Genomic DNA, 138,268 nt, shown 5'->3' with positions numbered 1-138,268 from the left:
TGTGGGAATCAGAAGAAAAGGGTGCTCCAGGTTTCTATGGGGATGAGGACTTGGAATATAGTGGCTGCTTTGTTCATTTGGACATGGGACTTAAATGCCACTGAGCCCTCGTTGTTTCTTGAAAGATGGGCAAGACTCGCTTTCTTAGAAAGAACAAGGGGTGTAAGAAGCAGAAGTTTAGGAAATGAAATCTGGCTGGAGACAGGATAGTTTTGTTTTGTCTCATTTCCTTCAGTCTTCCTATGTGTAATTCTCTTTTTAAAAACATGACTGTACTTTGGCTGGTGGCGGGGCCGGGGGGGGGGGGGTGGTGTGGAGGTGGGGGTTCCCCCTTAATATCTGGAAAAGTTTCAAAAATGTCCGTTCATTTCAGCTGTGCCAAGTGCAACCAGAAAAGGGCTTGGGGGTGCTCCACCCCAAAGGGGCAGGAAGTTTTCATAGGTAGAGAACCTTGACTTGGGAGAGGAAGAGGGAGAGGAGGAAGAAGAGGACAACTAGGCACCTCTGGAAGATCGAGAGTAAGGACCTACGCAGGCACCTGGGTGGCTCAGTGGTTGAGCGTCCGACTTCGGCTCAGGTGATGATCTCACGGTTCGTGAGTTTGAACCCTGCAACGGACTCTGTGCTGAGGATCAGAGCCCAGAGCCTGCTTCGGATTCTGTGTCTCCCTCTGTCTCTGCCCCTCCCCGGCTCACACTCTGTCTCTCTCTGTCTCTCAAAAATAAATAAATGTTAATAAAAAAATTTAGAAAAAAAAGGAAGAAGGACCTACCACCTAATGGTTTATGGTAGGAATTCAGTAATGTTTCCAAAAGGAAGAAATCCGAGGGGTTGAAACCCTGGAGCAAGAAAGCTGGGCAACCTGTTAAATTACTCCTGCCTCACCTGGAGAGTCTCTTATTTGTCATAACCTAGTTAGGATTTCTTTTATATTAAAATAGAAACCATTTAGGTAAGCCATTCCTTTTTTGTTGTTAGTACAGCATTGGCAATTTATACAGCATTTGCATCAACAGTTATCCCATTTTATCTTTACATCTGATCCTGAGATTAAAAAACACAACACACACACACACACACACACACACACTCACAGTTAGGGTTTCATCACATAGGAATTAACGACCCAGACTAGAATTTAACAAAACTTCTGGTTTGTTAATATCATCATTTTTATTTAACTTAAATATGTGAATGAATTAAGTAAGATAATTCACTCAAATCAATTATTTAAATCGACTCATCTTTTTTTTTATTTAAACTTTTTTTAAACTTTATTTATTTATTATTGAGAGACAGAGAGAGAGAGCACAAGCTGGGAAGAGGCAGAGAAAGAGGGAGACACAGAATCCGAAGCAGGCCCCAGGCTCCGAGCTGTCAGCATAGAGCCTGACATGGGGCTCAAATCCATAGACCGTGAGATCATGACCTGAGCTGAAGTTAGACACTTAACTGACTGAGCCATCCAGACACCCAAAACTCATCTTTTTTAACTTAAGCATTTATTTTAAACGTTCACATCACTTGATGTGCTATGGTTCTTCTAAAGTGTAAAATGCTTTTACATGCCTAATAAATCATTTTTTAAAAGTGCGTGACCCACCTAGAAATATTTTTCTTTTAAATTTTTTTTTTCAACGTTTATTTATTTTTGGGACAGAGAGAGACAGAGCATGAACGGGGGAGGGGCAGAGAGAGAGGGAGACACAGAATCGGAAACAGGCTCCAGGCTCTGAGCCATCAGCCCAGAGCCCGACGCGGGGCTCGAACTCACGGACCGCGAGATCATGACCTGGCTGAAGTCGGACGCTTAACCGACTGCGCCACCCAGGCGCCCCCCACCTAGAAATATTTTTAAAAACTTTATTGATGTATAATCACATACTACAGAATTCACCTCTTTAGAAATTAGTGATTTTTAGTAATTTAAAATTTTTATTTTAAGATTTTATTTCTAAGTAATCTTTACACCCAATGTGGGGCTCAAACCCACAGCCCTGAGATCAAGAGTCACATGCTGTACTGACTGAGCCAGCTAAGCACCCCTTTAGTAACTTTACCAAGTTGTGCATACATCCCTACGATCCGGTTTTAGCACATTCCCATCATCCAAATAAAAGCACTCATGACCATGTACAGTTAATGCAAATTCCACTTCCAGCCCCTGGAATCACTAATCTACTCTCTGTCTTATAGATTTGCCTTTTCTGGACTTTGCATGTCAATGGAATCATATAATATGTTGTCTGGCTTCTTTTACTTGGCATAATGTTGTAGAGGTTCATTGAATTTATCTTGTGACCTCACTTTTGGAAACATTGATATTTAAGTGTCTGTTATGGTGACATTAGAGAAAATAACATTTTCCTAATGTAAGCAAGGCTTGAAAAATATTCACTTGGAAATTAAATGACATATTCTGCTGGACTAGGAAGAACAGAGGATTCAGTGAAATATATGACCAGACCTGACTTGGACTCTTAGAAATGGGATGAAGCCTCATGCGCCTGATAACTAATGTGATATTATTACTTCCAGAAATGTGCGGGGTTTTTTTAATTGTTCAACATTTTTATCATGTATGAAGACATTCAAACACACTAAAAATTAGAGCATAATATAATGAATCCTCAGGTGTCTCTCTTCTTGATTAAACGAGTATAAAGATTTTGCTGCATTTGTTTCATGTATCTGTTTCTTCCTTTCTGTCTCCCCTTTTGCTAAAGCATTTTAGGAACAAATCCCACATATCACCTTGACTCACACATATTTTAGCGTACGTGTCTTAAAAATAGCACTATAATACTTATATATTACCAATGATATCCTTACACACGAAGTTTTCAGTTGGTGATTGTCCTGGGCCTGCTTTGTGGTGGTTTGATTTCACCAGGCAGAAAAGTAAAACCCTGCTGAAGGTGGCAGGGAGCCAGAGAGGGAAAAGGAGGGCCCCACATGGGAAGTGCCAGAACTAAGGTCCTTATGCATCAGGCCATCTGTCAGGTGCCTCACATTCGTTAGGTTATCTAATTCTGGGTTGTCATATCAGGCAAGATGTTATTCTCCTTCTAAAGGCTTAGAGAGGTTGAGTGGGTAAAGTGCCCAGGGTCACACAAGAAGTTAGTGGTGGAGGTAGAATTCAAACCAGGAAAACCTGACTCTAAAATTTGTCCCCTTCTATGCATGTCCACTATGTAACTGATACTGCAGGACTATATTTTGGGGCCCAAATTACTGTCCCCTGGGAAATACAGATGCTATTTGTAGAAGCATTCACTATCCTTTTGATTTTTTTTTAAGTTTATTTATTTTGCGAGACAGAGAGCAAGCACATGCTCCAGTTGGGGAGGGGCAGAGAGGGAGAGAGAATCCTGAGCAGGCTCCGTACTATTAGCACTGAGCCCAATGCGGGGCTCAAACACTGCAGACCGAACCGTGAGATCATGACCTGAGCTAAAACCAAGAGTCGGTTGCTCAACCAACTGAGCCACCCAGTCATCCCTATCCTTCTGATTCTTTAGTAAAGACATAACATTTTTCTTTAAATTCAGGTAGAAGTAGTAATAAAAATTAATAATCATGATATTAATGATAGTCACATACAGGAGCACCTGGGTAGCTCAGTCTAATGAGCGTCTGACTCTTGATTTCAGTTCAGGTCTCACAGTTTGTGGGATGGAGCCCCGTGTCAGGCTCCGTGCTGATAGCATGGAGGCTGCTTGGGATTCTCTCTCCCTCTCTCTCTTTCTCTCTCAAAAATAAATAAATAAACATTAAAAAAAAAATAAAGTTAAGGGTGCCTGAGTGGCTCAGCTGATTGAGCGTCCGACTTTGGCTCAGGTCATGATCTCACAGTTTGTGAATTCGAGCCCCATGTCAGACTCTATGCTGACAGCTCAGAGCCTAGAGCCTGTTTCAGATTCTGTCTCCCTCTCTCTCTGCCCCTCCTCCACTCATGCTCTGTCTCTCTCTTTCTCTCAAAAAAAGAATAAACATTTAAAAAAATGTATTAAAAAGGATAAAGGTAGGGGAGCCTGGGTGGCTCAGTCGGTTAAGCCTCTGACTTCAGCTCAGGTCATATCGCAGTTCATGAGTTCCAGCCCCGCATCAAGCTCTGTGCTGACAGCTGGGAACCTGGAGCCTGCTTCGAATTCTACGTCTCCCTCCCTCTCCCTGCCCCTTCCCTGCTCATGCTCTTTCTGTCTCTCAAAAATGAATAAACGTTAAAAAAAATTTCTTTTGAAAAAAAATAAAGGTAGAACCAAGGCTTACTTGGTTTATTATTTAAAAAAAGTAACCTACACTCACAGAGTGCTTATTATGTGCCAGGTACTATTTTAAGGATTTGTGTATATTAATTCACCTAATCTTTCCAACAAAGCTATAAGTTGGATACTGTTCCTGTCCCCATTTTATAGATAGGGAAATTTGAGGCACAGGATGGTTAAGAATGGCCTGAAAACACAAGGCTAGTAAATGGCAGAGCTGGGATTGGAACCCTGGCAATTTGCATCAGAGTCCACACAGTATGCCTCCTAATAGAAACCCAATGTACAGAAATTCAATTTACAGACTTGGAGATCAGGGAATAGATTCAACAAACAGTGTACCTGCAGCAACCGTGTGGGCTTGATTGTATGGGGCAGCTGTGCTCTAAAATATTCTGATCAGCTGTCTGCATAAGATTACTTGTGTTTGTCAGACCATGTGCTGCCTGCACTGAAATGTGCCTGGCTCATGTCCCATTGCTAAATGTACTTGTGTACGTGATCCTGAATTTAACTTTTCCATTTGTTTGTTGATTTATGTGACATCTTTTAGGCCCCAGTATTGGCAGCTTGTCCTCCATTTGAGAATAAATCTCGCTTTTCACTGAGAAAAGCCAGCAGCTACTCCACATGCTAGGAAGTAGAATTTAGGCTTAAAACATTAATAATCTGTAAGCGGATGATATTAACTGTCAGTTATCTCCTTACACAATCAGGAACAAAGATTGTTAGAAATTAGTTCACTTTTTAATTCAATATTCAGTGGGTACTTTTCTCTTAAACTTCTAAAATACTCTGATAAAAGGAAAACAAAACAAATTAACTCTGAAAGGTTCAATTAGGGGTGCCTGGGTGGCTCAGTCGGTTGAGCATCCAACTTCAGCTCAGGTCATGATCTCACGGTCTGTGAATTCAAGCCCCGTGTCGGGCTCTGTGCTGACAGCTCGGAGACCAGAGCCTGCTTCTGATTCTGTCTCCCTTTCTCTCTGCCCCTCCCCTGCTCATGCTCTGTCTCTCTCTCTCTGTCAAAAATAAACATTTAAAAAAATAAAAAGCTCGATTAATAGCTTGTCAATATTAAAATTAATATTTTTCCAAAAAGATATAATTTGGCATTAAGTATGTGACAGCAAAAGTTATGCTGCACTGTTTAGTGCTGTTTTATTCTGTCTTAAAACTAATATTTTTCCCAAAATACCAACTTCCTCATTTTCTAATAAAAAATATGAGGACATTAAACGATCTACATGATTATAATTTCCTAAAAATGTTTTTAAGCATATTTATTTTAGTGTACATAAGATTTACCTTTAGGGACACCTGGATGGCTCAGTTGGTTAAGCATCTGACTTTGGCTCAAGTCATGATCCCATGGTTCATGAGTTCAAGCCCCACAAACAGGCTCTGTGCTGACAGCTCAGAGCCTGGAACCTGCCTCAGATTCTGTGTCTCCCTCTCTCTGCCCCTCCTCCACTCGTGCTCTGTCTCTCTCTCTCTCTTAAAAATAAATAAACGTTAAAAAAAATTTTTTTTAGATCATTTAGCTTTAAAATTCTGTTAATGGTTTTCAAGTGACTTGATGAACTATTGGGGGAAAATGAGAATGTGGACATGTTCATATTCATGTGACCTGTTACTTGACACTTTCTTAAAGACTAAGTTTTTTTTTTTTTAATTTTTTTTTTATGTTTATTTCTGAGAGAGAGACAGAATGCAAGCGGGTTAGGGGCAGAGAGAGGGAGGCACAGAATCCAAAGCAGGCTCCAGGCTCCGAGCTGTCAGCACAGAGCCTGATGCGGGGCTTGAACTTACAAGCTGTGAGATCATGACCTAAGCCGAAGTTGGATGTTCAACAGACTGAGCCACCCAGGCGCCCCAGGACTAAGTTTTAATATTAGATATTGTTTCCATGAAAATCATGTGCTAAAAACCTTACTGTATAAAATAAGTACCTATTTCCAAATAATCTCATATGATTTGAATATTAAATGAAAACTCTGAAAGTGTTAATTATAAAGGATGACCATGTAATGAGAATATAAAATTGCCTCTTTCATTACTAGCATGTGTTGCTCACTAGTATAAATCAATACAACCTTTTAGAAAGCAATTTGGCAATACTCCAAGAATATTAAAACCTCTTGTGCCAGCAATCCCTCTTCTGAGAACCAAAGTAAGGAAATAATCTAAAATATGGGATACTATGTTTGTAAAGATGTCCATCGCAGCATTATTTATAATAATATAACACTGGAAGCAAGATAAATGCTAAAAATAGGAAAATTGGAGCTTTGGTAATAATGCTCTAAAACAGGAAGCAACCTCTGCCTTTGAAATAGGGGAATGATGTACAGAAGGTCCTTAAGTCTTAGTGCAATGTAAGTGGTAAAACCAATGCATGTACCAGGGATCTGTTCTTTTTTTTTTTTTTTAATTTTTTTTGAATGTTTGTTTATTTTTAAGAGAGAGAGAGAGTCAGAGCATGAGTGGGGGAGGGGCAGAGAGAGAGGGAGACACAGAATCCGAAGCAGGCTCCAGGCTCTGACCTGTCAGCACGGAGCCTGACGCGGGGCTCGAACTCACGAACCGTGAGATCATGACCTGAGCCGAAGTTGGACGCTCAGCCGACTGAGCCACCCAGGCGCCCCAACCAGGGATCTGTTCTAAGCAATGCTTTACCACAGCTGATTCTGCTATTTCAGGTGCTTGAAAGGAAATTGCAGGGAGCTCACTGAGGGCTGAAGCATAATTTTCCTTGGACCTTTGTGACTAATCCTTTGCACACAGAAGACACCCAATAAATGTTGGTTTGTATGGGTTGTTGGTTGAATAAAAGAAATAATATATTTAAAATATCATTATTCTGACTGTTCTTCACAATAATTAGACCAAATTAGTGAGGCTCACCAAAAGAGCTTTCTAAATTATAGCTTTCCCTTTTTCTGCATCCTTCATGCTTTCTCTCTTCTACAAAATTGTCCATTATACCTGTTCACTCTTGCTATTTTCTGACCTTTCCTACCTAGTATTCTTACTCTTTCACATTAATGAGATGAACGGACCCTGCCCCACACTTGTGAAGTAAGGCATTTGCCACACACTGTTCTACCACTGATCTTAGTCAAAATGGGTAGTCTGCTCACGGACTCATGTTCTGACATCAAGAGTCTCTGCTCTCATTACTGGTATTACTATTATCTGAGTATTAGCAGTGCACCGACTGCTAAACCAAGTCATGTAATGAGTGTGACAGTAAGATAAGTAATTCTCAAATAGAGCTTAATAGAGCTGGTATTCGGTACACCATCACTTATATAGAATACTTCTACTGCAAGTGGATTTTTTCAAGTTAAAGAAAAACCAAAGTAAATTTGGATGCAGCTTTTTAATTAAAACGACAAAGCCCTAATTGGTTAGCCATCTTCCACTGTTCTAACGACCTTATTCTATGGCTTTTGCATCAAGATGCATTATAAAACCTGCCATCACAAACCCGTGCCACTTTTTGCATTCCTCTATTCTGACCACTCAGGCTAACTTTGTAGCCTCTCATCAAATGCTCCTTTCTAGCAGGTCTGTGGATTATCATCTTTACCCTTTCGGTTAAGTTACACTCTTGCTGTAGTCTTCCATTATTGTTTATTTTGCAAATGAGGTATTGGTTATACCTCTCTGCTTTCTTTTCTGTTATGTATGAAAGCTAGTGTTTAAAAAAAAAAAGATTCCTCAGAAACCCAAGGTCATTAGTTTGATTTTACAATAGAAATCCTGAGGGGCGCCTGGGTGGCTCAGTCGGTTGGGCGGCCGACTTCGGCTCAGGTCATGATCTCGCGGTCCGTGGGTTCGGGCCCGTGTCGGGCTCTGTGCTGACCCGCTCAGAGCCTGGAGCCTGTTTCGGATTCTGTGTCTCCCTCTCTCTCTGACCCTTCCCCGTTCATGCTCTGTCTCTCTCTGTCTCAAAAATAAATAAACGTTAAAAAAAAAAAAAAGAAAGAAATCCTGAGAATTTCCCACCAAACTAAATGGTCACAAATCTCTACATATAAAATAACTAGATTTGTTTGATTCTTTCAGATTCTCATAAAATTGTTCCAGAGTAACATATTAGCTACACTTTAATGAGAATTAAAGTTAAGTTAGTAAGAATTTAGTTATGGCTTGCCTTCAAACTACTAAACTACACTATGATGGCTCATACCTTCAAGGACTTTTATTTGGAACTCAAAAGTATTTGGATCTATTAATGGAAATTTACTTTTCCACACAATTGTAAATGCTGATGGTGAGATTAAAAAAAGAAAGATTACGTGACTTCTTAAAATCAGTTGTCAGCACTGCAGACAGCTACTCCCATTTCCTGAATAAAAGTCTCTGCCTGAAAACAGCACCAGGGGGCGCCATACCACACTGACGGTCGTTCAGTCCTTCCGACCGCCCAAACTCCCTCCTGCCTTAGCACTTTGGCCAAAAGATGACAATGTTTACAGCTCAGGTGACACTACTATGTTGCAACTGTGTAAGCACTGGGCCTGCCAGGTTTGAAATCATGTAATATTTTAAATGCATTTCTAATTTGGGAAGTTAAAATTATTTAAAATTCTGAGCACAAGAAAAACTGTTAAAAATTTTATATGTTCCAATATCTAATTTGCACAATTCAAACTCATGCAAATGAACCCATACTGTACCCTGGCACATTAATTCATTGATGTACTTTTGTTTTATTTGCACAAACATAATATTCACTAGTCTATTCATTTTTTTTTCAAGTAACAGAAATGAACTTCATTTTTTGACTATATACATAATTTATTTAACTACACCATCAGTAATGGAGGAATTGGTTATTTCCAGTTTTTTGGTATTATAAACAATGCTGTCATGAACACTCTTGTTCATATGTATAGACAAATGTTTACATGTTAAAAGAGCATAGATACCAGGGCACCTGGATCGCTCAGTGGGTTAAGCATCTGACTTCAGCTCAGGTCATGATCTCCCGGTTCATGGGTTTGAGCCCCACGCTGAGCTTTGTGCTGACAGCTCAGAGCCTGGAGCCTGCTTCGGATTCTGTCTCCCTCTCTCTCTGTCCCTCCCTGGCTCACACTCTGTCTCTCTCAAAAAATAAATATTAAAAAAATTTTTTTTAAAAGAACATAAATACCTAGCGATAGAATCAGGGCATCCAGAGTCATGCTCAAAACATTTTGATAGATATTGTGAAATTGCCTTCCAGAAATGTTGCACTGGTTTAAGTGCTTATTCCCCCATGTTTGGAGAGCAGGGGCTGAGATATCCTTTCAATATGATTTTAGAAAAGCAGAGCCTGATTAGAAATACTTATTGCCAGGCAAAAGGGAGATGGATGTAATTTTAAGCTTTTATGTATGCATTTGTGCATGTGTGTGCGTTTGCATGGTATATATGCACTACTGGCTTAAAAATGCTTGCAGACCACTAATTGAATCTAATTATCTTGGAGCTAGGAGCCAAGCACAACTTTGAGTCCTGTATCTTGGGATTGGGCTTCCAGAGACCAGACAGAATCCCATTAGTGATTAGCTGGATCCCTCAGCACAGATGACTCAGGAGTCAGGAAGAAGACTCTGAGACATGTTAATCATATCAGCAGTTTTAGGAACAATCTTTGGCACTTCAAAAATCATTCATAAGAGAAGAACAAGGGCTAAAGAGAGAGCCAGTGGTTAAAGACAAAACAACAACAAAGAACCAATGTTGTTCTGAGTGCCAAATTCCATCTGCAGAAATTCAAATTTTTGTTGAGTGCCTACAACATGCCAGACTCTGCTTTAGGTGCTGGAGATACAGCAGTGAACAAACCTTAAAATCCCTGGTCTCATGGAATAGGTATTAGGAGAGGACATGGATGGTAAATTAAATAAGAGAGACATATTGTAAGTTCCATGGTGCTAAGTGCCAAGGAGAAAAATAAGTCAGGAAAAGGGGATGGAGGGAGGCAGGGTTTACAATTTTGAAGGTGGGTCAGATAAATTCCCCTGAAGTGACATTTAAATAAAGATCTGAGGTAGCCAGGTGGACACTGGGGGTAAGTATTCCAGGAAGAGGGAAACTCAGGTGCAAAGGACCTGATCTGGGGGCACCTGGCTGGCCCAGAGCATGCGACTCTTGATCTCAAGATTATGAGTTCGAGCCCATCTTGGGTGGAGAGATTACTTAAATGCCAAATTAAAAAAAAAAAAAAAGATCTAATCTGGAGCCACACCTGTGATCAGGGATTCTCAAGGAGTGCCTCGAGGGAAGGGGAGAGTTGTAGGAGATGAGATTACAGAAGAGCAGGATCAGGTCATGCAGGAGCTGGAAGGTCAGAATAATGATTTTGGTTTTTACTCTGAGGTGAGATGAAATGGCCTTGAGGGGTTTGCACCAGAGAAATTTCATGAGCTGACTTTCTTTTAAAATGGTCTGCTACTTCCTGGGCACCTGGGTGGCTCAGTCAGTTAAACATCTGACTCTCGATTTTGGCTCAGGTCATGATCTCACTGTTCGTGGGTTTGAGCCCCGCGTCGGGCTTGGCTCTGACTGCATGGAGCCTGCTTGGGATTTTCTCTCTTGCTCTCTCTCTGTCTCTCTCAAAATAAATAAACAAAATTAAAAAATTAAAAAAATTTTAAATGGTTACTTCCCAGGCTAGGGTCTTACCAGGAGAAGGGCATTCCAGAGAGAAGACATTTTAGAAAACTGGTGAACTATTTTCATGAGTTTTGTACTTTCATGCATGTATTGGCCAGCAGGATGCTTCAAGAATAATTACAAAAGTGATGTCATAATAAGTCACCTCAGAAATTTACACAGTTGTAGAATAATGGAGTTGTGTTAGAAGATACAGTTGTAAGGTTTCAGCTAAAACAGGATGTTTATACTTTTAAAGGCTAACTAATGAGAGGGATAAAAGAGTTTGTGAAAATAATGCTTCAGACAGGGCAACCACACTCAGTGACAAAAGGACAAAATTATTATTCATCTTTTTTAACCATGAGATTTTGCTACAAATGAAAAGTTTTACATATTGTAAGAAAAAAATGCTGTACCTAAATGTAAAAGAAAGTAGCAGCTGTGTAATATGATGAAGTTAATATTGATTAGGAAATCCAATTATTTCTAGAATTTATTCTGCTATATCCCAAGATAGCTGTTTGTCAGCAGGTGAACTTCCTATTTAATTGGCATGATTGAGTAATTAGATGTATTCTCAGAGCAGCAATAAAATGAAATTCTCATGGCTCAAGAACATGGTTGAGGTTTTTGTTTTGTTTTGTTTCACCCGTGGGTTTATCCAACTGAGACTGAGGAGACTCCTTGCTTTATTTGGGAATAATTTTTGGTTTAAATATTTGGTAATTATGTAGTTGTATAATTGTTTTCATCATAAGAATGAGGGGAAAAATTCACAAATTTGACAAAGATTTGTGATTATTTGCCTTTCTCTCATACTTAATCCTTCAGGCCTTCATCATCTTTTCCTGCAGGAGCAGGAGCCTTCTGATCACATAGAACTTCACTCTCATGCCAGTTGCTGCATGAATGCAATATGGCGGTGTTGCCTCCAGACCTTACTTCTACATTCAAGGCAGGAAGAAGGTGGAAGGGTGAAGAGCACAGAAAAGACAAAAAGTCTAAGGATGACTTTGCCTTTATCTTTTTCCACAAAGGGAAGCTCTTCTCAGGTAGTTTTGATTAGTTGTAAGAGAAGCTGAGAAATGGGAAATTTTGGCTTTTTAGCCTCTATATAGAAGTGGTCAAAGGATAAGAATATAATTGGCTTTTGGTTAGCCAAATCATAGTTTTCCATATTCCCTCCCTCTCTTCCATAAAAATCTGCTGAAATTCGTCATTGTTCACTGTGCAAAGTCCACATCTCTTACTATCATATGGTATGATATCACCGAATGACATCTCACCTAACTTTGGGAATTCATAGACAACTTTTCTTATTTTTGCTAATCCACCTGGGTTAGTCAGAATTCTCCAGAGAAACAGAACCAACCGACATGTGTATATACACAGAGATTTATTATTATTTTTTAATTGGCACACATGATTATGGATGCTGGCAAATCCAAAATCTGCAGGGTGGGTCTGCAGGCTGGAGACCCACACAGACGATGTTGCAGTTCAGGTCTGAAGTCTGTCTGCTGGCAGAATTCCCTCTTGCTCAGGGGAGGTCAGTCTTTTGTTCTCAGGCCTACAACTGATTGGATGAAGCCCACCCATATCATGGAGGGCAATTTGCTTTACTCAAGGTCCACTGATTTAAATGTTAATCTCATCTAAAACCACCCTTATAGAAACATCCAGAATAATGTTTGATCACCTATCTGGGTGGCCCAGCCAAGTTGGCACATAAAATTAAGCAATTATACCACCTAAATTAAGCATGAACATCAGGAAATGACATATGCTTAAAAAACTCATTAAAAAAAAAAAAAAACCACCTCTCATGATCAGAGAGAAAAAAAAAACTCATTTAGAAATCAAAATGAGGGGCACCTGGGTGGCTCAGTTGATTGAACATCTGACTCTTGATTTCAGCTCAGGTCATGATCCCTGGACCATGGGATCAAGCCCTGCTTCAGGCTCTGCACTGAGTCTGGAGCCTGCTTAAGTTTCTCCCTCTCCCCCTCTGCCCCTGTCCCCCACTCACTGGCTCTCTAAGGTAAAAGACGCAGAAGCAGAAGCAGCAGCAGAAGCAGCAGCAGGATGAGGAGGTGGAGAAGGAGGAGAAGGAGAAGAAAAAGGAGAAGGAAGACATGGAGAAGGATAAGGAGAAAAGAGAAGGAGAAATTGAAAAGAGTTTAGCATTACCAGACCTGTGAGTTGGAAAAAATGACCAGGAAAAATGAGGCTAGGGAGGTGAGAGAGACCATATCATGCAGGGTATTGCAGGGTCCTGATGAGGACAGTAGCCCTTATGTTAAGAGTGATGAAGGGTGGGGGCACCTGGGTGGCTCATTCGGTTAAGTGTCCGACTTTAGCTCATGTCATGATCTCGTGGTCTGTGAGTTTGAGCCCTGCATCAGGCTCTGTGCTGACAGCTCAGAGCCTGGAGCCTGCTTCAGATTCTGTGTCTCCCTCTCCCTCTCTTTCTCTCTTTCAAAAAATAAACATTTAAAAATTTTTTTAAAAAGTGAAGAGTGATTAAAGAGTTCTTAGTCACTTAAGATGGTTGCTCATTCATTTCCCCTCTTCTTCATTCTGTCCCTTGTGTCAACCAATGTAGTTTGTGTTGAATTGACCTTGGATTGGCCTGAGTATTTAGGACGTCCAATCCTCTTGGCATAGCATGTAGCTCAGGGGTGGACAAATATGACACAGTATGACCAATGCTGGAATTTCAGAGAAAGTACCCCCCCCCCTTTTTTTTTTTGCTGGATTGGCTAGTGTGACCATATGATACTTAGAAACTGCTACAGCCAACTTGCTATCACAGGTAGCAAGGATAGCAACCTGAATATAAAGCTGACTCAGAGAGGACAGAATTGCAAGATAGAGCTTGGTAACAGATTATAATCTGTGTCCTGGATCAAGCTGTAACTGAAACTAGACTACTCCTAAGATGTTCAGCTAAGACAGAAAATTCCTTTTTATTTAAACCCATACGGGCTAGAATTTCTGTAACTTGTAACATGAATATGCTTACCTAATATATGTGACATGATCACATTTGCATTTTAGAGAGCTCATTTGGTCTACAAGGATAATGGATTGCCAAGGGCAAGTCAGGGAGAACTGTTAGGAAATTGGTAATCTACTTGAGATAACATTGGCCTGTACTAGAGGGGTGGCAGTTGGGGGCAGAGGGGTGATGGATTTAAGAGATATTTAGGATAATACATAGAGGAGTGGGATGTGAAGAGAAAAGTTAAGAATGATTTCTAGGTTCGCTGACTTGAGCAACTGGATTGGTGAGGAGACCAGACTGGGTATAGGGTTTGCCTGTGAAAAATCCATACAAGATGACAAATGGGGTGTTGGGTATATGGGTCTGAAATTCAACAGAAAGGACTAGGTTGGAGATACCAATTTGGGCATCACCAGCACATAAAGAGTAAATGAAGTTAGTGAGAAAGTCAAATATCAATATTTAAGGAACAGGTAAAGAAGACTGAGAAGGAGCAGCTAGGGAGGTGGGAGGCTATTCATGGATGTGCAATGTTGCAGGAGCAAGAAAGGATAGGAGTTAAGAAGGCCAGAGTGGTCTGCAGTGGTAAATACTAAGAGCTAAAGCCAGGTGGGACTAAGATGTTTCCTTCAAATCTAGAACATGAATGGAGATCTTTAGAGAACTCACCAGAGTATTGGGTATGGAATCCAGACTGCAGAGGGCTGAAGGTAGGTGGTGTGGGTGTGTCACAGTGGAGTCATCAAATGAAAAAACTTTCAGAAGTTACTCCACTTTGCAGTAAAATTTTGTAAAACTCGTGAGCTAAGTTATCGGTCTTCTTCTTGTTGCTAATACTGACATACTTGGTGCTCCTCTCCACTCTCAAGTCTAAATGCATCAATATGCGACAGCCTCTCAGATGTGGGTTATGTCCAGCCTCTTCCCTAAACTCCAAGCAGACTCTCCAGCTGCTTACCCAACATCTCCATCTGAAAGTGGAATAAGCATCTCAAAGTCAATGTGTTCGCAACTGACCTCCTGACCTTCCCCCAAATCTGTTCCTCCGGAACCTTCTTGACCTCAATCCTTCCAGTTGCTCAGGGAAGAAAGAGGACTTTTTTTTTTTTTTAACATTCCAAGTAAATATGTAAGCAATTCTTACTTAGAAGTTAAACATATAGGAGTTACTTCCCAAAAATCACAGCTGGATTGAAAGAGTATGTGGAAAATGTGGCCATGTCTTTTTATAGAAGTCTACCACATTATAAGTCTACTGGAAATCCAAAGGGATCTGCCTTTGTGGAATTTGAAACAAAAGAACAAGCAGCAAAATACTGAGGTAGATCCAGAACTTATAAAGAAAAGCAAGGAAAATTTGAAGTGTTTTATATAGTAACCAACTTTCTTTTTTTTTTTTTTTTTTTTACTGATTTTCAGTTTCTGAACAACCTACCAGAGGAAGCACCAAGAAAACCTGGTTTATTTCCTGAGACTATAAAAAAATAAGCTCATTCGTGCCCTTATAGTGGTTGGCACATTATTTAACATTAAAATGCACGTAGATGTCGTTGAAGTGAAATAAAAACTAATCATAGCATTGTTACAGAAGAACAGAAAAAGAAGTTACAGAAAAAAGAAAAAGCAGAAAGGCAGAATGAAGAAGGAAGACAATATCCAGATCAAAAAGAGCCAATGGGCACAAGCAAGGGGAACATCTGTAAAATGAGAAGATCCAGGACATCTGAGGGCTCTGAAGTACAGATTATTAAACCCTAAAAGCCACTCTCAAAGGAAAAGAAAAAAAAAATGGGAAAAAGCTGAAATATCCAGTTTACCTTCAGTCAGAAAAGGGAAGAGGAAGGGAAGTAGCTCTGAAGACGCAGAACACCTAAATCCCAGATGGAAAGTAAAGTAAAAGTGGCTCAGAAAGACAACATTGAAAAAGATGCTTCAGAAGTTTCCAAAGAAAACATAGGTATTTACATAGGTTAGGATTAGACAAATAAGGTTTTCTAATTTCACTTATGTCTCACAGTGCTGCAGTACACATTATTTTATCATGTTAAAAATTAAGTATATATAGAACCCTGATTCTCTGGATTAAACCATTATCCTTACACTATGTTACTTCTCTGACCTCACACTTGCTACTTTGTCCCTTGCGTATTACATCCAGCCATACCAGACTCTTGGTACTCATCAAACATGCTGAGTACACCTTCCCATCAAAGTGCCTTTGTACTGGCTATTCCTTCTGGCTAGAGTATTCTTTCCCAAGATCTCCACAAGGTTCCCTCCCTCCCCTCCTCTAAGTCTGTCTCCATGTCCCCTCCATGAGACCTACCTGGCTAAGTGTTTAACACCTCAATTTGCTTCATAACACTCTCATTCTCCTCTATCTTGCTCTGCTTCTCTTTTGTTCAAACAATTTCCATGTATAAGTTTAACATTCGGTAAGATCGCAGGATACAAAATCAATGTACAGAAATCCACTGCATTTCTATACTAATAATAAAACAACAGAAAGAGAAATTAAGAAAGCAACCTCATTTGCAATTGCACCAAAAAGGATAAAAAAATCTAGCAATAAACTTAAACAAGGAGGAAAAAGACCTCTACTCTGAAAACTATAAAACACTGATGAAAAAAACTGAAGATGACACAAACAAACGGAAAGGTATACCATGCTCATGGATTGGAAGAACAAATATCATTAAAATGTCCATACTACCTAAGGCAATCTACAGATTTAATGCAATCCCTATCAAAATACCAACAGCATTTTTCACAGTACTGGAACAAATAATCCTAAAATTTGTATGGAACCACAAGAGACCCCCAAAAGCCAAAACAACCTTGAAATAGGAAAACAAAGCTGGAGGTATTGCAATTTCAGATTTCAAGTCATACTACAGAACTATAGTAATCAAAACAGTATGGTACTGGCACAAAAACAGACACACGCATCAATGGAACAGGATAGAAAGCCAAGAAACAAACCTATGATTATATGGCCAATTAATCTTCAACAAAAAAGGCAAGAGTATGCCATGGGAAAAAGGCAGTTTCTTCAACAAATGGTGCTGGGAAAACTGGACAGCTATATGCAAAAGAATGAAACTGGACCACTTTCTTATACCATACACAAAAATAAACTCACGATGGATTAAATAACCTAAATGTGAGACTTGAAAGCATAAAAAATCCTAGAAGAGAGCACAGAGAGTAATTTCGCTGACAGCGACCATAGCAACATTTTTCTAGATAGGTCTCCTGAGACAAGGGAGATAAAAGCAAAAATAAACTACTGAGATTACATCAAAATAGGTTCTGCACAGCAAAGGAAACGATCAACCAAACTAAAAGAACCTCCTGAATGGGAGATGTTTGCAAATGACATATCTAGTAAGAGTTAGAATCTAAAATATATCAAGAATTTATAAAACTGAACACCCAGGGGTGCCTGGGTCACTCGGTTGGTTGAGCATCCAACTCTTGGTTTCGGCTCAGGTCATGATCACAGGGTTGTGTGATCAAGCCCGGCATTGGGCTCCACGCTGTGTGTGGAGCCTGCGTAAGATTCTCTCTCTCTTCCTCTGCCTCTGCCCTTCCCCCGCTCATGCACTCTGTCTAAAATAAAACTCAATATCCAAAAATCAGATAATCCAGTTAAAAAATGGGCAGAAAACATAAAGCCATTTTTCTAAAGAAGACATACAGATAGCCAACAGACATGAAAAGATGCTCAACATCACTCATTATCAGAGAAATGCAAATCAAAACCACATTTGAGATATCACCTCACATCTGTTAGAATGGCTAAAGTAAAACACAAGAAACAAGTGTTGGTGAGGATGTGGAACAAAAGGAAACTTTGTGCATTGTTGGTGGGAATGCAAACTGGTGCAGCCACTGTGGAAAACAGTATGGAGATTCCTCAAAAAAATTAAAAACAGAACTACCCCACAATCCAGAAATCACACTACTGGGTGTTTACCCAAAGAATACAAAAACACTAAATCAAACAGATATATAATTATTGCAGCATTATTTACAATAGCCAAATTTTGAAAGCAGCCCAAGTATCCATCAATTGATGAGTGGATAAAGATGTGGTATATACATACAATGGAATGTTATTCAGCCATAAAAAAGAATGAAATCTTGCCATTTGCAACATGGATGGAGCTAGAGAATATAATGCTAGGCGAAATAAGTCAAAAACAAATACCATATGATTTCATCATATATGAAATTTAAGAAACAGAACAAATGAACAAATGGAAAGAAAAAGGGAGACAAACCAATTAAGAGACTCTTAACTATAGAGAACAAACTGATGGTTACCAGAGGGGAGGTCAGTGGGGGGATGGGTGAAATAGGGATTAAAGAGTACACTTATCATCATGAGCACTGAGTAATGTATAAAATTGTTGAATCACTATTTTGTACACCTGTAACTAATATAGTTTGTATGTTAACTATACTGAAATTAAAACAAAAAACTTAATAACATAAAAAAGTTTAACATTCAATATGTTTCATTATGTTTATGAATTATTCTCACACCCCTGGCCAGAAGGAAAGCCCTGGAAGGCAGGGATTTTTGTTTATGTGTTCAGTGTAAGTGCCTATAATAGTGTCTAGTACATAGCATGAGTTCAATGAACTCCTATATTTAATCTGGTGGGTTTTTTTCAATGAGTATTTGTTAAAGGAACAAAAAAGGAAGGAAGGGAAGAGGGAGGAAGGAAAGATGGAAGGAAGAAATTTTGCCCTGAAGAGGAAGAGGTAATAGGGTAGTAGATAGCATCAGGGAGTTTTCTTTTTTTAAAAAAAATTTTTTTTAATGTTTGTTTATTTTTGAGACAGAGACAGAGCATGAACGGGGGAGGAGCAGAGAGAGAGGGAGACACAGAATCTGAAGCAGGCTCCAGGTTCTGAGCTGTCAGCACAGAGCCTGATGCGGGGCTCGAACCCAAACACCGTGATTTCATGACCTGAGCCAAAGTCGATGCCCAACTGACTGAACCACCCAGGCGCCCCAAGGAGTTTTCTAATAGGAGAGAAATTTGGACATGTCTCACTGCTGAGGAAGGGAGCCAATAGAGGCTGAATATACAAGAGAATGGACAGAACCAAGTGAGAATGTGAGAAGAAATGGGATGCAGAGCACAGATGGTAGGATCAGCACTGGACAAGCCCAGGTCTGCAAAGAGCAGATTTAAACCCTGGTGAAACTGTATCAAGCCTACAAGAATGGACAGGCTAAAAATTACACATGGGATTCATATTGCTATGCAGTAGTTGGCTCCTGAGGCCCTGGGTTTCCTTCTGCATGACTGGACCTGGTTTTGCCTTCCTACCAACCCTCCCCAATCTGCCTCACCTCTCCTGGATGAAATGAATTGAGGATGAATGCTGATGCAGATAGGTCATGGACCTTTTGGTAGGATCCCAGTTAGGAGTGCTCGTCTGTTAGTTTCTGCTTTTACATGTTCGTTTGTTTTGTTTTTCACAGAAGTGGGAGATGAGATTAGCTGTGATTTCAGTGTGCTGGTAGTGTTCAGCTTTGAGGTGTGAAGAGAAAGGAGGTTGGATATTTTTATTGTGGAGAATGGGAGAGTATTAGGAATTGCTACTGTGGTAAAAGGTGGAAAAAGCTCATTAAGGTATCATGGAAGGATAAAATCTAGTTAAGGTCAATGATGTGCATTCATGGTTGTTGGTGTGTGCATAATTGTTCATTTTACTACAGCAGTGCTCAGCAACCCAGGTGTAAGCATGGAACTTCAATCCCAAAGTGGAGTTTTAGGGTGGTTTTGTTTTTGTTTTTTGGCTGGATAGGTGAGATAGAACAATGGGCAAGTTATTTAAGGCAGCAAGGGTATCTTGGCTGAAGTGACAGATGATGAAATCTAAGCTGGGTGAGGAAGATATAAGGGGACCAACCAATAGGAATTAAAGGCTCCGTGAACTACAGCAATGATTATCAAAATCCAGTGGGTATAAAAATCAGCTTGGAAAGGCCAGATCCTGAAATTATTTTCAGCAAGTCTAGAGTAAAGATCAGAAATCTATTCTCATAGATTGATTGCGATTCTGCTATAAGAGTGCCATAAACCCTTTTTTTCTTTTTGAGAAATAGTGGATTTAAAATTATAGTGAGTTTTAAAAAGTGGTATTTTAAGAGCAGATGAGACACGCAGAGAGAATACTATTAGGATAGGTGGTTACAGTGTGAGATGACTAACTTATTATCTCAAAGGTGGCGCAGCTTTAAATGATGAAAGGTTCAGGGTGTGCCCAAGAGGGTAAGTGGCTGGAGTGTGGAGTGAAGGTGAACATCACTAAAGGTGAGTAGGTCAAAGTGCTGAAGGCCTAGGCAATCCCTGTGAACCTTGAAGCCACTCCAGATGATGGCAGTATTTGTGACAGAGAAGCAAAATTGTGAGCAAAGTTCAAAGCCACTGGTAAATGAAAGGGAGAGAACTACGTGTGGGTAGATAAAGCAAGGACATGGAGTTGAGGGGGTATAACTGGCTAAGAGTTTTTATACAAGGTGGAGTCATGAAACCGGCTAACATTAGTTGAGTGTTTATTGAGGCTTTACATATATCAATCTATTTTATCCTCACAAACTTCATCTAAAATAAGTGCTGTTGTTTTGGGGTTTTTTTGGCACAGGCTCCATGCCCAACGTGGGGCTCAAACTCATGACCCCAAGATCAAGAGTCACATGCTCTACCAACCGAGCCAGCCAGGCATCCTAAAGTAGGTGCTATATTTTATTCCCCTTTTATGATGAGGAAACTGAAGCAATGAGAGGTTAAACACCAACCAGCTTCTCACAATTCTTAAGCCAAATGCTATACTCCTTCTCATAAAATGGTTATGGAAGGTGTTTTCATACATTTCAACTGAAAAACAAAACAAACAAAACAACCCAGTAGGGTTAACATTTGGAAAATTTTCTTCAAATTTCATTTGTACTGAAATATTTGTTTTTCAATATCCAGCAGATGGCAGCACTAAATAATAATTCCATATTCGGTCATCTAGTAGAAACAGTCTGCATGTATCAAGACTTCTGTCTATTCCATCCCTTAATGATTTCTTCAGCAGCATCCAGTGTACTGTCTTTCTGTAAATTAATGAAATAATCATCATTACATATCAAATAAATTCAAGATGAATTAAATATTTAAATATAAAAAATATGCCAAAGTTAATGGATCAGAAGAGTCATGTAGTGATTTGGAAACCAAGTGCTCCTCAATCCCGGACAACTTGAGCCAGGCCTAGTTGGGCTCCAGGCTGTCCTTGGCCTCTGCGGCGCGCCAAACCCCAGAGCATTCATTCAGGGATCGTGTCTTCCCAGGAGATGAGTCATTGGAAGCCTTGCCTGTAGTAAGCCTTAACTCTGGGAGGAGCACAGACAGAAACTGGGAAATGGCATTTGTAGCATCTTCCCTTGCTTGACTGTGTGGTACACAGATTCCAAGTTCTTTAAACAGCCCACCAGCAAATCAAACAAGCCAATTATTTATAATGTTATATCCCATTACTGCCTGGCTGGAAAAGTGTATGAACCTCCTAAGAATTCAATATTAGAGGAGCTGGAGAAGTGTGACACCAGTCACTACATCATACTGCTTTGTGATAGTGGCTGCCAGTTCATTACTACTATCCTGACACTGAAAAATGTACAGAATTAACTGCCATGGGGCCAAAAAGCATCACCAAACTGTATAAATGCAAATCAGATTGAAAACAGTTTAACCTGATCCCAGCCAAAACCATGTCTACTACCAGTGTGGACCCTCTCACGATTTATAACCATTTTGGCAGCACAAGCAACTGGCAGTGCCAAAGACCCAGACTCATAAATGACATTGACGCCAGCAGCAAGACTCAAGGATGTGCTGATGGGATTGATATTTATTATTTTTGCTTCCTTGCTTCTCACCTCACGCCCTTCTGAACATGACATGACACCCCTCACGATGTCCATTTATAAGCATGGGAGATTATAGGACTGATAGTCAATCTCCAGTTGAGGCATTGGAATGTCTTTAGGAAAGGAATTCATATGGGAGAAATCCTTTTCATTTGAGAAATCCGTGTATTTATTGATATCTATTTATCCAACACTAAGATTCCCGAAAACAATTATTTTTCCTTGCTGCTCAGAAAAGTTTACTGAAAAGACTAGTTAACTAAAAGCACTAAAATTTGCAAAGTCTGTCTTCTGCTATAATGACATTTACAAACATGAAGATGTTTCTTTCTGACACACGGCAAATGGTACTACTACTAGCTGGCATTTGCCGAATTGAAAATAGGCCAGTTAAGCAAATTACAGCCACCATTCATTAAGGTTTGGATAGTACTCTAATGATTTGTTCACTTTAAGATAAAGACAGATTTGATAAAGTAGAAAAAGTATGAAACATCATAGCACTAAATGAAGATTTAAGTGAATATCTGATCTAAGTGAAGAGAATTTTTCAAACTAAAAATGCAAAGGCAGACCTACAAAAGGAAAGCAATCAAATTAATATATAGTTGTAGAAACAAATCAGAGAGTACAGAAGAGCTTCCACAGAGTAAGACTCATCTGCTCCTCCTCTCCCTACTCCTTCCTACTATACCTACCATCTTCCAAGACAACCTTTTATGGCAATTTCTCATTTTAGTTCTAGCGGTTACCTCCAAGATCTAAATTATGCATTTGGTTCTATTTCCTTATTTATCAACTTCAGGCAAAATTCATCATTCTCTGCTCTGGGGAAAAATTCATTCATCCACACTACTCTGCCCACTCCCATCAATGTTTCATAGTTATAATTACTAATAAAATTCATTTGCCTTTTGAATAGGTAATACCAGAATTTGGTATAAAATTAAATTGATAAATAGTGAAAATCAAGTCTCCTGTTTTTCTCTTCTGCTTTCACTACTTCTTTTATTTCTTCTTCCCTCTCTACAGAATGATTTAGTGCAAAAGCCATTAGGTGGGGCTGAGTGAAGCAGGTGTTCATATATGGAGGCGGCCTCGTGCAGGATGTTGCAGCCAGAGTGGAGTGAGGAGGATTTCCAATGTGGGCGGCATGAGGTGGTGATGATGGCAGCAGCAGTGTTGACTGGAACAGGGTGTCAGAGTCCAAGCGGGGTAAACCAGCATCTGTATCACAGGGTGGCTCTGTGCAGGGTGCTGGAACCTGGACAGGATGAGGCAGGCATCTGCCAAGGTAGATGGGCATGGGGTGTCAGAGCCCATGAGGGGTGAAGGAGACCCTGCAGTAGGTGACAGTGGCAGCCTGGTACAAAGCCTCAGGTCAAAGCCTGAGTAGGGTAAAGGGTGCTTGTCAGCAGTGGTGGCTGGAAAGGCAGATGGCTCATACAGAGAGACTGAGTAAAGAAGTGATTATGTGATGAGAGCCAAGTTTTTTTCAAAGAAGGGAGTTACAAATATGGAAAATCCTCAAGCACAAGTCATTCAAAATGTGCAGGTAAATCCACAGGAAAAAAAAAATCCTAGAAGTAGAATTTCTGGGTTAAGAAGTATGTGCATTTACATTTGGATGGAAATATTCAAACTGACTGTTAAGAGATTTTACAAATTATACCCCCACTCTCAATCTATACAATTGTCTCATGGAACTTTTTAGTTGTTTGCTTGTTTCCAATCTAATAAATAAAGTAAAATTTTGTCAAAGTTTTAATTTTCATTTCTTGTAATATGAGTAAAGTGGGACATCCCTTCATATATTTGATAGCTGCTGAGAATTTTACCCATAACCATTGGGAAGTGCTGCTTTTCGGCTTATTTTGCCTTAAATTTAACCTGCTTTCTTTCAATTTCCATTTTCTTGGCATGTTTTGCCATCCTTTTATTTTTAGCCTTTCCAAGAGGTTGGGTTAGTTACATTAACTTTCCCTAGAGACTTCTTGGTGGTGCTCCCCTCTCTTCCAATATTGAGTGTTGATGTAAAGGAGGTGTGTCCACACTGATCCTCTTACCTTCCCCCAAGAAGGCGTGGGTCTTTTTGTTTAGATGCCAAAGGATTGTTTCTTTATCTTTTAAGTCCAATGTATCTCAGTGTTAATTGTTCTGGGACAATTTTGCCTGAGACAAGGCATTCCCTTTCAAGTATTAGATTTGTCTGTTTTGTTTTGTTTTGTTTTTAAATAGAAAGCATTCTCGAAATAAAGCCATAAAATGCTTTTCAGGTTTCATTTGTTTCCACCTCCATGGGATTCAACACATTTCACTTGTCTTCCACATCCATAATTTTTCCAATATTTTAAAAATCTTTGATCCTTTCCACTCTTCCTTGTTCACTTTCCCCAATCCTTAATAATCTTACAGAAGTATTGAGTGTTCTCTGTGCTGTTTCCTATGTCACTACAATTACCTTTTCTCCTTCAATTTTGTACCTGAGCTCTGACAAACTGCCATTTCCTCTTCTTATATTATCTATTTAAAGGTTTTGGATTTGAGCTACTGATTTTTATTTGCTCTACAGCAACATTCTTCTGGTTGAATATTCTCTTTCCGATGCTTGTTTTTCCTTGTACCTTTCCCCTTTTTTCCTTATAGTATCTTCTTATAGATTCATAGTGGATTCCTTTTCATTACTCATTTTTGATTGAATTACCTTTGTGAGCTCCCACTGCTAGCACACCTACGGTTCCTATTGTTCTGGGTAATGAATATGCTACCTACTGACTCTGTGATATGAAGATGTATCTGCAGCTCAGTGTCAGCGAGGAGCCAGAGCCACACTAGAAGACAGGAGAAATTCTCCCTGGCTCACAGTGAAGTTTAATATGACTGATGCAGACTTCAGTGGAGAGGGAGGAGGATACTTTTTTTTCCTCCCAGCTAATTTAAGTCGCTACCTGGAATTTAATATATCTTCCTCTACATTTCCCCAATAAGGCTTTTAGCAAAAATGACAGCAGTGAATGAGAAAATCTATAACCCAACTAGAATCTCCTTTCCGCCCTGCCCCACATAGGTTCTAGATGATACAGCTGTATGTTTCTGTCCTGCCTTTCATGAGTCTGGAGAAGCTCCCTCTGCCAGTGCACTTATTGTCCTATTCTTCTGATGAGTAGGTTGCTTGCTGGCTGTCTATAATTTGAAGATGTAGACACAAGGGACTTTCTAGGTGTCTTCCCTCTACCAAATCACTGGATTTGGCAACTCTTCTTCACTTACTGGGGAATTTGTGAATCTGTTTTCCATTTTCCTAGTTGTTTTGAATAACTTCCAAGCAGAGAATGGGGAAGGGCTGTGTTTATGATTTTAAAACAGGAAGTCTTCTGTTACTTTTTTCTTTTATTAGTTCTATTTATAAATTCAAATAATATGCCTCTATTTCTAGATCCACTGTAAGATGAGAATATTAATGGCCTTACCCTTCTTCTACATTTCAGTCAATTAAATGTTGACATTAGGTTGTTAACATTTTTATTCTCTTCTGAGTAAGTCTTCCATAGTTTGTCTAGAGATTGTCTCTAAAATTGAAAACAATGATTACATCATTCTGACTAGATTTATAGATGAATGTGTTTGTAAAAAGAGTTTCTTGAATGTATTAAGCCTGTCTTCAGTGGCAATAACACCTTAAAAATAGCAATAATACATATATTCAGGTATTTTTTTAGTACAGGTCTGATGGTAAGGAATTCAATCGGCTTTTATTGGTTAGGAATGTACACTTCATTTTTAGTTTTAAAGGCTATTTTCCTGGATAAAAGAGTTCTGGGCTAATACATTTTTTATTTCAGCAGTTTCAGGATTTCATTTCATTGTATTCTGGTCTCCATTGTTTCTGACGAGAAGTTGCTAAATTCATATGCATGTGAGGTATAGTTTTTCTTTGGCTTTTTTCAAGATCTTACCTTACCCTTGGTTTTTAGCAGTTTAAGTATCTAGGTGTGGTTTTCTTTATATCCTCCTTGTGATTCACTGAGCTTTTAGATCTCTAAGTTGCTTTTCACCAAATACAAGGAAATTACTTCTAAAAATATTCTTTCTGCCACATTCTTTTTGGTACTCCAATTACATGTATATTATCACTTGATACTGTCTCATAGACCTAAGGCTCCACTGATTTCTCAAAAATAATTGCTCCTTCTGTTTTTCAGATTGGATGGTTTCTGTGAATCTGTAATTCAAGTGTGTTATTTTTTCCTGACATCCTCAATCCTCTCTGTGTTAACCCCATATATTTTTCATATCAGAAATTACAATTTAAAGTTGTTAAATTTCCACTTGATTTTTTATAGTCTTAATTTGTTCATTCATTATGACCATATTTCCTTTATTTTTAATTATTAATTAGCTAACTAATTAATTATTTTTGAGAGAGAGCACATGCATTCACAGGGGAGGAGATCATGACCTGAGCTGAAATCAAGAGTCAGATACTTAACCGACTGACACCCAGGTGCCCTCTTTTAATTTCTTGGGCATACTTATAATATCTGCTTTAAAATCCTTGTCTGCTAATTCCTATATCTGGGTCACCTTGCAATCTGTTTCTACTGACTGCTTTTTTTTTTTTTAATTTTTTTATTAAGAGTCACATTTCCTTATGGCTTCACATGTCTAGTAATTTTTTATTGCATGAGAGACATTGCACTGTCACACAGTAAGGAGTCTGATCATGTAAGACAGTAAACTCAATGCTCAAGTGTTGAGTTTTGTCCTTGTAGGCAGTTAATTTCATGGCAGCAAGCCAAAATTAAAAAACTACATATGAACACATCATTCCCAGCAATAGAAAAAAAAAGGTGCTTTATAAATCAGAAGGAAGAAAATCATAAATGTGTTTTTCAATAAAACAGGGAACTTACTTTAATGAAGCAAAATCGCACAAACTTCTCAAACTGTAATTTGGTCTCTGTGTTACAGAATGCGGAAACTGGAATGGCTGACAGTTTCTGAAAAGTAAATAGAAAAATAAAATAGGAAAACTACTTCTACGTCAAATATGAATTTTACGCTGATAAACATTAACATTAAAACCAAATAGATACTTCTAAATATTCACAACTTCCAAAAAGAAAAATGTCTTAAAAATCCTCTACATAACCGTAAGTGGAATATGATATAACAAAACTATAGTTAACATTGTTCAAAACATGTCAGCAAGTTTCCTTCATAAATTAACCATAAAATACATCACAATCTCAAAGGCAAATAAACATTACCTTATTTTTAGTCATCCATTTCACAAATTTATAGTCATAAGGTTCATTGCTGTCCTTCATATCAGAGAGGTCTGCATCTAAAACAACAATGAAGATTAGACGGCCTATGTATTATATCTGAGGCCAACATGTATTTCATCTAAATCTATCAAGATTCAAAATGTTCTCAGAAGATTTTCAGAGAACTTACTGGAGTCTCATACTGTATGGTGGGGTGGGAAGTGAGGAATTCACAGATAAGTTTTAGTGATACTCTAAGGCAGAACTTTATGGATATATATGGATAATCATGCTTGTGCATATTGATCTTAGAACTGGGGAGGAATAGGAAAAGGGGAGAAAAGAGGAGTGCTATCTTTCCGTACAGAAATAATGTAAACTTCTATGATCATTATTAAAGAAATAACATCTAAATTTATAGAGTATTCATCAGTAACAATTATATCTCCAAATAGTCATTCATTATTAGATTGTAAGCTCCACAAGGATAAAGTGTCTGTATTGCAACCTATCATTATTTCCAACTCCTAGCTCAGTGTCTAGCAAATAAGTAATGCAAAGTGTATCTGTTGAGTGCATACTTTAATGCTATTCACCATTTATAAAGGGAGAATATCTGTGTAGATCTTCCAAGATAGCCTGTTTACTTCTTTCTTCTATATTATGCTTTTTAAACATTAAAAAAATTTTTTTTGGAAAAACTTCAAATATGTGTTCCATTCTTACCTCTTGCTCCAATCTTGCTTTAAGGTCTGGGCAAGATATTTTCTGGTATTCAGTATCAGCAATATTGTCTGTTTTATTAATCTGTACTCTTAGATCTTTTTGAATGCCCCAAAGCAACTAACATTGACAGTTACTGTAATCAATAATATTTTATAATTTATTGCTCAAAGCAAATTGAGGCAGTTACTTATATTTTATTCATTAAATACTAGGTCTCTTCAAATTAACAGTGTAAAAACCTTGACATTGAAAAAAGCTTCATCTTTAAGTCTTAATATGTTTTTACTTAATGATTTTATCTCCATTTTCTTCTGTGCTTTAAGAATGTAAAATTTCCATATAATGCTAACAATATATTACCATTTATTGAGCACTTACTATTTGTTAAGCATGAAAAAAGAGTCATTTATTTGAGAGGTAGCTATCTTCACTTTACAGATGAGGAAGTTAAATTACTATTTCAAGTTATACGTACATATGTGTGTGTGTGTGTGTGTGTGTGTGTGTGTGTGTGTGTGTGTTTACTTCAGGTTTGGCTCTAACAAAATAACAACTTAAAGTTAGACTTTAATTATAAGTTTTGTCAAAATTCCATGTGACAAGTATTCAAAGGTAACCCAGAGAAAGAAGTGATTACCCACAGCAGAACAAAGAAGAAAAGCAGATATTAACTAACTGTAACCGACACCGGTTGTAGTATTCATTTATTCTTGTGAAGCTTAGAAAAGTTGAATTTATTGCCATGGTGCTCAAAAGGAAAGAAGGGAACAAATACAATTCTAAAGATTTTATAGTTAGAAGAATGTTGGAATCTACTGCTTTTGAAAACTCAAGTCATGGGGCGCCTGGGTGGCGCAGTCGGTTGAGCGTCCGACTTCAGCCAGGTCACGATCTCGCAGTCTGTGAGTTCGAGCCCCGCGTCGGGCTCTGGGCTGATGGCTCAGAGCCTGGAGCCTGTTTCCGATTCTGTGTCTCCCTCTCTCTCTGCCCCTTCCCCGTTCATGCTCTGTCTCTCTCTGTCCCAAAAATAAATAAACGTTGAAAAAAAATTTAAAAAAAGAAAACTCAAGTCAGAGATCCTCAAAATAACTAAACAAAATATTTCTTTAGATAGCAGTTTGAACCATAGTATAATAACATTAATGTATTTAAGTAATCTACTAAAATCAAAATTGGTTATTGGTATTGCAACCCACTTCTCCACAGTTGTGGACCTTATTATCTCACTAGAACAACTTCAATCATCTCCCTATTTGTCATCTTGTCTTCTTATCAAATGGTCCCCTTTTTAGTTCTAGGGTGAAACTCACTGACCTGGACAGTTGCTTAATACAGCAGAAAAAAGATAAATTCATTGGTTAGGAAATGGATCTCTGGGTTAAGAACCCAGCTCTGCTACTAAGTAGTTAATTAGATTCAGTAAGTTTCTTTTTTTTTTTCTTTTTTTTTAAAAAAAGGTTTTTTTTCAACGTTTATTTATTTTTGGGACAGAGAGAGACAGAGCATGAATGGGGAAGGGGCAGAGAGAGAGGGAGACACAGAATCAGAAGCAGGCTCCAGGCTCCGAGCCATCAGCCCAGAGCCCGACGCGGGGCTCGAACTCACGGACCACGAGATCGTGACCTGGCTGAAGTCGGACGCTTAACCGACTGTGCCACCCAGGCGCCCCCAGTAAGTTTCTTAATTCCCTCTCTCTCTCTCTTCTCTCTCATCTTTCTCATCTATTAATGGAGATATAATAGTACCAATCTCATTGGACTTTTGTGAGATTGGAATATTTGTAAAGCTCTTAACATAATACCTACTACATCATAAATACTCAAATCATATTAACCAGTTAGCCATTGTTATGAGTTGTAAAGGGTGTTAATTACTATGTTTATGAATCTTATGATCTATTTTTATTTTCAAGCTACCATCAAATGAAAATGTTGGATTTTTCTTTTGTCTTTAGCAAATGGTGGGACCAAAATCTAATACCTGGAAGAATGTCCACATTTAAATTAATCTGAGTAGATAAAAGGGTACAAGAGAATGAACTTGTCCTCATATGTAGGAAGGTCTTATAGACATTAATATTTTTCCCCCACAGGTGAAAAAGGACTATAAGGAAGTGACATCTTTTTCTCCCCACATCATCATAAACGGTTTTCTAACCAAAATCCTTTCTGTTCCATTACAACCACACTAGCTCAAGATCTGAGACCTAAACTGGTATTGCAAGCAAGGTGGATTGACTGAAGATAATATGGGAAACTATTTAAGAGCTTAGGGCAATGTTCCACACAAAGGTTGCATTAATGTCTTTTTGATGTTTCATGTTACAATGCAATAAATTCCTTTCAGAATTTACCATCTCGAACAATTTGGTTCCAGGGGAGAATTATTCTTATCTAAAAATTTAAGTGTCCTTTTATCCAAGAAACTGGCAACTAATTTCATTTTCTATTTGCTCATGCAGCCACAAAGTTCAGTCCCAAGTTAATGTTAATTACAACACTATATTGAACCTAGGCAACTAAAACATTTGCTTCCTCCTCGTCTTGTGTGACACTGATTCTCCGTTACATAAATTTCTACTTATATATTATACATGAAAACTTTTTAATATGAGTCAGCTTAAATGCTCTTTAGAAGTAGATCAAGTACTTAATCAATTACTTTAAAAATAATTCATGTTGAAAATCTTACGGAGTTCCAACTCAATAGCAAAACTGTATGTGATGAAAACTGTGCCGTTTCTTTTTATCATTTCACAAAATGAGCTGTACATTTGGACAAAACACAGGAAAAGTGATTTCCAAACCTCAGAGTATAAGACATCTTAAGGGGTTTTAAATAAGAACAGAGCTTGGGAGCCAAACATACCCAGCTCTCAGGCAAAAGGACAGCAAAAACCTCTGGGCACCACGGTCTCTCCATCTCTCACAACAAATGAAGAAATAATAATCACTGTTTCGTTAACATCATAATTTTTCTTTAAGAAAATAAGTTATATACAAAATGTTACCATGCTTCTAATTTTAGATTTGTATGGCATGTCAGAACTACATACAACAGCTTCAGGTAATATAAAAACCATTGCTTTTTGGAGACAAAACTACGTGGAATGTAGCTATGTGACTTCAGCAAGTTACTTAAAGCTTTCTAAGTGTTCACATCTTTAAAAATGGAGCTAACAACACTTTCTTCAAAAGGGTGTGTGGAAGTGCTAGGCATGTAGTAGCCTCTCAATAAATATTATTTTTCTTCTTTACTTCATTTCAGTAAATTCTAAAATAGCATTTTAATATTCCCCGATAGCATCAACCTTTTAGAAACCACCTTTTTCTTCAGTAAAAAGTAAACAAAAATTTCACTCAAAGGAACACAGGGTATGTATATTATTTCACGTACCTGTATTTCAAACTACACACTAGAACAAGATGATAGCAAATTCGATGTTTAATGGAATACCTGTAACCATGTTAATAACAGTTGCATTTAAGGTCAGGGACCTAAAGTCAAAATGATTATATAAAACAAAACAAAACAAAAACAGACATAACGAAAAGCCATTTTTCCATAGACAAAATGCTGATATGGCTTTGACAGCAATCTTTACTCCCTAATTCTGATGTAATTTCACACATAAGTTTCCATATATTTGAAATAATAAAAACCCTTACAAACCTAGCAAAGACACATCAGCAATGATGAAGTATCCCCCATCAGGAACTATGGGTTTTAGGCCAAGACTTTCAAGTAAACGTATCATCCGATCTCTTTTTACTTCTAACTCTTTTGGCAAAGAATTAAAGTAACACTCTGGGTCATCCATGCGCTTGATGTCAATCCAAAAAGCTTGAGCCAAGGCTTCCTGCATGTTAAGATTGAAACATGTGGAAAGGAAATACAGTAATGTTATTTATTGCTGAGTTTACTGGTGTAATAGAGACTGCCCTAAGTGACATTATTGGGGGGGAAAAAGTCATTCAGGGAATTACAGTTAAATTCCTGTGAACCTATGTTAGACTGCATTAATGGAGGAATCGGTTATATGCAAATGATCAAATCTAATGTGAAGAACTGAGAATTAGGCATGACGATCCAAATTAAAAGAGAGGTACTGTATAAAGATGGCTTACTTGGAAATGAAAAGACATTAAGTTATTTTCCACTGAGGTCAGCTATAGAATGACTTGCTAGATCTAAGTGTGAAAGATGATGGACTAGACAGCCTTTTCCCATTACCTTGGAGGATGCAGTGGAAATGAAAGCTGACCCACTATGTCACTCCCCATAGGTATGCAATCATTCTCATCTAAATTGTAATCCCTGTTCTAATCATCCATATCCCAGAAGTGTCTAAGTGTTACAGGGATTAGAAAAGAATTTCTGGGGCATGTGGAGTCACTTCTGTACCATTCCTCAGCAAACTCAGAAGTGACAGGAGAGAAATTGGTCCAAGAGGAAAAAAACAATGTTGTTAAAGGCGACCAGGTAGGTGTCTGAGAAGGCAACAAGTCAGGAAAAGGTAAACAAATCTGAATCTGGACACACATAAAGAACAAGGATCTGTACAAGCAGGAGGACAGAAGCTTGGTAGGTGAGTGTGAACTGAAACCCCTTAGAAATACCAGTTCTCAGGGGTGTCTGGGTGGCTCAGTCAGTTAAGAGTCCAACTTGATTTCTTCTCAGGTCATGATCTCACAGTTTGCAAGACTGAGCCCCCTATTGGGGGCTCTGCATGGAGCCTGCTTTGGATTCTCTCTTTCCCCCTCTCTTCCCTCCCCTACTTGCTCACATGTTCTCTCTCTCTCAAAACAAACAAATAAACTTTAAAAAAGAAAAAAGAAAAGAAATATCAGTTCTCAGAGCAAACAAGGACATCTAAGCAAATAATCAAGACTCTGGGAATAATTAAGAGATAGAGGGGCAGAGCAAAGTAGCTAAATTAAAAAAAAAAATTAATCAGAACCGAGAGGTATCAAGAATTAAAGGATGGGGTGCCTGGGTGGCTCAGTCAGTTAAGCGTCCACCTCTTGAGTTCAGCTGAGGTTATGATCTCCTGGTTCATGGGATGGAGCCCCAAATTGATCTCTGCACTGCCAGTGAGAAGCCTGCTTGGGATTCTCTCTCTCCCTGTCTCTGCCACTCTTCCGCTCATGCATGCACTCACTCTCTCTCAAAATAAATAAACATTAAAAAATTTTTTTTCAAAGAATTAAAGGATAAATTCATTCACTCAGTAATCATATACTGAATACCAATGTTAAATATTGGCATTGTGATAAAACACTGGGGATATAATGATAAACAAGATAAACATGGTCCTTGCCTTTATGGAGACTCTAGTTAGTATCTATTGGAGGGGGCATGTAGAAGGGATGAGGAAACCAATACATGAAAAAGGCAGGCTATAATTTGTTCTGTTGGAAGAACACAATCTGGTGTGACTGCAGAGTACCAAGAGAGACAGCATGGCAAGAGATGACATGGAGAGACAGAGAAGACTGCATGCCAAAAGAATCCACCAGGAAAAAAGAATTGATAATTCATAGTACTAAAAAAATCTTGGATAAATGAGGATCCGCTGCTTCAGCCTAGGAATCTGTGGTCCCCCTGGAAGCATGGGCCAGTTTCCAAACATGGCTATCTGACTACACGGAAAAAAACCAGGCACTTAGCTGACAGGGAGGGTCAGATGGTTCAGAAAAAGAAGTTCCAGATCCTTAGCTGAATCTTGCTTTTTCCTCAGCAACTTATTCACTCCCTACGGTAGGAGATATTGCCCTAGAAAATTCAAAGCTCAAGAGACATAAACATCGATCCTAACTGTAGTATTATACTGGACTCTTTCTGTCTCTTACCCCACCATGTAACCCAATGGCAAATACAGTCAGCTCTACCTTCAAAATATATTCAGAACCCAATCATCTTCCACCACTTCACCATCCCTATATTGGTTCAGTCAACTACTGTCTCTCTCTTGGTTCACTTCAACAGTCTTCTGATTCAATAAAGCAGCCAGAGTCCCTTTGATGACACAAGTTAGATGATGCAATCCTTGTGCTCAAACTCTCCAGTGGCTTCCGATCTCACTCAGCCTTGACAGTGATAAACATGGCCTTACTTGATCTGGCTCCTTTTGTTCCTCCTACTCTTGTCCTTTGATCATCTGATCCCAGTCTCATGTTTTTCACTGATACAAGTATGACAGCCAGAATACCTACCCCAGGGCCTTTGCACTTGTTCTCGCAGTCTGGAAGGTTCTTCTCTAGGTAACTATTTGGCTACTTAACCTTCAGTTTGTAGCTCAAATGACCCCTTCTCAGTGAGACTTTCAAAGATTACTCCATTTAACACTGTATATTTTCCCCTTAACACTTTATATCCTTCCTCTTACTTGCTTTAATTTTCTCTGTTGTATCTATCAACATCTGACATATTATTAAAATATTTACTTCTTGGGGCACCTGGGTGGCTCAGTTGGTTAAGCGTCTGACTTTGGCTCAGGCCATGATCTCGCAGTCCCTGAGTCTGAGCCTTGCATTGGGCTCTGTGCTGACAGCTCAGAGCCTGGAGCCTACTTGAGATTCTGCAACTTCCTCTCTCTCTGCCCCTACCCTGCTCCCACCTCTGTCTGTCTGTCTCTCTCTCTCAAAAGTAAATAAACATTAAAAAAAATTTTTTTAATAAAATTTTTTCTTCTTTATTATCTGCATACTCCCAGTAGGCAACATGCAGAAGAAAAAAAACTAGACCAATTTCTTACACCATTCACAAAAATAAACTCAAAATGGATGAAGAACCTGAATGTGAGACAGGAAACCATCAAAACCCTAGAAGAGAAAGCAGGAAAAACCCCCTCTGACCTCAGCTGCTGCAATTTCTTACTTGACACATCTCCAAGGGCAAGGGAATTAAAGGAAAAATGAACTATTGGCACCTCATCAAGATAAAAATCTTCTGCACTGTAAAGGAAACAATCAACAAAACTAAAAGGCAACCGATGGGATGGGAAAAGATATTTGCAAGTGACATATCGGATAAAGGGCTAGTATCCAAAATCTATAAAGAATTCACCAAACTCCACACCCAAAAAACAAATAATCCAGTGAAGAAATGGGCAGAAGACAGGACAGACACTTTTCTAAAGAAGACATCCAGATGGCCAACAGGCACATGAAAAGATGCTCAACATCACCCCTCATCAGGGAAATACAAATCAAAACCACACTGAGATACCACCTCACACCGGTCAGAGTGGCTAAAATGAACAAATCAGGAGACTATAGATGCTGGAGAGGATATGGAGAAACGGGAACCCTCTTGCACTGCTGGTGGGAATGCAAACTGGTGCAGCCACTCTGGAAAACAGTGTGGAGGTTCCTCAAAAAATTAAAAATAGATCTACCCTATGACCCAGCAATAGCACTGCTAGGAATTTACCCAAGGGATACAGGAGTACTGATGCACAGGGGCACTTGTACCCCAATGTTTATAGCAGAACTTTCAACAATAGCCAAATTATGGTAAGAGCCTAAATGTCCATCAGCTGACGAATGGATAAAGAAGATGTGGTTTATATATACAATGGAATACTACTTGGCATTGAGAAAGAATGAAATCTGGCCATTTGTAGCAACGTGGATGGAACTGGAGAGTGTTATGCTAAGTGAAATAATTCAGGCAGAGAAAGACAGATACCATATGTTTTCACTTATACGTGGATCCTGAGAAACTTAATAGAAGACCAGAGGGGAGGGGAAGGGGGAAAAAAAGTTACAGAGAGGGAAGGAGGCAAACTGTAAGGGACTCTTAAATACTGAGAACATACCGAGGGTTGATGGGGGGTGGGGGAGAGGGGAAAGTGGATGATGGGCATTGAGGAGGGCACCTGTTGGGATGAGCACTGGTGTTGTATGGAAACCAATTTGACAATAAATTATATATAAAAATTTTTTTAATAAAATGTTCTTCTTTATTATCTGCATACTCCCAATAGGCTGTAAGCTCAATAAGGGAAGAATTTCTTTATGCTGTATTTCTTCTACTAGCAAATATTTGTTGAATAAGTGAATGGATTGATTTTGAGTGGATGAAATGAGTTTAATATGTATAAAACCAGAAGTCAAAACTAACCTTTATTATGACACTGCTTTAGAGAGTCACAGGAAAGAGAATTTTAAAACAAAATTTTGTCTCATTCAGTAGATATTTTTGGCAGGAAGCAAAAAAAGTAAACTTACTATAGCCACACATTTCAATCTTTCAGCCTTCTAACAGCCTTCCAGAAAAAGATATTTTTTTCAGTGATCTGATTATTCACGGAATGATGGTACACATATCCCTGTTTTATAATTTATTTAAAAAAAAACACAGAAACAATATAAAAAAGATATACATTAAAAAGTCTTGTACCCACCCCTATCCCTATCTATTCATATCGCCTATTCCTCATACCCATACAAAAGCCACTTTTAGTAGCCTCTTACAGATCCTTCCAGATATCCTTTAAGAAAATAAAAGTGTATGGTTTCTCCCTTTCTTATACAGGATATAGCACAAATACACACTACTCTGTATGTTGCTCTTTTAACCTTATAGTATATTCTGGAAATCTTTCCATATCGATAATTATACAGCTTCCTCCTTCTTTCCCTCTCTCTTTCCTTTCTTTTCATTTTTAAATAGTCATGGTGACAGACAGAATAATGGACCCCAAAGGGGTCTAGGTGTTAAAACCCAGAACCTATAAATATGTTACTCTACATAGTAAAATAAACTTTGCAAATGAGGTTTAAATTAAGGATCTCAAAATGCAGAGATTATCTTGGATTATTCATGGGCCTAATACAATCATAAGGATCCTTGTATGGGAAAAAAGGTAGCAGGAGAGTCAGAATCATGTTAGAGTTATGTGACCTCAAGCCAAGGAATGTGAGTAGCCCCTAGAATATGGAAAAGACAAGCAACGAATACGCCCTTACAACCTGCAGAAGGAACACCAGTATGGAGACACCTTGTTTTTAGCCCTGTAAGACCCATTTCAGACTGTTGACCTCCGGAACTGTAAGATTAAAAATTTGTGTTGTTTTAAGTCACTAAGTTTGTGGTAATTTGTCACAGAGAAATGGGAAACTAATGCAAAACTCAGATAATATTTAAATGTTTGGCTAGACCATGGTTTATTTAATTGCCAGTGGATGGATAATGTGTATCCCCTATCTTCTGCAATGAATGGCCACGCACATACAGAGCTTCTTGCTTCTCATGTATACAGATAATAGCAACAGAGTAAACTCCCAGAAGATGGATTCCTGTTTTGGAGCACATGCACATCTATAATTTTGCTTGGTGTTGTCACTGTCCTTCACAGAGTCTGTTCTACTTTGCAATCCCACCAGTGTTCAAAGCTAAAACTCAATGATTTTAAACAAACAAACCAAAAAACCATTCTAGTAACACCTTCACCAAAAGACCATGCTTCAACCCCAAGTTACTCTAACACCTACCTGTAAAGGTGTAGCACAAGTATAAACAGTGTTTTGTTGAACTGTCTGTAAATGTTTTATCAAATGATTAGGACCAATGGACCAGCCAAGCTGAAAAAGGAAAAAAAGAAAAGCAGATTTCAGAAAGTGAATCTAACTGTATGTATTAAATCTGATAGAGTAGCTCAGCTTAATGTAATTATTAAACATATGTAATTCTAAAATGTTCACTCTATGAAAGTAGTGTAATTATTAGTATTTGCTCATCATTGCAACACTGTTCTGTGGGAAAGTTTCCCACTGGAGTCACTAAACTCTGTCTTCAGAAGGTAAATAGTGCCCACAATCATTATAACCCTTTTCTTTTCTAATTCGCTACTTCTGAAGGTCTAAAAACTCATAACAAAGCTTATTTGAATTAGATAAAAGTAACTCTGAATGAGGGCCTAAGGGACTCTTCCATAATTTGGTTCTGCAGGCCCCATTTTTGATACTCCTTGCTTCTTGCCATGTTCAGGATAGGGCTGGTTGGAAGATAATCAAGCTTCAACTGGGTGAATTGTTAATGTATTACATAGTGCAGTGCTTAAGTACATAAATTCTGAAGCTGGATTGCCTGGCTGGCTTGAGTTTATTAGCAGTATAACCTCAGGCAACTTACTTAACTTCTCTTACTAGTTTTATTATCTATAAAATGAGGATAATAAATTATACTCACTTCATAATGCCATTATGAGAATGAGTATGTGTAAAGCACTTAGAACCTGGCACATAGTAAGTGCCAAAATATTAGCTATTATTATGTATTATATTTTTCCTCCTTTTTTATTAATCTGCAATAATCTGAACATTCTTTGCAAAGAAGAGTGCCATTGGTTGGTTACTTATAAAATGAAAAATGACTATTTTTCTGCCATTTGCAATAACATGGATGGAGCTACAGAGTATTATGCTAAGTGAAATAAGTCAGAGAAAGGCAAATACCATGTGATTTCACTCATTTGTGGAATTTAAGAAACAAAACAAATGAGCAAAGGAAAAAAAGAGAGACAGAGAGAGAGAGAGACAAACCCAAGAAATGGATGTGTAGCTAGAGAGAACAAACAGAGTGTTAGTGGACGGGAGTGGAGGTGTGGGGGGATGGGGTAAATAGGTGATGGGGATTTAAGAGGGCATCTGTGATGAGCACTGGGTATAGTAATGAAGTGATGAATCACTAAATTCTATACCTGAAACTAATATTACACTGTATATTAACTAACTAGACTTTAAATAAAATTTTAAAAAACTTAAAAAAAAAAGAAAGAAATGATTAGGTCTCAAAAAGGAGAAAGGTCAACAGGAAAGCTGAATGAGTAAACAAAAGGTCAGTAAGTACAAAAACCTGGGAAAACTGAACATATATGCATTTAACACACACACGCACACACACACACACACTTACACACACTCTCTCTCTCTCTCTCTCTGCAAGAAGTAAAATATGTGTCTGTTTTCAAGCAATTATTCTTTTGCATCTTACCTTCCAGCCAGTTACACTGAAAGTCTTTCCGGCACTTCCTATCGTTATTGTTCTCTCCCACATACCTGGAAAAGTAGCTAAACCGGAAGAAGAAAAAAAAAAGGTTAAATAATTGCTTTCCAATCAATCTACATTCAGTATAACTTAAAAACATAAATGTAGTATAATGCAGTCGGTATATTTCAGTAGGTTTTTTAATTTTTTAATGTTTATTTTTTGAGAGAGAGAGAGACAGAGCTTGAGAGGGAAAGGGCCAGAGAGAGAGGGAGACACAGAATCTGAAGTAGGCTCCAGGCTCCGAGCTGTCAGCACAGAGCCCAATGCGGGACTCGAACTCATGAACTGTGAGACCATGACCTGAGCCAAAGTTGGATGCTTAACCAACTGAGCCACCTAGACGCTCCTATTTCAGCAGGTTTTTAAAATATAATGTAACTTTAAGCCAAACATAGTTGAAAATGTCACAGTGCTTAAAAATACTGTATAGTATGTGATAGATTAAATAATGTTAACTAGCAAAATCACTTCCAGGGTCAGAAGTGGCAGAGGTGTCAGTAGGCAGCGTTCTGGGCAGTGGTTGCACAGTCGTGGCGTGGCACCTGGTGCTCAGTGTCAGTGGTAGCTGTGCATTCACTAATACTGCACTCTTCCTGTGGCACCATTTTGATTGTGGTCCTGACCATTGTTGACTCACCTCTACTCTGCCCCTTTTCCGAGTCTACCTCTACAGGATTCCTAAGACAATGTTTCTTAAAATGTGGTTCTCACACCAGTACTAGCAATATCAATGGGGAACTTGTGAGGAAGGCAAACTATTGGACCATATCTCAGATCTCCTCAATCAGCAACTCTGGGGGTAGGGCCCCGCGATGCATGTGTGCATGTGTGTTTTGCTAACAATTTTAAGATATATATCCCACTAAAATTTACTTATTTAAATTGTCTAATTCAATGGTTTTTAGTATATCTGCAGAGCTGGGCAACCAGTTTTAGAACATTTTTTCACCCCAAAAGCCCATACCTTTTAGGTATCACCCCTTAATATCTCCGTGGCCAATAGCCCTAGAACTTGTCTGAATGGAGTTTATTTGGCATACTTATTCTCTCCATAATGCACACCACAGTCTTCTTATACTTCAAAACATCAGCCAGCACTTCAGCACTATGCTACGGGGTCTATTTTAAACAACAAAATCACCATGAAAAGGGCACTTGTTTATACTATAAGCTGAAATAAGGCAAAGTGTTGCCTTGTTGACCTCAACTGAGAATACACATATTAGGTGACTCAAATTTTTTGCCCCTCTTGGCACGTCTGTGAATGAAGCGCTGTGAGTATTGACTTTGAAGTTACAAATAGATTTCTGCGAGTAGGTGATTCACAAATATGGATTCCACAAATAATGAGAAATGACGGTGTAAACGTTTTCAAGTGATTGACATCTTTAATAAAATCATTCATTCACATACTCATTTGCTTATCAAACATTTATTACCAATGACCAGGTCCCAGGGACTAAGCCATGTCTAAAAGAAACAAAGATGAGAAAAAAGCACATCCTATCTTTGAAGAGCTTATGGTCTAGCGGGGATGGGAGAAAAGTAAAACAACAGTCATATACAGTGTGTAAGTGCTGTAATAGTAAGCGGCATGGAGTATCATGCAAGGACAGAAGGTGTTAGGGGTAGCTTTCTGCAGCCAGTAAAGCTTAAGCTGAGACATGGAAGACCATGTAGACTTCTGCCAGTCAGAGAAGGGGAGGAAAGGTATTTGGGGCAAAGAGAATGCAGGTAAAATCATACAGGTATAAAATGCAGGAGCTTGTGAATTCTGCCCCAAATTGGTAAATTATTCCCTTGTTAATCTTCGGAGAGTGCTACCTATGCTGCTCTTTGTTCCCTTTTTTTAATGTTTATTTATCTTTTAGAGAGAGCGCACGAGCAGAAAAGGGGGAGAGAGAGAGGGAGACACAGAATTGGAAGCAGGCTCCAGGCTCTGAGCTGTCAGCACAGAGCTTGACGTGGGGCTTGAACTCATGAACCATAAGATCATGACCTGGGCCAAAGTCAGTGCTTGACCAACTGAGCCACCCAGGCGTCCCCCTATGCTGCTCTTTGTATTCCTCAAGTAGTTTAGATGTTAAGTTCTTCACATGCAATCCCATGAGTTTTTCACTTGTTTTTCAGAGGTACAGTAGATACTCTTGTATTGTTCTAAGAGTGTTGGTATACATAAAGAGAAAACAAATAGCCATTTCTGTGTGATCTAAGCTACTGTTTCCTTAATCTTCTCATATACAAGTGGCTACTAAAATGTAAGGTAGCTAAAGAAATTTCCAAAATGGAAATTCATACATAATCAGTCCATTGTGAAATACCTGCCAATATCTGTAAAGGTAGGAAAACTACATAAATCAGGATGTTATAATTGTATTCTCTGTGGAGTAAAACAAAACCCAAAAATAATAAATAAAGAAAATATTTAGAGAATTCAAAGAAAGAATATTCTAACATTTGATATAAATATCCTATCATTTCAAGTTTTGAAACAGTTCTAGTATTCCAAAAGAATACCATGACACATGTCCCACTTTCCTATTTGACCAGAGAAAATCTAAACTATGTATAATGCAGAGTATCACCTCTTTTAAAGTAATAATATGTATCCAAAACCCGGAAAGTCTATCAGTAAACACAATATTTAGAAATAAGTTCTTTAAGGGGCATCTGAGTGGCTCTGTCGGTTAAGCATCTGTCTTCTGCTCAGGTCATGATCTCACCATTCCCGAGTTCCAGCCCTGCGTCAGGCTCTGTGCTGAAAGCTCAGAGCCTGGAGCCTGTTTCAGATTCTGTGTTTCGCTCTCTTTCTCTGCTCCTCCCCTGCTTGTGCTCTGTCTCTCTCTCTCACAAATAAATAAACATGAAAATCAGAAATAAATTCTTTGAAATTAAGAATTACCCAGAGAAACGAATACAATCCTAACATGTTTTCTTAAGTTATATCCAAAGGAAATCAAAACCACCCACATGTCAAATGTAGGTTTCATTCACAAAACATCAATGTAATAGTTTTGGTATAATATTTTTTTGAAAACAGCTAAGCAATTTTGATGGCTATTTTAGCCATTTTAAAAAATGGATGTCTTTTTTCAAGCAGTAAGCTAATCAACTGAATAACTTACAAGGAATTTTATATTATTTGTCTAAATGCCAAAAGATTAGTACATCAATATAAATGTATTAATATCTTTTTTTTTATGGAAGAGAGGTTTCTCTGTTGACTGACATGTCATTTTACAGAAATGCAGAGACATCATTTGAATCAAGAATCTGATCCAAGAACAAATTCTACTACTTCATTAAAAAGGGCCCTAAGGAATTTTTTTAAAACATCTGGATGTTCATATCCTCTCCGAGACTTGGGGAGCCACAGAAATTAAAGCAAACAGGTAGAACAGAAGACCACAACACTGTGTGTGAATCTAGAAGAAAAAAAAATCTTTGCATGTCTGATCATTTTTAAAAAATGGTACCTAGGAGTGCCTGGCTGGCTCAGTTGGTAGAGCATGCCACTCTTGATCTGAGGGTTGTGAGTTCAAGCTCCATGCTGGACATAGTGATTACTTACAAAACACAACCTAGGGGCACCTGGCTGGCTGGCTGGCTGGCATGTGAATCTTGGTCTCAGGGTTGAGTTCAAGCCCCATGGTGGTCGTAGAGATTACTTACAGGCATAAATAAAAGTAAAAAGGAAAACTGATATCTAGTATTAAGCTTAGGTTGCATTTGTATCTGAAAGGCAAGTGGTCATTGTACTTCTCATTTATGACCCGTGGTCCTTAAATCAGCTGCAGCAGCAATAACAGTTATTTACAGGTGGCTTAGGCTTCAACAGAAGTCAGATAAAGATTATAGACAGAAGGAAGAGTGCTACCCCAGGGAAAATGGCCTCAGTGAAAGCATGAGGGTGATGCTAATTCACGATGTATGGCTGGAAAGCTTTATTGTGTTATATTAAAGAACTACTATCACACTCTGCAGATTAATGGAATAGTCACTTTGCATCTTTCGTGTATTCATATTTGATAGAATACCTAAGTTTTCATGGAACCAAACCACTCCCTAAATAATGAAATAGTGAATTCATTTTTTTTCTTGTTTTAACTTTATGGGCTGTTATAACAACTAAAATATCTGAGTTAAAAATACAGGTCTTGGGGCACCTGGGTGGCTCAGTCAGTTAAGCGTCCAACTTCAGATTCTGTGTCTCCTTCTCTGTTCCTCTCCCACTCACACTCTGTATCTCTCTCTCTCTCTCTCAAAAATAAAGATTAAACATATATATTTTTTTAAATATATAGGTCTTGATATCTTTAGCAAGTAATATGTGTTACACTTTTACTACGAAGGGCTTATATGAGGTTTAAACAATATAATAAAGGTTTAAACAATAACTCAAGATCATTTAAAGTTATCTATTGAAAAATATTGCTGAACTTAGTTAACTAAAACTCTAAGGATTTGAGACATTATCACTTAGAAATGAATATGTGTTGAGTACAAAATTATATTTATTAATTAGCTAGATGCCTATTCCTCTGTTTAATTGTTAAAAATTACAAAAAAGGGGTGCCTGGGTAGTTCAGTTGGTTAAATGTCCGACTTCAGCTCAAGTGATGATCTCATGGTTTGTGAGTTCAAGCCCCGCATCAGGCTCTGCACTGACAACACGGAGCCTGCTTGGGATTCTCTCTTTTTCTCTCTCTCTCCGCCTATCCCCCAATCTCTCTCAGAATAAATGAACTTAAACATTTTTTTTTAATTACAAAAAATAATTATTTGTCTATGTTGACCTGATTTTCAACTGGGAATAGTTCAATGATCTGAAACAGAGGTCATCAACAAAAAGGGTGAACGAAGGTGAACTCTGATGCAATTTTGACATGAAACAGCAGTTTGCTATGTTGAGGCACCGTGCCTTGCACATCTCTGGCTGCCTTCTCTGTTTATTAATTCTCCCTGAGAAAATTCTCTTCCATGGGTTCCACCACCAACAAAATTTTGATGACTGCCAAAACCCTTTCCCCTCATGATTTGATCCTAATTGTCAGGCCTATAATTCTACTTGTCTCCAGACATCTTCTCTTCTAGGCCTCATAGAGACTGAAACTTAGCAAGACTAAAGAAAGCATGAGAGGCAGGAATATTCCTTACTCCCCACAGAGCTGCCCCTCCTCTGTACACATCCACCTCTGCTTACAGGCCTCACCACTGCTGAAGGGGCTGGGCCAGAGATTTCAGAACCCACTGGCTGGTTCCCTTCCCACCTTCAGATGCTATACTCTGCCCTATTGTTGACTTCTAAATAGCCCACTTGTGTCAACTCCACTGCTAGGGCATCTAACTCACTTCAGGTCCTCGCCTGTAACTGGTTCTTACCTTATAAAACAAATCAAATCAAGGAACCCATTCCCTTGTCTTGGTACACCTCCTGCAGTAGTTCTCAAATTATGCTTCACTGGAACTTTGGTGATCAAATTAATGTGTAGAATTTTTTTTTTAATCAACTTTAAGTTTTCCTCCATGAAATTTTCTCAAGCACCTGAAGTACTACCATTTATCTGATAGTGTATGCTACCAACAGTGAAACAAATGAACATTTAGTGAGAGGCAAAATCAGAAAAACTCTGATATGTCTGTATCAATGGCTCTTTGTACAAATATGCACACAACCGGGATTTTTATATTGACTCCTTCTAATTATTAAGTTTCTATTAAGAAAATTGCTTCTCGTTTCAGGATGGAAGGCAACATATCTCTACAATGTGAACATTGTGGCTTCAAGGTGCTCTATGCTAACATTGAGTTTCAGAACCACTTACCTCCTCAACAAGTTTAAACTTTGTTCTCATAATCAAGATTGTCAGAATTACTCTACTTTTCCATTATCATCTGTGACTGTTATAACATATCCTTATAAACCACTTGCCCTAATCTTAAGTATATCTTGATCTGTTATGCCTTCTTGCCTCAGTCCACATTAGTTTATCTGATAGGAATTTTAATGTTTTTAATTTTTAATTTTTATTTTTTGAAGGAGAGAGAGACAGAGCATGAGGGGGGGAGGAGCAGAGCGAGAGGGAGACACAGAATTTGAAGCAGGCTCCAGGCTCTAAGCTGTCAGCACAGAGCCTGATGCGGGGCTTGAACTCACAAACTGTGAGATCATGACCTGAGCTGAAGTCAGACGCTTAACTGACTGAGCCCCCCAGGTGCCCCCTGATAGGAATTTTATTTGTACCTCTCTGCTTAACAAATTCCATCTTTTGCCCACTCCTCTGTTGATCTTCTCAAGCAGCTGCTTTGTCCTCCATATTTCTACACTTTAAAACGTACCACAGGGATAATTATGATATATGAAACAACTATTTATATACAAGCGCACTAATTTATTTATTGATATCTGCCACAGTGATTTCAGTTTTTCTTCCCTTATCTCCTTCATATTTCCTATTCATTTCTTCATCAATTACTTTCTGATTACCTAACACGTGCAAGATCCTATCCTAGAAACTGCACATTCAGAAGTCACTAAAACAAACAAATATCCTATGTTCCAGCAGGTTAGAAGTAAACTATATAGAAGTAAACTATATATATTATTATAATAGAAAAAACAAAACACAACAACAAAAAAAATAAAGCAAAGCAAATTCTGGAAGAAAGACTTATAACTATCTTAAATGTGGCCATAAAAACTGGTATCTGAATAAAGCCCTGGGGGAGATTGAGCCATGTGGATATTTGGGGGAAAAGTGTTTCCAGGCATAAAAAGGGCAAATGTACAGACCCAAAGGCTGCAACCCAGCATATAGTCTTATGGTTGATATCAGTTTAGATAACCCCAGAAGACACCGAGGCAGGGTGTCTTGGGAGATGGCAGGGTAGTAATGATGAAACCTCAGGCAAGAGCCAAGCAGCAATAGCTTACTCGCCCTGCAATTTTCTCCTGTCGACTTGGCATTTTGGCAACTTGCTCAGCAGAGACAGTCCAACTTGGGAACAAGTAAGCTCCCTGTATCTTATGTACCATGTAATAGATGCATTCTTGATAAAAAGCCAACGATATGGGCAAAAGTATAACTTCTCTGGTTTCATACCCTTATAGTATGATCCAAAAATCTCTTCCCCAAAGTTTGTACTGCTTGTCTTTCAGTCTGTGTATTAATTCACTCAAGCATCATTTATCCAAATCCCATTTAAGTGCTCACACAGACCGATACCCATTTCAAGGACTATTTTAAAGCTGTTCTGGGATCCCTTCCAATCAGTTGTTCCACATGTGCCCAAACACATTTAGATTTGTGACTCTATGTAATAATCAGTACCTATTTTTACATGTTTATTTCCAGTATATACAAGCCATTCATAAACCTCATCACTGATGCAGAGTGTGTCATATTTGATGCAAAGGTCAGCAATTACTTGGAGTTCTTCTTTGGTATATACCTATATGTATTAAAGAAAACAAAAGAGCACAGCCAATTATGATTCAACATGTGAGACAATGATAGGTCAGAAGACTGTATAAAGAGATCAAAGACTCACCTTGCCAATGGGGTTATGTGGAGTATTCAGTATAATCGCTTTGGTTTTGGAGTTAAACTTACTTGCCAGTTCTTGAGGATCCAATGTCCAGTCAGAACTAGACCATTTTTTCCCATCGACAGGTTTCTATGTATGAAGAATCAAGATGTGATTTAATCCAATTAATTCATGTTTGCTGTCTTACAAATAAATAACCTAATGGCACAGGGTGGCGGGGCAGAGTAGAGAAAGGCATGGCAAAGGTAACTGAATAAATGACTAACAAAGAAAATAGAAATAACTAAGCTTTCATTCTGCCTTAAGTGCCCAAGAGGACTTAAGTCTCATGCTCACACCTAGTAAATGGGAAAATAAACTCTGTCAACATAAACAGCTGTTAAAGTATGTACATGCCTTCAAAGGAGCCAGCTATAACTATGGTTAACATGTCTGAGACTGTAAGACTACTACAAGATTCTGTGATTCACCTTAGTGTATTACTTATTATAGTAAGATGTTTAAAAAAGACAATAGTAGCATACTTTATTAAATTCCTTAGTAGCAAAATTAAAAAAAATAATTCATTCATAATTCTGAGATCAGACGAGATCAGGCACATTCAGGGTGGTTTGTCCTTAGACAATTCATTCATAATTCAACAAGCATTTATAAAGCACCCAGCATATACCCTACACTGTTAGTCACTAGGGAGCAAGGCTATAAAAGTGAGTTAGAAATGGTCTCTGGAGTGCCTGGCTGGCTCAGTCGGGTGGAGTGTGCAATTCTTCATCTCAGAGTTGCAGGTTCGAGCCCCATGTTGGGTGCATATTACTTAAAAATAAAATCTTAAAAAAAAAAAAGAGGGGCACCTGGGTGGCTGAGATGGTTGAGCATCTATTTTACTCTTGATTTCAGCTCAGGTCTTGATCTCAACGGTTCATGGGTTCGAGCCCCACATCGGATTCTGTGCTGACAGTGTGGAGCCTGCTTGGGAGTCTCTCTCTCTCTCTCTCTCTCTCTCTCTCTGCCCCTCCCCTACTCCTGCATGTTCTCTCTCAAAATAAATAAACATTAAAAATAAGAAAAAAAAAAAGAATTGGTCTCTGATCTGGTGGTGTTCATAGTTTATGGGGGAGACACATAACCACAAAAGAATGTTACATATAGTGTGGATATTGATACAACAGAGACACATGGCAAACACAGGATAAAGCAATAACAGCTGCCCTCTTAAAGATGTTGATTACCTTCAGCCATTGTAGAGATACACAGTAAATCCCAAAATGTAATAAAAGTAGAAACTTCATCAGTGACAAAGCAATTCTGTATATTTTCAAAGCATCTTAAAGTATATGTATCGCATTGGCAAACTTACAGGTCTTAGGGGAATAAAAACAGGTGTTGCTCCAGCCATTCTCACCATGGGCTCATAGCAGTCATAGAAAGGTACTATTACTATGACCTAAAATAAAAACCAAATAAGAATGTAACATATCAATCATTCATTCATTTAAAATATATTGTGTACCTTCTATGTGTGAGGTGCTGTCCTACATGCTGAAATGCAGCAATGAAAGAACTGGCCTTCCTTGCCTTCATGCCTGCCTCTTCGTGGGAGAGGACATGGAAGAGACGTTAGAGACAGATGTGTCCAGGGAGTTCCGGCTCTCTTAATGAGATCCACAGAAGGGCTTACAGTGGGGATTCTTGAAATTATATGCAAAACTTTACATGTGCCTAGGTAGATTTTTCTGAGGAAAGAGGCCATAATTCCCATCACATCCTCCAAAGAATGTTCCAGCCAAAAACATGAAGAATTTCTTTAAATTTTAAATGACAAACAAACAAAAAAATCAGAGAGGGGCAGAAGCAAAAGACTCTGAGGAAAGATAACAGCAATGCTCTCCATTATGGAGAACTAATTTATAAGTATTATCCTGAGAATAAAGATGTTTCTCTTTGGTCAAAAGCACTCCAAAACAAATAGTGGACGCAGGGAGACTAGTTAAGATGCTACTGTTATTGTCTGATACCCTCAGTTTCCCTCTGGTGACTTATACCTAGCTAGATTCAGTCTTTTTTCCCAATCTCTTGAGATATATTCCTTGTTCCTTTGCCCCTACATGCTCTCTCTCTCAGTCACCCGTGGGCTGGCTTTTAGGTCAGTGGGCCAATCCAACCAGTCCCTTTGGTATTCCACCCAGAGTCCACCAGCTTGGATCTAAGTAAGCATCCCTGATTTTTTACTTTTCTGTAAGGAAAGTCTGAACACATAATTTATATCTTTTATGTATATTCAATTTTTATTATCTTTTTAAACCTAACAATATTACATGAAAACTTCATTTAATTACAGTTTTAATATTTATTATCTTTTAAGGAATTTTTTTTGATGTTTATTTATTTTTGAGAGAGATAGAGGCAGTGCGAGAGGGGAAGGGCCAGGGCCGGAGGGAGAGGGAGACACAGAATCTGAAGCAGGCTCCAGGGTCTGAGCTGTCAGCACAGAGCCTGATGTGGGGCTTGAACTCACGGACCAGGAGATCATGACCTGAGCCGAAGTTGGACACTTAACTGACTGAGCGACCCAGGCGCTAACCCCCACCCCCCACTGTTTGTTTGTTTGTTTTTTTAATATTTATTATCTTAATGGCTATTTGGGAGTCTACTGAATTCTAAAATAAGTTTGAATCGTTTTCTTATATACATAACAATGCTATATTTATTTGTATGTGTAGTTTCTCTATTTTTAAAAAATGTTTATTTTGAGAGAGAGAGAAAAAGTGCAGAGAGAGGCAGAGAGAGGGAGAGAGAGAATCCCAAGCAGGCTCCACACTCACTGCAGAGCCCAATGTGGGGCTCAATCCCACAACTGTGAGACCACGACCCACACCAAAATCAAAAGTCAGATGCTTAATTGACAGAGCCACCCAGGTGCCCCTGTAGTTTCTCTATTTTTAAACAGTTGAATAAATTCACATGATTGTTATTTTGCTAGATCAAAGAGTTGAAACATTTTTAGGGCACATTATACATACATACAGTCAAATTGCTTTAGGAAATTGGATAACTATAATTTCCTAAGTCAACACTAAGTTGTCTCACTTAACTTTTATTGGCTAAATTAGTGATATCTAACTGTTGCTCCAAATTTTTTTTTTTAATTTTTTTTTTTTTCAACGTTAATTTATTTTTGGGACAGAGAGAGACAGAGCATGAACGGGGGAGGGGCAGAGAGAGAGGGAGACACAGAATCGGAAACTGGCTCCAGGCTCTGAGCCATCAGCCCAGAGCCTGACGTGGGGCTCGAACTCCCGGACCGCGAGATCGTGACCTGGCTGAAGTCGGACGCTTAACCGACTGTGCCACCCAGGTGCCCCTCTCCAAATTTTTTTTTAATGTTTATTTATTTTTGAGAGAGAGACAGAGACAGACAGAGCGTGAATGGGGGGAGGGGCAAAGAGAGAGGGAGACACAGAATTTAAAGCAGGCTCCAGGCTCTGAGCTGTCAGCACAGAGCCTGATGCGGGGCTTGAACTCACAAACTGTGAGATCATGACCTGAGCCGAAGTCGGATGCTTAACCAACTGAACCACCCAGGCACACCACTAACTCTTGTTCTAAATTTGCACATTTAATGTGTATTTCATATGATGTGAAGTAACTCTTCGAGGCCTTTCTCACTAAAGTCACATAAGGCTGTTACATTCTAAAGCCCCGTTTCTACTAGTCATTCAACTCACACGGAGTACCTACTATACAATCTGCTATGTTAGGTGTTAGGTAATGGGAAGTACAAAGAAATGAACTTTGTTTGTTCCCTCTGGGAATGGATCTTTCCCTCAAGGGAACTGTAAGCTCTTAATTAGTCTGTGAAATTCTCAGGGACCAAGATGACCTATCTTTGAACCCTAGTGAGAAACCTAGTACCTGATTTGAAGTGAGATATAAAAGAAAACTGGGAGGAAGGGAGGTAAAATTGAAAGAATATACTTGATATTCTTTGCTGTAATTTCTTTATTTTTATGATGGGAATAATTCCCCTCACTTTCTGAAGAGTATTTATTGAGCACTCAGTATTCTAGGGGCTGGCAGTATAGCAATAAACTTTCTACTGTGAGAGACCATAAACAATAAAAAAACAGAAGTAAATTAGATAATTTCAGATAATAACAAATACTATAAAGAAAATAAAACAGGTCAATGTGACAGAAAGTGACACTTGTGTGATTTCAAAATATCAGATACAGTGATCAGGGAAGAAAGAATAAAGAAGGTCAAGGGCTGAGCTTCTGGGATGCAAACAGAGGAAGCAACAAAGGATTAACAACATCAAAGAATGAGATAAAACTTTCAACTATTTTACAGGATTAAAGGAGATTATGTATATGAAAGTGTAACTGCACTTCCTTAAGACGTTTCCTTAAATAGCTTATTGTCTGGCATAATAGACAGAATTAGAGATGTAAAAGAGGAACATAATACAATGTAGTAGCAGTATCTTTTATGTAAGAGGTACAGAGAGTGCCATGAGAGTTCAAAGAAAGGAATTAACAACATAGATCATGGTAAATATTCAGCAGTGCCTCTCTGGAGTTTCCCAGGCCTACATTAGCAGAGTCAATCACTTCTTTCTGTCACTACTGTAACATACACACACATTCTTATTCACCTGCTTGCGAGTCTATCTCCTCTACTAGATGGGGAACTCCTTCCACACAGAAACTGTCTTTTAAATTTTTTTTTTTTAATGTTTATTTATTTTTGAGACAGAGAGAGACAGAGCATGAACAGGGGAGGGTCAGAGAGAGGGAGACACAGAATCTGAAACAGGCTCCAGGTTCTGAGCTGTCAGCACAGAGTCCAACGCGAGGCTCGAACTCACCACAAAATCATGACCTGAGCCGAAGTCAGCCACTTAACCGACTGAGCCACCCAGGTGCCCCAAAAACTGTCTTTTAAAAATCTCCCATAGTGCCTACTATGGGAGATCCTCAGTGATTTCTGAATGAATGAAAGAGGTCAGGAAATACTGAAGCAGGGGTATTGGAATGATAATGGGGAAAGAGTCCCAGTACTAAAGCAGAAATCACTCAACCTTCTTGTTACACATCCCTCACATGCTGCTGCTAACAGTGCCGGGCACAAAAACACACTGACGAAATACTGGCTGACTGAGTTCAGATAAGGATAATTTTAGTAGTGCAAACTAAAGATTCATTTTCCCCACCATGGTTGGCCCCTTCCACTTACCCTTCTCTAGATAGGCTATAGAAATAAGAATGAGTCACATGCAGCAAAACAGATGAATCTCACAGACATAATGATAAATGAGAGAAGCCAATTCAAGAACATACTGTGTGATTCCATTTATATTACATTAAAGAGCAGGTAAAATGAGCCTATGGTGATAGAAGACAGAAGAGTGGTTACCTCTGGGAGAATATTAACTAGGAAGAGGCATAAGGGAGCCTTCTGGGTGCTGGGAATGTATTATATCTTCATCTGGCTGGGGTTATATGGATATATGTATATATGTAAATATACACACGGGTAAAAAATTTATCAAGCTGTACACTTAAGATCTGTGAATTTTACTCATATGCATTACACTTCAAAAATAATTAAAAATAGCGTAAAATAAGTAACAGATTCAAAGGCAATACAAATGATAATAATGATTGCTATGGGTGAGATGATAATCTTAATATACTTACTTCATCTCCCTCATCAATTAATCCTTGAATGGTATTAAAAAGAGATCCATATGCTCCTACTGTCACAAGGATTTCTTTATTTGGATTGATTTGCTTTTGATAAACTTTTTCATATAAGCAGGATAGAGCTTTCACAAGCGATGGATGACCCTGTTGAATAAAAAAGAAAAAACCTTGAATTTGATTATGGGATCTACTTCTTGGAAGCAATCTGGATTTAAAATGAAAGAATTTTTAAAATTTGGGTTTTTTGTTTATAATTATCCAAATAAAATTTTTATTTTTTTAATGAAAATAAAAAAACATTTTTTTCCCTACTCAGACAGTTCCTACATGAATGGTCATGAAAACTTGCTAATGACTAAAAATCCCCATTAAATGATTGGTTTGGAATTCAAAATTCCAACATGTTTGCTTTGATAAAAATTGACATCAGTACCAAATATACCTTTGACAGTACCTTTTTGGACAGCCATGAAATCATATTGAACTACTTTATTTTTGACAGTAATTAAATTATACTGAATAGAGTGAAGGGACTATAAATGCACAAAGTCGGAGACATGCGGGGAGTCTTAACTCCTTGATTAGTGCTTCCTCAATTCTCTCCTTCTATGTTCCCTGTTCTTCCCTCCTTCTCTTTTATTTCCCTTCCCATTCCCCTTCTTTGTCTATCTGGTATCAAAGTCACTATTACTTATTTTTTCTTGTGTAGCATGTACCTCTTGTTTTTGCTTTTGGAGAATGACCTTGATTTTCTGTCAGTTCCAAATAAGAGTCTAAGTGCAGGGCAAGTGCCTTTGTTTGCAAAGCACCTAGAGCTCTGGAGGAATAAACTGGGTCAGGACACAGGACAAGATGGAGGTTGGCAGGATATACCCCATGCTTATGAAGTACAGTAGCCTTTGGTCATCCTAAGTTATCCATCCCAGTTCATGTGAAAAGGAGGCTCTTTTTTCAAAGATACTTTTATTTGTCACCTTTGTCAGAATGTTAGCCAGTATGTCACAGACCCCCACACAGTTAAAACCAATAAAAACAAAGCTATAGCACATTTCTCATATTTTGAGATGAGAGATATTACAATATTAGAGAAATTAAGTATAATTAATAATAGGGGAGGTGATAGAACAAAGCCACTAAACTAAAAAATAATAGCAAGAGAAAAGACTACTTAAATTCAAGCTCAAAAAAATATACATGATTTGTGGAAAGAGCAGGAGAAGATTGTCACTACTTCCAGAAATCCAAAATTCCCTTTGAATTTCATTTTAATAACAGATCTAACAAACTCTAGCAAAGGGTGATCTGAAAGCAACTATAAACACTACACTACACAACACATCTTACCTCAGAATTATAAGGGTCTGTGTCTTAAAGAAATTTTTACTTATAAAAATAAAGTATGCTTCATATAATATTTAAAACTAGGCAGAGATGTGTAAAAAAAAAAAATATGTTCTCTCCTCAACAACCTTCCATCTCATCTCCCTGAGGTGACCAATGTCGTCCACGGCCTGGTGACAGTGCAACACCATTCCCTGTGCTTATACTAACATACAAACACATATACATACATACTCACATATATTTATAAAACCTGAAAAATATTTAAAGAATGGGCATGGTTATGATCTAATAAAACTTTATTTATACAAAATCAGGAGTGAGTCAGATATGGATCAAGGCCATAGGCTGCCGAACTCTACTATGGATCAACTTAGAGAGAACTGACAACAATATTCCGTCTCCCAGTCTGTTGAATATCACATTATGACTCCATTTATATAGGTCTTCTTCAATGTCTCTCAGCAATGTTTTGTAGTTTTCAGCACACAGATCTTGTGTATATTTTAAAACATCAGTTCAAATATTTAACGCTTTGGGATGCTATTATAAATGATATTTCAAAAAATCTTAACCAGCTGCTCATTTTTAGTATACAGAAATACAATTGATTTTTTCTATTGGCCTTATACCCTGAAACCTTGCTCAATTCACTTACTACGTTGTGGCACTTTTTTTGTAGAATCTAGGAATCTTTGGATATCCTAAGTATTTCATCACAGAAGGATAGGGATTGATAGACAGGTAAAGAGGAAGAAAGTAACTAATTGGAAAAAGAGGTTATTAATTAAGAGGCCAGTGCTGATGGCCTAATAACTGCATGTGTTAATGGCAGAGAAAATATGTGCATTGAGAGAATATTCTCTGCAAATTGGTATAGTCACTGTGGAAGACAGCATAGAGGTTCCTCAAAAAATTAAAAATAGAATTGTACATGCAAATCAAAACTGCAATGAAATATCACCTTATAGCTGTCAGAATGGCAAAAATAAAAAACTCAAGAAACAACAAGTGTTGGCAAGGAGGTGAAGAAAGGAAGTTCTAGCACTAGTGGTGTGAATGCCAACTGGTACAGCCACTGTGGAACAGTACAGAGCTTCCTCAGAAAATTAAACAGAGTTAACATATGATCCAGTAATTCCACTGGATACTTACCCAATAAATTTGAAAACACTAATTTGAAAAGATATATGCACCCCTATATTAACAGCAGCACTATTTACAATAGCTAAACTATGGAAGCAGCCCAAGTGTCCATCAATAGAATGAATGGAAAAAGAAGAGTTGGTATAAATATATACAATGGGGGGTGCCTGGGTGGCTCAGTCGGTTTAGCGGCCAACTTCGGCTCAGGTCATGATCTCGCAGTCCGTGAGTTCGAGTCCCACGTCAGGCTCTGTGCTGACAGCTCAGAGCCTGGAGCCTGTTTCAGATTCTGTGTCTCCCTCTCTCTGACCCTCCCCCGTTCATGCTCTGTCTCTCTCTGTCTCAAAAATAAATAAACGTTAAAGAAAAAAATTTAAATATATACAATGGAATATTACTCAGCCACAAGAAAGAATGAAATCTTGCTATTTGCAACAACATGGATGGAGCTAGAGTATAATGCTAAACGAAAGAAGACAGCTAGAGAAAGACAAACACCTTATGATTGCACTAACATGTGGAATTTAAGAAACAAAACAAAGGGAAAAAAAGAGAGAGGGACAGAGACAAACCAAAAACCAGACTCTTAACTATAGAGAACAAACTAATCTGTTAGCAGAGGGGAGATGAGTAGGAGGACAAGTGAATAGGTTATAGAGACTAAGAGTACATGTACCATGATGAGCACTGAGTAATGTACAGAATTGCTGAATCGCTATACTGTATACCTGAAACTAACATAACACTGAATGTTAACTCCACTGCAATTAAGAAAAAAAACTACAGGAAAAAAAAGAATATTCTCTCTTCCTTGTTGCCATTAGACCCTATGCTGGAACAATGGTAAAGGACTATGGAGGCGTTAGAAGTTGGGGGTGGCTCCTTCTAGGAGATAAGGGCAAGGATGGGGGTTTCTCTGATTATCTGTTTGGGGCAGTTGGCCCCAGAAAGCCAATTACACAGAAGTGATAGAAGTTCACTTCACATTTCACACACAATACAATATAAAATACAAGTTCATGTCACACATGGTCTTAATATACTTACAAAGCCTCGTGTATACTGGTTCAGGCCATCGATTGCTGCAATCTTTGATAATTCTTCCTTTACATATACAGGAGGGGATATATCTGGAAGGCCTTGGCCAAGATTCACAACAGAGGGGTCTGCGGCCAACTTGGTAAATTCAATCCTAAAATTAAAAAATACTAATGAGTACCATAATTACAAAGTTAGATTTTTATGCCTCATAATCTTTTTACTTTTTATAAAATGTTATTTATTTGCTTTGAGAGAGAAAGAGAGCATGAGTGGACGAGGAGAGAAAGAGGAAGATAGAAAATCCAAAGCAGGCTCAGCACTGTCAGCACAGAGCCCGACACGTGGCTCGAACTCATGAAACTATGAGATCATGACCTGAGCTGAAACCCAGTGTTGGATGCTTAACTGAATGAGCCACCCAGGCATCCCTTATACCTCATAATCTTAACATTAAAACTGAAAAACTAAGACCTACTTTAGTCTTACAAACAAACAAACAAAAAAAAAAAACAGTTCCCCCCAAAATTTTACCACCTACAAAATGACTTCACCTGATAAGATGATAGCTGAATTAATTAACTTAAAAATTTCTTACAAATCTCAATTCCATGATACCGACAGTTCCATCATCTATTTTTTTTTCCTCAACCACACCAGCAGCTGCTAGCTAATGGACTACAAATTAAGTGCCATGTGGGCATCATCCAAATTTGTCCTTTTTTCTATTTGCAGGCTTAACACATGTGCTAAATGAATAAATCAGTGTATGGATCCTTAACTTCCTTACGATTCCACTTAATGAATCAATTAAAATAAGTGCTTTTATTTTTAGACTGTTGATGAGACTAAAAATTCCCAATATAGGTGAGTATATAAAATGTATAGGAAAAAAAACTTCACCAAATTATTATTGTTTACTCTGAGGTACTCACCACACATTACTATCAAGGCCTTCAATTCGTTTTGCATTGGTGATTTTCAAAGACATTTTCTGAAAGATATAAATATTGAAAGTGTTTTTAAATTTCTTTAATAAAAATTCAAGGGGCGCCTGGGTGGTTCAGTCAGTTGAGCATCCGACTTCAGCTCCAGTCATGATCTCATGGTTCCTGAGTTCGAGCTCCACAATGGGCTCTCTGCTATCATCGCAGAGTCTGCTTGGGATCCTCTGTCTCCCTCTCTTTCTGTCTCTTTTCCACCTGCGCATGCTCTCTCTGTCTCTCTCTCAAAAATAAGTAAAACATTTAAATCATTTTCAAAAAGTCAGAAAATCATGGGTAACTACCTTTTTCCTATTGTCATCACAGAAAAAGCAGTACCACAATGACAAATGCTACATGTAGCATTTGTCAATACAAAATTCTGAAGAGGAAGTCCTCTCCCACCTACTGTCCCAAGGAATGCTTTTTCTAAGGAACCATAGATGTTTATCTTCTCACATAAGAACAAAAATATCATCCCAGCCTAAAAAACATAAACTGATTTGAAGGCCTGAAATGTACTAAACAGAACAATAATGATACTAAAAAAAAAAAGTCAGTTTAAAAAAATACCTTGAGTCATTCTCTGAAGATCATTTTAGGTAAGATGTATGAATAGCTCCACAAGTAAGTTTCTTGTATTGCATACAAGAAGCACTCAACAAATGGTTTTAAAACTCAATACAGAGCTCCAAATAGTAATAGCTCACATCATTTTTTTAAATTTTATTTTTTATTTTTTAAAATTTACATCCAAATTAGTTAGCATATAGTGAAACAATGATTTCAGGAGTAGATTCCTTAATGCCCCTTACCAATTTAGCCCACCCCCCCGCCACACACAACCCCTTCAGTAACCCTCAGTTTGTTCTCCATATTTGTGAGTCTCTTCTATTTTGTCCCCCTCCCTGTTTTTATATTATTTTTGTTTTCCTTTCGTTACATTCATCTGTTTTGTTTCTTAAAGTGCTCATATGAGTGAAATCATGATTTTTGTCTTTCTCTGACTAATTTCACTTAGCATAATACCCTCCAGTTCCAACCACGTAGTTGCAAATGGCAAGATTTCATTCTTTTTGATTGCCGAGTAATACTCCATTGTGTATACCACATTTTCTTTATCCATTCATCCATCGATGGACATTTGAGCTCTTTCCATACTTTGGCTATTGTTGATAGTCACATTATTTTTTTCTAATTTTTTTATGTTTATCTATTTTTGAGAGTGAGAGAGACAGAGCATGAATGGGAGCGGGGCAGAGAGAAAAGGAGACACAGAATCCGATGCAGGCTCCAGGCTCTGAGCTGTCAGCATAGAGCCTGATGCGGGGCTCCAACTCTCAGACTGTGAGATCATGACCTGAGCCAAAGTCGGCCGCCTAACTGACTGAGCCACCCAGGTGCCCCAATAGTTCACATTATTGAGTACTGAGTACATACCAGGTACTGTTCTAAGTATTTTACATAATTAACTCATATACAATTCACAACAACTCTATGTGGTAGTTCTTATCAGCCATCATCTACATTGGAGTAAAGTGAGGTACAGAGGATAAAGTTACAGAACTTTACTCATCTGCCCAAGTTTATAAAAGCTAGTGTAACATTTTAACCCACACGGATTCTTTTTTTTTTTAATTTATTTTACCTATTTATTTTGAGAGAGACAGAGGGAGTGCAAGTGGGTAGAGGCAGAGAGAGAGAGAGAAAATTCCAAGCAGACTCTGCACAGTCAGCACAGAGCCCGATGCGAGGCTTGAACTTAAAACTTAACTTGAACTTAAAAAAAATTTTTTTTTTAATTTAGATCAAGTCTACTTACATCAAGCAAGCTAGGGATATGGTAGAAAAATATTAAAAGTTAAAATTGATGGTATAACATACAATTTCTTAGTTCTCTAGATTTTAAAATTAAGTTTATACTATATTCCCAAAGCACTGAATTAGCCTTGAATTCACTGTTAACAAGCTGCTGGGGGAAAAATAAAAATGATTGGCAGCATTTTTACAAAGATTTTCCTAATAGAATATTAAAGTAATTTTAATTCAATCTGGGAGGAAGATAATGATAACGGTTACTAAATAGACCATTGTGCATTCCAACAATGGAACCCAGAAAAATATCTTTTTACTCTTCTATTTTTTAATCTTTGAAACTCCAGTGACGTAAATCACATGCAAATTCTCCAGAGGCTAATGCACCTTCCAGAATAGCTTTATGATTAAGTACCCACCTGAACATGATTCTATTCTAGAAACTACAATTATAAAACAAAAAGTCCTGGCATGATAGACAGAAAAAGATATTTTAACAACTGTCCTTAGAAACAACATTTCTAAAAAAATGTTTAAAACTTAATGATTCATTCAGCATGTGTCTACACACACAAAGGACAGATTCATATATTAAAAAAGTGAGCAAAGTCTGCAGCAGATAATTTAGACATAAAGTCCAATTTTCCTTATTTAGGTAACTGAAGGCAAATCACATTTCCAGATTTAATTTTAAAATTTGTGTTCAGAACAGCCTCTTCTCTCACCACCTCCCTGCTTCTGCTTTGTCCCACCCCTCTACCCCAACAATTCTAATGGTATAGAAATAGTCATAGTATATAAATCAGTCATAGTATAGAAATTAGTAACTCTTGGATCTGATACATGACATAACTAGCAAAGCACAGATAGGATCAGTCATCATGGCTACTGAAAATCTTTGCAAATAGAAACAGATGTTTACAGGTGAAATAGGTCCCTATGGAAGAGGTTAAATGCAGGAAGGTAACATAAACATGAATAGTTCCTTTACATTATAATATATTCTACTTTTAAAAGTCCCCAAAGATTAAGGACAGACCTAAGTATACTATTTAGTAAATTAGTATATACTAGTTATTATATACTAATTTACTTCTGTAGCTTCCATGTGATCATTCCTCTAACCTTAATGGTCTTTCTACACCAATGTTCTCAACCTTTTTCATCACTGCCCCCTTAAGGAGACCTTTTAGATGTTTCTTCTATTCATCTCCCCCACTGCCCCATAAATGAAGGAGTATGAGTTTGTCAGTAAGGATTCAGTTTTGCAAGGTCACAAGAAGGTGTAATAGTTATGGTTGATTTCACCTGCCAAATACCAGTTTTCTCCCCTTAAGGGCAATAATTCCTCCACTGAGAATGCATGTCCTATACTCAATTCAATCCCTGGTCCCCACCACCCTGCTTCTGCATTTGGCTAACTCCTAATCCACTTGCCACTTTCACTTCTCATGTTCGACTTCATTTCCTCCAGAGACTGTTTTCTGACTCCGTAAGTCAAGGTTATATGCTCTTTCTATGTACTCCTATTACATGGAGTATTTTCCAGCATTTACTACATAACACTGTAATTTTCCTCTTTATTTATGTACATCCTTCCTTAGACTATAATCTCTGAGGATTGTTTCTAGCTTATTTGCTGATATGTGTATTAATCAAGTTTCTACAAAGAAACGGAACCAATAGGATGTGCATATATACAGTGATTTATTTAAAGAATTGGCTCATGTGACTTGTGGAGGCCAGCAAGTTTGAAATCTGCAGAGCAGTCCAGGAGGCTGGAGTCCCAAGAAGAGTTGATATTACAGCTCAGAGTCTGAAAGCAGTCTGGCGGCAGAATTCCCTTTTCCTAGGGGAGTGTTAGTCTTTCTTTCTCCTAAGGCCTTCAACTGATTGGATCGGGCCCATTCACATTATATAGAGGACAATGTACTTAAAGTCCACTGATTTAAATGTTAATCTCACTTGATAAACACCTTCAGAGACATCCAGACTGATGTTTGAACAAACACCTGGGTTCCTTGGCCTCATCAAGTTGATATAAAATTAACTATCACAGTGTCCAACACATAAAACTATGCTTATCACATAGTAATTTTTCAACAAACATCTGATGAATGAAGAAAATCTCCACATTAGAAGTGAATTTATAGTATCAGTTAGCTTAAGTTAGGTATTTACTGTGTCAGTCAGCTTAAGTTAATGTATGCTTCAGTAACAAATGACTTCAAAGTCTTGGTGGCTTAAAATCATGAAGGTTTATTTATTTTTCATACAACATATCCACTCAATGTCAGCTGCTACTCTGCTCCATGTCACGGTCACTCTGAGACATAAGCTGATAAAATAGTCTCTATTTGGAATACTGTCAGATTCATAGCAGAGAGAAACAAATTTTTAGTTTCTGCTTAAAGTGCACACACCACTTCTCCTCACATTATATTGGCCAAAGCAATTTCATGGCTAAGCCTGATACCAACATAGCAGAAATTAAAGTCTGAAAGTACAAGGATTGCTGTGGGTTGGACTGTGTCCCCTCCAAATTCATGTTGAGGCCCTACCACCCAGTACCTCAGAATGTGATCTTATTTGGAAATAAGTTCACTGCAGCCGTAATTGGTTAAATTAAGGTCACAGGTTGGTGGGGGGAGGGGGGGCGCTAATCCAATATGACAGTGGCCTTATAAAAAGGGTAAATTTAGAGACAGTCTGGTATACAGGGAGAATGTCACATGAAGATGAAAGAAGAGAGTCATGGAATGCCAAAGATTGACAGCAAACCACCAGAAACTAGGGAAAAGCATAAACAGATTCTTTCTGACATCATACAAAAAAAACCAACCCTGGTACACTTTGCTCTTGGAATTTAGCCTACAAAACTGTGAGCTGATACAGTTTTGTTGCTTACGCCACTCAGTTTGTAGTACGGTTAAGGCAGCCCGAGGAAATTAAAACAGTGGTGAACATTTACAAGACACCCTATAGTGTCCAAAAACATCAGGATTCAGCAGAAGATGCAAATTCTCACTATATAAGAATTGCTGTTCAGAGGAGATCCAGTCTTAGGAAATGAAAATAAAACTGATTTCTTATTGCGTCTCTCAACCCTGAAATACAGGCAGATCAACACTAAACCATCCTGCACACCTAGAAAACTGATTTGAGGATTAACACAACAATCTGCACAATCTGAACCACAGAACTTGGCAGGTACGCAGCATGGAGAGGAGAACTGGGGGAGAGAGAAGCTGTGGAGGGCAGGGAGCTGTTTTTCCTTGCAGAGAGAGGATGGAGATGGGGGAAGAGTACAAGAAAAGCACCCCCCCCAAAAAAAAAAAAAGCAGCTGGAGAGAAAGTGGAAAAGTGGAAACAGCCGCAGAGACTGAACACAAAAGGGAGAAAGGAGAAAGAAGAGTGTTTAAATTCCATTAAGACTCTATAAACAGGGGAGCGGAGTCTGAAACTTTGCAACTCAACATCTGGAGGTGCTCTAGTGGAAAGGGAGAATCCCCAGGAGCAGAGAGCAAGGTTGGAGAGGTCCTCAGGCCACATGGGGAGAGGTGGTTCCCCTGCTAATAGGACATTTGATAGAGACTGTGCAGCCACCGCACAGGAAAAGGTCCCAGTGGACTCTGGAGAACAACCACATTCGCTGGTGCTGGAACAAAGATGTTATGGGGGAAGCCTGATGCCAGATGTGTGTTGTGATTTTCCATAAACCCTGAAACACTGCTGCTACAGAATCGCGTGAACTTCTTCCAGGGCAGGCTGGCACCCAGACACAGGCTCTGGGCATTGGCAGCAGCACAGTCTCCTGAACGTTTTGAGGGACGGCTGGCACTTGGCCATTGCTCAGTAAGACCCTCCCCCAGAAGGTCTGAGTGAGTCAAAGCTGCAGTCCCATAGAAGTGAGGGGTTGGGAAACACAGCCCCGTTTGAGATAAAACTCAGGAGGGAGGTGCTGCCTGGCAGCCTGAGGGCTTTATCACGGGCAGTTTAGAAGCGGGGAGTGGACGGAAGCCAGAGACAAAGGAGGGTGCCGGTTGTGGAGAGCACAGAGTTCCAATACAAGAGATTGGGTAGCTGGGTGATGCCATTTTCACCCTTCCTGCGGATAAGCATACATGTCTACATGCGCCACAGCACTCCCAGTAAGCTAAGCAGGGCCATCAAGTGGAGAATGGACCTGTTACACTAAGCCCTGCCCAACTGGGCCAACAGTGCTCTTGACAAACACAAGTCTCTCTGCCTGCTTAGTTTGCAGACTATAAAGTACTTCATAGCTTGACTTCTCTGGGAAAACAGATATAATTTCAATCATACTGCATTCTGTTCGCTGGTCCTTTTACTCAATTTTTTTCCTTTTTCTTTTCTTACTCTTGAATACAGAAAAGAGAAAAAAATCTACTTGTATTTTCCATTTATATTAAAAAATTTTTCTTTAAATTTTTTTCTACATTTTTTACTTTTTTGTAAATTTTTAAAATTGTTTTACTTTTATCATTTCATTTTATTCTATTTTATTGTATTCATTTTTTCAAATTTCCAGAAGTTTTCCTTTTTTTCTCCTTATCTTTCCCTTTTTTCTCTAATCTATCAAGCTTCTTTCAACAACCACACCAAAACACACCTAGGATCTAGCATACTTTATTTGATGTCTTTGAGTTGTTTTTAATTTTATTATTATTTTTTTACTTTATTAATTCCTTTTCTTCTCCAAAATGATGAAACAAAGGATTTCACCCCAAAAGAAAGAACAGGAAGAAATGAGAGCCAGGGACTTAATCAACACAGATATAAGCAAGATGTCTGAACCAGAATTTAGAATCATGATACTAAGAATACTAGCTGAGGTGGAAAATAGATTAGAATCCCTTTCTGCAGAGATAAAAGAAGTAAAAACTAGTCAGGATGAAATAAGAAATGCTACAACTGAGCTGCAATCTCGAGTGGATGCCATGGCAGCAAGGATGGATGAGGCAGAGTAGCAAATCAGCGATACAGAGGACAAACTTATGGAGAATAATGAAGCAAATAAAAAGAAGGAGACTAAGTCAAAAGAGTATGAAATAAAAATTGGAGAACTCAGTGACTCATTAAAAAGAAATAACCTAAGAATCACAGGGTTCCCAGAAGATGAAGAGAGAGAAAAAGGGGTAGAAAATTTATGTGAGCACATCATAGCAGAAAACTTTCCTAACCAGGGGAAAGACAGTCATCAAAATCCAGTAAGTACAGAGGACTCCCATTAGATTCAACAAAAACCGACCATATCATAGTCAAATTCACAAAATGCTCAGGCAAGGAAAGAATCATGAAAGCAGCAAGGGAAAAAAAGAAGTCCCTAACCTACAAGGGAAGACATATCAGGTTCGCAGCAGACCTATCCAAAGAAACTTGGCAGGCCAGAAAGGAGTGGTAGGATATCGTCAATATGCTGAATGGGAAGAATATGCAGCCAAGAATTCTCTACCCAGCAAGGCTGTCATTCAAAATAGAAGGAGAGATAAAAAGTTTCCAAGACAAACAAAAATTAAAGGAGTTTGTGACTAGTGAACCAGCCCTGCAAGAAATTTTAACTTCTCTCTGAGGAGAGAAAAGATGAGGGGGGGGGAAAAAAAAAAAGACCAAAAGCAACAAAGACTAGAAAGCACCAGAGAACAATACCAGAAACTCCAACTCTATAGGTGACAGAAAGGCAATAAATCATATCTTTCAGTACTTACTCTAAACGTCAATGGTCTAAACGCTCCAATCAAGAGACAGAATGTAACAGAACGGATAAGAAAACAAGATCCATCTATATGCTGTTTACAAGAGACCCATATTAAGCCTAACGACACCTTCAGATTGAAAATAAGGGGATGGAGAACCATCTATCATGCTAATAGTCGCCAAAAGAAAGCCGTGGTAACCATACTTAGACAATCTAGATTTTAAGATAAAGATTGTAACAAGAGGTGAAGAATTGCATTATTTCATAATCAAGAAGCCTCAACAAATGTAAACATTTATGCCCCCAACGTGCAAGCACCCAAATATATAAACCAATTAATCACAAACACTGTGTCAAAGAAACTCATTGACAATAACATCATAATAGTAGGGGACTTCAACACTCCACTTACAGCAAAGGAGATCATCTAAACAGAAAATCAACAAGGAAACAAGGGCTTTGAATGACACACTGGGCCAGATGGACTTAACAGATATATTCAGAACATTTCATCCAAAAGCCGAAGTATATGCATTCTTCTTGAGTGCACATGGAACTCCAGAATAGATCACAGAATAGATCACAAACTGTAACACAAATCAGCCCTCAAGTACAAAAAGATTGAGATCATACCATGCATATTTTCAGACCACAACGTTATGAAACTCAAAATCAACCATAAGAAAAATTTGGAAAGATAAATACTTGGGAGTATAGGTGGGGTGCCTGGGTGGCTCAGTTGGTTGGACGACCGACTTCAGCTCAGGTCATGATCTCGCAGTTTGTGGGCTCAAGCCCTGTGTCAAGCTCTGTGCTGACAGCTCAGAGCCTGGAGCCTACTTCAGATTCTGTGTCTCCCCCTCTGCCTACCCCTCCCCTGCTTACACTCTGTGTCTGTCTTTCAATAATAAATAAACATTAAAAAAAATTTTTTTTGAAAGAATGAATAGGCTAACCAAGACATTAAAGAGGAAATTAAAAAGTACATGGAAGCCATGGAAATGGTAATACCACAGCCTAAAACCTCTGGGACGCAGCAAAGGTGGTCATAAGAGGGAAGTATATAGCAATTCAGACCTTCCTATAGAAGGAAGAAAGGTCTCAGTTACACAACCTAACCTCACAGCTCAAAGACCTGGAAAAAGAACAGCAAATAAAACCGAAAACCAGCTGAAAGCAGGAAATAATAAAGATTAGAGCAGAAACCAATGCTATCAAAACCAAAAAAACAGTAGAACAGATCAATGAAACCAGAAGCTGGTTCCTTGAAAGAATTAATAAAACTGTGGGGGGGGGGGCACCTGGGTGGCTCAGTTGGTTGAGCGTTCAACTTCAGCTCAAGTCATGATCTCACGGTTCATGGGTTCGAGCCCCGCATCGGGCTCTGTGCTGACAGCTCAGAGCCTGGAGCCTGCTTCAGATTCTGTGTCTCCCTCTCTCTCTGCCCCTCCCCCACTCACACTGTTTCTGTCTCTCTCTCAAAAATAAATAAATTAAAAAAAAAGAAAAGCATTAACAAAATTGATAAGCCCCGAGTCAGTTTGAGCAAAAAGAAAAAGGACCCATAAATAAAATCAAGAATGAAAGAGTAGAGATCACAACCAAACACTGCAGAAATACAAACAGTAACAAGAGAATCTTATGAGCAATTATATGCCAATAAAATGAGCAATTTGGAAGAAGTGGACAAATTCCTAGAAACATATAAACTACCAAAACGGAAACAGGAAGAAATAGAAAATTTGAACAGACCCATAACCAGTAAAGAAACTGAAGCAGTAACCAAAAATCTCCCAAAAAAACAAGAGTCCAGGGCCATAGAGCTTTCCGGGGGGAATTCTACCAAACATTTAAAGAAGAGTTAACACCTATTCTCTTGAAACTGTTCCAAAATATAGAAATGGAAGGAAAACTTCCAAACTCTTTTCTATGAAGCCAGCATCACCTTGATTCCAAAACCAGACAAAGACCCCAATAAAACTACAGACCAATTTCTTTGATGAACATGAATGCAAAAATCCTCAGCAAGATACTAGCCAACCGGATCCAACAATACATTAAAAAAATTATTCACCACGACCAAGTGGGATTTATACCTGGGATGCAGGGCAGGTTCAATATCAGCAAAATAATCAATGTGATACATCACATCAATAAAAGAAAGGACAAGAACCACATGATCCTCTCAATAGATGCAGAGAAAGCATTTGACAAAATACAGCATCCTTTTTTGATAAAAACCCTCAAGAAAATAGAGACAGAAGGATCATACCTCAAGATCATAAAAGCCATATATGAAAGACCCACTGCCAATATCATCCTCAATGGGGGAAACAGAGCTTTCTCCCTAAGGTCACAAACACAACAGGGATGTCCTCTCTTGCCACTGTTAACTCAACATAGTATTGGAAGTTTTAGTCTTAGCAATCAGACAACACAAAGGAATAAAAGGCATCCAAATCGGCAAGGAGGAAGTCAAACTTTCACTTTTTGCAGATGACATGATACTCTACATGGAAAACCCAAAAGATTCCACCAAAAAACTGCTAGAACTGATTCATGAGTTCAGCAAAGTCACAGGATATAAAATAAATGCACAGAAATCAGTTGCATTTCTATACACCAACAATGAAGCAACAGAAAGAGAAATCAAGGAATTGATCCCATTTACAACTGCACACACACACAAAAACAATAAAATACCTAGGAATAAACCTAACCAAAGAGGGAAAAATCTATACACTGAAAACTACAGAAGCTTATGAAAAAACAAATGACACAAAAAAATGGAAAAATATTCCATGCTTCTGAATCGGAAGAACAAACATTGTTAAAACGTCAATACTACCCAAAGCAATCCATATATTCAATGCAATCCCTATCAAAATAACAACAGCATTCTTCACAGAGGTAGAACAGACAATCCTAAAATTTGTATGGAACCATAAAATAGCCGAATAGCCAAGGTAATCTTGAAAGAGAAAACTGAAGCTGGAGGCATCACAATCCCGGACTTCAAGACATACTACAAAGCTGTAATCAAGACAGTATGGTACTGGCACAAGAACAGACACTCAGATCAATGGAACAGAATAGAGAACCCAGAAATGGACCCCCAAGTGTATGGCCAACTAATCTTTGACAAAGCAGGAAAGAATATCTAATGGAATAAAGACAGCCTCTTTAGCAAATGGTGCTGGGAAAAGTGGACAGTGACATGCAAAAAAAAAAAAAAAAAAAAAAAAGAACCTGGATCACTTTCTTACACCATACACAAAATTCAACTCAGAATGTATGGAAGACCTAAATGTAAGACAGGAAGCCATCAAAATCTTCAAGGAGAAAGCAGGCAAAAACCTCTTTGACCTCAGCTGCAACAACTTCTTACTCAACAGATCTCCAGAGCCAAGGGAAACAAAAGCAAAAATGAAACTATTGGGACCTCATCAAGATAAAAAGCTTCTGCACAAGTAAAGAAACAATCGGCAAAACTAAAAGGCAACCGATGGAATGGGAGAAGATATTTGCAAATGACATATCAGATAAAGGGTTAGTATCTAAAATCTGTGAGGAACTTATCAAACTCAACACCCAAAAAACAAATAATCCAGTGAACAAATGGACAAAAGACATGAGTAGACACTTCTCCAAGGAAGACATCTAGACGGCTAACCGACACATGAAAAATGCTCAACATCATTCATCCTCAGGGAAATACAAATCAAAACCACAATGAGATACCAACTCACACATATCAGAATGGCTAACATTAACAACTCAGGAAACAATGGATGTTGCCAGGATGCAGATAAAGAAGAACCCTTTTACACTACTGGTGGGAATCAAACTGGTGCAGCCACTCTTGAAAACAGTATAGAGGTTCCTCAAATAAAAAACAGAACCACCCTACAATCCAGCAATTGCACTACTAGTAATTTATCCAGGGGATACAGGTATGCTGTTTTGAAGGGGCACGTGCACCCCAATGTTTATAGCAGCGCTATTGACAATAGCCAATGTATGGAAAGAACCCAAGTGTCCATCGATGAATGAATGGATAAAGAAGATGTGATTATATATATATATAATGGAGTATTACTCAGCAATCAAAAAGGCAATCCATTTGCAACTCTGTGGATGGAACTGGAGGATATTATATTAAGCGAAATTACTCAGAAAAAGACAAATATCATGACTGCACTTAGATGAGGAATTTAAGGTACAAAACATATGAACATAAGGGAAGGGAGGCAAAAATAATATAAAACAGGAGAGGGCCAAAACATAAGACTCTTAAATATAGAGAACAAACAGGGTTGCTGGAGAGGTTATGGGAGGGGGGATGGTGTAAATGAGTAAGGGGCATTAAGGAATCTACTCCTGAAATCATTGTTGCACTATATGCTAACTAGGATGTAAATTAAACAATAAATAAATTTTTTAAAATGTGAAGAAAACTGGATGCCTATGGGGAATTGCCTCACATGTATGTTGGGAAATCTGCAAGGCTTGTATAATTTCTGAGCCAGCTAACTCCATGAGGTGGTTTCTGCTCCCAGGTAGATTAATTCCTGGCATACATATATTATACTGTTACGTTATAAACACAAAACTGCTAGTGAATAGTAGTAATAGTAGTAGTAATAGTAGTAATAGTACTGCTTCTTTGGTTTTCTTTTTTTTTTTTAAATCAACTTGTGGCTGAAAAGTGCAGTTCTAAAGAATCACCACTAGATGCCACTCTTGGCAGAAATGAGAAAAAGGCCTATTGCTATTGTCTTTAAAATGTTTATTGCAATGGTGTTGGAACAAGGAAACCTTGGAAAGAAAAAAAAATATTACCCATTATCCTAAGACTCTAGAATACTAAAGTTTCAACTGCATATATTGTTAAGACTGTCTGTAAGACATGCTGCATATAGGTGGGATAGAATAGGTGTAGAAAAAGTTTCCCTGAAAGGTGGGTTGAAGCTGGGGAAGCTGAGGCTGTTAACATCTATGAAGCATGGACTGAGTCAAGGGTAACAAAGATAAAGAGTGCAAGAAAAGGTCAAAAACAGAAAAAAACAAAGCTAGTGGTTAGAGAGGTGAAGACAATAATCAGACATGAGAAGCAGACAGACCCTGTGCGTCAAGACCAGGCTGGAGAAGGAAGTAAACAAGCTTGTAGTGGGCACCCCTTTGATGTGGTGCCCAGCTGCTGGGCAGCCAAAACATCTATTATCTTTCAGATCTATGAATTAGGTATAGTTGCAATCACATGTGATTTTTTAAACATTTGCCTTGTCTTTTAACAGAATACCTTAAACATTTTACTAATTTTCTTAGTCATTGGGGCGCCTGTGTAGCTCAGTTGGTTAAGCGTCCGACTTAGACTCAGGTCATGATCTCACGGTTCGTGAGTTTGAGCCCAGCGTCGGGCCCTGTGCTGACGGCTTGAAGCCTGAAGCCTGCTTCACATTCTGTGTCTCCCTCTCTCTCTGCCCGTCTCCCACTCACACTCTGTCTCTCAAAAATAAAATAAAACGTGGGGCGCCTGGGTGGCGCAGTCGGTTAAGCGTCCGACTTCAGCCAGGTCACGATCTCGCGGTCAGTGAGTTCAAGCCCCGCGTCAGGCTCTGGGCTGATGGCTCGGAGCCTGGAGCCTGTTTCCGATTCTGTGTCTCCCTCTCTCTCTGCCCCTCCCCCGTTCATGCTCTGCCTCTCTCTGTCCCAAAAATAAATAAACGTTGAAAAAAAAAATTAAAAAAATAAAATAAAATAAAACGTAAAGAAAAAAATCTTTTTTTAAAGTTTTTCTTAGTCATCATAAAACTTTCACTTTTAATTAGCAGATATTATTTCAGGTTACTTATGGATACATAAGTATCCATACATTTTAGTCATTCATTGTTTGAGCATTTGTTATATCCAGTGTGTTTCCACTGTGCATTTAATTATAGGGTTCCTCAACGGAATGGGAAAAGATATTTGCAAATGACATATCAGACAAAGGGCTAGTATCTAAAATCTATAAAGAGCTCACCAAACTCCACACCCGAAAAACAAATAACCCAGTGAAGAAATGGGCAGAAAACATGAATAGACACTTCTCTAAAGAAAACATCCAGATGGCCAACAGGCACATGAAAAGATGTTCAGCGTCGCTCCTTATCAGGGAAATACAAATAAAAACCACACTCAGGTATCACCTCATGCCAGTCAGAGTGGCCAAAATGAACAAATCAGGAGACTATAGATGCTGGAGAGGATATGGAGAAACGGGAACCCTCTTGCACTGTTGGTGGGAATGCAAATTGGTGCAGCCACTCTGGAAAGCAGTGTGGAGGTTCCTCAGAAAATTAAAAATAGACCTACCTTATGACCCAGCAATAGCACTGCTAGGAATTTATCCAAGGGATACAGGAGTACTGATGCATAGGGGCACTTGTACCCCAATGTTCATAGCAGCACTCTCAACAATAGCCAAATTATGGAAAGAGCCTAAATGTCCATCAACTGATGAATGGATAAAGAAATTGTGGTTTATATACACAATGGAATATTACGTGGCAATGAGAAAGAATGAAATATGGCCTTTTGTAGCAACGTGGATGGAACTGGAGAGTGTGATGCTAAGTGAAATAAGCCATACAGAGAAAGACAGATACCATATGGTTTCACTCTTATGTGGATCCTGAGAAACTTAACAGAAACCCATGGGGGAGGGGAAGGAAAAAAAAAAAAAGAGGTTAGAGTGGGAGAGAGCCAAAGCATAAGAGACTGTTAAAAACTGAGAACAAACTGAGGGTTGATGGGGGGTGGGAGGGAGGGGAGGGTGGGTGATGGGTATTGAGGAGGGCACCTTTTGGGATGAGCACTGGGTGTTGTATGGAAACCAATTTGTCAATAAATTTCATATATATAAAAAAAAAAATTATAGGGTTCCTGCTCTGTTTCCTTTAAAGTCTGATGTGGAAGGTGAATGCCCTATTGTAATATTGTAAAGTATTCATTACCACAAGAAAAAATGAAATGTCATCAATATTATAGTCATCTAGTTCCAGCTAAACTACCTAACCACACAACTTTTGATTACTTTTATGGAAAATGTAAGGTATAAAATTTGATGTTCCAACAACCACCATGATGACACGTAGTATCATTTCCCTTCATTCCTTAACACTTACTTCCTAAGAGTCTTTTTTAAAAAATATGGATCTATTTTAAAAAGAAAATGCGCATAAAACTGCATAATTTACTGTATAATAAACTGCATACTTTATTGACATTTTACCAGTTTGAATTTGCTAGAAATTTGAATGTTCCCTAACCTGACTAAAAAGAAACTTTGCTATACTCTTTCCTAGCTTTAAGAGTGAGAAACAGACCAGTGCATAGATGCCTTTGAAGCTCCCAAGCTCTGTTAATCAGCTCTCTTGTTGCACAGAAACTCCATCTGAAACAGTTTTGGCAAAAAGGGGAATTTATTAGGGGGGCTCCTGGGTGGCTCATTTAGTTAAGTGTCTGACTTCAGCTCGGGCTGAGATCTCACGGTTCATGAGTTCAAGCCCAGTGTCAGGCTCTATGCTGACAGCCTGGAGCCTGCTTCAGATTCTGTGTCCCGATCTCTCTTGGCCCCTACTCCATTGGCACTCTATCTTTCTATCTCTCTCAAGAATAAACAAACATTAATAAAAATAAAAATAAATAAAAAGAAAGCTCATGTCACCATGAGAAGGAAAGAAGTGTACCCAGGCTCAAGGGTAAGTGAAGCCAGACACCTGTACCTCATCCACTTCATCTACATTTCTACCCAATCTCCCCCATTGCTGGTAACTGCAAGCTCATGTCTTCTTTACATTCTAACCACATTGGCTTTCGTTCATTCACACAACAAATATTTATTGAATACCTATTGTGTACAAGGCACTCTTTGGCTTGGGATATACCAGTAAGCAAAACAAACCAAGATTCCCTATTCCCATTGAGCCTTTCAATCTTTCCATATCTTAAACACACCCAGTTTGCTCCTATCATATATTATTACCCTATATATTCACCTCTCCTTTTCGGAAGGAATGACTTTGAGATTGGCCATGTGATTTGTTCTGGTCAATGGAGTGCAAGTGGATGTGACATATACTATGTTCAAGAAGCTGTAAGTACTTTTGCATGGTTTTGGCTCAGCCTTAATTTCTTCTGTCCTTTACTATGAGAAGACCATGTCTCAGACAGGGGCTACTCCTTTAGCCTCAATCCTAGATTAAAAAGACACAGAGTGGAGTTGCAAACTGGAGCAAAGCCAGTACTTATTTGTAGCCTGTATGTCTTATGGGTGAGAATGTAGTGTTTAGTGACCTAAGAAGGTAAGATTTGGTGGGTTTTGTTACTGTAGCAAAGTTGATGACATAAAAGCCTTTGTGGGGTGCCTGGGTGGCTCAGTTGGTTAAGTGTCCAACTCTTGGTTTCAGCTCAGGTCATGATCTCACAGTTTCTGAGTTTGGGCCCCACGCTGACAGCTCAGAGCCTATTTGGGATTCTTTCTCTCTCCCTCTTTCTCTGCCCTCTCCCACTTGTTCTCTCTCTCTCAAAAAAACAAAAACAAAAACAAAAACAAAAAAAACAACCTTTGGGGGTGCCTGAGTGGCTCAGTCGGTTGGGCAACCGACTTCGGCTCAGGTCATGATCTCGCGGTTTCTGAGTTCGAGCCCCTTGTGGGACTCTGTGTTGACAGCTCGGAGCCTGGAGCCTGCTTTGGATTCTGTGTCTCCCTCTCTCTCTGCCCCTCCCCTGCTCACATTCTGTCTCTGTCTCTCAATAATAAATGTTAAAAAAAAATTTTTATTAAAAAAAAAAAACTTTGTAATTGCTGTGTGCTCTGCCTGGAATGCCCTTCTCTTAGATCTTCATGTGCCTGGCTCTTTATGTCACTCTATTCAATATGACTCTGCACGGCACCCCTCTTCACCTGCTTGTTTCCTTGGGGTGAATGCTGGATAAGCAACGGCGCATAGCAAGGAAGCTGTGTGTGTGCGCCCGTGTAGTCAGACCTCATGGTGCCTTGGAGAAGACGAAAATGAGGTTTTTTCCTTACTATAGAAATAAATATTTGTGTGGTTAAATACACACATGTACACAATACTGAAATATAACCTCAGAGAGGGCTTCCAAAACTATATGCCCTAATATTATTGCCTCTCTCCCACTAGCCCCACCAATAATTTTGGCTTATTTCTATTTTATTTTCTTATGACATTTACCACTACTTGAAATTATTACTCCTTAACTATCTATCTTGCTCACTAAAATGAAAACTTCAGATAATAAGGACTTGTGTTGTTCAGTGCTGTATCTCTGGTATCTAAAATGGTTTTTGGCAGGTTGCATTCACAAGTATTTTCTGAACACAATGAAATCCTACCTCTGTTTAACTATCCTTATTTTTAAATACCTCAATGACATCCTCCCTCTAACCCATCACCCATCACTACAGAGCTATAAAATAGATTAGGGGATGCTACCACTTTGCTCTAAAATCTTTATTGACTTTCCTCAAACTATGGAACAAAGTTCGTCAAACCTGGCATTCAAGGCCCTTAATTTATTTCCAGTCTTCTCTCCCACCATGCCATCCCCTCACATACAGTGAATCAACAGTATAAGACCACTTGCCATTCTCTAATTGCATTCACGGTGTTTCTGTTTCCCATGCTTTTATTTTTTTTAGTTAAAAAAAATTTGTTAATGTTTATTTATTTTTGAGAGAGAGAGAAAGAGAGAGAGAGAGAGAGAGAAAGCATGAGCAAGTGGGGGAGGGACACAGAGAGAGGGAGAATCTGGCTCCAGGCTCTGAACTGCCAGCACAGAGCCCAACATGGGGCTCGAACCCAAGAACCATGAGATCATGACCTGAGCAGAAGTCGGCCGCTTAAGTGACTGAGCCACCCAGGCATCCCTTTACTGTTCTTTCTTAAGATGCTATACAAACCAAAAGCACCCCTTTGAGTTACTCATTACTGAGCTCTCCCGTTTGTATGTACAATGCACATGTTACATGTTAATTATGTTTCTTTTACTCTTGTTACTCTGTCTTTGTAAGTCTAATTTTCAGGGTCTCAGCCAGAAAACCTAGGAGGGTAGACAACAGAATTATTTTTCCCTCCCCCTAAATATCATTCAGTGGGCTCACAAATCTTAAATAGTTGCCAGGTAAGCCACAGAAGGGGGAAAGAATTACAACATATATCTTACAAAAAACTATTTGGAATATATAAAGAACTTTTACAACTCAAGAGAAGGTAAACAAGATTTGACAGCCACTTTGTAGAAAATATATGAATGGCCAGAAGCACATAAAAGATGCTCAATGCCATTAGTCATTGGGAAAATGCAAATTAAAACCATAATGAGGTGCTACTAAATACCCATGAGAATGGCTAAAAGTGTTGATAGTGAGTGTTGGTAAGGATGTGGGGCAGCCTGGAACTCACAGGAACCTGGTGGGCATGTAAAATGGTACAACCACTTTGGAAGCTACTTAGCAGTTACTTAAAAATTAAACGTAAATGTACAGTACAACCCAACCATTCCACTGTTAGGTGTTTACCTAAAAGAAATGAAAGCATATGTCTACACAATGGCTTGTATACAGACGTTCCCAACAGTTTTACTCACAATAGCAAAACCTGGAAACAATCTAAAAGCCCATTAACAGGTAAATGGATAAACAAATGATGGTATATCCATATAATGTGATACTAGTCAGTAATAAAAAGGAATGAACTACTGGGGCGCCTTGGTGGCTCAGCCCGTTAGTGTCCAACTTCAGGTCAGGATCTCGTGGTTTGTGAGTCTGAGCCTCCACATTGGGCTCTGTGCTGACAGCTCAGAGCCTGGAGCCTGCTTCAGATTCTGTGTCTCCCTCTCTCTGTACCCCTTCCCCACACTCTCTCTTAAAAATAAACAGTAAAAAAATTTTTTAAAAAAAGGAATGAACTACTGATACATCACAACATGAGTAAATTTAAAAATCATTATGCATGTGAAAAAAAAGATGACACAGTACATACTATTATAATCCAATTAATACAAAATAATATTTTTTTACAAAGAAAACTAACGTATGGAGCCAGAGCAAATCAACAGTGAGGGATGAACTGCAAAGGAACAGGAGGAATCTTGACCACGTTCTGTATGTTGATTTTAGCAGTGGTTTTATGATACATACTTCTTCAAATCATCATAGAGTTTTACACCCTAAGTGGATACCATTAATTGTATTTTGATAAAGCTGATTTTAAAAAGCTGCCAGGGTAGTTTCTTATAAAACAAAAATTCTATACAATCCAGCAATCACTCTCATTGGTATTTCACACAAAGCAGTTGAAGAATTATGTCCATAAAAAAATCCCGTGTGTGATGTTTGGCAATTTATAATTGCCAAAACTTAGAAGCAACCAAGATACCATTCAGTAGGCAAATGGATAAACTGTGGTAGAACCAGATGACAGAATGTTATTCGGTGCTAAAAAGAAATGAGGCATCAGGCAAAGATGACAAGAGGGAACCTTAAGGGCAAAATCATGAAGACAGTAAAAAGATCAGTGTATGCCAGGGCTTGGGTGGAAGAAGGTATGAATAGGTAGAAGACAGGATTTTTAGGGCAGTGAAACTATTCTGCATAATACTATGAAGGTGCATTCCCTCATACCTTTGTCAAAATCCACAGAATGTACAACAATATGAGTGAACACTAATAAAAACTATGAACACTGGGTAACAATGATGCATCACTACAGGTTCATCAATTGTAATAAATGTACCACTGTGGTAGCGGATACTGATAATAGGGGAGGCTGTGCATGTGGGAGGGCAGGGGATAGATGGCAATTCTCTAGTTTCTGCTCAATTTCGCTCTGAACATATAATACTCTAAAAAACAGTCTATTAATAAATGGAAAATAAGTTTTTTTAATTAAAAAAAAAAAGCTTCCAGGGTATGCTGAAATGTCTTCTTTCTCCCTTTGGACAAGATACTCCTCAAGCAAGCAGATAATTACAGAATTATCTCATAGATTTTAGATGTTTTCCAAGGTATGATGATTTATATCTTCCAACTCCCCCACCCCTGCAAAAACAAAACAAAACAAAACAAAACAAAACAAAACAAAACAAAACAGACAAATCACACTCCTTTGCCACTAGATGGCATAGAATGTTCCTGTTCCTGTAATGGTAGAAGAACAGAAAATTAAAACTCAGAAGTACAAATGTAGAGCAGGGATTGATGACTTAAGATATACAAGCAGAAAAACTAATTACATAAAAATCCAATTCATAACTCAAAGGCACACATATTTAACTGGAATTTCTAAGCAACATATACAGTTGTTTCAAATTATAATTACTTGTGTCTAATATGCTGTAGCTATTTGATATTTGTTGACTAAATGAGTGAAAAGGGAAGGAATTTGGATCCCCTCTGAGAGATAATATGTAAGAGGAAAAAAGTGTTCTTTGAGGGAGAACTATGCAGTGGCTACATGAACACACCCTTCCAGGGCTGAGTCTAGCAGAGCTAAAATTGGTCTTTGACATATTTTACACCTTTGTAGACTGAAGGTAACTGACAGGGAAAATGGTTCCAGAGTTTTGATTGACTTCCCTCCATCCAGTGGAAAAATGAGTTTTACCTTCATTTGCAATTCAATTCCCTTATCAAATACAAATTTATGCTTTTTGACTTTCCTTTGAACTGGTCATAACTTGTTTGCTCTCTCATATGAATAAAATAAAAATCTTTAATACATATGCATCTTTACATTTGTATAAGTCATGATTCTGCCTTTTTTCTGAAAATTATCTTTTAACAATACCTATAGAAAAACAAGCTTATTGGAAATAAGAGTCTTCAAACCTGGGAGCTGGCAGAATAGGTAAATACAGAATGGAAATACCAAAAAAATGGACTCAGGTCAAGGGAAAAAAAAAAAAAGCCTGATTTATTCTCTTTGAAAATCGGGTCCAAGCCAAGACTGACTATAAGTGAGTTTATTGTCCCCACCTATATTCACAAGGATGAACCCTCTGCCTGTCTGGACTATATAATCTCACCCTCCCCCAACTCCCCCACAGCTAATTAGATTAAGAATAGACTGAGTCAGGCTAAACCAATCAGGACAACTCTTGCGAATTTGGATTTAAGACTGTACAACAGGTCTCAGGTTTCTACTGGGCACTAACACCAGGAAGGTATGTAAAGCTGATTGGGGTCCCACCAATCTGTGTCCTGGAATATACGCCTACATGCCAATTAAAATTTCCAAACTTGTTTAACACAATGAACTTTCAAGTCAGGTAGATCTTACTTTGAAATTAAACATCAAAACTACTAGTAGGGGCACCTGGGTGGCTCAGTCGGTTGATTGTTTGACTCTTGATTTCTGCTCAGGTCACGATCCTGAGATAAAAGAACTGGCCCCGAGTCAGGCCCCATGCTCAGCATGGAGCCTGGTTAAGATTTTCCTCTTTCCTTCTCTCCCTGTCCCCAGCTCACATATAAGCGTGCTCGCTCGCACACTCTTTCTCTCTCTCTCTAAAATAAAAAATTAAAACAAAACAAAATCTACTGGCTATGCAAAGTAGCAGGTTCTTCACTGAAACTCAATTTCCTCATTTGTTTATAAGGAAAATGAATGCCTGTCCTGTGCCGCTGTTGTGATAATTAAACAAGTTAAATCCATAGTGAAAAACAGTTCTTGGTACACATCACATACTTAAAACCTAGTGTCTACTTAGAAAGCAAAAAAGAGGGGCACCTGGGTGGCTCAGTGGGTTAAGTGTCCGACTATTGATCTCAGCTCAGGTCTTGATTTCAGGATTGTGAGCTCAAGCCCCGCATCGGGCTAAACGTTAAAAAAATTTTTTAATTAAAAAATAAAAAAATAAAGCAAGTGATACAGATAAAGTGCAGCCCAATGTCCATTACAGTCCTTTCCTCCGAGATGACTTTTATGTAACTTTCCAATGATATTAACGATGGTGTGGATGAGGATTTCTAGAGAAAACAGGTCTACAGGAAGGAGTCTAGCTAGGTCCACTATCTCTTGATTAAACTTGTCAATGCTACTCTTGTTAGGTCTAAAAACTATAGTGCTGGGAGCTGTAGTATCTATAGAAATGGCAAAATATTACTAAGAACACCTAGAATTGCAATGGCCATCAAGGGGAACATTCCAGTTAGACAAGATCATTCATTTGCAAAGTACACTTGAAAATAAAGATCCCAGGGGTGCCTAGGTGGCTCAGTAGGTTAACCGTCCAACTTCAGCTCAGAGCATGATCTCACGGTTCATGGGTTCGAGCCCTGCTTGGGGCTCTGTGCTGATAGTGCAGAGCCTGCTTGGGATTCCTTTTCTTTCTCTCTCTCTCCCCCCACCCCCTTCTCTGCCCCTCCCTGACTTGTGCTTTCCCTCTCTAAAAATAAATAAATAAACTTTAAAATAAAAGAAAAGAAAGGTTCCCAAATTAAAGGAACAGAATAGGATACCTATTTTAATTGGTATACAAAAGTTTCCAAAAGACTTCAAGGTTCTAAAATAGCTTAAAAGATTCATTACAAAAGGCTAATGAAAAAGTAAAAACAGCAGAGGTACCTGAAACAAAAGACATTAAGACTGATGTGACCCCTACTGCTCCACTCTATCCTTCTTTACCTGGGTGCTAGGTTTTACTAATTCTGTGTCTGAACTGCCTTTATACTCTGAAGAGACTGTTCAAGAATTACCTTTTGAAATTAAGCTGCCTGAAGTTGCAGCTACACTTTCTATCTTCTTTTTTTTTTTTTCTTTTTAATGTTTATTTATTTTTGAGAGAGAGAGACAGACAGAGACTGAGTGCAAGCAGTGGGGCAGATAAAGAGGGAGACACAGAATCCTAAGCAGGCTCCAGGCTCTGAGCTGTCAGCACAGAGCCTAACCACAAGATCACAACCTGAGCCAAAATCGGATTTTTAACCGAGTGAGCCACCCAGCCACCCCACTACACTTTGTACTTTAAAGTTCACTCTCATAGGGCAACAGTTCCCTTGGAGAGAAAAAGAAGTTGCCACTGTGGGGGTGGCTAACAAACTTCAGAGAGAAACTCTACCTCAACCAGTACCAATGACTTTGGAACCTTTTACTGAAAAACATTCCTTTTAGCTGTGTGACATAGCCCTAGTCATTCTATCAGGTAACCATCCCTGTCCAAACTCAAAGGGTTAATATGGGTTGCCTCCAAGGAAGACCTCACTTTGGAGTTCCCTGACCAACCTGAACCTGATCTTTCATGTTCTTTCCATTCTGTCCTTCAAATAGAAGAATTTTTTTTTAATGCTTATTTATTTGAGAGAGAGAGAGAGAGAGAGAGAGAGCGCGCGCGCGCGAGTGAGCGCGGGGGAGGGGCAGAGACAGAGAGGGAGACACAGAATCTGAAGCAGGCTCCAGGCTCTGAGCTGTCAGCACAGAGACTGACACGGGGCTCGAACCCACAAGCTGTGAGATCATGACCCGAGCCAAAGTCAGATGCCCAACTGACTGAGCCACCCAGGTGTCCCGAAATAGAAGAATTCTAACAGAAGTTCCTTAATTTAATCAAGATGCCTGAAATTCAATGAGCTGCTTCCAGTATAGACAATGGAAGGATAAAAAGCACAGCGCCTATAAAAATACGTATACATGTGACTAAACTTCCCGAATTTCCTCAGCATCCATGCAAGGCCTCAAACCAATAAGAGAAGACCTAATCAGCCAGGAGTTAATCAATTCTGTAGGAGGCCTTCTAACACTCAAGGGGCTTGCCAGTCCAGAAACCTAATGGAAGGGGATACCAATTTGTCCAGGACTTCAGATCTATTAACAAGACAGTTATTCCCCTTTTTCCAAACATGCCTTTTGTCCCCAAGTTCCACCTGACTCAAAATTGTTCACTGTGGCAGACCTCCGTTCAGCCTCTTTCAGCATCCCTGCAGATCCTGACAGACAAGATCTATTTGCCTTTACTTAGGATAATCAACAACAATACACCCGAACAGTTGGGTACAGAGGCCAAGGCTCATTGAGTCCCCTTCTTATTTCGCCCAGCTGCTCCACAAAGACAGAAATACCCTCCAGTTCCCCAGGTAATGAACTCTTTTATAGCATGTGGACAGTCTCTTGCTGTGCTCTGTTACTAAGAAGGCATCCATACAAGATCCCATTTATTTGCTACAACAGTTAGTTGAAAAGGACATAAGGTATCTGAAGAATCGCAATCATCCTCAGACACTGTTCATTACTTAGATCATGATGTAAGTACTGGTGGGATCCAGCTATCTCCAAAAAGAATTAAACTAATCCAGGAATTTCCTAGGCCTACAACAAAGTGACAGCTTCATGGAATTCTAGGTCTAGCTGATGTCACAGACTATGGGTTGCTAATTTTTATGTGCTTCCCCATCTTATGAACTTATTACCATTTTGGTTCCTGGACCCCTTTCCCCGGGATGATCTACATAAACAGGCCTTTCTAAAACGGAAACAAGCCTTACAAGAGCCACCTGCCCCAGGGAAGCTGAACTATTCAAAATCGTTCGCCTAATTTATACATGAAAAAGATAACCAAGTCCTGGAGATGCTCACACAAGATGGTGACAAAGGCTTGTTGCCCATTATAGTATGCAGCTTGATTCAGGTGCTTCAGTCTATCCCAGCTGCTTTAAGGCAGGATGCAGCTTCAGTCAGAAGCCTCAGCTGATCTAACATTCTGGAAGGGATGTCCACTTACAAACCCCACATGCTGTCCAAAGCCTTCCTAACTCTGAATTGACCCACTAAACTCAAAGTCCTTCTGCTTTCACCACCAATCTTCATCTTAAATGTTGCAACATTCTTAGACCTGACACATTAGGGCCCCCCTGCCTAATGAAGGTGAGCCTCACTACTGTGAGGTACTAACGTCCCATTTCAGGACACTGTGTCCTGATCTAAGGGACACCCCTTTGACTAATTCTGATCTAATCTTGTTTTTTGATGGGTCATACTGTAAAAATGAAAATGGAAGTTCCAGGCTGATTATGCTGTTACCACCCAATATGAACTACCCAGAAAGGGAGATGTGCCAAAAGCTAAATCAGCCCAACAAGCAGAGCACCAGACCCTCACCAGCGCAGGTCAGTTTTCAAAAGGGCATGTTGTTAATACTTACACTGCTGAAGGATATGCCATTGGGGTAATCCATGAGTTTGGAATGTTATGGAAATACAGGGGTTTTCTCATGTCCACTGGGACCCAAAGAAAAAATGGACGCATACAAGACCTTACTCTATCTTCTGAAGTTCCTGTCCTCAAGTAGAGACACTTACTAAAAGGATTAAACCTGAACATCAGGGACATGCCCCAGCTGACTTTCATGCAGAGGCAACAGCAAGAGAATCTGTAAAGGATGTGGCACATGTGGATAAAGTCCATTCTGCTTCTACAAAAAAACATCCCTTTGTTGCCAGACCTTTGCCATGCTGATGTCCTGTGGCATGGCAACAGTTTGCTCCTGAATCTGAAAAATTAGGATGTACAAATAACGCTTGTAAATTCAATGAACAGTCAAGGATACGGGAAGCCCATGATGGCTGCTTGGTTCTTTCCGGCTCCTTGGCAAATCCCATTTTTTGATTTTTACATTCCTTCACCCACCATGGTAGGTTTAACATAACTCAAATTATAAACAAACATTGGTGGAGAAACTTCTACAAGACTGCCAAAAACAAACAAACAAACAAACAAACAAACAAACCACAGTTTATCATCAGTGTCTAACCTGTCAGGACCACAGTTCTAGAAAACCTATTTTTGTTCCCAGCCTCCTATGGACCCTTTGAACACCTACAGCTGGACTTCATTCAACTGCCACCATTCTGGGGTTATCAATATGTTCTTGTTATTGTTTGTATATTTTCCAGATGGGCTGAAGCTTTCCCCTGCTGCAAGGCTTACTCCCTCAAGTGACAAAGAAACTGGTAGAAAACATGTTTCCCATTTGGGGTATACTTTCCATAATTTCTAGTGATCAAGGCATCCACTTCATTGGGAGAATCATACAAACTTTAATAAAGGCCTTACAAACATCTCGGACATATCACTTTTCCTATTGCCTCAATTCATTGGGCAAGGTTGAAAGAACTAATGCAATTTTCCAACTTAAAATCTCTGAGCTTACTGAAACCGCTGGACTCCCTTGGTCTAAGGTTCTGCCACTGGCTCTGCTGATGATTCACAACGTCCCCCTTGGGAAACATAAACTCACTCTACATGAGATAGTCACCTGCTGGCCAACTTCTATTGGCATGCAACTTTCTGCTTGTCACCTCATGCCAGTATGACTAGCTACTGTGAGTCTTTTTTTTTTTTTAATGTTTATTTATTTTTGACAGAGACACAGAATGTGAAGGGGGGCGGGGCAGAGAGAGAGGGAGACAGGGTCCAGGCTCTGAGCTGTAAGCACAGAGCCCGACGCGGGGCTTGAACTCACGACCTGTGAGATTGTGACCCAAGCTGAAGTCGGTTGCTCAACCAAGCCACCCAGGCGCCCCTACTGTGAGTCTTTAACGTCTAATGCTAAGGCCTACCATCAACAGGTTAAAGAAGCTTTCTCTGACCCCAGTTCCAAGGATCCGGTTGGTCACTCTGGAGCCTGGGGACTGGGTATTTTGGAAACACCATTGGGAAGGGGGGGAAAAAAAAGCAGCTTTAGAGCCACATTGGAAAGGACCTTACCAAGTATTCCTGACCACTGACACTGTTGAAAAACTAGAGGGCATTAAGCCTTGCATACATATCATACAGCTAAAGACAAGACAGCCTCACTTGACCTCTGTTCCTGTAAAGATGCTGGAGACATATAAATCAAATTGACAAGGCAAGTAGCTGACATCGAAGTGAACTGCTTCTTCCCAAGACACCAGATCAAGACTTCATACTTTTAACATGAAATTTTTTCTCCTCTTTCTTTCCTTTGGCATCAGCCTGGAAAGACAAGACCTTCATCTGTATCTCCCAGGCCATTGCTAAGAGGGAAAGGGGAGTAATCTTTCAGACTGCTGGATCTGTCATCAAAGATTCCAAGCTGTCCAGGATGTTAGAGAGCCCTGGTCCTCCCTGTGACTTATTTCTCTTCTTTTCCTAATGTCACTGAAAACTACAATTAACCCCGCACCCCCTGAAGTCTCCCACTGATTTCAACTTTTATAGATAGAACAAACTGTGCTTTGTTTTTTTCTTTCTTCAATTGTAAGTGTAGTACCCAATTAGATACAATCACTTCTATAAATCTTATTACTTGAACATCCTCGTTCTCCTGATCATCTAGCTCACATCTGCTCCCATTCTCTAAGACATCTCACCAGCAACACCCATCTTTGCAGGGTATTATAAGGACTCATTCTTTCAGTTTAGAAATGTTCTTCCCATTGTGCTGAAAATCTAACTGACCCCAGGTTGGGGTGACAGGTGAGAGGGCAAATGCAATAATCCCATCCTAATGGGAATGGTTTGTGCATCTTTGTCTGTGGCAATTATCATTCTCCTTGGGCCTGTGAATGCCTCGTTGGCACAAGCTGGGCAAGGCCTCTTAAGTTATCTAACTGTACCCCTAACTTTTCACAAGCAAACTAAGACATCTCATTGGTCGACTCCCCTGAATTTATACCGTTGAGTTAAAAAAGACCTACCAGGAGGCATTCAGGATTCGGGATTTGCTTCCTTTGGCAGAGTCATGATTCCCGGGTTAGGAGTTAATGAAAAGGAGGATGTGATCAGAAACTTCTCCCAACTCTTGAAGATAATGAAGAATCTGTTGCTAATGGGATAGTTGTCCTACAAAGATCTTTAGCCTCTCTGGCAAAAGTTGTCCTCAATATTAGAATAACTCTTGATTATCTTTTACCTGAACAAGGAGGTGTCTGTGCTGAGGCCAACACCACCTGCTATACCAGGGTTAGTATCTCTGGGGAAGAACTCAGTTACATAAGACCAAAGGAAAAAGGTGAAAAGGTGATTCCTTCCTTGGAGTCTTTCTTTGACTTTGTGGATTTTGATTGGTTTGAGTCTTGGGACAATGGCTTCAGAGTGCACGCCAAACACTGGGAATTATCCTCCTTATAGTAATCATATCTCCCTCTACTAATTACCAAGCAAATGACTGGGGTGTTTAAGGAATGATGAAAGTGACCAACTTAATGAGTGTAAACTGGAAGTTATGACCTGTGAATATCAAGAGGTTAAGCAGGAATATCGTAACCTATAGGTACCACCTAAAAGAACAAAACTGTCAACTTCAGAGTGGTAACTGAGAGTGGCACTAATGCCTTAAATTTTGATCACATCTCTCAGTTACTTGGAGAATCGAGAGAATTGTTAAAAACAAAACCACAGGCCTAAAATGATGTCACTTAGACCAAGTTGCCAAACGGGGGCTTAATACCTAATCTAACTGCACCACCAACTTCCCTCAGAAACGTAGTCTTAATCAGTCAGCCAGGAATTTTTCAATTAGTTGCCAATTAGTCTACCACATGGGTCACCCTATCCCTCAAAGAAAGATGAAGTAATTGCTCCTGGCATGGAGCAATCCTTTCATTTTGCTAATAACTTTCTTTCCCCACCCTCCTTTCCACAAAAGCCTTCCATTTTGTACAATTCCTTGGGGCTCCTCTCTGCTCACTGGATGGGAGGGTGCCGGTTCATGAATCATTTAATAAAGCCAGTTAGATCTGCAAATTTTCTCAGTTGGACTTTGTTTTTGTAACCATATCATCTAATACCCAATCAATATCCATATTTTTCTGACTGTCTTTAAAAATACCTTTTTTGCATTTCAGTTGATTGCATTCAAGTTCCTAAACAAGGTCTACATGCTGTATTTGCTGGATGAAGTTCTGAAGCCTCTTTTCATCCTAGAGCAGTCCTTCTGAAATATCCCTCCCCCAACTTTTTTCCCATGCCACTGACTTGTTGAAAAAAACTGGGTCACTTAATCTATCTTGTTATGACCCACATTTTGGATTGTTTGCTTTTCCATGCTCTCACATCACCTGTTCCTCAATCTGCCATATTTTCTAATAAACTGGAAGTCACAGGGCCAGCACTTACATTCACCATAACTTCCGATCTTGAGTGGACAGGGAGTGCACTTGAGAGTGCCAGAGCTAGACAGGGGTGAGTGGGCATTTTGATTATGCCATTTAAAAGCTGTGACCTTGGGGAAGTTACTACACCTGTCTAAGTCTCCACTTTCTCACTTGTAACACAAGAATATAACAATTCATAACTTGAAGAGTTATGCAAAGATAAAAGGAGACAGCCAGCACTATGATACATAAACAGCAAGCAGCTCAGTGAATGTCAGTTCCAGCAATGACCAGCGATACCTTCAGCTTACACATCATAGAAATATTCATTCCAATAAAATGCTTCTAAAGTACCCAGAAAATTGCATCCTTTTTTGACATGGCAGGATAAGTACAATACGTATCTATATAAGTGATTAAGCAATACCTACAGCAGAAGTAGGGAGTCCGAGGATTTTTGAAGAATAAATTGTCTTCAGGAATTTTGCTCTACTTTCAAGGGAGCAAAGTCTCCTCTGGGCCAAAAACATGCTGCAGGATAAAAGAAATATGTTAACAAGAAGAAAATATATGACACTTACATCACTATCAGACACTTACAGCTAGCTAATAGACCATAAGCTTATACAAAATATAAGTAAAAATTTTTCACAGTTCTCTTTCTACATATAACCTCTCATCACTAGAACCCTCTTTATCTTATAAAAATTTATGGATATGTCACTTTAAACTAGAGGTGTGTAAGCATATTGTGAATTCAAAAAATAAAAAGCTCTAATTTAGTCAAGAGCATAAAATTACAGTAAGTAGAAGTTTCATTTATAGCAGCTATAAAAACCAGGATATTTCAACCTAGGAACTACTCAAATTTCAGAATTGTCTGGATAAAGTCATATAAAAAAGCACAATTTGTGACAGTAAATTAAAGTGGTTAAAATTTAGCAAGTTGTTTGAAAAGCATTATAGCAGGTCCTTGACAAACATAAAGAATATACGAATGAATTTTAGGTTATTTTCAGACGGCACTTTCCTCAACAATCCCATAGAAAGGTAGCAAGCTATTTCAATAGATTCTAGTTACATAACAGGCATGCATTCTGAATTATGTCTCTACCTATAAGGAAAACTGTTACCAAAGCAATATGAAATTCTATTATTATACTGTCACCTGGAATTAGAAGACAACTCAACTTTCTAAGAACATTCAGGTAAACAGAAACTTCTTACTTAGAAGAAGTTTTTAGTCTGAGAATCTTGTATCATTGGGTGTCATTTCCTCCATCTCCTGTGGTTAATTAAACTTTAGAAGAAGAGACATACTCTACAGATTTAAAGGAATCCACCAAAGCTAGCTAGGACTCTGAGTTACCAAAATGTTAAGGCTACAGAAAGCTTTAAATGTGAGAAATAATATATTGAAGTTTCTTAAGAAGTTAAATATAAAATCCTGACCTTGTCAGCAATTTCTCAGCTTAAAACAACAGCCTCTTGGGGCGCCTGGGTGGCTCAGTCGGTTGAGCGTCCGACTTCAGCTCAGGTCACGATCTCACGGACCGTGAGTTCGAGCCCTACGTCGGGCTCTGGGCTGATGGCTCAGAGCCTGGAGCCTGCTTCCGATTCTGTGTCTCCCTCTCTCTCTGCCCCTCCCCCGTTCATGCTCTGTCTCTCTCTGTCTCAAAAATAAATAAATGTTAAAAAAAAAAAATTAAAAAAACAAACAAAAAAAAACAAACAAAAAAACAAAAACAACAGCCTCTTAGGGGTGCCTGGGTGGCTCAGTTGGTTAAACATCCGACTTTGGCTCAGGTCATGATCTCGCAGTTTGAGAGTTCAAGCCCTGCATCCGGCTCTGTGCTGACAGCTTGGAGCCTGGAACCTGCTTCAGGTTCTGTGGCTTCCCCTCTCTGCCCCTCCCCTGCTTGCACACTGTCTCTGTCTCTCTCTCTCTCAAAAATAAATAATAAACATTAAAAAAATTAAAAAACAACAACAGCCTCTCAGCCATTCTATCACATCAGCCTATTTTAATTTTCTGCAAAGCACTTTTGTTGTTGTTGTTTGGTTGGTCATTCATTCACTCATTTGATGCTTCATGTGCAGGGCCTGGTGTATTTAGTTTACTACTGCATTCTCTGGCAAATAGTATGCACTTGATAAATAAAATGTTAAATTACTGAATAAATACATCAAATCACATTACAAATTAATGATATCAGTGGCTATTTATGAATCTTTTTATGAAATATTGATTCCTTTTGTAAAGTAAATAATTACCCCTTATGTTTTAAGTCTTTCAAGTTGAAGAACAGGTTTTCTTAAATTAAGGAATGCTTATTCTTGCATCATTAACTGTTCTATTCAGGAATAAATTATTAACTAGTTTAGGCAACATGGATAGTTTTAAGAAAAGGTATTACCAAACAAAGGGAACAATATCAAAAAATCTTTATTGAGTATCATGGAGCTATTTGATTTAGGATAATTTAGTTGCTCCCCCCTCTCCCCCCCAGCATATCAATGTTCATTTATTTCAGTTCAGCCTAATTCCTTAGGTATTTAGACTAAGTATAAGCAAAATATTTTCTTCTAAGTGGACAAATGAGAGAGACCTGTTCCACCTTCTGGAGGAAAACTGGGCAGGGGTGCGGGGACAGTATAGGAATCAGGATACCTGGATTCAAGTCCTTATTCTGATATTTTAGAAAGTTTTCTATCCTTGGAGAAGTTGCTGACTCTTGCTGAACGTCAGTTCCCTCATTTTTCAAAACAGGTGAATAGATCAGTCCTCGGTTTGAAGGTAAATCTAGAAGGTGCTGGTAAGTCACTGACTGATCACGTGTGGAGCTTAGACTCCAGCTCTTGGGAAATCTCCTCTGGACACCAGGCCTCAGTGCCCATTCTCCTTAGGAAGTTGACACTCAATCTACCTGTTTTCGTCTGGAAATCCCAAAGCCCAAATCTCGCCTCCTCTCTATCTACCTTCAACAGCATATTACCTCCATAATACAATGTACTTGCGGGCAACTGACCCAGTTCTCCATTTCTCTTCCACGTTCCAAACCTTCCATTGTGTCTTTTAGAACAGGTGGACCATAATCAGCAAATTCCAATATATCTTTATGTTCTCAGAGCATTCTCCTTGTTTTAACACAAATCTTAACCGTTCCCTGAACATACCACTTCTATGTTCCTCAGTGTTGGCTTCTGTTCATATATGCCCCACCTAACTCTTTCTTGCCATCCATTTTACCACTGCCAGACTATTACTTCCCTCATCTGCCTCACTGACATTATCTTCTGTCCTGCTGGTAACTCCTTGTCCTTATTAAGGACTTTGTCAGTACACACAGTATTCTCAACTCAATACTGTGACCATCCCAGGTAATTTCAATGGCTTCAGAGATGATCCACCCAACAGGTGACATCCCCATGTCCACTGCTCTTCTGCTCCATTCCACCTTAGTCTCTCTCCTGCTACCATACACTACACCTTGCCATTACCTCAGTCGGGTCTAATTGCAAAATAACTGATTGAAACATTCTGCTCTTTGACCATAAACTATCTTTCCTTTCAATTAATTATTCTATTCTTCAGTATTATCAAGATCTCTAGGAGGCTGCCTTTCCTTTTCCCAATCAGCCTGCACTTTCCTTTATTTTCCAATATAGATGCCAGTTCATCACTTCAGCAATCTTCTAGACAATGCCCTACCCCACCCTGTCTAGCCTCTCACCTGTCTGTAACACTCTAGCCCTGGATCAACTCATCTACAGTGTTTGGTTTTCCCCAGCTGGGGAAGGTCATACAGGATGCGTGGTTTCACCATAAATACATGGCCATTAACTTTGAATTGACCCCCAACACTCTGCAGCGTTATACTCTATTTTGTAGGGGAAGGATGGCAGGATATGCCACCCCAAAATACGCCACTTTGGAATAAGAATTATTTTGAGCTAAAGGCACTTGAAAAATAGCAAATGCCAAAAAGAGCAATCTGATGCTTCCTTTTCTTCCTGAAAACAGGAGATAAAATTTCCATGTGAAAGGTGCCTTCCCTATACAGGAGAAAAGGAACACTCTTAGATGGTAAACTGAAGCTGAGCGAATTTTGTAAAAAGAGGCCTTGTTAAAATAATCCTTATCTTCCTTTAGCTTACCTAAATATTTTAGTTACTTTCCCACAATTGCCTCTCCACGTTCAACCTAATATAAAAGCAGTTGTTTTGGCCGCTTCTTTGTACGCTTCTCCTACTATCTGCCTTATGTCAGTATAATTCTAAGGCCCAGCTGGAAACCCTAAGAGGGCAGGCCACACTTCTCTCCAACAGTCCAGATTTTAATTTTTCCCACACTCCTCTAACCTAAAAGCTCTTTGTTCTAAATAGATGCCCTTGCTTCCTATCATAGAGAAAATAGAAGCCATCAGATTTACCATCTCAATTTACCCAAATAGAAAACACCAAGCCCAAAGAATCCTTTTTTCCTTCCTTTCTATACTACAGGAACTCACCCTCCCATAAAAGGATAATTCTTCCTCCCATGGCTTAGATCTCATTCACTCCTAGCACTACAGAGACCTTTCTCCAGTGATTATTACCCTTTCTCTTGTAAATGCAACTTTCCTTGCTCACATCTCTTCCAGTTACAAAAAACAGCAAATACAAAACACCAACCAAGAATTAAACTCTTGACTCTACCTTCTCCTCCCCATCGTACATTTCCTCTTCAAATCAAAACCTTCCTGTTACTTTCTCTTAAGAGCAAAACTTTTAAAAAGACAGATTAGTTGTCTCCTTTTCCTCAATCTACATACTCTTCAACCTGATGCAGTCTTTTTTTTTTTAATTTATCTATTGTTTATTTTACACCCAAGTTAGCATATGGTCCAACACTGATTTCAGGAGTAGATTCCTTAATGCCCCTTACCCATTTAGCCCATCCCCCTCCCACAACCCCTCCAGCAACCCTGTTTTTCCTCCATATTTAAGAGTCTCTTATGTTTTGCCCCCTCCCTGTTTTTATATTATTTTTGCTTCCCTTCCCTTTTATTCATCTGTTTTGTATCTTAAATTCCTCCTATGAGTGAAGTCATATGATATTTGTCTTTTTCTGACTAATTTCGCTTAGCATAATCCCCTCCAGTTCCATCCACGTAGTTAGTTGCAAATGGCAAGATTTCATTCTTCTTGTATGCAATCTGACTTTTGTACCCATTACTCCACAGAGGCAGATCTTGCTCAAGTCAGTTCTGACCCTTGAGCTCTCTGCAGCTTCAGATACTACTGGGTAAGTCCTGTCTCCTCCCAGAAACACCCGTGTTCTCTTGGCTTTTGACGTAGTAGGATCCCTCATTTCCCTCCTACCTCTCCTCCAACCTGCCACTAAATGATAGAATTTCTCAATACCCAGATCTGGGCTCTCTCTTCTTCTCAACCATTACTCTCTCACTAGGTAATCTGTTTGTGGGAGAAATTGTGGGGTATCCATGGGGGGAAAGAAAAAAAAAAGTCTCCAAAGAAATCTAAGTAGGCTGACAGCTATACATTCAGAACCTCTGAAGCTATTTTTCTTCTGCAGTTTACATAAACACATTTTGACCAGCACTTTCTAATGCAATTAACATTCCATATGTATATTTACAAATAATAAAAATAAATGAACAAATTTGGATGTCATTGAAAAGTCAGAAAAAAATCAAAGGTATATGGCTTTTAATTCTAACAACATTTTTACTATATTTTTCTAGCTTCTCCTTAAAAACAATGCTCTGAGAAGAAAACCAGGCAATTGTATATCAAGGCGATCTGGTAAACCTGATTATAGCATATTATACATATATTATACATATTATACATACATTATACATACATATAGCATATTATACATATATACATACATACATACATATATACATATTATACATATTATACCATATTGAAATAATCATGATCAATAAAATTAAACTATTTATCATCATTGGAGTAGAGTATTTAAAACCAAGATATAGAAGGTGTGTGTGCCACAAGCTGAGAAGGGTCGAGAATTGTTGGTGGGGGCGGGGAGCAGAACCCAGAGCCACAATGTAAGCAAAGCAGTCAAAATTAATCTTATCAGTTTGAAACTCTGGCCTTAAACCCAAATGATCAATTTACATATAACTGCTTTGCTTGTGGGGACGAAAAGGTTTAATCTGACGATGTTCAGATCGCTCAGGTTAACTGCAAGCCTCAAGGTGAGGTGACTCCAAAAAAGGCTGACGCCAATGCACAGCCCACGTTAGCAGTTTGAACAAAGATTATTTCTACCTTATGCTCTCCCTGTCGGCCCACTTCTTCCAAACTTGTTTGCAAAGTTCCCTGGTGCAACAGAGGGCATCTAGGTGAACAGGTACTGGACGGGGAAGTACAGTGGGAATAACAGGCCTCAAAGCCCTGTCACTGGAGCAAGAATGGGAAAACCGAACCATATTTAGCCCGCACCACACTTAAGGAGGCAGGATCCTGAAACTGTTAAAAAGCCGATCTGTGAAAATGGATTCGGCGAATATAAATCTGATTGGAGGAAGAAGTGTGGCTGCCTTGTTTCCATGAGAAGGAATGAGATTCTAGCACAACACGAAGTGACTTTGTGCTCGGTTGGCGCCTGCCGTGGAAGTGGGCGGGCTGCCCAATTCTGGCCTCAGGCCGCAGAGGGGGACAGGCGCCCCCGTGCCCGGGAGGCAGCCCAAGGGCGGGGGGTCGCGCTCGTGGAGCGGCAGATTGGGCTGCTTTTCTAACCACACACTTCAGACTCCACACTTCACTTACACAGCAAGTGAACAGCCTTCGTTTCCTTTCCAGTTAGGAATCCCGGTTTTGGATGAACTGTTGTCGGTGTTTTCAAAATGCCAAAGTTGTAAAATCAAGAGCAAAAGGGGCAAAAAGGCTTTTTTTTGGGGGGGGGTGGTGGTGACCGGGGTGCTGGGGCCCCACCTGCCAAGCCAGCCACCTCTCCAGAGGAAACAATGTCAGCGCGGGCGCCCCGCACCGTCAGGGTGTGGGTCAAGGGACCCAGCCCCGGGTCACGCCGCCTGCTCCCAAACGCTAGTCCCGGTCCTGAAGGAGATCCAGTCGGCCTCTCCGGCTCGCAGGAAGCCCGACTCCGGCCGCCTCCTTCCCGGCCTCGCTCCACACGACTCCGCGCGCCGGGACCCGGAGCGCCCCCCTGACACCCCACTCACCTCCTACGCGCGCGACAGTCTCGCCTCCCCCGGCTCGGGTCACGCCTGCGCTTCAGGGCCGGGTGGGTCAGGATTCGGGCGTGGGGGCGGAGTCTGGGCGCGGGTGCCCGCGGGGTCGGGATGCAGCACGCGGATTGGCTGAGGCGTCGGCCGCGAGCGCAGACTGGATGCCACGGGATGCGGGGTGGGGCGGAAGGCGCTGAAAGGGGCTGGAGGGCCTGAGAGGATCGCGAACTGCTCCGGGCAGGTGGAGGTGCGGGGGCGGTGTTAGGTCAGAGGAACAGAAGCTGGGCTGGGCAGGGGGGTGGGGTCGAGGAGGGGCCTTGGATGTGGCCGCGGATTGGTTATGAAATTTAGGCCCTGGGCCCTAATTGGATGTTAGAGGACGAGGGCTGATTTGGAAGAAAGGGTAAACCTTACGGGCCCTGGGCTTAGGCCAGAGAAGAGTTGTAGTGAGAATAATGCTAAGGTTCCTGAGAGAGGGCGACACTAAACAGAGTGTGAAAGGGGTTTGTAGATGTAATTCGTCATCTGGGACAGGGGTGAGGAAAAAAAGCAGGAATTTCCATTTCTGAACAGTAAAATGGGTTTGATTAAAGAACTGAGAAGGGAATGTGCCACCAAGGAAAATACAGGAGATTTTAAAAGTGAACAAAAAAATCGCTGGAGAGTAAAGGACACCACATGTCTTTGGGGGGGAGGCGATGCTAGCGAAAGCACAGTTTCTGTTAAAAATCGAATTTCACAATTGGATTTTCTGCCTCTCCTATTTTAAGAAGATGAGAGGGTAGATGAAGTGAGTGTGGCAGTAGCATCGTACTCAGGCCTAGAGGAAAGAACAAAGATAATCTTTGGTTGAAGGAATATACTTTTTTTTTAAAAATGCTTATTTTATTTTTGAGAGACAGAACGTGAGTAGGGGAGGGGCAGAGAGAGAGAGAGAGAGAGAGAGAGAGAGAATCTGAAGCAGGCTCCAGGCCCGGAGCTGTCAAGAGCCCGATGTGGGGCTTGAACTCACCATGGGTGAGATCATGACCTGAGCTGGACGCTTAACCTACTGAGCCACCCAGGCGCCCCAAAGGAATACACTCTTTTTTTTTTTTTTTAATTTTTTTTTTTCAACGTTTATTTATTTTTGGGACAGAGAGATACAGAGCATGAACGGGCGAGGGGCAGAGAGAGAGGGAGACACAGAATCGGAAGCAGGCTCCAGGCTCTGAGCCATCAGCCCAGAGTCCGACGCGGGGCTGGAACTCACGGTCCACGAGATCGTGACCTGGCTGAAGTCGGATGCTTAACCGACTGCGCCACCCAGGCGCCCCTGGATTGTTATGTTTTGTAGGGGAAGGAACATTGCAGTGGGTTCCTAACAACACTGAAGCCAAAGCCTTAAGAGTGTCGGTTCATTTCCCAATGTTCGGTGCTGCTTTTCTTTTTCTCACATGTCACAGCTATGAATGGAGTACTTGGGTGCTGAAGCTGCTTGAAAAACTGAAGCAGAGGAAGTGAGTGTCCTGAACCTTACAGAGGCAGAAACAGACAGTAGAGGAGTTAATGCATACAATGACTTCAGAGGGTAATTGCTATAAAAGAAGCAATGATGGGTGGAGACATCAGATGGTTTAAATAGGATGGTCAGGAAAGGATTTTTTTTTTTTTCCCCAGAGAGATACAGACACACAGATAGAGAGAATCTCAAGCACCCCTGGGATCACAACCAGAACCAAAATCAAGAGTTAGACACTCAACCGACTGAACCACCCAGGTGCCCCAGGAAGGGTTTTTTTGTTTTTTGTTTGTTGTTTGTTTGTTTTGAGCTAACATTAGATCCCAGAATTGAATGATTGCTGGAAGCCGAGCTATCCAAGCCTGAGTGGCAGGGCCCGGCCTCTGGATGGATTGGTGACTATAGGGCAGGCCAACAACAGTGAAGCTTCTTGTACTCCCACTTTTAGGTAATTTGGCCTTAAAACTACCTGGGGTATTGTCTGTTGGGGAATTGCCCTCGGCAGGCCCCCTGGGAAAAGAACCATTAGGGAAGAAAATAAGGTTCCGCAAGAAACTGAGCCACCTTATGTTTAGCCCTTGCCATCCCCTATGGAGACTCTTCTACTTACAGGAAGGATAGCCTCATACCTTTGTCAGCAAAGAGGGCCCGTAAAGGAGGGACAAATGGATTTGAAAGCCTCACTCCGGCAACTAAGGAGTGTATCTCTGGGCACAGGTGACTTCAACCCTTAGGCCCACCTGCCCCCCCCCCCCCCCCCCCCCCCACCAAGGCATTCCGGATGATGACTGAACCTAGTCGGTTCATTGGTTCCTAGGTGCATTGTCTCTCAGAATGTATGAGGCATTTTCAGCCCCTTCCTGGCACCTGGGACCGAGGCAAGCACATTGTTCTTCTGGCCTCATGTGGTTAGGAGGTCATGTCCCTGTAACTGTTACACTTGCGGTGTTGAGAAATGGAGGACCTTTCACAAGAACACCAAAGCAAATGCTTTGTAGATTATAGATAAACACAGATGCATAATGGAATAATGTAAGAAATTAATCAATAATCAAAGGGTATGCGGGAAAACTAGGGGAAAATCACCATGTTATTTCTTAAAGGTTGATTACACATAGGAACATTTTCAAAGTTAGGTAATGTTAGAAAAACATAGATGACGTATGCTACAAGGAAATCACTAGCAAATATAATGCCACGTTTACTACAATAAATCGGCCAGTTCAACACATTGCTGTTATCAGTGTCCATTTTTATTTTAGTTTTAGTTTTTTATTTTTTAGTTTTTTATTTTAGTTTTCTTTTATTTTCACTGATGCCGTCCATCCTTCGGGAACCCCTGGGCCTGCTGGAGCTGGACTCCGGCAAATGATGAAGAAGCAACCTTGCAAAAAAATGAATCTGGAAAAGAAAAAGGCCCTCATATGGGAACAAATTTGGTATGTTCAAGGAATAAAAGAGACCGGGGTGGTTAAACCATAGCGATCCAAAGGGAATGTGCTTCCAGATTAAGATGGAGAAGACTGGGACCATATCATGCTGAACCTTGTAGACCACAGAAAGGGATTTAGATTTTATTCTGGAGCAGCCATTGGAAAACCTTTAGTTGAGGAATAATGTAATCTTAATTACATTTTTAAAATGTACTCTAGCTGCTTTGGAGAAGAAAGTTGTGGACAGGCAAGATTTGAAGCAGGAAGATCCTTTAGTTAGGAGGTTGCTAAAGTAAGGAGTGATAGCTGTTGGGCTAGGGTAGTGGCAGAGGAGGGAAAGAGGGCTAAGGATCTCAACATTCATTCTGCTGATAGTCAGTTTTTGTTTCTATTTCAGCACTGCCCCTCCACTTCAGCTGTGCCTGGTTTCTCCTAATTCAGACACTCTTTGCTCACCCTCTTCAGACTATAAACTGCTAATCTCTTACTAAAATGAAGACAGACCAATTGGCAGGGCTATGTGGATCGGGGGTAGGGATCTGGGGATCTAGTTGTTTCTCATTAAGACCTTTAAGTGAATGATCCTCCTGTATTTAGTCCTGAACCTAGTCCTGAGTCTTGTGGGGGTAATTGTAGTTGCTTTTTTGGCTTTCTCCATGACTGATCTAGGACTCAGCTTATCTGAATCTGCTGTCAGTTACTACCTGTCCATTTGCATTCTAACTTCTATAATTTTTGTTGCTACTCGCTTTCCCCTTATTTTTGTTCTCATGGGTTTATGGCTTAAAAGAATTTCCTTACTGTTATTTTAGTGGGGCTTAAGTAGAGACAAAATGTATCTTTGATTTGACTTCTCTTGCTGTTGTTATTGGCTTACACACATATTCATTAAATGACTAAATGATCAAATGCTGGGCATTCAAATACTTTGTTCCTATGTTAAGCCTCATGTTATTCTTTATACTCATGTTGGTGTTTAAAAGAGAAATATATGTGACTACCTGGAATTAATAGCTCATTTTCCTTATAGCTTCTGCTTATTTGTTTTGTGAATATAAAGATAGTATCTTCTGAAAAGAACAACTTTAAATTCAAATAACAGCCCTGCCTTAGTTTAAAACTAAGGTCTCCTTTCTGCTTAATTATAAATTTTTGATAAAAAATAATAATATACAATTGCTGAGAAGTCTGTTTTGCTTGCTGTTTGCTACGAGCATTGTGAGGCCTTTCCTGAATGTAACCCGATGTGTAGTAGAATGGGTTGTAAACCTTCCTAAATGTAGTCTGATATGTAATGGAATGAGTGATTGTACATAAACTAACCGGCATTTCTCGCTTCTGTAAACCTGCTTGCTTAGCACATTCCTCACCTACCCTACCCCCTTCCCCCTTCCCCCTTTCTCCTCCCGCCACAAGTAAGGACAAAGCCTTCCCGCCAAAGGACAGACAAAGGACGCCCAATCAGAGAACAACAAATGTCCTTACTTTAAAATCAACCAATCAGGCACCTCATAATTTAAAACCTCCCCTGTGCTACTTGTCTCTGTCCATAAAAGCGCTGTACCAACCCTGATCGTGGCCTCTTGCGTCACCGGCGACGAGTGCGTGGGGACCAGGTTCGAACCTGCAATAAACGACCCTTGCCGCTTGGCTTTGACTTACAACTCTGGTGGACTTTTGTGGGAGGTTTCGGAACTTCGGGCATTACACTTCCATATGTAGCTAAAGCCCTTCTATTGCTTCATATAGAGTGAGGGGGTTTTGGATTGGGGGGGTTTGGAGCTGATGGCCAAGAAAGAATTCTTGAGACATTTTTGGTGCAAAAAGGTGATTTTATTAAAGCATGGAGACCCATAGGCAGAAAGAGCTGCACTGGGATTGTGAAGAGTGACAGGTTAGACACTATGGAGTTGGGGGAGGTAAAGTCAAAATGGAGGCCTCCAGAGGGACTTTGATGTGCTAAAGAGGACTCCTAAGATGCCTGAGGCCTTGCTATTGTCAAGCTCTGGTGGTTTTCCCTCTAGTAAGGCATTAACATTAAGACAGTAGGGAGCTCCTGGAAAAATGTTATACTGTCAATGGACTGCAGTTTATAAAGAAATTTATCTACCATTTCCTTCTTGACTCTGTTCCCCACATCACTATGGAAGAGAGGGTGATGTTGGGACTCCAGGAAACTAAGTTTATAGTTTCTGGAGATTAGGCTATTGATAAGATTGCTTTTTTCTTGGACACCCAAGTGGCTCAGTCAGTTAAGTGTCTGACTCTTGACTCAGCTCAGGTCATGATCTCACGGTTTGTGGGTTTTGGCCCTGCTTGGGATTCTCTCCCCACCTCTCTCTGCCCTCCCCCACTGTCTCTCTTCCTCTCTCTCTCTCTCTCTCTCTCTCTCTCTCTCTCTCTCAAAATAAATAAATAAACTTAAAAAAAAATTCCCTTTTTCTTGTAATTTACTAAGACATACCTAAACTGATGGGGACTCATGTCCTGCATGACTCTGATCTCTATTAGTTAACCTTTTATTTTCTGTCCTTTCCTTTGTTCCTGGGCAGCCAGGAATGCCTGAGGAATGTCACACATATCCCACCTTGAGGGGGTGGGGAGGGAAAGAGTGTTTATGAGATTGTCAGCTTGCCTCTTATGCCCCCTCATTATAGAGGACTAAAAATATTCTGAAATATAGCAGAGAGAAGGCAGTATATCACAGAGGCTAAGCCAAACTGTCTGGTTCAAATCCTAGCTCTGCAATTATCTAACTGTGCAACCTTGGGCAAGTTACTTTATTTCTCTGGACTTCAATTTCCTCCTCTGTAAAACGTGAGCACCTTACTTAGATTGCTGCTATGAGGATTCGATGACTTTATAGACCTAAAAAAACTTAGAACATTACTTGGTTCTTAGTAAGTCCTGTAAAATTGTTCCCGAAGAAAAAAGGAAAGAGAAAACTTAGGAGGGGACTGCTGATTATTCCCTAATATTTAGCATTCTCTTCTATTGTAGCAGGATTCTCACATAGAGTCGTGACACCAAGGCTCTCTTCCCAGGAAGCAACTTTATTCCTGCAGGCATCGCTCACTTAGGTTCGTATCCAAAGAACTGAGCCCCGAAGGCCATGTGGCATAGTCTTTTTTAATATATTTTTTACTTCTTTGTCTCCCATATATGGTAACACACAAACATGTAGTCTGATTAAGTGTCTCATGTTACAAGGTCTGGGATGTTGTCACGTATGTATGCGCATATAGCCAGGTTGCCTTGAGGTGTTTTTTTTTTTTCTTTCCTTAGGGAGGGGACCCTACCACATTCCCCCCTGTGATGCTCGGACCCCTCTATTTAGGTCAAAGAGCATCATCTTGGTTTAGAGGTTTATATTTTTATAACATAATTACATGAATGGCTGTCTCTTTTTTAAATTATGGCCTCAATGAGACTGAAGGCAGACCATACAACTGGGGGAGTTAAGCAGGGTAAGATAAAGCACCCTCCCAAAATTAGAAGGATAATTTCCATGAGGGTTTTGAATGCCCCCGAGAGTTGAAAACCATCCTCCAAATAACTCCCTGGGATTTTAACCATTCAGGTCTGGACTGGGACATGAGCAAATTTTTTATTTGGTCTGTGATCTCCTCCATGACTTTTTCCTCATCATCTATCTGTAGGCAGCAGTTGCTCAGGTTAAATTTTTCACAAACACCTCTCTCAGGAGCAAGCATGTAACCCAAGGCCAAGCAATTTTGATAGATGGCATTGTACATTTTGGTTTGTTGCTTGGCTAGTAAGTTAAGAGCTCTGGCAGTTTCAGTGGTTATAATTTCTGTAACTGCTCGCAGTCTAATTATGCGGTTTAGCATGTAAATGGGCATGTAGTAGCCCCAATACCCATCCTCCGCCCAGGTGGCAGGGCCATAATATTGGATTCAATGCATGGAGGCCATTTATTATCTTTTTAATTGTTAATTTGTGAGGCATGCTGCTTCCTTTGAGTTACCCTGTCCCCATACACTTGGACTCCCAAATGTTTCCCTCTGGCAAGTGGGAGCAGGAAGAAAGATAGACGAATAGCTTCCAGCACATATGACCCTGACCAGACTAAGGAAAGTACTGTATAAGCTGTCCTTCCACATATCTAGTACAGTCCACCTGGGGCCTGCCATTTGATGGCTGCACTGACACTGTCTCAGGCCTGTCAAAGATGAGAGAAGTTAGACAAGGGGGATCTGGCTCAAAGTGATCTGGGGTCCCCCACCATTGGGCTTTCTGGGCAATTGAATTATAAAATCTTTGGCCTAGACATGTTAAATTTTTAACAGAGACGATGATGAACTTTCTCCCCACCAGGCAAGGCATTTTTTTTCCAATAATTGAACTTTCGAGGAGCCAAACCCCAGTAGTAGGACTAGGGTATTTTGTTTTACTATAAGGTTTGTGGGGATCTAATTTTCTAGTCTCTTATGGCCATTGTTTTCCCACGTTGGTACCGACGAAGTATCCTATCCACAAAAGGAAGGTGAGTGTTAACAGAAACCTCTTAACACATTTCCAACCAGCCAGGGTGGTCATGGCCAATCCTATGGCAAAGAGTAGAGGAAGAATCAAAATTATAGTGAGAAACAAGGCGTGACAGTGCATCACTGAGGTAAGGAAACCTATAAAAATAAGGACAGTCTTTTGTTTCACCTGACTATGGATTCCTCAAGCTTCTGTCATGCATAGAATAGTCAGCTTCCCGAGTGACTAAAGCAGGGCTGCAGTCTCCTGGAGCCTCTGGAGTTGCAGATTGCTTCTTCCATATGGTCAGTTTGCACAGCGTTGATGGATCAGGGATGCACTCCCAGTTTCCAGATGCTAGCTTCACTCTGCTGTAGTGAATCCAGGGACCCACTTGCTATCTTTACTGCAGTAGAGGTGGACCAAATGACAGTGAATGGGCCCCTCCTGAGGGGTTTTAGGGGTTGGACATTTCATTCCTTTATTTATATTGCATCTCCTGGTTTAAAGGGGTGAGTGTCTGTGGTCAGATTTACAGGTAATTGCTCCCTGACCCAGGGATATAAGGTGGTTAGGGTAAAGCCAAGAGCCCGCATCTGTTGTCTTATTGTTTATCTCATTTAGATCACCCCTCCCTGCTTATGCCCTTGATAATGGGGGAAGGGTGCCTATAAAGGACTTTATAAGGGAGAACCCCATTTGCTTCTTTAGCCTCCCACTGGCAGCTGCAGTCTTTCTCCGAAGGCCTCTTATCTCTCCCTGCCTAATGTTATCCTTTTCCCTATCTATTTCTCCCTGGAATAGAGCCTGTAACTGCTGTTAGGGAACAGGGACAATGACCACTCTGGCTTCTTCAAGCTGATAAGGGACAGTGTAGGGGGACAGCAGTCAGAGTCTACCCGAGGTCGGTCAAGTGGCCCACAGTATGGTTTTACAGGAAGGCTGGCAGGCATGAGGTGGCATAAACATTAGCAGACACAAAGAGAAAAACACAAAGTAAAGATTATACTGATCAACAAGATGGCATCTTAAGATAATGTCGACAGTTTCCAAGCCTGTCAAATAATCTAGGAGACCCTGACTTTGTAAACAACGTATGCCAGGGAATCGCTTATAACCCAGGTGATGGAGAAGCAGAAGCAGTAAATAATCAATGGTGGCTCTATTTCCAACAGTTTGGCCCTAACTTAATTTAAAAAAATTTTTTAAAGCATCTAATGCTTGTGCAGTGTTATGTAGAGTTTTGTTGAATATAAGCAGACATTCTGCTTTATTTTGATGTGTAAAACTTTTAGGTAAATTTTTAGGTAAGCGAAACCTGGGTACTATTTTATAAAGGAGAATTTTTATTACTTTTTGTGCCTTTTCTGTCTTGTAGGGGAAGGCCTTTACCCAATAAGTAAAAGCATTAACTCATATAAACAGATGTTGGAATTTTTTTTTTTTTAACCTTGGCATCTGAGTGAGACCTAATTGTTAGTCTTTCCTAGATAGTCTCCAGTTCCTTGATTGGGAGAGCAAGTTTGTGGTTGAAAGGTGTGTTTTTAAGATATACTTCATAGCCTGATACTACTTACAGAACTGTCCTTGACAAATTTTTTTAGTAAACATCCTTTGGGCCCTTTGATAAGTTTTGTCCCTCCCTAAAGGAGAAGCCTGATGCTGTGTTTTAATAATCTTTTAGCTTTGTGAGCTTGGTAATAGTAATTGCCCTGCTCTGTTTGTAACCATTCCAAGGGCTGGAGACAGTGTCTAGAAGTGAGACCCCAGTTTATTTTTGGGGGGAGAGTAGGTGGGATTGAGTCTCCTTTAATAATTGATATAGCAGCAAACTATTCTCCTGAACCCTGGTATCTATAGCCTACAACATCCAGTAATTTTCAAAAACTTACATAATTGTTTATCTGTCCTGGTGTTAGTGGCACCATAGTCTCTAATTTAGTTATAATGTTCCTTTGTAGCAAAGGAGTAAGGCTCTCTGGCATTCTCAGTAAAGAATGAGAAAAAATTAGGATTCCCCATATACATCCCAGAGGCTGAGAGAAAAATTTAGTTACAAGTTTTTCGAAGATGCCTCTAATCGTCATGCTGCGTTTGGGTGGTTGGCCTGGAGTGGAAAAGAGGACAGAAAAGGTAGCTCTGGTGTTAGGAAGGAAATCAAGCAGTTTTCCTTCCATATTTAGAGTTATCTGAGGCTCTGGGTTTCTGATAGACAGTTGGTTTAGGGGAGCCACCGTGAAGAGCCCCAGGCCCCAGTTAGTCCTTCCAGGGACATTGGTTATCTGAGCCCTCACAGATAGAGGTCCCCAAGGGCATTCAGATCTCCAGTGATTGTCTCCATATAAGAGGCATGGCTTATGCGGTTTTCATTTTGGTTGTCCCCTCTGAGGACGTTTTCATTTTCGAGCTCTGAATGGCCATATAAATGGCACTTGGTGCCAGAACCTCAGGAAGTCTGGTCTGACATAGTACATAAGGCCATAACTAAGGCCTCAGATCTTTTTTTTTTTAAGTTTCCTTTTCTGTTTTGTTTGTAATATGCCCAACTGGCAGCTCATAAGGGCTCCTCCAGGGTCCTTTCAAGGCCAACAGCCAATTATTGCATTTTCTCTGAATATCTAGGGCTGATTGAGTGACAAATTTGTCCTTTAAAGTTATCTCAGCCTTAGGAGTGTCATGGGGGATAGCCATATATTTTAATGAGAGCCTCCCTCAACTTCTCCAGGAAGGCTATTGAACTCACATTTTGTGTTTGTAAAATAGTGGCCAATTTAGGGGTGCCTGGGTGGCTCAGTCGGTTAAGCATCCGACTTCAGCTCAGGTCACAATCTCATGGTTTGTGGGTTCAAGCCCCGCGTCTGGCTCTGTGCTGACAGCTCAGAGCCTGGAGCCTGCTTTGGATTCTGTGTCTCACTCTCTCTCTGCTCCTCCCCCCATTCACGCTCTGTCTCTCTCTCTCTCTCTCTCTCTCTCAAAAATAAATAAACATTAAAAAAAAAAAAATAGTGGCCAATTTAGCATAATGAAGGGCTAAAACTTAGATTTCCTGAGTTGTTTTTTTTTTTTTTTTAATATATAGCTGAGGACCTGAGGAGGAGGAGGTTGAGGTGGAAGACTTCCCTTCCTCCTTCTCTAGGTCTGTTTTGGATACAGGTAAGGTGCCCTTAATTGTTTCCCCTCCTGATTGCTGGACTTTAGAAAGGGCTGCCATTAAATTACCATCCACCTTATATTGCTTACATATATCTCGATTTTTTCAAGGCCCCAAAACAATGAGCATAGGGAAATTCTCCCCATTTCCCTTCACAATTGTAGGACAATATTTTCATTGATAATTTCCTCTGGCGCCCAGGTTCCCTCTTCCAATTTGTACTGGGGCCAAGGCTTTGGGCAAAAGCCCAATGGGCTTTGGGCAATGAATCATAATTAGAATTCCAAAGGAGTAATGGCCTTGGTTGGGGAATTACCCATCTATAGGAAAAAGGAAAAAAGTTGCCCCTTATCTCAATTTCCTATAGCTGAGCAGGAGAAACCTCATTTCCTGGCCCTTTGTTTTGGCTGGCTATGCAACTGGCAGCCAAGAGCCCTGTCAGTCTCTCGAGGTGCTGGGAGTAGTCATTCTTACCCAGGCTTGACTCTACCTCTGAGAGCTGACCTGGTCTTTCATTTTTTTTTTTTTTCTTATCCCTCCATTTGTGGCCAGTAGCATCTTAGGGGTATGGACTGTGACCTAGCAAGATTTTCCTGGTTGTCGTAGGATGTACTAATTTTATTTTGGTTCAATAGTAACTTACATATTGATCATGGGTCATTGAGGGAGAGGGTTAAAGAGCCAAAGTCAAGGTCTTTTCCCCTGCCTTTTTCTTTTTTTTTAATTTTTTTTTTTAATGTTTTATTTATTTTTGAGACAGAGAGAGACAGAGCATGAACGGGGGAGGGCCAGAGAAAGAGGGAGACACAGAATCTGAAGCAGGCTCCAGGCTCTGAGCTGTCAGCACAGAGCCGACGAGGGGCTCGAACCCACGGACCGTGAGATCATGACCTGAGCCGAAGTCGGATGCTTAACTGACCGAGCCACCCAGGCGCCCCGCCCCTGCCTTTTTCAACAATGCCCACATAAATATGTTTCAGTCATGTGGATATCCATTTTTGGCATACAATAGGCTAAGTTTAGTAAAATAGCTCCCATATATCTTAGTAAAAGCCCTTTATATATCATTCATCCCTCATATGGCGGAGGCATCCATTCCTCTGCTAAACAAGAACAACACAAATGTGGAGGGTTTGGAGGCTGACACCAACAGTATTGCCATCATTTTCCCAGCCTTTGGATCAAAGGAGGAGGAATTTTAATCTTAACCCTGTGTACTTTTAAAATCCATTCGGGGCGCCTGGGTGGCTCAGTCGGTTAAGCGTCCGACTTCGGCTCAGGTCATGATCTCACGGTCCGTGAGTTCGAGCCCCGCGTCGGGCTCTGTGCTGACAGCTCAGAGCCTAGAGCCTGTTTCAGATTCTGTGTCTCCCTCTCTCTCTGACCCTCCCCCGTTCATGCTCTGTCTCTCTCTGTCTCAAAAATAAATAAATGTTAAAAAAATTTTTTTGAAAAAAAAAATCCATTCATCTTTAACCTTAGTCCATCCTGACCACACATAAAATTTCTTTTTAAAGATTTTCCTTCACGAACCTTCTACAACTTTTCTTTGCATTTAGATTTTGTCCCAAGCCATTTCTCTCCAAATAACTAGTCTCATTTAGGATAAAATTACTTTCTTTTACCATCAACAAAAATATATTTCCATTTCTTATATCTTTCTTTCATATCTCCTACTTTTTTACATACAGAGTTGTTTTTCTTATTTTTATCAGTTTTATCTATATTTAGCAGAATTTTAACCCTTAGAAACCTTAGTCTCCTGTGAAAACTAAGTAGTAACCAATTGTGAACTCTGTTACATTAGAATTTTTTATTTTTTTATTTATTTTTTAAGAGGTTATTATTTATTTATTTATTATTTTTTTAATTTAATTTTTTAAAATATACATCCAAATTAGTTAGCATATAGTGAAACAATGATTTCAGGAGTAGATTCCTTAGTGCCCCTTACCCATTTAGCCCATCCCCCCTCCCACACCTCCTCCAGTAACCCTCAGTTTGTTCTCCATATTTATGAGTCCTCTTATGTTTTGTCCCCCTCCCTGTTTTTATATTATTTTTGTTTCCCTTCCCTTATGTTCATCTGTTTTGTCTCTTAAAGTCCTCATATGAGTGAAGTCATATGATGTTTGTCTTTCTCTGACTGACTAATTTTACTTAGCATAATACCCACCAGTTCCATCCACGTGGTTGCAAACGGCAAGGTTTCATTCTTTTTGACTGCCGAGTAATACTCCATTGTATACATATATATTACATCTTCTTTATCCATTCATCCACTGATGGACATTCGGGCTCTTTCCATACTTTGGCTATTGTTGATAGTGCTGCTATAAACATGGGGGTGCATGTGTCCCTTTGAAAGAGTACACCTGTATCCCTTGGATAAATACCAGTAGTGCAATTGCTGGGTCATAGGGTAGTTCTAGTTTTGTTTTTTTGAGGAACCTCCATAATGTTTTCCAGAGTGGCTGCACCAGTTTGCATTCCCAACATCAGAATTTTTTAAATGGCAAACTTATGAATCCATTAAGCACAAAGCATATTTTTCAACAGTTCCAAATATCCTTAGTTTTTTGCAACAAGTCAAAAGCACAGACCCACATCTAGTAATTAGTGCTTTAACCTCTTATCTTGTTAGGTATCCATTGAATTTAATCTCAACTTATCATGCAAGCAAAACTTTAATGTTTTAGGTTACCAAGGACTTTGAAAGCTATCTTAACAATTACCCATGAAAGCTTTGAGACAGACAAAATTAGCCATCACCTTAAGTCATCCTTTTGTTAACAAATTGGAACAGAGATAACATGAGCTTATTTGATCTTCAGCAAATGTGGGTAGAATAAAAGTTTTTGTTTTAATTTTTTTGATGTTGATAAACACTGTCTATCTCAAACCAACAAACTTAAATTAGCTTAAACACTGAATACGTTTTACTTGAGTCCGCATAAAGCAATTTGATGAGTCCAAGTAAGGCATGGTTAATTTTTACCTGGAATGTTGGTGGGGAAATCTGACATCGGTGATGGTCTTTGCTCCTTGACATCTAGGGTGAGAGGAGTTGATGGTGCCTGAGGCATTGAGGAGCCAGTTATGCCGGCTGCGCCCCAGGTGGTGTAGAAATAGGAGGAGGGGAAGGGAAGGCAGAAGAGACCAGGTGCCAGCAGAAGGCAGAGAAAGAGAATTCCCAGTTTTAAATCTTGTCAGCTCAGACAGAGGGGCAGACTCCAAGTTTCTTTTGTTTTGTTTTCCACCAGTGAAATTAGTCCATGTTAGTCGGAGAAGACAGGGAATTTCCCTGAAAGAAAAGGAGTTTCAGCAGCCGCTTGGGACTATTCCTTAAAGTCCCCATTCTGAGGTAGAATAACCAAGACAGTTGGTTCTAATGATCATAGTCATTGCCCCAGGAAATGAAGGACAGACAAGTCCCCATACACAGTCACACGGCGACTCCAACCTGCCACCCAGTGTCCAGCGCCCAACACCTTAGAGTTGCAACTTCGTTCCTCGCCCCTTATGCAGCTACTAGGGCAACTCTGGGAGGTGATCAGGCTCCCCTTCTGCCTCTTACAGGCAGGTCTGCCAAAAGGAACGGGGTTCTTGCCAGTCTGACGGGGCTCCCCGAGCTGGTTCCTGGCCCTCACGGAATCCCGTTAGCGCACAGGCAGTCCTCGCCCCAGCTCACGGGAAGGGCTAGTCCCCTGCCGATCCAGGGGTCTGTTGGCGCCAGGTGAGCCGTCTCTTGCCCTGAGGTTCGCATCCCTGGTGGCAAACCGGGTGGAAACCCCGGAGGAGAGCCCCCAAGTCGTGTGGCAGGATTCTCGCAGAGTCATGACACTGAGACTTTTCTTTCCAGGAAGCAACTTTAGTCCTGCCGGCACCACGCAGGTGGGTTCCTACCCAAAGAACTCAACCCCGAATGCCACGTGGCAAGGGTTTTTTTTTTTAAATATATTTTTCACTTCTTTGTCTCCCATATATGGTAACACACAAACATGTAGTCTGATTGAGTGTCTCATGTTACAAGATCGTGAGGGATGTTGTCACGTATGGGTATAGCCAGGTTGCCTTGAGTTTTGTTTTGTTTTTTTTCTTCTTTCCTTAGGGAGGGGACCCTACCACACTCTAGTAATAGAACTGAACTGAACTAATGCGAGTTTGTTCTCGGTGACTCACATTTAGAAACTACACCAGGTGAATTGTCACACAAAGGAAACTTTATTTGCAGCAAATAAGCAAGTAAGATCACAGGGAATAACTTCCAAAGTTCTGACTCCCTGAGTAGGGGTGAATGGGTTCCTTTTATCTAGGGTTAGGATGAACATTTAGAAAGGGAAACCTTGGCACCATTCGTAGAGGCGGGCATTAGGTCACACCTGCGCCTTGAGGAAACATGCCTGTACATGCCCTGTATGTTATATAAAGGAGGCTTGTGCCCTCCTTGGGCAGAGATTTTAGTATTATAATGAGGTAAAGGTATATCTCCGTCATTCCAGAGGTCATTCCATTGTTCTCCTGCGGAGGTGTGAGTAGGGGGTTTATAACTCAAACTGGGTCTGGGTGGTCTGGGCCCCAGGAGCTCTTCCCCTGGGCAGTCATTATTGCTTGAGGGCCAGTTTCAGTTTCCATAATGGGGTGCTACCCCTGTAGGATCATTTGCCTGAGTTAAGAGATAAGCTGGAAAAAAAGTTTAAGGAAAAATGTGGGACAAATGTCTCAGTGGGTACAAGCAGGTGAGCAGTAAGGGTCAGCTCTTGGAGTCTAGCTGGTGACAGAAATTTCAAATTTCAGCAGAGTTTGTGGATATTGGGATAGAGATTATACTTCCAGCCTCTGTCATAGCTAGGTTGGCCATAAGACTAAATTCTGGCCACTGGGATATAAGGGAAACTATGTGTGCTTCATTCAGGAAAAGTCTTAAAGGGCTAGCATGCCCTTATTGCTCCCTTGTTTTGCAGTTTCCCTGACAGTTTGAGTGCAGACACGATTGCTTGGACCAGCACGTGGAATCTGCAAGTTGAAGATGGCAGAGCAATAGAATGGGAGAGAAGGAGCCTGGGCCCTGTCATGATGGAGCCACTACTCCAGCCCCAGACCTACTATATTTAAATAAGAGATAAGTCAACTTCAATTAAAAAAATTTTTTTTAATGTTTATTCATTTTTGAAAGACAGAGAGAGACAGAGTACAAGCAGGCATGGGGTGGAGAGAGAAGGGGACACAGAATCTGAAGCAGGCTCCAGGCTCTTAGCTGTCAGCACAGAGCCCGACACCGGGCTTGAACTCAGAAACCGCGAGATCATGACCCGAGCCAAAGTCGGACGCTCAACTGACTGAGCCACCCAGGTGCCCCTTAACTTTTTTATACGGATTTTCTGACATGTTGTACTATGGCTGTAATGGTTTACTGACTCTTCTAATTTACTTACCAAAAGCATGTCACTTTACTTTCCAGGTGACAATAGAGGAGTGACAGGGAGGAGAACAAGGTGGAAGCCAAGCCTCATTATCTGGCAATGCTTCTCAAAAGGTGTCTGTCACCTGTAGGTGCTAAGAGGCAGGCAAACAGAGCATTCTTCTTTTACCTCATGACCCTAGGGAGATACTAAAAAGGACCTGCTCTAGGAGAGAAAGTGAAATCTGGGTTTGTAAATTCCTAAAGCTTTTTTTGCTACCTGACATTCCTGCTACTAAGATTAATTATGTTTTTAAAAGTTACATTCTTTTTTATTTTTAAGTTTTTTAAAATTAATTTTCAGACAACGTGAGCAGGGGAGGGGTAGAGAGGGAGGGGGACAGAGGATCTGAAGCAGACCCCTCGCTGACAGCACCAAGTGCCCCAAGAGTTATGTTCTTGAGGGGCACCAAGATGTCTCAGTCAGCAAAGCATGAGACTCTTGATCTCAGGGTTGTAAATTCAAACCCCATGTTGGGTGTAGGGATTACTTAAAAAGAAAATCTTTAAGTGGCACCTAGGTGGCTCAGTCGCTTAAGCATCCAACTCTTAATTTTGGCTCGGGTCATGACCTCACGGTCATGAGATTGAGCCCTGTATTGGGCTCTGCATTGGGCTAAGATTCTCTCTCTACCTCTCTCTGCCCGTCCTCTGCTCCTCTCTCTCTTTCTCAAAAAAAGAAAAAATCTTAAAAAAAAAAAAAGAGTTATGTTCTTGAAAGCTGATGAGAGTAGATCTTCAACATTCTCAACACACACACCACACACACACACACACACACACACACACAGTTAACTATACAAACTATGTGAGATGATGAACATGGTAATTAAATTGATCTTAATAATCATTCTATAAGGCATGTGTGTATATATAATATACATATATATGTCAAAAAAAGTTATGTTCAGTGTTCAGCCTCATGGAGCTATTTTAAATCCAATGTTCTGTGTGTGTGTGTGTGCGCGCGCGCGCGTGCATGTGTGTAGGTATTATTATTCAATTAATGCTTTCCAGCCAGATAAATAATAGCTGTACAGTTTAAGTATTTCAAAAACCATAATGGAAATTGAACATTTACCCATAGAAAGCCTGCCTATGTATCTATTTATCTGTCTGTCCAGTTGTCTTTCCGCATATACATTTGGCTGGATTTATAACAATTTAGCCTTTAGCATTGGTTACTTCTATAATCTTCATAATCTTTGAACAGTTTTTAAAAAGAATAAATGTTGACTTTAAAAGTCAGTTTGGTAAGGAAAAAATCGTTCAAAACATGGGGTCCAAATGTAAAATATAATAATAAAAATTATCCTTGTGAAGCTTTTGCAAGTACTGTGACCATTATGACAGGCTAGGTGTGTGGCTTCCAGCTAAATAGCATTAGAAAATGTCCCCACACAAGTATCATTACATTAGAAACTGGTAGAAATTGCTCTGCTTAGGGAGGTATTATGCGTTCTTTCTCAGTCTGACTTTGCCTCTGGAATTCTTGACTCACATTCAGAATGGAGCTCTTAATTTTTCAGAGGCCTCTCTCTTTAAGGCTATATGCAGATTCTCAGCTGCTGAAGGGTTTCTATGGTGATGGACTTTTTTTTTAATTAAAAAAATTTTTTAATGTTTATTTATTTTTGAGAGACAGAGACAGAGACAGAGACAGAGACAGAGACAGAGTGTGAGCAGGGGAGGAGCAAAGAGAGATGGAGACACAGATTCTGAATCAGGCTCCCGGCTTCGAGTTCTCAGCACAGAGCCTGATGCAGGGCTCAAACCCACAAACCACAAGATCATGATCTGAGCCGAAGTTGGACACTGAGCTGATTGAGCCACACAGGCACCCCTATTCTTGTACTGTTTAAAGGAGAATCTTCTCCCTCTCCCTTCCCACATAGGATTTCATTATTATTTCTTACTTACAGACCTAGAGAATCTGGTGTTACTTTCCTGCCATTGCTCTGGAAATCCACCCAGCATAAGGCATGTGGTACTGACTGGACAGGCAGCAGTGCCAAAAAGACATTGACACTATGACAAAGTGAGGGATCAAAAGTCCATCACCATAGGGGGGCCTGGATGCCTGTTTGAGCATCCTACTTTGGCTCAGGTCATGATCTTGTAGTTCATGGGTTTGAGTCCCTCATTGGGCTCTGTGCTAACAGCTAGGAGCCTGGAGCCTGCTTCAGATTCTGTGTCGCCCTCTCTCTCTGCTCCTCCCTTGCTCATACTCTGTCTCTCTCTCTCTCAAAAATACATAAAAATAAAAAAAAATAATAAATAAATACTATAAGAATATAAACAGCTATCAAATTCCTGCAATATTCAATATGATGTTAAATAACCAAAAGGTAAACTTTCAGGGAGAAGCATTGAGAATGGAGTTGCGCTGATACTCACATGTTTAAAAATAATCATGGTATGAGCTACTTACTATGCCAGGCACCCTTATGGACAAAACAGTTCTGCCCACATGGAGCTTCTATTCTAATGGGGGAGACAGGCAATATGTCAGTGATAAAATACTGTGAAGGAAAATTAAACTGTTGGCCACTAGATAGAGCTCATTACTTTTTTTTATGTCTCACCAATCCCCTCAAAAAGAATGATGCTGAGTGCATGATATGCTATTAAAGTTGTGTTTGGGGGCCAGATGATAGGCTATCTCTCTTTTCTTATCTCTCCCTCCTTATTCAGATTTTCTTTTTCTACCAGCTTATGGAAAGGGGGAAATATAGTCAAGATGTACTACAGAGCCAACAAGAGGTATCTTGGGGTAGGTGAATTAGATTAGCTCCTTCCTAAATCATAGAAATCCTCTCCCCTCAATTTCCTGGGTATTTACTCTTATGTATTTATTTATTTATTTAATATCTGAATGTATCTTCTAAAAAATGTTTACTTATTTTTTTAAGGGAGAGAGCACGAGCAGGGGATGGGCAGAGAGAGAAAGAGAGAGAGAGAGAGAGAAAGAATCCCAAGCAGGCTCCGTGCTGTCAGCACAGAGCCCTACTCAGAGCTTGATCTCATGAACCTGAGCTGAAATCAAGAATCAGATGCTTAACTGAACTGAGCTACTCAGGCCCCCCCAATTTGTTTAATATCTGTATTCACCACTAGACTATTAGTTTCTTGAATAAGAACTACAACAATGCTTCCCAGTCCTTGACAGAGTACCTGATAGGTACTCAACAAGTACCTTTTGAATGAAAGGATCCCTTTAGCCCAAGCAATTGCTGTTTTCCAGGTGGTCTCATCTAACTCCCTAGGGACTCTGTTTTGATGTTTCGCTGGTGAAAAAAATCTCCATAATAAAAACTCGGGTGAGTTTTCCTTTTCTTGTGTTCTATGAATTCCTTTTTGTCAAAGAACTCCCAGTGGATGGGAAGGTTGTGTGTGTGTGTGTGTGTGTGTGTGTGTGTGCGCGCGCGCGCGCAAATCGAGTAGAAATATTTTTTGTCATTCTGAGTTCAGGGTCATATTTTTTCCTCTTTCTACTTGGAGAAAGCCTAGCACACACAATGGACATATTTTTAGTGCTCAATGGAACTTAACCAATATTAGGCATATACTTTTGTCAGGGCTGATACTACATAAAAAAGGGTCTTGAACCTTCTCTACAGCCAGTAGAAGGAACATTGTAAAAACTGCTAGGGGAGAGAATCTAAGGAGATTCATGGGTCACGGTCTATCCTAAAATCTCTTGGTCTTAGAATAATTTTCAGCATAGAGATTCTGTTGAATGTTTTGTTAGATTTATACCTAAGTATTTCTTTTGTTGTTGTAAATGGCATTGTTTTTTAAATTCTGGCTTCCAATTGTTCATTACTTGTATGTAAAAATGCAGTTGAAGATACATTTTTTATTATTATTGAAGTAAAATTGACATTCAATGTTATGTTAATTTCAGGTGTACAATGATGTGGGAAACAAAGGCAATAAGAACAAGTTAAATTTCCCTACTATCTACAACTCACTGACAAATCTTTGAAACAGGCAGAGTGACCTTCCTTTGGGAGCTCAGCTGCCTCGATGCTAACACTTTGCTAAAGGCAAAAGGCAATCTTATCTTAACATCATCCTGACCCCCCAGGATCCTGTAAGTCTACTTTAACATATAAAAATTCCTTTGGAAACATCCTTTATCTCTGTCCCCTCCCCTCAAGATAGATGTTAGCAATCATCCTCCAAGGATATGGCCCACAGATATACATCAGGAGGGTCTCATGACTGAGGTTTCCCTAGACAGTAATAAATGACATTTTCCTAACAACAGCTAGCCCCCTTCAAGTCCTGGAAACCTTGCTTCCAAAATTCCTTATAGACTTACGCTATCCCTAACCTCCTCCCAATCTGAAAATATATAATCAGCCACTGCTCACAACCCTAGTGTAGCTCTTTCTGCCCATGGGTCCTGTCTCTGTGCTTTAATAAAACCACCTTTTTGCACTGAAGATGTCTCAAGAATTCTTTCTTGGCCATGGGCTCTGAACCCCATTATTCCCACATCATATAACATTATTAGAAGGTAGAGAAGAGACAGGAAAGTGTCCCCCAAACTGAGAAGCCACTTTGAGACTGGAAAATAAAGCAGCCACTCCATACAGTTTACACAGTTTTACTCAGGGAAACTTACTGACAGGAAGGATCCGGTGGAGGATGATTCATGTCACCTGCATAGTTACGCTCCACAAAATTCAGACCTTAGTCCACAGATTTTATAGAGCGAGGGGCCACACAAAAGGGGCACTGTAGTGAGATCAAAGGGTCTGCGTGTTCCTCAAAGGGCTTGCAAGCACCTAACTGGCGGCTACTTCAGTTAGTGCTTGTGGTACTACCTATGGATCAGGAAGAGGAAAGAAATATGTTATCTCTAACAGATTCCTGGGAGGCCAAAGCAAGCCCCCCTCCCCCCAAATCCCTACCTTGATGGGCATTTCCAAGGTATGTAAGCTAATCACCAAGGGGGCCTGGAACACACAGTCAATGATGGGGTCAGTATTGTCAGCACTCTTTCAAAAATATTGATTCGACAATTCTCCACATTACCCAATGTTTACCATAACTGCGGTCACCACCATCTGGCACTATACAACATATTACAATATTATACAACAAACCTGGAAGTATCACAATCCCAGATTTTAAGGTATATTACAAACTGTAATTAGTCAAAACAGTATAGTATTGGCACAAAAATGAACACATAGATCAATAGAACAGGAGATGGAAGGGCGCCTGGGTGGCGCAGTCGGTTAAGCGTCCGACTTCGGCCAGGTCATGATCTCGCGGTCCGTGAGTTCGAGCCCCGCGTCGGGCTCTGGGCTGATGGCTCAGAGCCTGGAGTCTGTTTCCGATTCTGTGTCTCCCTCTCTCTCTGCCCCTCCCCCGTTCATGCTCTGTCTCTCTCTGTCCCAAAAATAAATAAACGTTGAAAAAAAAAAAAAAAAAAGAACAGGAGATGGAGTCCAGAAGATTGATTTGTGTGTTGATCTTATATCTTATGACCTATTAGTTCAAAGAGGTTGTTTTGGTAGATTCCCTGGGATTTTCTGGATGGGCAGTGTTGAACAGGAGTGGTGAGACTAGACTTCCTTGCTTTGTTCTGAGTTAGTGGCAAAGCAGTTTTTCATCATTAAATATGATGTTATCTGTAGGGCTTTTGTAGATGCCTTTATTAGCTCAAAGAAGTTATTTTTTACTCTGAATTTGCTTAGAGTTTTACCATGAATGGCTATATTATTTTGTTGAGGTTTATCTGCATTTATTTATATAATTAAGTGGTCTTTATTCCTCAGACTTTTAGTATGGTGAATTACATTAATTAATAAACCTCAGTTGATCAAGGGCATATAGCCCAAATCAGATATATGATTTACAAATATTTTCTTTCATTCCATAGGTTGCCTTTTCATTCTCTTGTTTCCTTTGCTTTTCAGAAGTTTGGTGTAGTCTTATCTGTCTATTTTTGATTTTGTGGCCTGTATTTTTGGTGTCCTATCTAAGAAAACATCATCAAGACCAATGTCAAAAAGATCTGCTCTGTTTTTCTCTAAGAATTTTACCATTTCAGGTCTTGTGTTGAAGTCTTTAATTCATTTTGAGTTGATTTTTGTGGATGGTGTAAAGGAAGGGTCCAATTTAATTTTTTTGCATATGATATCTATTTTTTCCCAATAGCATTTGTGGAAGAGACTATAATTTCCCCCATTGTGTATTCTTGGCATCCTTGTCAAATATTAGTTGATTTTTCTTTGAGATGCAAGGATGGCTCAGCATAAGGAAATCCATAAACATGATGCGCCACGTTAATATAATTAAGGGTAAAAATCATATGATCATCTTGATATATGCATATAAAACATTTGACAAAATTCAACATCTTTTTATGATAAAATAATACTCATAAAATAGGTATACAAGAATGTACCTCAAAAGAATACAGACCATATATAACAGCCCACAGTTAACATTATACTCAGTGATGATCAGGAACAAGACAAGGATACCCATTCTCACCACTTCTATTCAACATAGTACTGGAGCCCTAGCCAAAACAATTAGGCAATAGAAATAAATAAAAGTAATCCAAATCAGGGGCGCCTGGGTGGCTCAGTCAGTTAAGTGCCCAATTCTTGAGTTTGGCTCATGTCATGATCTCTTGAGTTTGGCTCATGTTGTGAGATCGAGCCCTGCATTGGGCTCTGTGCTGAGTGTGGAGTCTGCTTAAGATTCTCTCCCTCTTCCCTGACTTGCACTCTCTCTCTTTCAAAAAAATAAAATAAAATAAAAAACACTTTCCAAACACATTTAAATCATGTTTTCCTTTAAAAAAAAAGAAAGAAATCCAAATCAGAAAGCAAGAAGAAAATTATCTGTGTTTGCAGATAACAAGATTTTGTATGTAGAAACTTCATAAAACTTCATATGAAGCGTACATAAAACACATTTATTACAGCCTATTTTAAGCTGGTAACAACTTAACTTCAATCATGTACCAAAGCTTCATAAAACTTCTTAGAACTCATAAACAAAGTTTAGTCTGTGTGTGTCCTTAATGCTAAATGGAATCTATAGTAGGCAGCATACTGTTGGATTCTGTTCTTTTTAATTTTAAAGGATTTTAATTCCTGTTTTTTAAAATCCATTCAGCTACTCTGTCTTAATTAGAGAATTTAATTAGTTTACTTTGAAAATAATTAAGATAGGTAAGGACTTATACCTGCCATTTTGTTGTTTTCTGACTGTTTTGTAGTTTCTTTGTTCCTTTTTTCCTCTCATGCTGTCTTCCTTTGTGATTTGTTGATTTTTTACAAAAAATGTATGTTTTGATTCTTTTCTATGTATTATGTATCTACTAGAGAATTTTTCTTTGTGATTACCATAAAGCATACATAAAATTATATTTATTATAGTCTATTTTAAGCTGGTAACAACTTAACTTCAATCACATACCAATACTACACTCTTACATCTCATCTCCCACATTTTATACTACTTATGCCATACTTTACATCTTTTAATATTGTGTATCCATCAACAAATTATTGTTTTAGTTATTTTAATAATTTTGTAATTTAACTTTTATACTAGAGTTAAATGTGATTTATGCACCATCATTACCATATTAGCGTATTCTAAATTTGATTATATATTTACCTTTATCAGTGAGCTTAACACTTTCATACGTTTTCACTTTGTTACTTAGTACTCTTTTTGTTTTGACTTGTAGAAGTCCCTTTAACATTTCTTGTAAGGCAGGATTTGTGAAGTCCCTCAGCTTTTGTTTGAGAATGTCTTTATCTCTTCTTCATTTCTGAAGGACAACCTTGCCGGGTATAGTGTTCTTGGTTGGCTTTTTTTTTTTTTTTTTGCACTTTGAATATATCATCTCCCTGCAAAGGTTCTGTTAAGAAATTCACTGAAGGGCACTTGAGTGGCTTAGTCGGTTAAGCGTCCAACTTCAGTTCAGGTCATGATCTCATGGTTCACGAGTTTAAGCCTCATGTCGAGTTCTCTGCTGACACCTTGTAAGCCTGGAGCCTGCAGCCTGCTTCGGATTCTGTGTGTGTCTCTCTCTCTGCCCCTCCCCTGCTTGCATTCTCTCTTTCTCTCTCAAAAATAAACATAAAAATGTTTTAAAATATGAATTTTAATATATGTATCACATCAATTGGTTTTACTGAAAGATTTTTATTTCATCAGGTAATGATAAAATTGCTAGTGAAAGAACGCCAAAGAAATTTTTATTGTAAGCTGTTTTACTTGCAATTTTACCTAATAGAAATGCTTGGGCAGTAATAAAGTAAACAAAGTAAATAAAAAAATAAAAATAAAATAAATAAATAAAAAATAAAAAATAAAAATAAAATAAAAATAAAAGTAATAAAGTAACAAAGTAAAATGCTTTGTGCAGTAATAATAAATGTCCTCTGAAGACCTTACTGGTAGAGTATGAAATTCATTATAAAGTATATAAAAAGTATATGTGGATTTAACATATACATACTAGGAGCCAAAAACTATCATAGTTCTTATAAGCACTTTCTATTTTCTTTTGGGCTTATGCTCTTTTCAGCAAAGACCACCTGTAACCAGAATTAAACACTGTTTCGCCAAACATTGTTATACTTACTACAAGTTGTTTTAAGATAAAAAAACTCATTTTCAAGTACAGGCCTGCATAGTATCCCTCCAAACAAAGGAGAAGTTTAAAAACAATTATAAAATGTTTTCCTCAAAAAGAGGAGAAAATGGACCTCTCTTGCTTCTTGATGTTTGCTTTTTCCTATGTGTCTATTATTAGTGGAGAAAAATATTGATATTTTATTTTATATCTAAGCTATTATGGTAATAAGATTTAGACAAGTAATTCAGACATTTAATAAAGATATTAAAACTCAGGTTTTATTTGTTCAGTTATAATAAAGTTTAAATGTCTTACTTCTCAGGACAAAGACATACCTGTATGTCACTGTCCTGTTATAATACTGTTACCCAGGGTAGCTGTTGGTATGAAAGGAGAGGGCAGAAGAAATGATTGCTATGGAACCTATCAGCCCAGACTCCCCTGTGAGAGAGGAGGGGCGGGGGTGCAGCAGTCCTAAAAAGGCCCTGGAAGTAAATTATAGCTGTGTCCTCTCTGCAGTCAGGCTGTACATGGACCTCCCAGCCCTCTAAGAGGCATCACTCGGGTCACCTTGCTCATCCTACACCTTCATCCTGTTCCCACTCCCTCTCCTAATGGTCTCCTCCCAAAGACGGACTTGGACTAGGCCCCTTGTTTCTACACCGGTCTGCAATCATTAAGACAAAGACTTACTTGTTATCATCAAACCAGTGCTAGCAGGTAAATCAAGCAAAACAAAAAAACCACTGGGGAGTCTTAATGTATTACCTCATAAATATTCTTATGTTTATTTTTTTTTTAGTGTTTATTAAAACATTTGAGGGAGAGAGAGAAACAGCATGAATTGAGAAGGAGCAGAGACAGAGGGAGACACAGAATCCTGAAACAGGCTCCAGGCTCTGAGCTGTCAGCACAGAGCCTGATGTGGGGTTTAAACCCATGAACTGTGAGATCATGACCTGAGCCAAAGTTGGATGCTTAACCAACTGAGCCACCCAGGCACCCCTAAAATTTTTTTTAAATAAAAAGAAAAAAAAATTCACTGATAGCCTTCTGGGGATTCCCTTGTATGTGACAAATCACTTTTCCCTTTCTGCATTCAAAGCTCTTTTGTCTTTGAATTTTGAGAATTTGACTATAATGTTTCTTGAGATAATCTTCTTTGGTTGATTTTACTTAGGGTCCTTTAGTTTCATGAATGTGGATGTCCACATCCCTCTCAAGATTTGGGGAATTTTCAGCCATTATTTCTGTAAATAAAGTTTCTGTCCTTATCTGTTTTCTCCTCTTTTACTCCCATAATGCATATATTTCTTTGCTTGATGATATCCGATAAGTCCTATATGCTTTCCTTACTCTTTTTCTTTTTATTCCTCTAACTGGCTAATTTCAAATGACCTGTTTTCAAGGCCATTGATTTTTTTTTCTAATTCAATTTACACTTATTATAAGAACTGCCAGATATTTCATGTTAATATTTACATTTTCATAAGTACTTGCAGTTAGAATTTAAGCTGAGATTCCAATAAATCTCTTACATGTTTAACACTTTTCCTATCCTGAGACTTTGCAAATATTTTAATGAACATTTTTTGGATTTTATTCTGCCTTTGGGGAATTTATACTATACATATAACACAGAGGAAAAAAAGACTACAATTTGGCAAAGCAAATTGAGGACAACTATATATAGAGTTGCAAATTGAAAAATAAGTGTAGAGTATAAAATTCAAAATTTAAAATTTTTTTTTTCAACGTTTATTTATTTTTGGGACAGAGAGAAACAGAGCATGAACGGGGGAGGGGCAGAGAGAGAGGGAGACACAGAATTGGAAACAGGCTCCAGGCTCTGAGCCATCAGTCCAGAGCCTGACGCGGGGCTCGAACTCGCAGACCGCCAGATCGTGACCTGGCTGAAGTCAGATGCTTAACCGACTGCGCCACCCAGGCGCCCCTAAAATTCAAAATTTCAACAGATAAATTTAGCCATTAGCTTTTCACTTTACATAAAACTTCACTCATAACTTCTTATTTATTTATTTTAATTTTTTAAAATGTTTATTTCTTTTTGAGAAAGAGAGAGACAGAGGGTGAGTGGAGGAGGGGCAGAGAGGAAGACACAGAATCCGAAGCAGTCTCCAGGTCTACACAGGGCTCAAACTCACGAACCACAAGATCATGACCTGAGCTGAGGTTGGACGCTTCACCGACTGAGCCACCCACCCGGGGAACCCCACTCATAACTTCTTTGAATAGCAACCTCCTGAGTGTATTTATTTTTGTATTTGTGTATAGTTGGCATACAATGTCACATCAGTTTCAGGTGTACAACATAGTGATTCCACAACTGTGTATATATTATGCTGTGCTCGCTGCAAGTGTAGCTACCATCTGTCCTCATAGAATGCTGTTAAAAGGCCATTGACTATATTTCCTATGGTTTACCTTTCATTTCCACGAAAAGGTCATTGATTATTTCTGAATAATTAAGTCTGCTGTTGAAGCTTTTGATTTTTTTGGGGGGGGGGCGGTCAGTTGTATCCTTCAACTCCAGATTTTCTGCTTGATTATTTTTTATGGTTTCTATTCCTTTCTTCACATTCTCATTTTGTTCATGTATTTTCTTGATTTTTTTTTAGTTGTCTGTGTTCTCTTGTAGTTCATTGAGCTTTAAGAGTATTATTTTGAATTCTTTGTCAGGCAATTTACAGTTCTCCATTTCTTTAGGGTTGGTTATTGAAGATTTATTTTGTTTATTTGGTTGCATCATATTTCCCTGACTCTTCATGTTCCTTATAACTTTGCACTGGTTTCTGTGCACAGGATGAAGCATTCACCTCTTCCAGTCTTTACAGACTGGTTTTGGCAGGAAAAGACATTTACTGGTCAGCCCAGCTGGAGATCCTGGGGGCCTGTCAAATGTTTTCTGTGGATGTGGACCTCCCAATCTCCCTTCCTTCTAGGGAAGAGATTTCAGGGTGGTATACCTTCTTTCAATTTCACAGAGTCATGTTGGCTGCTGTAAGCCAGCTTTCCTTTTCCTTAGAGCAGTGCATTGATAGGGTGGTGTATTAGAAACATACTCCAGTCCTCTCCCTCTCTTCCAGGGGAGAAATCTCAGGGTTATGGGCCGTCTTCCAATTTCACAGAGCTATGCCGGCCACCACAAACCTCCTGCCACATTTTTTCTAGGTCACAGTACTGAAATGAGAAGTTGTTGAGTTCCATTTTTCTCCCTCCCTTCTGGAGAAGATTCTGGATTGTGTGTCTCTCCCTATCCCATAGAGCCATGCCAGCTGTTGAGAGCTGCCTGCTCCTTTTCCCTAGGACAATATACTAAAATGCCAGGATGTACTGGAATGGCACTGGGTGCAAGCTCTGCTTGTCTCCCTTCCTCTAACTCTCACAATCGTGTAACTTCTCTTAATCCCATAGAGCTAGGCAGGCAGCTGAGAGGTCCTGCCCTTTTCTTTGTTCAAAGTCGCCCCCAGGCATTCTAATTTTGCTGCTTGCCTCATCACTCTCGAGTAGGTCTTTTGGGCAGCATCCGGAAAAGTGAGGATTATATCAGATGGTTGCTTCCCTTATATTTTGCCCCTGAGGGAAAAGTCGTGGGCTGAGCAAAATTTTTCTCTAGATGCTAAGCTGTTTCAACTTGTGGCAGGGACTGATACCAGTAAAGTGAAATAGCATTCTTTTATTGGTGTAGATGAGGGCCAGGATTTCCTATTCCATTATCTTATGGATTTCAGTTCAGATTCTTTTTAAACTACAAATTCAGTTAGAATTCAATTTAGAAGTTACAGTACGATTCAGATCATCTATTTCACCTAAGGTGGTTTTTAGTAGTTTGTGGGGTTTTTTTTAGAAATTAGTCCATTTCATCTAATTTGTTGAAATTATGCATGCAGAGTGGTAACAGTATTGAGTTTTAGTTTATCAAATATTTAAAAGGTTTCTTAAATTTTTATCTTTGTGTTTATTTTTCAGTCAATACCTTAATTGGCCTAATTGATTCTTTTTTTAAATCTTTAAAAATTTTTTCTAATGTTTATTTAGTTTTGAGAGACAGAGTATAAGTGGGGAGGGGCTGAGAGAGGGAGACACAGAATCTGAAGCAGGCTCCAGGCTCTGAGCTGTATGGCCTAATTGACCCTTGACCTGAATATGTGGAGGATAGTTTTCAGCCCCTCCCACTATATCAACGGACCTTATATATCCTTTCATTAAACCCATAGAAGGAAAAGTAACAGACTGTCACTTAAACAGTAGAAAATATACCTATCTAAGTTAAAAAGAATTTTGACACAAGAACATCATAAGGGTCAGCAAATATAGGTCCTAACATATGCTAGCTTTGGCAGACTGAAAGGTTATGGCCTTGAATTACCCTTTTCTTGTTATTATATCACCCAATGACCCATCTCAGATTTACTATATCAGAAAGTCAAGGGAAGGCTAGGGCCCAGAGAATCTTTATATTTAATAAATTGGTTTTAATGCACAGTGGGGTTGAAGACTACTGGTGAAAGCAACATGCCTCCCTGGAGACAGCTTCATTTTGTTCCTGGAGATAGTAGAGAAAAAGCATTAAACCAGGCGTCAGATGATTTGAAATCTGGTATAGACTCATGCTATCAAGCTAGAAAGGAAGTTATGTAATTTTGCTTAGTTTCAATGTTATTATTTTTAAGGTTTTTTAAAAATTTATTTTGAGAAAGAGCTGGGGAGGGGCAAAGAGAGAGGATCTCAAGCAGGCTCCACATTGCCAGCATGGAGCCTGATGCAGGAATCAAACTCACAAATCATGAGATCATGATCTGAGCCAAAGTCTAGAGCCAGACACTTAACTGACTGAGCCACCCAGGCGCTCCTTAATGTTAGTATTTTTAAATGGTTATTAAAGAGACCACTACTTGGTTTTGAAGGCATATGTGTTCTTTCTACCATGAAGTTTCTTTAGTTAATAAAAATGTATTTTATTTACTCCTTTGTTGCAATGCAGCTTGGATAAGAAAAGACAAAGCCTATTTATATAAGCATTGTGGGTCTGTGTGCATACCTACATACATGCCGTAGATCTCCCTGATCTCCAATGAAGGCAGTCAAATGAAAAAATACTGCTTAGTAGCATGTGTTTAACTGTGGAAAGAGGTATTCACCATGTAATAGGAGGTAAGGGGGTTCATTGGAAGAAAATGTCCCTATGCAATCAGCAAATCAGGCTTATTAATGGGGATTTAATGGCATTAGCTACTTTTCTGCATTTCTCTCATCTTCTAATATCTTGAAACATTGTATAATGTTTTCAAGATCTTAACATACAATTTAATACACATTCCCTTACAAATGTAAGCAACGTAAGGTGGATATATAGACTTTGACCAATGTTTTTATAGAGCAATAATCTGGAAACTATGGCTTATGAGTGCTACTTATTTTTGAAAATAAAGTTTTATTGGAACACAGCCATGTCCAACCATTTATGTATTGTCTATGACTGCTCTCACACTACATGGCAGAATTGAGCAGTTGAGACAGAGACTGTAGGGCCTACAAAGTCATGAATAGCCACTACCCAGTCTTTTGCAGATAAGTTAGCCAACCATTGGTGTGAAGAGTAAAGCCTTATTTTTGGGTGAAAACTGAAAAAAAAAAAAAAAAAAAAAAGCCCAGTGAAGCATATTTTATTTTCAGCTTAAAAATAATTTTTAATCATTTTGAAAAATATCAACCATTTACCTAGGAGTTTAGAAAATTAGGAGAAAGTCTGTGTACACTAATACCAAGAGCATTGTTTTGTTATTCAAAAAATACAAAAAACAATCTATAATCACTTTGGGGAAAATCAGCAAACTTTCAAGTATAGACTGTTGAGAAGTGGAAAAAGGTTGCCTAATTTATAGGATCTTAAATGATTTATTAATTAACTTAGCTCAGTTTTCTAGTATGTTATCTGTCATCATTTAAAGTCCATCTTTGTGAATTATATATTGTTACAAACACATAATGCATAATTGTCATCATGTTACTATGTTCAGTCCAGTGTCAATTATCTAAACCTCTAAAATGGACCATTAAAGTTACCACCTGGGTGAATTAAGTAAAAAAGGAGTTTCCTTTTTTGGCCCATTTGTTTGTGATCCAATCCCTATTCATGCTAATGGTTTCTTCTACCTTCTTATGAAAATTCTGTAGATTCTAGATCTCTATATAAGGTGGTTTGCTTCTGCTTAGAATTCATCAGGGAGGATTGTCCATTCCTAGGGCCTAGTGATCACATCATTGCTCACAGATGGTGCAGCTGTGATATAATGGAAAACCGCACGTTGCTTTCACTAAGAAGCTAGGATGGTCCTCCTGACACTGAAATCCATTGTACACTTGGCCAGACTGAAGCCCAACTATGTTCCTAAACTTTTACCTAAGACTTTGTTCAGTTTCCCTTTGTCTACTAGTAGTCACCTAGAGGAATACATTTTTCCTGAATGGTACCAGCTCATATACTTTTTGTGTTAGAGAGGTAAAATTGACCTTTGTCATACAATTTATAATATTTTTTTGGAAGATGGATATGATTTTTAATTACAGTACTGCACATCTTTGCAAATTTATAGCGTTATAAAAATGCAAAACCCAATTACTTTCGAGTGTAATGATATTTTTCCAAATTCAAAGGTTACTTAAGTTATGCCTTGGATAAGAATGATCAGGAGCTCTATTCTTTAGGTCTTCAGCTTAAGAAACATGTTTTCTTTGGTTTTTCCATGCTCTTCTGGATATTTTGTATCTCAGTGTGAAGTCGTTTGCTCTCATTTTGGAATCCTTCCTTTAGTAGACGAGCCTGTTCCTAAAAAGGGACAATTGGAGACTGAATAAAGTGTAGGACTGAAGTAAATCTGTAATTTATAGCTAGTTTCCGCATTCATTTTTTTTTAGTATTAAATTTCTTCTTGACATTTTCTCTACCCTTAATTTTCATTATACGTTCTCTTGGGTGTCTTAGCTCTGTGATTACATTTCCACTAAGTGGTGAAGACAGTTCAGATATCTTACCAAGTTGTGTGACCCTATAAAAGTTACTTAATCCTTTCTGAACTTCTGTTTCTTTTTGTAAGTAATAGAGACACAGCAGTTCTTGCTTTATATAGTATTAAGCAAGAGATCCATATAAGAGATTTTTCAGAATTCCTAGCAGAGAACAGCTACCATGGATGAAAGGATGTACAGATAGAGGACTGGATGTGACCTAACCACAAATAAATCTTTTAATAACCAGATAGAGGCAGGGGCCAGGTCAGGCAGGCAGACAGAAATTGAAAAGTACAAGTGGCAAGCAAGGTCCTTCTTGTAGGCATCATGTTATCACTGCCACACTAAGATATGATGAGGGAGAGTGGAGAGAAAACAGAAACCAGAAACCTTAGGGTAGTACAATTAAATACCTGAAGTTTGAAAGCTAGAATTCTCTCTTGTTCATCCAGCCACTGGACTCTATCCCTTTCCATCTTCTCAGTTAATTGTCTCACATGTTCCTGATGACTCCTTTCTTTCTGTTCCATCAATTGCTGATTCTTTATTTGCATTTCTTCCAGTACTTTTGCTGCAGCCTGTGCAGATTCAGCTTTCACACGTTCCACTGAGAGGAGGAAAAAGAAGACAAATGTATGTGAGTAAGCATGTTGTCCCTTTCTTCCTTGCACACTTACCGGTCATTGTTGCTGTTGACTACATATGCCCTACTCAGAAATGACTTCAGCAAGTAAGGGGCATTGTTGTTCGCCTTGCCCTAGTTTAAGGATCCCAGGCTTACCCAGCCAAATTATTTAAGCTTTAAGAACTCTTGAGGCTATCTAGTCTCTTGACTGGCTCCTCACCTTCAATCTCCTTTTCCTTTTCTGTGAGAGTCTGGTCTGTCTGTAGAATCGCATCAGTCACAGACTCCTTGGACTTCAAGTATTCCTGAAGAACCTCTTCAGCCTTAGGACCCAGAGAACATGGAGTTGGTAATAGGAAATGGATATAAGCACTGGTTCCTGTTTGTCTTCCTATCATCTTTTCCTCTAGGAATTGCTCCTCTTGGCCTCAGTGTGCCTGGTGGTCAAGACTCCTTGCCACAGACAGGCATGGGCACATGCTCTGAGCTGGCCAATCATGGCAGCCTACTAAGCAGAATCCTTTATAAGAGACTGAGATAGACACTGGGAAACAGAGATTCTTTGTTTTTTTAGAATGAGGGCTCTAATTTTGGAGGTGTTGGTGCTCTGGCCCCCTAAGGAGTGAGTTGTTGAAAAAAGAAGTCATTATGGAGAAAGCAGATCAGAGAAAAGGTGGAGGGAGAATAGGAAAGAAAGGAAGTGTAGGGTTGAGGGGAGTAACAGACAGACAGACAGATGATGACATTATTTGAAATCTTGGATCCAGTTGTCCTTAAAGCCAATTTAAAGCCTAAACTGATGAATTCCCATTTTTGTTTAAGAAAATGGGTTTCTGTTCCTTGCAGCATAAAGATCCAGCCACAGTAGTGAATTGCAATAACAACTTTGTGGTTGATCTGAAAATCCAATTAATAACTCAATTATTAATTGAGTGCACTCTTGGATGAGCACATAGGACGTATCTGGTGTAATTGGCTCCCTATACATGTTTACTGAATGAAAGCATGAATGCTGTTGTTCTCACAAGGTGTGCAATTACACGTGGTTATTTTAGTCTTTCAAGGAGGCATGTCAGCAGCTTTCCAGAATCAGCACATAAATCTTGGTTACCTGTATCCCTTTATTAGGTTGCTGAAGATATTTTGTCTTCAGCTCTTGTATTTTCTGGATGAGGAGACGGTACCCTCCTGGTTTAGAATAAACCCCCTGCTTCACAGCTTCTTCAAGAGGACTGAAAATATCCTTAAGTAAATCTGAGCAACGATCCGTTGATGCTTGCACATTCTGTTTACAAAAGTCATCTCGCTTTTTTTCCAGCTGGGCCTTTGATGTAAAAATAGGAGGTAAAAAGAATAACAGGAAAAAGATGTTAGCATGACCTTAGAATATCTGGAAGAGCTTCTCAGAAATAAGCCTATGACCCTAGAAAAAGTCACAGGCACCCCAACAGGACCATATCCTTCCTCCTGCTCCTGACTTTTACTGAAGTCCCTTTCTCCTTAGAGGTGAAGTTCAGAGCAGAGATTGCTAGCTTTCTTGCTATACCTTTAGAGATAAACTTCTGCTTTTCAAATTGGACCAGTGATTGCGTATGGAATAAATGTGGCTCAACATAAGCCTGCATATGGATAATCAGGGCAATATCCTGATTGATTAGAATATCAAATCAGTCTGGTAATAGTGGGCATTTGATTTAGAAGCTCTGATTGTGACTTATGTGAATTTAGGTAAATTAAGAGGAAGAATATTATTCATGAAAAAAATGTTTTAAAACTTTGAGTTCAATCCAAAATCTATAAAGAGCTCACCAAACTCCACACCCAAAAAACAAATAATCCAGTGAAGAAATGGGCAGAAAACATGAATAGACACTTCTCTAAAGAAGACATCCAGATGCCCAACAGGCACATGAAAAGATGCTCAACGTCGCTCCTCATCAGGGAAATACAAATCAAAACCACACTCAGATATCACCTCACGCCAGTCAGAGTGGCCAAAATGAACAAATCAGGAGACCATAGATGCTGAAGAGGATGTGGAGAAACGGGAACCCTCTTGCACTATTGGTGGGAATGCAAACTGGTGCAGCCACTCTGCAAAACAGTGTGGAGGTTCCTCAAAAAATTAAAAATAGACCTACCCTATGACCCAGCAGTAGCACTGCTAGGAATTTACCCAAGGGATACAGGAGTACTGATGCATAGGGGCACCTGTACCCCAATGTTTATAGCAGCACTCTCAACAATAGCCAAATTATGGAAAGAGCCTAAATGTCCATCAACTGATGAATGGATAAAGAAATTGTGGTTTATATACACAATGGAGTACTACGTGGCAATGAGAAAGAACGAAATATGGCCCTTTGTAGCAACGTGGATGGAACTGGAGAGTGTTATGCTAAGTGAAATAAGCCATACACAGAAAGACAGATATCATATGTTTTCACTCTTATGTGGATCCTGAGAAACTTAACAGAAACCCATGGGGGAGGGGAAGGAGAAAAAAAAAAAAAGAGGTTAGAGTGGGAGAGAGCCAAAGCATAAGAGACTCTTAAAAATTGAGAACAAACTGAGGGTTGATGGGGGGTGGGAGGGAGGGGAGGGTGGGTGATGGGTATTGAAGAGGGCATCTTTTGGGATGAGCACTGGGTGTTGTATGGAAACCAATTTGACAATAAATTTCATATATTAAAAAAAACAGGAAAAAAAAACCTTTGAGTTCATTGTAATAAAATTTGCTCTTCTTTTTATGATAAAAACAAAGAGTGGTTATCACCATTTTAAAGTCTAGTAGGAATTGCCTCTTTCAAAATAAATACCCATTTCATTTTCCGGTAGTACTCTGCTTTCCAAGACCCTAATCCATAAGAACTTGAGAAAAAATTACCGCTAAGTCCTTTTGACATAAATGGTCTATGTCTTTGAAGGAATTCCTCATGAAGAGTTCAATGGCCTCTTTCTCACAAGCCCTGTGCAGGTTCAGTAGCTCCTGGAGGGTTTCTGTGGGCAGCTGCAGCATCTGGCCCATCTGCTGGTCATAGTGGGCAATGGCCTTTTGCACTGCGGCTGCATTCTCGATCTGGGCCAAGGCCAGGATTGCATTCTCCATGCAGGGCAGATCTCCACGGCTGATGGCATCGACATAGGTCTGCACCAGTTTCTCTAGACCTACAAACAGAGAACAAATAATGTTGCTTGTTGTAGGTGGGATGAGGAAACATTCCATTCTGTGTGATTCTGATCATGTCTACTACCACACATTTGCCTCAAAGCATCAGTGTCCTCAACATCACCTGGAGCCTTGCTAGTAATGTCGATTTTCAGCCTCTAGCCCAGATCAAGTGAATTAGACCCTCCTCTCTGGCAAGATGTCCAGGTGATATGTTTACACATCAAATGTTGAGAATCTGTTCTAGATAGCATAGGCCTATGTTTACTGAGTGTTTTCATTCACTTTACCTTAAGCACCATTAGGACAGGAACTATACCTCTCTCATTTATGTCTCTATCATCAGCCCTGGTCTGTGGCAAGCATTTGATCATTGTGGAAAAAATCAAAAGAGTACTCGATTTTGTTTATTCTAGCAAAGCGTCATCCAAGACAACTTTCTGTTATGATGGAAATATTCTATGTCATCCAGCTATTAGCCACATGTAGGTATAGGCTTTTGAAATATATAACCACAAGAGACTCTTAAAAACTGAGGATAAACTGAGGGTTGATGGGGGTGGGAGGGAGGGGAAAGTGGGTGATGGGCATTGAGGAGGGCACTGGTGGGATGAGCACTGGGTGTTGTATGGAAACCAATTTGACAATAAATTTCATATTAAAACATAAATAAACAAATAAATAAATAAATCTGTGTAATTGGAATTTTAAGTTTTCTTAAAAAAATTTTTTAAAAATGTTTATTTAATTTTGAGGGAGAGAGAGAGAGACAGAGCACAAGTCGGGGAGGGGCAGAGAGACAGGGAGACACAGAATCCAAAGCAGCCTCCAGGCTCTGAGTTGTCAGCACAGAGCCCGGAGCTTGAACCCATGAACTGTGAGATCATGACCCGAGCCAAAGTCAGACGTCTAACCCACTGAGCTACCCAGGCATCCCAGAATTTTAAATTTTCTGTAATTTTAATTAGCTCACACTTAAATTTAGATAGCTACACTTGTGTAAGCGGCTACCATATTGGACAATGCAGGTCCTAATAAATAGGGCAATTTTAAGAAATAGAACTTGATTTCTTTAGCCTTTCCTATCTTTTCTCACCCAAGAAATTTGACTAGTAAAATCTATTAGAAATGTTGATGTCATCAAGAATTTAACATGGAAATAGCAGTAGATTCACATTTTTTTTTTTTTAACGTTTATTTATTTTTGAGACAGAGAGAGACAGAGCATGAACAGGGGAGGGTCAGAGAGAGGGAGACACAGAATCTGAAACAGGCTCCAGGCTCTGAGCTGTCAGCACAGAGCCTGATGCGGGGCTCGAACTCACAGACTGCGGGATCATGACCTGAGCCGAAGTCGGCCGCTTAACCGACTGAGCCACCCAGGCGCCCCTAGATTCACATTTTTTAAAGCTGAAACTAGGTGGATGTAATTCTACTCTCCTTTAGTCTTAACAATGGAAGAAAAAGACTGGGAAGAGGACTCACGAGGTCCATTGACTTTGATGCCTCCTGAGAGAGTTTTAGTTTTGGAATTCTTAAAGATGTAGGAACAGAAGGCTGAAGCTTGTTGCACAAATTCAGGATCCAGGTCATTATCATGCAGTGTCTCAAGCTGGCCTAGCTTCTTCCGATGAGTGGGTCGATCAAAGATAAAGCATTTCTTCTTCGGAAAGAACTTCCGGATACAGAGTCGGGGCAGATTAAAATTTTGATCACTTTGAGTGGTACCTGCAGGAAGATAAAAAGGCTTGCAAACTTTTTCTGTAAAGGACCAAACAGTAAATATTTTAGGTTTTGCAAACCAGGTGGTCTCTTCTCCAAGTACTCAATTCTGCTATTGCAGCAAGAAAGCAGCCATAGACAATATATAAATGAGTGGGCATAGCATTATTCCAATAAAACCTTATCTACAAAGACAGCTGGTGGTCTGGGTTGGCCATCATTTGCCTGTGAGCCATAATTTGCCAACCCCTGAACTAGAGCACTATTCATGCTTTTACCTATTTTCTTCCAGACAACGCCTATTCTTCTCCATATTCTTTGGCTAATCACAAGCCCTATTCAGGGAGATAAAATCAATCTGATAATAGCACAGGGAAAAATAAAAGAGAAAGAAACTATTCTTAGAAGAGAGGAGAATATAATTTAAAATCAAATCTATTAATTCATGTATTAAACAAGCATTAATTCTTACTGATGGCCAGCTAAGAAGAAATAGAAAACTATAAATGTAAGAAAACTGTAAATGGAACACGGACAAAATAATAGTTTCTTATGTTTTGTTATCTCCATTTATTTCTAAGTCCCTTTTACCTTGCTTAAGCTTGAGAGAATTCTCCAGGTACTCATCAGCTGTGATGGGTAGTCCGTCTGCTTCCAGTTCTAAGGAGAAATCCCTCAGCGTCCACACAAAATCTGGAAAGAAGCTCACAAAGTCTGCTGAATCTTCAATCCCATTGGAATTAGGGGAGGATTTCGCCCTGATTCGATCTGACAGCTCTGTCACATAGCTGAGTAGCAAACTAAGGAAAACTGGCATCAAAGAATAGTGTCCCCATCCCATATTGGTTCCACATATTAAAACCTTCACTTCACCTTTGTTTTTAACCCAAGCATCAATTTTCTAGTGGGTACATAGAATCTTTCCCCTGCCCTTGAATTATTTTTCATGTTTTCTCTTTTTGTGCTTGATTCACCAGGATTCACAACCAAGCAGCTGGTTTTTAAATACAATTCTTCCCTCTTACTTTGAGGCTATTTTGAACTACAAAAAGGATACTGCAGTTGGTCCATGGCCTGCTGGTTGATGGTTCCCATGCTATTGTACACAAAGGTGCTGCTCAGGAGTATTGCTAGGGCAAAGATCCAGGAATCATTCTGGTTGTCACCCTGTGAATCAGAACACGTGCAAGCCTGTTAGGTTTCACTCTCCTGACACCTAGATCCTGACTTTTTAGATCAGCAGCAGTAAAAAGATGTTTATTTAACTAGAGGGGTTTTTTTTGTTGTTTGTTTGTTTGTTTGTTTTTAGATTAATGACCTATATGAGAAAACCAAATCCAAACAAAAATATTAGTGGGATTTGGATTTTGGATCATTTTATGATTAGTATTTTTAATTTACACTGATTCTCACTAGGTCTTCTTATGATCATTGGCAGATAATTACAAAACCAATAGTAAAGGTTGGTAGGCTTTCTAAGGCTTTAAATAGAATTTAAATTTAGAATTTTCAGGGCGCCTGCATGGCTCAGTCAGTTGAGCATCTGACTTCAGTTCAGGTCATGATGTCGCGGCTGGTGAATTCGAGCCCTGCGTCAGGCTTGTGCTGACAGCTCAGAGCCTGCAGCCTGCTTCAGATTCTGCGTCTCCCTCTCTCTCTCCCCCTCCGCTGTTTGCACTCTGTCTCACTGTCTCTCTCAAAAATAAACATTTAAAAAAAATAAATTTAGAATTTTCTCTTCCTTTTTACAACAAAATTGACTTATGTGAGAGTAATAATACCTGTAGCTATTTTACTGAGCAATTATTAGGCACCTAACATTTTCCATTACTTATTTTATCCAAAACAACACTGAGTCAAATAAAGATCTACTACATCTGTTTTACAAATTCAGAAAGCTGAGGTTAAAAGAGGTCAAATAATTTGCTAAGGCCACTGAGTTAGTGACAGGGTTTACGTTTAAACACAAGGGTATAGAACTTCAGAACCTAAAATTTTAACTAAAATTCTCTGCAGGATTCAACTCGCGACATTGATTTTATTTGTTCTACCTTTAAGCTTCTGGGTTAACTGGTTTAGCATACAATCTTTTTAAAAAAATAGTTTTAATGTTTATTTATTATTTTTGAGAAAGAGAAAGACAGAGTACAAGTGGGGGTGGGGCAGAGAAAGAAGGAGACCCAGAATCTGAAGCAAGCTCCAGGCTCTGAGCTGTCAGCACAGAGCCCCAATGCAGGGCTCGAACTCATGAACCCTGAGATCATGACCTGAGGCAAAGTTGGACACCTAACGGGCTGAGCCACACAGGCGCCCCACACACAGCCTATTGTTAATCATTGGAATATTACTAATTACTACTGACCACTATGATCTTCTTCTAGGATTCTGCCTTATAAACATTTTCCTGATCCCTGGTTGCTAAACTTGGTCGGAGGGCACATAAACAGAAATAAAACAAAAACAAAAACAAAAACATATTATGGTTAAGTGTAAGCTCTTATTTAAAGAAAAATTAAATTGTGTAGAGAATATTCAGGGATGAGGGTCTTATTTCGAAACTGAATCCTCAATCCTTACCTTCTCTACATCTCCCAGGCCCTCCGTATCAAGAAGAACTAGGGTGTGGTCTGGCTTCTTGGGATGAGGCACACACCACATCCAGATTCCTTTGGTGTGAGACTGCACCGTGGAGCCCAGAGAGAAGCCTGTGAGGGAGAGTGGGGATAAGAGAAGGTGGAGTTTTAATAGCAGATGGAACTAGAAATCCTACAATGCAACGCACAAAAAAAAAAACAACCTGATTAAAACAAGAGCAAAGGACTTGAATAGACATTTCTCCAAAGCAAATATACAAACGACCAATAATCAAATGAAAAGATGCTCATCATCATTAGTCAATAGGGAAAAAACAAATTAAAACCACAATGAGATACTACTTCACACTCATTGGGATGGCCACTATCAAAAACCCAGAAAATAGGAAGTGTTGGGGAGGATGTGGGCATATTAGAAACCTTGTGTATTTCTGGTGAGAATGTAAAATGGTACACTTGCTGTGGAAAACAATATGATGGCTTCTTAAAAAAAATTAAAATAGAATTACCATATGATTTGGAGATATATAACCCCCACAAAATGAAAGTAGGGATTTGAACAGATATTTGTGCCCTCGTGTTTTTAGCAACATTATCCATAATAGCCAAAAGGTGGAGGCAACCCAAGAGTCCTTCAACAGATGAAGGGATAAACAAATCAGTATGCACATATTAGTTATTCAGCCTTAAAAAGGGAGAGAATTCTGACACAGGGTACAACACCGAAGACATTGTGCCAAATCACATTCAGCAAATCACAAAGGACAAATAATGTCTGATTCCTCTCAAATGAGATTCCTAGAACAGTCCAATTCATAGAGAGAGTATGTAGAATGGTGGTTGCCAAGGGCTGGGGAGTTATTGTTTAATGGGTACAGAGTTTCTGTTGAGGAAAATGAAAAAATTAGGGAGATGCATGATGGTGATGGCTGCATAACAGTGTGAATTTACTTAATGCCATAGAACTATATGTACACTTAAAAATGATTCCAATGGTAAGTTTTATGTTATGTATATTTTACAACAATGAAAAAAAAAAGCCAATACAGACTTAAACATTCTTTGCATCTTAATAACCAGTGGAAACTTGCTTTTGCTACATGCACATTTTAGTAAATGTATTATTATGTACATTAATTATTTTTATTACTGCACTAGTCTTTCTAGGAAAGGAACAATTTATGCTTTTAAAAGAGGAAACTAAGGCAAAGTGGGAAGAGTGATGAACTGACTCTTTTAGATTATAGTGAAGATAAGAGCATCATCGTGGATTAAAAGATAACTTTCAATATTCCTCCGCGTTCTCTAACTTCCTGTCCTTGCATCACCACGTTCAATGCAGGCAGTGTAGGTGGACAGAAGGGACTCCTTGGAGCTTTTTGGTGCCACTCACCCTTGTTCTTCCCAGCCAGCTTGTTCATCAGGTAGGATTTGCCTGTGCGGTAGAGGCCCACAATAGCCACCACCACGAGAGGATTCTTGGTGGCTGACAGGATCTCCAAAGCTTCTTGATTAACCATCAGTTGCCCTTCAGTGTTCTCAATGAGGCACACTGGGGCCGGCATGCGGATCTCTGAGGCCATGTTCAGAGTGTTCCCTGGTCTGCAAGGGAAAAGATGGGATGAAATAAAATTTCCAGTCCAATTAGATCAAGAACCTCACCAGGTTATTTTACATTCAGAATCTGGAGTCCTCAGTTTCCACAACATGGCCATAAGTTTTGTGTCAACATTGAGATAGATGAGGGTAAGATCTGTATCATTTTAGAAAGTTACAGAAGTATTATCAAAGTAGTCCATTGAAAAAATATTGGTATGACCATATCTTCTGAATGTTCAGCCACTCTCATGAACAAAATCGGTCATTAAATTCACCATGGAAAACGTTCCTTTTGTATTCTCATTAAAAATTTTAGCGGGGTGCCTGGGTGGTTCAGTCGGCTAAGCGTCCGACTTCAGCTCAGGTCATGATCTTGTGGTCCGTGATTTCAAGCCCCGCGTGGGGCTCTGTGCTGACAGTTCAGAGCCTGGAGCCTGCTTCAGATTTTGTGTCTCCTCTCTCTGCGCCTCCCTGATTCACACTCCATCTCTCTCTGTCTCTCAAAAATAAATAAATGTTTTTAAAAATTTAAAATTTAGAGTAAAGCAGGGGTGCTTGTGTGGCTTAGTTGGTTAAGAATCCACCTCTTTGATTTTGGCTCAGGTAATGATCTCACAGTTTGTGGGATTGAGCCTTGCACTGGGCCACGCTTATAGCACAGAGCCTGCTTGGCATTCTCTCTCTTCCTCTCTCTTTCTGCCTCTCCCCTGCTCACATGCACATATGCATGTGTGCATGCTCTCTCAATATAATACAAAAACTTAAAAAAATTTAGAGTAAATGTTAAATGGAAAATAGAATAGAATTTAGAGATATTTATTTTACATTCAGTTATATGTAAAAATTCAATGTTGATTTATTTATTCATTAATTCTTACTATGAATACTTTCGTACATTATTTCATGCATGCCCTTTGAACAGTTCCCAGAGATTTTAAATGTGTTTCTCCCCTGATAGATATGCTTGTTTTGCTGGAATGAGTGTCCACAGAACTTCTCAAATTGCCATTCCAAAAGTGAAACCAATATAACTTACTTTTGCAAATTTTATAAAAACATATGATCATCTGGAACACATGACCAGGGACCCTTCGAAAGCCTTGGCATGGGCTTTTATAAGCAAGGGGCCTTTAAACTTCATTAGCTTCACAGTAAGTTAGCCTCCAGCTACATGGGGGTACAAGTGCACTACTGGAAATACTTACCGTGGCTAAAAATCATGTTTATATATATGTGATAAGGGAACAAAAGACTATGAAATAAGGATTAAAAGGTCAGGAGTCAGAGGACCCTGGGAAGATGGCAGAGTAGGAGGATCCTAAGCTCACCTTGTCCCACCTAAATAACAGCCACACCAGTGTAATTAACCCAGAAAATGAACCAAAGACTGGCAGAACAGACTGTCTACGGTTAATCATAGAGAGGAGGCCACATCGAAAACAGTAGCAAAGGTGAAGTCTGGTTGGAAACTAAGCTAATCTGCAAGACTAACTGCTTGTGGATACCATAAGTACAGAGAAGGGAGAGGAGCAGACCCCACACTGGGCACTTGAGACGTGGGGTACCTGCACATTTAGCGAGGAATTAAAGTCCCCATTACATTTGGCTTTGAAAATCAGAGGGCTTAAACTTTCAAGTTTTTACCATCAGTAGGGCTTAACATCTTAAGAAAAATATTGGAGAGCATGGAGGGTAATAGAAAACTGAGTCCCTACCCCTAAAGATCCAGCAGAACGAACAATCCCACTGAGATACAGCATAGAAGCAATAATTTGAGAGGCACCTCGGGTGTATGAGGAGATTTATTTACTAATCTCAGAATGTGTGCAGTAGGGGCAGGGATCTTTAGGAGACTTCTCCAAGAACTAAATAACTGGTAGGTGCCATTTCTCTCTCCTAACCCCAGATTAGCTACATGGACACCTGTGGGAACTAGCACGACCACACATCATCTAGTTTGCTAACACCATGTGCCCTGTTCTCCTGCAGATCTCCCCCATCCAACACACCCCACTCAAGAGAAGTTCCTTCAAAGTGCTCTGGCCAGGTCTCATCCTTCAAGCAGCACCAACAGTGGCCAGCACCACTCCACATTGACTGGGAGAGGGGAAGACAAGCACACACACCAATTTAACTGCAGGCTCAATGGTGGGCTGGGGCAGACATCCGATCAGACTGCTAGCTCTACCAACCAACCTCACAAGGGGCAGCACAAAGGAAGAGCCCTGTAGTTTGGGTTACCTGCAACCCTGAAAGACAGACTGGGATCAGACTGGGGTCTAACTGTAGGCTCTGTCCACCAATGAAAGCATCTAAGGGAACAATGCAGAAAGAGCACCATGCAGTTCAGTGTGACCACAGTTCTGGCAAATGGGTTGAGAGCAGGCATCTGGTTTGACCTAGCTACAAGCCCAAGACTGCCCCAGACTGGCCCTGTAAGAGCACAGAGACCAAACCCTGCTCATAATAGGGAAAGAGGGCCATTTCAGACAATTAACTGAAGGCAAACATGGCTCAGCCACAAAAATAAGCTAACACAACACACATACGAGACACCCCTGAAAGTGCCATGTTCTGGTGAAGGGGGGACATCGCACTAGAGGACACTATAAAACCTCCTCTTCATAAGGCCACTATTTTCAAGATCAGGAGACATAGCTAACTTTCCTAACACACAGAAACAAGTGCAGAATGTTATACAAAATGAAGAAACAGAGGAATATGTTCCAGATGAAAGAACAAGACAAAAATCACAGTACAAGAGCTAAATGAAATGGAGATAAGAAATATGCTTGACAGAGAATTCAAAGTAATGATCATAAAGATATTTACTGGACTTGAGAAAAGAGTGGAGGATCTCAGTGAGACAAACAAATGGAAAGATACTTTGTGCTCACTGATTGGGAGAATGAGTAGTGTTAAAATGTCCATACTACCTAAAGAAATCTACAGAGTTAATGCAATTTTTTTATTTTTTATTTTTTAAATAGTTATTTATTTTTGAGAGAGAGATAGAGTGAGAGCAGGGGAAGTGCAGAGAAAGAGGGAGACACAGAATATAAAGGAGGCTCCAGGCACCAAGCTGTCAGCACAGAGCCCGACTTGGGGTTTGAACTCACAGACCATGAGATCATGACCTGAGCTGGTCAGTTGCTCAACTGACTGAGACTTCCAGGCACCCCAGTGCAATTTCTACCAAAACACCAATAGCCTTTTTCATAGAAGTAGAACAAACAATCCTAAAATTTGTATGGAACTACAAATAGCCAAAGCAATTTTGAAAAAGAAGAACAAAACTGGAGGTATCACAATCTCAGAATTCAAGATATACAAAAAAGCTGTAGGAATCAAAACAGTATGGTACTGGCACAAAAAGAGACACATAGATCAATAGTATAGAATAGAGAGTCCAGAAATAAATTCATGCTTTTGTGGTCAAATGATCTACAATAAAAGAAGTAAGAATATACAATAATAGGAAAAAGACAGTCTCTTCAACAAATGGTGTTGGAAAACTGGACAGCTCTATGCAAAATAATGAAACTGGACCATTTTCTTAGCCATATACAAAAATAAACTCAAAATGGATTAAAGACTTAAATATGAGACATGAAACCACAAAATTCCTAGGAGTAAACACAGGCAGTAATTTCTTTGACATCAGCTATAGAAACAGTTTTCTAGATATGTCTCCTGAGGCAAGTGAAACAAAAGCAAAGATAAACTATTGAGACTCCATTAAAATAAGAAGGTTTTGCACAGAAAAGGAAACCATCAACAAAACAAAAAGACAGTCTACTGAATTGGAGAAGATATTTGCAAATGATATATTTGATAAGGGGTTAATATCCAAAATCTATAAAGAACTTATACAACTCAACACCCAAAAACCAATAATCCAATTAAAAATGGGCAGAAGACGTGAATAGACATGTTTCCAAAGAAGACATACAGATGGTCAATAGACACATTAAAAGATGCTTGACATTACTACTCATCAGAGACATGCAAATCAAAATCACAATGAGTATCATCTTATACCTATCAGAATGTCCAAAATAAAAAACTCAAGAAAGTTGCCGAGGATGTGGAGAAAAGGATTCTGGCGAACTGCTGGGTGGTGGAATACAAACTGGTACAGTCACTCTGGAAAACAGTATGGAGGTTCCTCAAAAATAGAACTACCACATGATCCAGTAATTGCACTACTGGGTATTTACCCAAATAAAACAAAAACAGTAATTTGAAAGGATATATGCATCCTTTTGTTTACTGCATCATTATTTACAATAGCCAAACTATG

General features: G+C 39.4%; 2 protein-coding genes across 3 annotated transcripts in view; both read right to left on the bottom strand.

Moving 5' to 3' along the window:
- Positions 1-20,492: 20,492 nt before the first annotated feature.
- KYAT3 (kynurenine aminotransferase 3) lies at positions 20,493-92,770 on the bottom strand. Of its 2 annotated transcripts, none has more exons than XM_047871112.1 (14): positions 92,559-92,770; positions 85,770-85,869; positions 56,639-56,697; positions 55,713-55,857; positions 52,173-52,322; positions 47,831-47,917; positions 46,477-46,602; positions 46,257-46,377; positions 38,869-38,945; positions 37,368-37,457; positions 31,540-31,726; positions 27,142-27,218; positions 26,785-26,871; positions 20,493-21,055 (listed from the first exon to the last, which is right to left on the bottom strand). In XM_047871112.1, the coding sequence occupies exons 2-14, from the start codon at positions 85,866-85,868 to the stop codon at positions 20,993-20,995; spliced, it is 1,368 nt and encodes a 455-aa protein (XP_047727068.1). In that variant the 5' UTR covers position 85,869; positions 92,559-92,770; the 3' UTR covers positions 20,493-20,992. The 2 variants fall into 2 exon arrangements, with proteins under 2 accessions (XP_047727068.1, XP_047727069.1); XM_047871113.1 differs by lacking the exon at positions 92,559-92,770 and adding an exon at positions 92,146-92,551.
- A 30,139-nt stretch (positions 92,771-122,909) lies between these two features.
- The window catches only part of LOC125173376 (guanylate-binding protein 1-like), a 17,497-nt gene continuing 2,138 nt past the window's right edge, over positions 122,910-138,268 (bottom strand). Inside the window, exons 2-11 of the mRNA XM_047872443.1 lie at positions 133,760-133,968; positions 132,350-132,477; positions 130,830-130,939; positions 130,364-130,560; positions 129,536-129,778; positions 127,769-128,049; positions 125,993-126,205; positions 125,102-125,204; positions 124,670-124,863; positions 122,910-124,074 (exon numbers count right to left, since the gene is read on the bottom strand). Of these exons, the coding sequence (XP_047728399.1) occupies positions 123,958-124,074; positions 124,670-124,863; positions 125,102-125,204; positions 125,993-126,205; positions 127,769-128,049; positions 129,536-129,778; positions 130,364-130,560; positions 130,830-130,939; positions 132,350-132,477; positions 133,760-133,949 (1,776 nt within the window). The 5' untranslated portion in view covers positions 133,950-133,968 and the 3' untranslated portion in view covers positions 122,910-123,957. The remainder of the gene's footprint in view (positions 124,075-124,669; positions 124,864-125,101; positions 125,205-125,992; positions 126,206-127,768; positions 128,050-129,535; positions 129,779-130,363; positions 130,561-130,829; positions 130,940-132,349; positions 132,478-133,759; positions 133,969-138,268) is intronic.

This window comes from Prionailurus viverrinus, chromosome C1, assembly GCF_022837055.1.
Source record: "Prionailurus viverrinus isolate Anna chromosome C1, UM_Priviv_1.0, whole genome shotgun sequence".
In the NCBI taxonomy this organism is placed as follows: domain Eukaryota; kingdom Metazoa; phylum Chordata; class Mammalia; order Carnivora; family Felidae; genus Prionailurus; species Prionailurus viverrinus.
The sequence above is the reverse complement of the archived record's forward strand: the minus strand, read 5'-3'. Positions and strand labels throughout refer to the sequence as shown.

Coding starts and splice junctions, on each gene's coding strand:
- KYAT3 (XM_047871112.1), bottom strand. CDS start 85,868: ATGTTTTTGGCCCAGAGGAGACTTTGCTCCCTTGAAAGTAGAGCAAAA. Junction 46,378..46,476: donor CACATAACCCCATTGGCAAG/GTGAGTCTTTGA, acceptor TAATACATATAG/GTATATACCAAAGAAGAACT. Junction 38,946..46,256: donor AAATAAACATGTAAAAATAG/GTACTGATTATT, acceptor CTTCCGGTTTAG/CTACTTTTCCAGGTATGTGG.